Source organism: Dryas octopetala, chromosome 1, assembly GCF_963921425.1.
Source record: "Dryas octopetala chromosome 1, drDryOcto1.1, whole genome shotgun sequence".
Classification (NCBI taxonomy): Eukaryota; Viridiplantae; Streptophyta; class Magnoliopsida; order Rosales; family Rosaceae; genus Dryas; species Dryas octopetala.
In genome coordinates this window covers 15,422,359-15,560,347 of record NC_141366.1, presented here as the reverse complement: position 1 = coordinate 15,560,347, position 137,989 = coordinate 15,422,359, and the positions used below count along the sequence as shown (strand labels likewise).

At 35.4% G+C, this 137,989-nt stretch overlaps 19 protein-coding genes and 1 pseudogene across 23 annotated transcripts; 8 read left to right on the top strand and 12 right to left on the bottom strand.

Annotated features, from left to right (window-relative positions):
* Nucleotides 1-3,238: 3,238 nt before the first annotated feature.
* LOC147298424 (RNA-binding (RRM/RBD/RNP motifs) family protein) lies at nt 3,239-7,016 on the top strand. The gene is made up of 5 exons (XM_086243447.1): nt 3,239-3,547; nt 3,672-3,794; nt 4,059-4,286; nt 4,605-5,802; nt 6,449-7,016. The coding sequence occupies exons 3-5, from the start codon at nt 4,065-4,067 to the stop codon at nt 6,460-6,462; spliced, it is 1,434 nt and encodes a 477-aa protein (XP_086099573.1). The 5' UTR covers nt 3,239-3,547; nt 3,672-3,794; nt 4,059-4,064; the 3' UTR covers nt 6,463-7,016.
* Nucleotides 7,017-8,728: 1,712 nt separating this feature from the next.
* On the top strand, nt 8,729-13,854 carry LOC147298423 (tornado 1). Its single transcript, XM_086243435.1, has 4 exons — nt 8,729-8,792; nt 9,053-10,596; nt 10,704-11,947; nt 12,378-13,854. Exons 2-4 carry the CDS (start codon nt 9,093-9,095, stop codon nt 13,776-13,778), a joined length of 4,149 nt encoding a protein of 1,382 aa, XP_086099561.1. The 5' UTR covers nt 8,729-8,792; nt 9,053-9,092; the 3' UTR covers nt 13,779-13,854.
* Nucleotides 13,855-14,358: 504 nt separating this feature from the next.
* On the bottom strand, nt 14,359-17,194 carry LOC147298422 (Calcium-dependent lipid-binding (CaLB domain) family protein). 2 transcript variants are annotated; one of them, XM_086229924.1, is made up of 3 exons: nt 16,830-17,194; nt 16,589-16,729; nt 14,359-15,936 (listed from the first exon to the last, which is right to left on the bottom strand). In XM_086229924.1, exon 3 carries the CDS (start codon nt 15,913-15,915, stop codon nt 14,644-14,646), a length of 1,272 nt encoding a protein of 423 aa, XP_086086050.1. In that variant the 5' UTR covers nt 15,916-15,936; nt 16,589-16,729; nt 16,830-17,194; the 3' UTR covers nt 14,359-14,643. The 2 variants fall into 2 exon arrangements, with proteins under 2 accessions (XP_086086050.1, XP_086086051.1); XM_086229925.1 differs by having other exon boundaries at nt 16,589-16,679; nt 16,830-17,003.
* Nucleotides 17,195-24,331: 7,137 nt separating this feature from the next.
* On the top strand, nt 24,332-30,607 carry LOC147298421 (kinesin-like protein). The gene is made up of 17 exons (XM_086252429.1): nt 24,332-24,634; nt 24,768-24,830; nt 24,941-25,078; nt 25,392-25,475; nt 25,571-25,696; nt 25,809-25,868; nt 25,949-26,002; nt 26,114-26,206; nt 26,305-26,400; nt 26,588-26,736; nt 27,089-27,238; nt 27,473-27,602; nt 27,690-28,682; nt 28,762-28,881; nt 28,970-29,062; nt 29,150-29,941; nt 30,266-30,607. Exons 1-17 carry the CDS (start codon nt 24,332-24,334, stop codon nt 30,500-30,502), a joined length of 3,681 nt encoding a protein of 1,226 aa, XP_086108555.1. The 3' UTR covers nt 30,503-30,607.
* Nucleotides 30,608-31,468: 861 nt separating this feature from the next.
* Nucleotides 31,469-35,492, bottom strand: LOC147298420 (small ribosomal subunit protein uS8my-like). 2 transcript variants are annotated; one of them, XM_086228860.1, is made up of 5 exons: nt 35,441-35,491; nt 33,739-33,825; nt 33,076-33,225; nt 31,961-32,121; nt 31,469-31,783 (listed from the first exon to the last, which is right to left on the bottom strand). In XM_086228860.1, the coding sequence occupies exons 3-5, from the start codon at nt 33,203-33,205 to the stop codon at nt 31,685-31,687; spliced, it is 390 nt and encodes a 129-aa protein (XP_086084986.1). In that variant the 5' UTR covers nt 33,206-33,225; nt 33,739-33,825; nt 35,441-35,491; the 3' UTR covers nt 31,469-31,684. The 2 variants fall into 2 exon arrangements, with proteins under 2 accessions (XP_086084986.1, XP_086084987.1); XM_086228861.1 differs by lacking the exon at nt 33,739-33,825 and having other exon boundaries at nt 35,441-35,492.
* Nucleotides 35,493-40,565: 5,073 nt separating this feature from the next.
* Nucleotides 40,566-43,238, top strand: LOC147298419 (Mitochondrial import inner membrane translocase subunit Tim17/Tim22/Tim23 family protein). Its single transcript, XM_086252184.1, has 5 exons — nt 40,566-40,849; nt 41,809-41,873; nt 42,012-42,084; nt 42,172-42,225; nt 42,919-43,238. Exons 1-5 carry the CDS (start codon nt 40,645-40,647, stop codon nt 43,158-43,160), a joined length of 639 nt encoding a protein of 212 aa, XP_086108310.1. The 5' UTR covers nt 40,566-40,644; the 3' UTR covers nt 43,161-43,238.
* A 1,391-nt stretch (nt 43,239-44,629) lies between these two features.
* On the top strand, nt 44,630-45,598 carry LOC147298418 (uncharacterized). Its single transcript, XM_086241486.1, has 3 exons — nt 44,630-44,650; nt 44,843-44,918; nt 45,273-45,598. The coding sequence occupies exons 1-3, from the start codon at nt 44,630-44,632 to the stop codon at nt 45,596-45,598; spliced, it is 423 nt and encodes a 140-aa protein (XP_086097612.1).
* A 1,708-nt stretch (nt 45,599-47,306) lies between these two features.
* On the top strand, nt 47,307-54,641 carry LOC147298417 (leucine-rich repeat receptor protein kinase HPCA1-like). Its single transcript, XM_086242624.1, has 19 exons — nt 47,307-47,415; nt 49,422-49,539; nt 49,630-49,701; nt 49,917-49,991; nt 50,091-50,162; nt 50,281-50,442; nt 50,565-50,639; nt 50,953-51,024; nt 51,127-51,198; nt 51,311-51,379; nt 51,583-51,657; nt 51,760-51,831; nt 51,996-52,133; nt 52,281-52,759; nt 52,900-53,033; nt 53,142-53,276; nt 53,530-53,749; nt 53,928-54,163; nt 54,258-54,641. The coding sequence occupies exons 1-19, from the start codon at nt 47,307-47,309 to the stop codon at nt 54,639-54,641; spliced, it is 2,769 nt and encodes a 922-aa protein (XP_086098750.1).
* Nucleotides 54,642-55,100: 459 nt separating this feature from the next.
* On the bottom strand, nt 55,101-57,092 carry LOC147298416 (Putative lysine decarboxylase family protein). The gene is made up of 4 exons (XM_086228973.1): nt 56,616-57,092; nt 56,126-56,254; nt 55,744-55,928; nt 55,101-55,660 (listed from the first exon to the last, which is right to left on the bottom strand). Exons 1-4 carry the CDS (start codon nt 56,817-56,819, stop codon nt 55,279-55,281), a joined length of 900 nt encoding a protein of 299 aa, XP_086085099.1. The 5' UTR covers nt 56,820-57,092; the 3' UTR covers nt 55,101-55,278.
* Nucleotides 57,093-58,790: 1,698 nt separating this feature from the next.
* On the top strand, nt 58,791-60,958 carry LOC147298415 (Ribosomal protein S8e family protein). Its single transcript, XM_086240769.1, has 5 exons — nt 58,791-58,883; nt 59,061-59,133; nt 59,876-60,209; nt 60,359-60,540; nt 60,710-60,958. Exons 1-5 carry the CDS (start codon nt 58,880-58,882, stop codon nt 60,792-60,794), a joined length of 678 nt encoding a protein of 225 aa, XP_086096895.1. The 5' UTR covers nt 58,791-58,879; the 3' UTR covers nt 60,795-60,958.
* A 582-nt stretch (nt 60,959-61,540) lies between these two features.
* Nucleotides 61,541-62,300, bottom strand: LOC147298414 (uncharacterized). The gene is made up of 2 exons (XM_086230094.1): nt 62,064-62,300; nt 61,541-61,832 (listed from the first exon to the last, which is right to left on the bottom strand). Exon 2 carries the CDS (start codon nt 61,815-61,817, stop codon nt 61,632-61,634), a length of 186 nt encoding a protein of 61 aa, XP_086086220.1. The 5' UTR covers nt 61,818-61,832; nt 62,064-62,300; the 3' UTR covers nt 61,541-61,631.
* Nucleotides 62,301-66,861: 4,561 nt separating this feature from the next.
* On the bottom strand, nt 66,862-70,829 carry XYLT (beta-1,2-xylosyltransferase). 2 transcript variants are annotated; one of them, XM_086229909.1, is made up of 3 exons: nt 70,078-70,829; nt 69,180-69,329; nt 66,862-68,178 (listed from the first exon to the last, which is right to left on the bottom strand). In XM_086229909.1, the coding sequence occupies exons 1-3, from the start codon at nt 70,762-70,764 to the stop codon at nt 67,456-67,458; spliced, it is 1,560 nt and encodes a 519-aa protein (XP_086086035.1). In that variant the 5' UTR covers nt 70,765-70,829; the 3' UTR covers nt 66,862-67,455. The 2 variants fall into 2 exon arrangements, with proteins under 2 accessions (XP_086086035.1, XP_086086036.1); XM_086229910.1 differs by lacking the exon at nt 69,180-69,329.
* Nucleotides 70,830-72,105: 1,276 nt separating this feature from the next.
* Nucleotides 72,106-74,564, bottom strand: LOC147298412 (RmlC-like cupins superfamily protein). Its single transcript, XM_086247441.1, has 6 exons — nt 74,365-74,564; nt 74,211-74,260; nt 74,057-74,095; nt 73,923-73,951; nt 73,344-73,510; nt 72,106-72,689 (listed from the first exon to the last, which is right to left on the bottom strand). Exons 1-6 carry the CDS (start codon nt 74,478-74,480, stop codon nt 72,182-72,184), a joined length of 909 nt encoding a protein of 302 aa, XP_086103567.1. The 5' UTR covers nt 74,481-74,564; the 3' UTR covers nt 72,106-72,181.
* A 4,496-nt stretch (nt 74,565-79,060) lies between these two features.
* Nucleotides 79,061-84,077, bottom strand: LOC147298411 (beta-glucosidase 11-like). The gene is made up of 13 exons (XM_086236906.1): nt 83,865-84,077; nt 83,662-83,725; nt 83,119-83,174; nt 82,829-82,904; nt 82,664-82,735; nt 82,441-82,528; nt 82,098-82,353; nt 81,756-81,871; nt 81,419-81,639; nt 80,885-80,913; nt 80,716-80,803; nt 79,921-80,011; nt 79,061-79,544 (listed from the first exon to the last, which is right to left on the bottom strand). The coding sequence occupies exons 1-13, from the start codon at nt 84,000-84,002 to the stop codon at nt 79,316-79,318; spliced, it is 1,524 nt and encodes a 507-aa protein (XP_086093032.1). The 5' UTR covers nt 84,003-84,077; the 3' UTR covers nt 79,061-79,315.
* A 6,679-nt stretch (nt 84,078-90,756) lies between these two features.
* LOC147298410 (palmitoyl-monogalactosyldiacylglycerol delta-7 desaturase, chloroplastic-like) lies at nt 90,757-92,573 on the bottom strand (annotated as a pseudogene).
* Nucleotides 92,574-100,128: 7,555 nt separating this feature from the next.
* Nucleotides 100,129-100,813, bottom strand: LOC147298409 (exopolygalacturonase-like). Its single transcript, XM_086250967.1, has 2 exons — nt 100,676-100,813; nt 100,129-100,446 (listed from the first exon to the last, which is right to left on the bottom strand). The coding sequence occupies exons 1-2, from the start codon at nt 100,811-100,813 to the stop codon at nt 100,129-100,131; spliced, it is 456 nt and encodes a 151-aa protein (XP_086107093.1).
* Nucleotides 100,814-102,759: 1,946 nt separating this feature from the next.
* On the bottom strand, nt 102,760-109,837 carry LOC147298408 (glycerophosphodiester phosphodiesterase GDPDL4-like). Its single transcript, XM_086242566.1, has 9 exons — nt 109,583-109,837; nt 108,622-108,915; nt 107,096-107,211; nt 106,465-106,966; nt 106,082-106,120; nt 105,647-105,931; nt 104,940-105,082; nt 103,979-104,462; nt 102,760-103,334 (listed from the first exon to the last, which is right to left on the bottom strand). The coding sequence occupies exons 1-9, from the start codon at nt 109,692-109,694 to the stop codon at nt 103,027-103,029; spliced, it is 2,283 nt and encodes a 760-aa protein (XP_086098692.1). The 5' UTR covers nt 109,695-109,837; the 3' UTR covers nt 102,760-103,026.
* A 9,625-nt stretch (nt 109,838-119,462) lies between these two features.
* On the top strand, nt 119,463-124,276 carry NHX3 (Na+/H+ (sodium hydrogen) exchanger 3). Its single transcript, XM_086245649.1, has 14 exons — nt 119,463-119,793; nt 120,537-120,655; nt 120,755-120,852; nt 121,001-121,060; nt 121,190-121,236; nt 121,326-121,520; nt 121,624-121,670; nt 121,796-121,862; nt 122,047-122,147; nt 122,254-122,355; nt 122,968-123,112; nt 123,207-123,269; nt 123,369-123,452; nt 123,594-124,276. The coding sequence occupies exons 1-14, from the start codon at nt 119,629-119,631 to the stop codon at nt 123,873-123,875; spliced, it is 1,575 nt and encodes a 524-aa protein (XP_086101775.1). The 5' UTR covers nt 119,463-119,628; the 3' UTR covers nt 123,876-124,276.
* Nucleotides 124,277-124,747: 471 nt separating this feature from the next.
* Nucleotides 124,748-125,676, bottom strand: LOC147298406 (putative lipid-transfer protein DIR1). Its single transcript, XM_086229527.1, has 2 exons — nt 125,098-125,676; nt 124,748-124,977 (listed from the first exon to the last, which is right to left on the bottom strand). The coding sequence occupies exons 1-2, from the start codon at nt 125,402-125,404 to the stop codon at nt 124,973-124,975; spliced, it is 312 nt and encodes a 103-aa protein (XP_086085653.1). The 5' UTR covers nt 125,405-125,676; the 3' UTR covers nt 124,748-124,972.
* A 268-nt stretch (nt 125,677-125,944) lies between these two features.
* Nucleotides 125,945-129,211, bottom strand: LOC147298405 (uncharacterized). Of its 2 annotated transcripts, XM_086247084.1 has the most exons (6): nt 128,740-129,206; nt 128,077-128,188; nt 127,806-127,977; nt 127,492-127,682; nt 126,814-126,942; nt 125,945-126,275 (listed from the first exon to the last, which is right to left on the bottom strand). In XM_086247084.1, the coding sequence occupies exons 1-5, from the start codon at nt 129,132-129,134 to the stop codon at nt 126,817-126,819; spliced, it is 996 nt and encodes a 331-aa protein (XP_086103210.1). In that variant the 5' UTR covers nt 129,135-129,206; the 3' UTR covers nt 125,945-126,275; nt 126,814-126,816. The 2 variants fall into 2 exon arrangements, with proteins under 2 accessions (XP_086103210.1, XP_086103219.1); XM_086247093.1 differs by lacking the exon at nt 126,814-126,942 and having other exon boundaries at nt 128,740-129,211.
* Between the last annotated feature and the right edge of the window lie 8,778 nt (nt 129,212-137,989).

The following is a 137,989-nucleotide window of genomic DNA, read 5'->3' as shown; positions in this document are numbered from 1 at the left end:
CAATCCAATAATGTGAGGTAAATGCAAATCCAACTAAGAAGACATCATGTGTTCTATAAAACCACTGGTTTTCTTTTCTTTTGTAAATATATACTTGTAAGCCAGCTCTATTCATTTGCCAGCATAATTCTGATATTTTTTGTCTAAGTGTGCCTTTTTAATTTCCCCAAACTAATTATTTTTCTCGAACTAAACTAAATAAAATTTATATCAGTTTTTTTTTTAAAGCAAAAATTTATATCAGTTTAACTAGACCAACAGGGTTTTTAAACTATAATTTTTCTTTTGTTTTTTTTCTTAAAATATTATTAGGTGAACTAATATTTGGAGAATATCTTTATAAAAGTAACAAACGAACATATAGAAATTTCCAAAACATATTGCTTTCCATTTACACTATATATTTGTGCATATTATTCTTACACAAATAATATTAAGTGTATCATATTTTAGTAATATTTTATGTATCATCTTTATAATAGAAATGAAACCTACTTATTTTAGTGAATATGATATGTTAAATCGATCTGTTTATTAAATGATATGTCAGTATCTTATTATTTATCATAAATAAATCAAGTTTTGAATGAGCTCAAACTAAAACAAATGAAAAACCGTCTCTAACTTTTTTTTTTATTTATAATTTTGACTAACCGTCTCATCACTTGGTGAAAAGTGTAGCAGTTTTCGATCCAATCCAATATATATTCCAATTTTGGACTTGGTCAACCTGTCTGTCTGTGCAGGCAATGCTACTGGTAGCTACCTTTGTGTTTGCATCTTTCATGGGTACGTTTTCATTAACAAATGGATATATTTTGTAGGAATAAGGGTGTTGTGTGTGGTCATGCTGACTCTCTTATCCTTTCTTCCATACATATAAATTGATTGGGATATGCTTTGCTTTGGTTCTTATCTCTCTTTTCATTAGATATTTCTTCTTCAAGAATTGCAAAACACATGTACTGCATGTGGTCCTATGATCCTATTCCAATCCCTCCTCCTCCACACTAGCACACAATCACACATGGATAATGGGGCTGCTACAAACAACATGTCCCATTCTTCACTAAATCTAGAACTTGAAAATGACATCAATTTTATGAAGAATTTTGCTCTACGTACTGCTCTCCCTCTGAATGTTGGAAAACAATTTTTAGGCAAACCAAAGCTTATAAACTTCAAAAGTAACCAAAAAAAAAAAAAGATAAATAGAAATACGATAGATTAAACCTCATTCATTTGATGCACATATCCTAGTGAAAGCCAAGGTCATACCGATTTCAGGCTACATATAGATGCATACAACATCATGATTTTTTATAAAATTTGTATTAGTGGCAGAGTAAGAAATTTATCATTATGAAGGCGTGATAAAGAATTAAGCAACGACGGAGGCATAAATTTACAGAAAAATGGTTTGTATTGTGTAGACAAAGGCCCCTCCTTGACTCAGCCCATTGTTGCATGTTGATATATATAGATGTATTGAATTTTCCACATTAATAAAATTTCACAAAATAAAAATTGAAGTTTTTGTTTAGATTATGAGTTCAAGAACATATATATTGTTTGATGTGTCATGTGTCCACTGCAAAGAAGTTTTGACGTACTGCTCAAATACTAGTCTGTAATATGATTAATAAACACCACAACATATAAAATGATCAAGCTAGAGAACATCTTTTAATTACACAGTAAATTTTAGGTTTATGATAATACACATACAATAAATTACACTTAAAATAAAAAACAAAAACATAACGAAAATACAATTTCAAAATTCAAAACACAACCCCTATGTGGCTATGTAGCAAGTCAGATGCACGGGTTTGCGGGGTCGTTGATGGGGAGGGTGGTTGTGATGGGAGAGTTTCTGTGGGTGGGTGTCTAGGGTTCTAATATTTTAGCTTCTAATTTTTTGTTGCTTATAATTAAGGTTTGGGCATTAGTGGTCCAATATGTTTTTGTTAAAAGTTGGCATTTGCCTGTCTAATTTGGTCATACTCATACCCAAGTGTACGTTAAGGGTAATTTTGGCAATCTTATGCATTATTTTTTCTCATGATGGTGCTCGATTCACTATGAATTAATAGAGGGAGGGAGTCTATGTATTCATCCATAATCAAATTTCAAGTAGTTGTATTGTAATTTTTGAAAGTATAGGGTTTGTTCTGAATATTCATTAAACTTTAACATGTGAGTGCATTATTCAATTTAAACGTTAAAGATTCTTTAAAACCATTAACTAGTGTCCTCTCATGCATCTATTTTAGTTGTATTTGGTTGTCTTTTCCTTTGAAATACGAGCACTCTTGTCCAACATCTATTACAAACATTTTTATCCTCCAAATTTGTAATCCAAAAACATGTTTCGAAGACTAAAAATGCAAAAGATGTAATGTTAGTTTGGGCCAACATGCAATCCAAGTCCTATAAATTAAACACTTGTATTTGAATAATTGCTTTGTATTAAGGGTGTGGTAACTAGTAATAGAACCTCCAAGAGATTCTTTAAATGAACTCTTTAGCTAAAATAAGGAATGTTTTTTTAGTAAGATCACATGTATATATAACCCACTCTTAGATAACTCAACTCGACCATAAGCATATGTTAAGTGAGAAAAAAGTCACATGTGACCGTCATGTACAAAATTACCTATTTTCTAAAAGTATCTCCAACAAACTAAAATTTTAGGTAAAATAGCTAATCGAATCCTATTTTAGCTAACTAACATTTTTACTCACTACATTTGAGGAGAGAGAGTAGCTATCTTCGAACAAAAACAACTCTTTTATTCACGTTAATGCTCCCTGAAAGTAACTTTGATTTTCAATTTGCCCCTTGAAACTTCATTTCTCTCACTTTACCCTCTAAACTTTACAAAATATCATATTTCGTCAAATCTATTATAAGCTCCATCAAATAAACTGATGTGGTAGTTTATTGTCCCTTCCACATAAGCACCACGTAGGCTTTTTTTATGGATTCACAGACAGACTTAACGGAATATGGTATTTTGTAAAATTTGAGGGGCAAATTAAAAATCAAACTTATTTTCAAGGGGTATTGACGCGAATAAACCTTCATTTTAAATTACTCCTTACATTTGTTTTCTTCGATCACACTTAACAATGCAACATATTTTTTTTTTCTTCCTTTAAAAGGAAATGAAAAAACCCCTATATTCTCTTGAAATTCATTTTTTTTTCCCCTTTAACAAAGAAACATCCGCTGTCATCTCTCTCTTTGGCTCCTCCAAATATTCTTATACCAGTGGATTTGTCAGTCTATTTATAAAAATTGTCCATTACCCATCTCTCTCAGCTTCTTCAAATCCATCCCATTTCTTTTCTTTTTATATATTTAATTATATAAGGGGAGGAAGTGGAATAGCCACGAAAGATATATAGAATAGAAAAGAGAAAGAAATAAAGGCTGTTTGTATAGAGAGGATGACCACCACATCCTCTGTTTTCATTACATATATTCCACTCGTTAGATCTTAGTTTTTATCATTTTTCTCATCTGGGTCCTTCTCGAATGGTAAACTCTCCATTTTTTAAAAGTTTTTCTCTTTTTTGTTGATCTTCTGTTGAATTATTCTTCTTCTATGTGTCTCTGATCCACTAGAATTCTATGCTCAATTTTCATTTGTTGGGTTTGTTAGGAAATCTGTTTTACTGTTCTGATTGGTTCATGAAGGATCCGATGTTCCAAGATTGAATTTGGCATTTCCCAATTGTTGATTTGATTAGAGCGCTATCTGGGTTCTGTCTGAATTTTAGATAAGGTAATGACTTTTCTTCTCTGATTGCTTTTGTCCACATTTTGATCTCTTTGTTTTGCTTTCTGGGTTTGCCAAAGCATATGATTATGGACCATCCATGTAATCTAACATGTACAGATTGGTTCTAATGATAAAATCCTTAGCTTTCCTATTGAATTATCAGATTTCTTTGGTGGGATTTCAATGTTGTATTAAATTGTCCATCTTTTCAAGTGCTTTTTATTTGAATTTGAATTGGGTTGTTGAATTTGTGATGGTTTATCGCAGAAAAGGATGGAACCAGATCTTGGCAAGCTCTTCATTGGTGGGATTTCTTGGGACACAGATGAGGAACGCCTTAAAGAATATTTCAGGAAATATGGAGAGGTGGTGGAGGCTGTGATCATGAGGGATCGTGCAACCGGTCGTGCTCGTGGCTTTGGTTTCGTTGTCTTTGCGGATCCTGCTGTTGCAGAAAGAGTCATTATGGATAAGCACATGATCGATTGCCGTACAGTGAGTATCACATCGATCTTTATGCAGTATGAATTTAGTTGGTATTCTGTTCATTTGTTTATAGGATATTAGTTGTGGAGTACTGAATATATCTCCTATAGACTTCTATTATTAGAAATGATCGTATTCTCTAATATGACTTTTAGTTGACATTTACGATAAAACAGAAAAAAAAAAAAATTTAGTTCACTTTTCTGTACTCTCCATATCTCTCTCTAGATTTGAATCAATCAATTCAAAATGCACTTGGTTATTTGGAATTTACATTGAAGAAAATGACACCAATTGTTTTGCTCCGTTTGCGCTTTTCAATTTCAGGTTGAAGCAAAAAAGGCTGTTCCTAAGGAGGATCAGCACACTTTAAACAGAACCACTGGGGGTGTTCAGGGTTCCCCTGGTCCTGGACGCACGAGAAAGATTTTTGTTGGAGGTTTAGCATCCACAGTCACTGAGAGTGACTTTAAGAAGTACTTTGATCAATTTGGTACTGTCACTGATGTTGTAGTAATGTATGATCACAACACCCAAAGGCCAAGAGGCTTCGGCTTTATCACTTATGACTCAGAGGAGGCAGTGGACAGAGTTCTGCATAAAACATTTCATGAGCTCAATGGTAAGATGGTTGAGGTCAAGAGGGCAGTCCCTAAAGAGCTATCCCCAGGGCCCAGCCGGAGCCCTCTGATAGGATACAACTATAGTCCAGGTAGGGCCAGTAACTTACTTAACAGTTATGCGCAGGGTTATAATATGAGTCCAATAGGAGGTTTTGGGATCAGTATGGATAACAGGTTCAATCCAATTTCTAGTGGCCGTGGTGGTCTTTCTCCATTTGGCTCTACTGGATATGGAATGGGTATGAATTTGGAGCAAGGGTTGAGCCCAAGCTACGGTGGGAATTCCAACTTTGGCAGTAGTCTAGGATATGCACGGATGTTGAGCCCCTATTATAGTGGCAATGCAAATAGGTATAGTACCCCTATTGGATATAATGCGGGTAATGGGAGGAGCAGTTCTCTAGTAAACTCACCTACTCGGAATGTCTGGGGAAACAGTAGCATCAACAATGCCACAAACCCTGCAAGTCCTGGGGCTCATTTGAGCTCTGCAAATGGGGGGTTTGGCGTTGCATTTGGGAATAGTGGATCAAATTGGGGTCCTAATCCTGTTTCAGCTCAAGGTGGAGGGAATGCTTCTGGCTATACTAATGCCAGTAGTTATGGGAGTGGAGGTAGCAGCTTTGGGCTGGGAGGAGGAGGATATAGAAGAAGCAGTGGCACTGGTGTAGCCCCAACATCATCATTTTCTGTATCAAGTGCTGGTTATGAGGGCTCTTATGGGGACCTGTACCATAGTGGTTCAGTTTATGGTGATTCAACTTGGCGCTCTACCACTCCTGAGCTGGATGGTTCTAGCACATTTGGTTATGGGCTGGGGGATTTAGCTTCAGATGTCACAGCCAAAAGTTCCGAGGGTTATATTGGAAGTTACAATGTTACCAGTAGACAACCAAATAGAGGTAACACTTCTGACATCATTATATAATCTTTGGTTATTTTCTTAGATTTGAATGTTTCAGAGCACTTGTTAATTCCAAATGAAGAACTCCTTTTTTTTTTTTTTTTTTCCAGAATTTGAAAGATTTGATAGGACACTGTTGTTCAATTAATTTTAATTCTTGATTTGAAGTCATACCATGAAACGTTATGTTTAAACCCAAGATAGAAAAATTATACCCCTCCCTTTGCTCATCATACTTATATTGATTTCATTGTACACATTATGTGCATATTTATGCATCCAAGAGAGAACAATTCTTCCTTAGTTCATTTGAAAAGAACTGCTGAAGCTTATTTTGAGTCACTCATTTAATGTTACTTACAAAATGCTGGTGTTCAGAGCATCTTTGCTCTTATTGAAATGCAGTAGATGTCTAACCCTTCCAATTTTGAAAGTTGATATTGCTGATGATAATCAACTTTCCCATAACTAGAAGAGTGACGCACATTGAAGTTGGCTAAAATAGTTTTCTGACATATTACGCATATAAACAATTTTGAACATTTGTATCTACTTGTCAAATTAGTTTTACATTGATAGTTAAATGCTATTTCATGGAACTTACTTTCTTTTTCTCTTTTTTATTTGGTAAATGTGTACTTCAGGAATTGCTGCTTAGGAGATTTGTTTGGGTATAAAGAGGTGATGGTAGGTGAAGCGAAACCAATCAAACAGTGAAGGATTGTGAATTTTATACGTCTCCCTTATTAAGATTTTCTGCTTATAAGGAAACTGATCATATAGCTCTAACGGGGTTCCTTGATTTGGAGTAATACATATTCAGAGGGAAAGCAATTACATGGAATTTTGTGTAAGGTTTGGGATTTGTTATTTTTTTTTCTTCTTCTTTGAGATAGGTTCCTTTCTTGGAATTTGATTGAGGTGTAAAATCAAATTGCGGATATATACTCAGGAAGGCGGTTTCAATTAATGTACCTTGCATCTCCAGCGAGACGGGCCAGCATTAGGCTGTTGAAAGAGATAGTATTGATTTTTTTAATTTCGCTTTTCTTTTCATTGCTGTAAGCCTGGCAAAGTTGCTGGTTCTTATATTTCTTCTGGGATTTGTTTTTCTCTCAGATTGTATGTGAGGTTTCTGATTTACTAGTGTGAAACAATAGAGGGATGCCCAACTGGGATCCCCATCAATAAGTTACTAAATATTTTAATTCATCTTCTTTTTTTCTTTAGCTACAAGTTTGCTAAACATGTGTCTGATATCACTCTTGCGCCTGTTTATGGTCATTTGCTGATTAGCCTACCTTTGCTCATCTGAAACTTCAACCACACACAGTATTCATCCTTCATTTTTTTATTAGTCGACCAAGTATGAATGACTCAATTCATATATATATTTTTTAATGATATGATTCAACCTTAAAGTTTTAAACTTGAATGTAGTGTAACAGTTGCTGCCAGGGAACAACATATGTACAATGCATTAGCCTCTTTCACTATAAGTATGAAAATCATGCTACTGAATAGTGCATACCATATCAAAAAAAAAGTCTTATCGGCATTACTTTGCAAACATTTTGTGATGAGCAAATTACAATTTAGTACCTTAACTTTATATGTTGTTTCAACTTAGTACCTCAACTTTGAAAACTTGCAAAAAAGTACCTCAACTTTCATTTTGTATCAACTTAGTACCTCAACTTTGAAAACTTGCAAAAAAGTACCTCAACTTTCATTTTGTGTCAAAATAGTACCTCCGTTAGTTTTTCTGTCAAAGTGACAGGGGTATTTTTGTCTTTTCCTTAAATTTAAAAAATAATAATTTCTTAAAATAAAAAAAATTTAATAAAATTTAAAAAAAAATTTATGAAATTTTAAGAAATTTTTTTATTAAAAAAATTTATTATTTTTTAAATTTAATTTTACGAAAAAATTTCATAAAATTAAAAAAAAAATGTATGAAATTTTTTTTATGAAATTTTTTTTTATTTTAAGAAATTTTTTTATTAAAAAAAATTATTATTTTTAAAATTTAAGGAAAAAACGAAAATACCCCTGCCACTTTGACAGAAAAACTAATGGAGGTACTATTTTGACACAAAATGAAAGTTGAGGTACTTTTTTGCAAGTTTTCAAAGTTGGGGTACTAAGTTGATACAAAATGAAAGTTGAGGTACTTTTTTGCAAGTTTTTAAAGTTGGGGTACTAAGTTGAAACAACATGTAAAGTTGAAGTACTAAATTGTAATTTACTCTTTTGTGATTTACTACTGAAATGATATGGTTTTTTCTTTTTTCTCTCTGCCGTTTTCTCCTTAGGGTTCTTGGGCTGTTAAACTGAAAATGTAAATTTTTTTATAATTACAGTTGCATGTGGCATTGGGACACCCCTTGGTGGCCTTAATTCAAAACAAACAGTAGAATCCCAATGATTAAGTTGCCATAAGGAGAGCTTAATCTGTCTTAACACTCAATTACTTTTTTCTTCTGCTTTATAGGATTCCTTGTTCTTTTCAATGGGAAAAGAAGAGAAAAAGAGTGTTGCTCACGGCCCAAAATGTCAATAAAGTAGACAATCTCATTTGTTACCTCAAAACTTGTTTTTTTCATCTGCCCTAAGTTTGACCGATTGTAGTGATTATTCGAGATTTTACCTTGACATACATTGTTGGTCTATTCACAATTGTAGTGATTATTCAAAATTTTACTTTGACATACATTGTTAGTCTATTCTCTAACAATAAAAAAGCTTTTAGGAACGGTCGAGTGGTTGCCTATGATTTACAATTACACTAATATATTAACTTATTTTATCAACATACTGATTGATCATATACTACAGAACGATTGTGCAGAGTTAATCCAGCCTATGTGTCATGTCATTTGGAAGATTCAGACGGTAGCTTAGAGGTTACTGATGCAACCATCCATGCACAGAGTCAGTGCAAAACAAGGAGAGGTGTTCATACCTTTGGAACAAGGTCGCTTAAAGGTATGTATGCATAACTTAATATGGAAGTTGAGAATATGAATCATAAAAGACTTGTCACCCTAAAAAGCTCAATGAATTATTTCTGTCCTGCACAACTTTGCCAATCAGATATAAAAAGGCACAAGCACGAGTTGGACCATTACACCGAAAAAGAATACGCGGTTTGGCCATTATTTTACTATTATATTATAGAACAGTTATCAAGATCATGCCTAGACAACATCATAAAACAAGATATGGCTAATGTTGTTGTGAAATAGATAGTTTCAGAAGCTCATCAAAAGAGTTCCCGCTCCAACAATGGCAACAAACCAGAACCTCAGAGATCTCCAATGGGCTCTGCAAGCTATCAAATCCCAAAGCCTCAACCTACACAACATCTCCTTCTACCTTTCTCAACCCACTTCTGGCTGCTACCAGGAAACAGAAAACTCCATGAATATCAACATTTCAAAAGACAGCCTCTCTTACTTTTCCCAGTTCCTCATAGAATTAGGAACAGCCAAAACCAACCAATTGTCTCTGAGAAACTTGGAGTTCCACCTGATAGAATGGGAAGTACAACAACTCCACAATCTTTCTGTGTTGCTTGAGAGTAATTCAAATATCAAGCAAGTCATGTTTCGGAGGAACAGATTCGACAAAGGATGTTTATCAGAGCTATCTGAAATTTTGAAGAGAAATAGAGTGATCAAAGAGATAATGTTTGCTGAATCAGCTATTGGCTCTGCTGGAGCTGGATTTCTTGCTTCTGCTCTTAAGGTGAATGATAGCTTAGAAGAGTTGCAGATATGGGAAGACTCAATTGGTTCAAAAGGTGCAGAGGAGCTCTCAAAGATGATTGAAGTAAACTCAACACTGAAGCTGTTGACAATATTCGACTCAAATTCGATCACTGCAACCCCACTTATTTCTGCAGTTTTAGCAAGGAATAGGAATATGGAAGTTCATGTTTGGAGTGGAGAAAATGGAGAAAGAAGTTCTAAAGTGGTTGAGTTTCTACCTGAGAACAGCACACTCAGAATTTACAGACTTGACCTTTCAGGAGCTTGCAGGGTTGCTTGTGCTCTGGGGTGGAACTCAACTGTCAAGTCACTCGACCTGACTGGAGTCCGGTTGAAATCAAGGTGGGCTAAGGAGTTTCGATGGGTTTTGGAACAAAATCAGAGCTTCAAAGAGGTAAACTTGTCAAAAACTTGCCTGAAAGATAAGGGAGTTGTGTATGTAGCAGCTGGACTCTTCAAGAACAAGAGTTTGGAGAGCTTATATTTAGATGGAAACGGCTTCGGAGGTTTAGGAGTTGAACATTTACTCTGTCCTTTGAGCAGGTTCTCTGCCCTGCAGTTTCAAGCAAACATTACTTTAAAATCTGTAACATTTGGAGGTGGAAGAACCAAGATTGGAAGGGAGGGGCTTGCAGCCATTTTACAGATGCTGACAACCAACGAAAGTTTGACTCGGTTAGGGATATATGATGATGAGAGTTTAAGATCAGATGATTTTGTTAAACTCTTTAGGAGCTTGGAGAAGAATGCCACCTTGAGACACTTATCTTTACAGGGCTGCAAGGGTGTTCAAGGAGATTTGGTACTGCAGACAATCATGGAGACATTGCAGGTAAATCCTTGGATCGAAGATATTGATCTTGCAAGAACACCACTGCAAAATTCAGGAAAGACAAATGGGGTCTATCAAAGATTGGGCCAAAATGGGAGGCCAGAACCAGAAATAGATTTGCTTAAGGACATGCCACTTACAGTACCCAAAAGTTGTAGAGTATTTTTATGTGGGCAAGAATATGCAGGTAATTGTGAACTTAAAAGTTTCAAGTATCTAACTTTGTTTATAAAATTTAATTGGCTTAAGTACATGTTATCTCTTCCTAAAAACTTTTTGGATTTTGATTTGCAGGCAAGACTACATTGTGTAATTCCATATTGCAGAATTTATCTTCTTCAAAGCTTCCCTACGTGGACCAAGTAAGATCTCTAGTAAACCCAGTTGAGCAAGCTGTTAGAACAGTTGGAATGAAGATTAAAACTTTCAAAGATGACGACACGAAGATTTCAATATGGAATCTTGCTGGTCAGCATGAATTCTATTCCCTGCACGATCTCATGTTCCCAGGGCATGGGAGTGCATCATGCTTTGTCATTATATCCAGTTTATTTAGGAAAACGAACAATCGAGAACCAAAGAACCCAATGGAGATAGAAGAGGACCTACAGTATTGGCTCAGGTTCATAGTCTCAAACTCTAGAAGAGCAGTGCAGCAATGCATGCTACCAAATGTAACAATTGTACTCACGCACTATGACAAAATCAATCAACCATCACAAAACTTACAGGTTGCAGTGAATTCAATTCAAAGATTACGAGACAAGTTCCAAGGATTTGTTGACTTCTACCCAACAGTGTTCACAGTTGATGCAAGATCATCAGCATCAGTGAGTAAACTTACTTGTCACCTTCAAAAGACAAGCAAGACGGTTCTCCAAAGAGTCCCAAGAGTCTATCAGCTTTGCAATGATCTGATACAGATATTATCAGATTGGAGATCAGAGAACTACAACAAGCCGGCAATGCAGTGGAAGGAGTTTGATGAGCTATGCCAAGTCAAGGTTCCACCCTTACGAATTCGATCAAGACATGATAACAAAGAGAAGGTGGAAATGAGGCGGCGGGTTGTTGCTACTTGTCTTCATCAAATGGGAGAGGTAATTTACTTTGATGAATTGGGGTTTCTAATATTGGATTGTGAGTGGTTCTGTGGTGAGGTACTTGGCCAACTAATAAGACTAGATGTAAGAAAGCAAAGCTCCACAGCGAATAATGGATTCATCAGCAAGAAAGATTTGGAGAAGATTCTGAGAGGAAGCTTACAGAGTCAGATTCCTGGAATGGGTTCAAAGGTATTTGAGAACTTAGAGGCTAGTGACCTTGTGAGGATGATGCTTAAACTGGAACTATGTTATGAACAAGACCCATCAGATCCTCATTCTTTGCTGTTGATCCCCTCAATTCTTGAAGAAGGCAGAGGAAAGCCACAAAGATGGCAATTAAGCAGACCTGAGTGCCTTTACGCAGGGAGGCATCTTGAGTGTGATGATTCAAGCCATATGTTCCTCACACCAGGCTTTTTTCCCCGTTTACAGGCAAGCGTTGCCCCAATCCTTCTTTATCACTTTTTCCTCAAATTTTGTTTAGTTTTGTCTTTATATTTTTGCAGTTTTGTAAGTAAAATTTATCCTAAGGTAACCTAAGCACAAATTGATGAGATAACCGCTATCTGCTTTGATGTTAAAAATTGTTCCATGCCTCATGAGTCATGTGAGAAGCTAAATGCTTCCCACCATATAACATTTCCAAGCACAAAATAGGTAATGCTTTATTGTGGTTGCAATTGAGTAATGCATATATACTTGTGTATGTATATACCTTACACAACCAACAGCAGAAGTAAAGGTTCATGTACCTTGAGACTAGCAATTTATACTTTCATGGCTAAAATGTGAAAAGCATTCTGCACAGGTACTCTTGGTTCTATGTACGCTCTTATCGAAATTCATGTGTTTGAAAACCCAGGTGCATCTGCATAACAGAATCATGGCATTGAAGAACCAACATGGAGCGACTTACAGTCTTGAGAAGTACTTAATCTCAATAAATATCAATGGAATCTACATCAGAGTAGAACTGGGAGGACAGCTCGGTTACTACATTGATGTCCTCGCATGCTCCACGAAGAACCTGACAGAAACCCTTAGACTCATCCAGCAGCTTATAATACCGGCAATTCATAGCCTCTGCCATGGTATCACCTTGACTGAAAATGTGATGCGGCCAGAATGTGTGCGAGATCTCACACCTCCCAGGTACAGGAAAACACAATTTGTTTCATTGCAACAATTGAAACAGGCATTACTTTCTGTTCCTGCAGACAGCATGTATGATTACCAGCACACCTGGCATCCAATCTCAGACTCGGGCAGGCAAATACTAAGAGCTGGTTTTGACCTTGCCCGAGACCTCCTTTCAGATGATGACTTCCGTGAAGTACTGCACCGAAGATATCATGATCTATACAACCTTGCTCAGGAACTGCAAATCCCACCTGAGAGCAACCCAGATGGACCAGAGAACACATTATCCATGGTTGATGAGCCTGACAAAGTTGACCCTACTTTTGGTGGAATTGCCAAGGGGGTTGAAACAGTTTTGCAGAGACTGAAGATCATTGAGCAAGAAATTAGAGACTTGAAACAGGAGATCCAAGGGCTGAGATATTACGAGCATAGACTCCTCAATGAGCTACATCGCAAAGTGAATTACCTTGTGACCTACAATATTCAAATCGAAGAGAGGAAAGTACCTAATATGTTCTACTTTGTTCAAACAGAAAACTACTCAAGGAGATTGATCACCACCATGATTTCTGGCATGACTGCTCTTCGACTGCACATGTTATGTGAATTTCGACGAGAAATGCATGTTGTTGAAGATCAGATGGGGTGTGAATTGATGCAGGTTGATAACAGGGCTGTAAAGTCTTTGGCACCATACACTACAAAGTTCATGAAACTGCTAACATTTGCTCTCAAGATAGGAGCCCATTTAGCTGCTGGGATGGGAGAAATGATACCCGATTTGAGCAGGGAAGTTGCCCACCTGGCTGATTCTTCCCTCCTTCATGGAGCAGCAGGGGCAGTTGCTGCAGGTGCTGTGGGGGCTGCAGCAATCGGGCTTACGCAGGGAAGGAACAGAAGCACAGCTGGAGAAAGCTCAAGAGATATCCAGCAAGATCAAAGAACAGCACAGCAATGGGTTCTGGATTTCCTAAGGGACCGGAGATGCTCAACCGGAAAAGATATTGCAGAGAAATTTGGCTTATGGAGAGTAAGGTACCGAGACGATGGTCAGATTGCATGGATCTGTAGGAGGCATATCAACCTCAGAGCTCATGAAATAATTGAAGTACCACTTTGAAATTATGCAAGCATCTTTAGATGGTTAGGATAAAGAAAAGTTATCTTCCCTTTGGTGTTATAATGTATAATGTATATTTTTCTTAGTAATAGAAGCAGGGGAATCTTCCCCTTCATTTTAGATTGTAGAAATGCACATTGATGTTCATGCTTGTGAGTCTTTCTTTTCAGTATTGTCTTTTGCATGCCATAATGATCTACTACTTGGGTGTAGAATAAGCAAGTATTAATCTGGCAGAAGTGTGTTTTTTTTATTTTTTGGACATAACAGTCCCCTGGAGATACATCATTCTACACTACCTCTGTTAACATAATTAGAACCTTATACTTTCACCTATATTCTAATAGGCACCAAAATTTCAACTTGTAAAGGAGATACATCATTCAGTTAAAGATTAACTAAACTTGTCCATGTCATATGGATGTAGATGGATAAAGAAATGGTGGATTCTGAACCTAATCATGTGAAATGGCCGAAAGCACTACTACGGGTGCTTTGGCCTTACAAACTTTTGTATTGAATCACCATGTGAATGTGGGACCATAATATCCCTCATATGATTATAAACATCATTAGCCTATTGTTAGATGAAATTTGATATCATAATAATTAAAGGTTCAATTTAAAAGTAGCTACAAAGAGGAAAGATGTAAACAGTAGTTCATATACACTAATAGCAGGTTGTGATAGAACAAAGCTTGTAACAGACACAAGTCAGGATTTACTGTCATCTAAAACGCCTCAACATACAAAGGAAACAACCACAATACATAAACATTATTACACTTCATTACTAGTACTAGCCTCCAATCTAAAATCTAGAGTCACCTGTGTCTTCCTCTGAACCAAGTGGAACAACAAAAGCTCAGAAGAAAGCCCTACTCCCATAAAACACACGGGAACCACTGTTCTTTGGTGTCTGTATTTTCTGGTCAGAGCTGGAATTTCCTGAACTGGTTGGTGATTCAATGTCCAAAGGAAGCTTCATTTTTGCCAAAGACTCGGTAAATTGCTGCATGCTTTTCATGTACATGTCTACAATGTCCTGCTGCACCACCTTCTGCTCTGGAACGTTGACAGTGACAACAGGCTTTGCAAACGCATCACTTGACACCCCACCAGATGAATCAGTCTCACCATCTTTAAAATCCACATTCTTCTCTTCTGGGGCCGAAACTTGTTCCTGAATTGGAGATTTTGAAGCTGCTGGAGCATCATATGACTCTGAGCTGGCATGGACTGAAGGAGATGAATCCCCATTAGTTGACACACTGCTTGGGGGAGAATCAAGGTGCTTTGAAACCTGAACAGATTCAATAGTAGCTGTCGAGAAGCTTTCTACAGCATGAACACCCACTTCTGAACTAAGCTGATTCTCAGCTTCAGCAGTGACAAAGCTCTCAGAACTATGAGACTCAATATCAGTACATGGGATCCTAATATACTCTGAAACCATCATCTGGTCTTCATTGTCAATTTTCAGATCTGGAAACTCTATCTTATCTAATTCACTAGGATGACACTCGGCTATCTCCGAGTCCTGAGCTATAGGATTTGAGGCCAGGGACATCACTTCTGGTGAATCTCCAGCATATGAGAGAGACAATTGAACAAACCCTGCTGGGGAATGAAACAGATCAGTTGAAGAAAGAGAGAACTCTTTCTCTAACTTCCCATTTTTCATGAGGACCTCTGACAAAGGCACCAAAGCAAACCCCAACAACTGATCTTCAAGATAATTCTTCACCCTGCTCAGCATCCAAATCTCACATTTGAGGGAGGAATCAACAGTCCGAACATTGATCTGCACGTTGTCATTGAAGACTGGATTTCTACCACCACCATTAATGGTTTTGGTGGAGACTGTGTTTTCTGGATCACTAGTCAGGCATAGCTTAGCATAGACATCTTGCTTGTGGTAAATGCAGATGTTGTGGATGTCCCTAGCCTGATGAACATAAACCTCAAGAACGCCAATGAAGTTCTCTGAGTTACAAACCATGGCTTCCTTTCTGTTGGCCTCAGTACCATTAGATAAGGGCCCAGCGGAGCGGATGAAAAAGTCGGATTTCTGCTTCTCAGGCTCATTACCAACAGAGCTTTTGAATGGAGACACAACAGATTGAGGGGAATCCATGATAACACCCAGGAACGGAACCTGAAAAAGCACAAAAAATTATCTTTTTGAAAAAAAAAAAAAAAAAAAAAACTCAATTCACTCCAAATTAAAATTCAGTATGGACAACCAGACCCACAAACCAAAACCCTAGCATGTCTTGGAACTAACAGAAATTCTCAAAATTCAGAAACAGACTAGCAAAATATTCATAAAAAGAAGGACCTTTCAGAGGAACAACTCCAAAACCCTAACCCAAAATTAAGCAACACCAAAAACTGAGAATACACACACCCAGAACTTAAGCATGATCTAAAAAGAAACACAAATGCCTTTGTAATTCAAAACCATGTCCCACATGAGCAAGTTCAAAACTGACCTTGAATTAAGCAAAGCTAAACCAGAACTGGAACTAACATATAATTCTCAACATTCACAAATCCTTCACATGAAACTACTTGGAAACCAAGGCATAAACCAAAAACAGGCAAAACCCAGAACTGAGAACCAAAGCCACAAGCACAACACCAAGCCTCAGCTGAGATGACTAAAATTCTCAAGACCCAGAAGCCAAAACCCCCAAATAGAGACTTTACTAGTGAGCTACTCCAAAACCCAGACCCCAAACTTAAAAACAAGCAAGCCCTTTAACAATAATGCCAGAATATTAACAGATTCCAATAAAGTTACCTACTTTTCTACGCAGAAACACCACCACCGGAATCCAAGGTAGTAAAACAGGGAAAGCAAGCAAAGCACAGTGACCCAGATCGTGCCACAAAATTCTAAAAACAAACCCAACTTATATTCAACCTTTGAAACCTTCAAAAAGCCACTAAAAAATGAACCAACATAAGTAAATTAACCAATAGCTACCAAAAGGGCAAGTTAAAAAACAATAAACAAAAGCAAAGCTAGTGCTTTTTTCCCCTTGCCTTTGGCTCTTTGGCTCCAAAGTCAAACCGATTTGCTTGAAATCTGTGGCTCTAATCGAAGATCCGCCCAAGACCCAGTTCACAAACCGAGATGACACTGCTGTCGCTGCTGCTGAAAGTGCTGGAACAAAGCAAAGAGACAAAGAAGGAATAATACCAATAACAAGAAAAATGATAATAATCTACCAGGAAAATTGAGGTGCGTCAGTGCGTGTGTAGAAGCTTGTCGGAAAGGCTGTGTAGGTGTGTACTGGACGAGTATATATAAATATCCTTGTCGGTATTTTTTTCTTTTTTCTTTTTGTTTTTTGATGATCCAAAGGGGGACGGGGTTGCAGATACACCGCCCCACGCGTTGGTCCAAGGCAGACCAATCACAGAAGATTTGAGTGCGCTTGTTGGTGGGACATGAAACATATGACTTGTCATTGCAGTTCTTCTGTGCACCCTTCAATTTTTTGGTCTTTTTGTCAGATTGAAAGTGCTTTCCCTTCGGGGAGTGTTCTGCGGCTTCTGCCTTTGCTTTCCATTTTTAAGCTGTTAATTATGGACGTATGAGTTTTAGTGAAACTCTTGTTTTGGCTCCAAAAATAACTTCTTTAATCACACCATGGTTAAAAAGTGTTTTGAGTAAAATTGTTTTCCATTTTTTTTTTATCTTTACCGTTACATTAATCATGGTGTGGTTTTACTCATCACTTTTAATCATAATTAGTGTTATTATTTCATTCGACGTGTGTCATATTAGTCGGTGTAAGTGTCCTTTATAATTAAAAGGGAGACTTAGAGTTCAGTTCATTTTTTGAATCTTTCTTAAACTAACACCGGTAGTAATTTAGGGTTTTTAATTAAGTCTTTTTATTTTTCTTCTTTAATGACTTTATGTTAGGTTTTAACTCCAATATTTTGGGCGTCTACAAAGCCCACTCTACACCCTAGGAGGGGAAATACCCTTCAAATAGGGGGAAATACCATTCAAATTGGGGAATGACTTTATTATAAATTAAAAGAATTTTCTTATAAATTAAAAGGACTTTATTATAAATTAAAAGGATTTTCTTCTAAATTATTATGAATTAAAAGTATTTTCTTATAAATTTTAAAACACCTCTGTTCTCCATCTAAAAACTGTTTTTATAAAGAACCTAAGTTTAATTATCTCTAATCAAAATTATTGAAGTCAATTTATGTAAATTAGAAAGAAAAATCAGCTGCAATTTATACATATTGTTTTGGCTCCACTACTTATATGGCATTCAAACTCATAATAAAATCGTACACTATCCTTAATAAACTTAATCCTAAATTATATGTTCACGGACACCTCCATCAAAATAATGATGTGAATTAAGATTGTATCAAAAATTTGTCAAGTAAAAACTGAAAGTGAGTAAAGTATGAGTCCTGGGGAAGAAATCTGCAATTTGCAAAGTGAAAAAGATAAAAGAAAGATTAATAGTACCCATAAGTGCACCATAAGATGAATATTGTGGTATTTGAGAAGTAACACATAGATAACAAAGACAAATAATGTGAATCAAATCTAAAAGAATAAAACAAATAACTCAGAAGCTACTAATGAAAAATATCAGTTTCACCTTACTGCATCTCCTAGAAATTCATAAGCTTTGTACAGGTAGCTCAAGACTACTCAACTTTGCACAAAGAGCTTAATAATTTTTTATTTAAGAAAAAAAAGATAAGAAAAAGAAGCACGATGAGAAATAAATAATATCCTACCCACCTAACAAAAGGCTCCAAGGCAAATAATCATAAGAAAACAAATACATTGGTGTTGTAAGGCAAGGGGCTTGGTTGGTATTAGCACAAGAACTACAGAAATGTGTAATTATGTACATATGGATTATGGATGTATGCCTACCTTATAATTGGATAATGACTATACAAAAGAAAAAAAAAATAGCCAAAAGGAAAGCAACTTTCTTGTGCTCTAAATCCTCAATCATTTAAGAAAAACAAAAATTGAAAAAGTGGGATGCAGAAGAGCCGTTACTAGATCAATCTAGATTACCTAAACTTCAAGCATGTAGAACTTAGGACAAGTTGGACAACTCCCACTTAGAGAGCAAAACAACACCACTAATTGAGTGAGCACTAGCTTTCTCATTTTCTTTTTTTTTTTCTTTGAGATGGAAAGCTCTCACAATCTACTCTTTTATCATACACAACTTTTTAAGAAAAATTCAAATGTGTGTAATCAACACAAACACGTTCACATTAAGTAAATCTAAATATTTTTATGCCAATGAGAATTTGAACTTAAAATGTTTATACTTATAATGTGTCACACACTTATTATTTTATCATTAGGGTAGCCGTGGAGTGTTTTTTTTCTTGTTCCTTTTTTTAATATGCCCCTTTTAAAGCTATAATGGGCCATATAGGCCATGCCATGCTTCTTCAAACTACAGTATTCACTATTAACATTCCAAAGCCAAAATGGGAAAAATCAGTGGCTAATTAAGGTGGGGTCCTTTGCTCTTTAATTCAAATGACTTTAGAGGGGTCACCAATTCACCACTATTCAATCATCCTTAGGACCTTAACCATCTCTTTGACAAATATACAATATCCCTCCAAAGTAGACTTTTGATGAAATTAAACTGCCCTACTAGACCCTCTTGCCAAGCCTCCCTTTTCCCTTTTTCTATCTCAAGGTGACTTCCATGATATTGATAGAGATGGAATCTCTCTCTCTCTCTCCCCCCTCATTGAGTCATTGTTTTTGTCCTTTTTTTCTTGCTAACTTGATGTGGATGGATGAGAGTGAGACCTGTTTGGATAAAATAATTTTCATGAACTAATTAAAGTTTTATTCGTTTGTCATCATTATGCCTCTGCTCAAATAGTATTTTTATCTTTTGGGAGTATGCGATGCCGTAATTGGCGTATGAGGGCTTTTGAAGGGACTTAGATCCTTTGCCAGGCTGTTTTGTACCAAACTTCTAATTTAAGTCTTTCAATTTGTTTTAATGGTTGAAATCTTCCCACATCTTAACTTTTATATATTAATCCAAATAATATTAAAAAATTAGGAAAAAAAAAAAACTCATTAGCCCGCTGCCCAGTGCATACCCCAACCCCGCCTCAGGCCACCTCCTCCACCTTCTTCCTCCCGATCACCCTTCCCATCTCCTCCCCTTTCTTTCTCTCTACACTCTCTCTTTCCTCCACGGTCTTAGGTGCTGGATAATTTTCGAGAAGATCTCAACCATAAAATATTATGGTTGAAAATATTTTGTTTTCTAATTTTTTAATATTATTTGGATGAAAATAAAAAAGTTAAAATGTGGGAAGATCTCAACCATTAAAACAAATTGAAGGACTTAGATTAGAAGTCTGGTATCCAAGTCCCTTTTAAGAGTGTTCTGTGTTCATACTTAAAGCTTAAGATGCCGAAGTACAATGTACACTAAAAGAAATGTTCAACTAATCCCACCACTAAAATGGCTTTGTGTCGACAAAGCCATAGATTGGTGAGTTCAATTTAATTTGATTTTTGGTGGGTATGGTTTGTTGAAATTTAATAGGATGGTACTCTAATTATGCATCATGCATCCTCATCTTCTCATTTGACCTGCCTATTCTCTTTATACCCCCAAAAACTTTTTTAAAAAAATTTTACTCTATCCATCCGTAATATTTGGGTTGTACACATAAATGGGCTCTTGACAATGCTAGAAGTAACACACAAATTGAGACTAAAATAGAGAGAACGGCAATTAGGTGCTTCTTCCCTTTGGTGTATCTTAAAAGAAATTAATGTCAGCAAATCTTGACCCTTCTTGAAACCAAATCGAATAATACACACTGATAAGTTAATTAAACACAGAGGGTGTTGAAATTGGTGGCCTTTTGTGTACAATTAGCTAGGTAGGTGTTTAAATGAATTGTATTTAATTGGGTACTCTTGACTTTTAAATTCATGTGCTGCTGCAGATTATACTCACACTCACCTAATCCCACACTCCTGACAATAATTAAACATCTTGGAGAACATTCCTGTCTAATTTCTTTCTTGCAGTTACGCATGCAACCAATATTCTTATAATCTATCATTTAGGTTTTAGAAAGTAGTACAGTTTTGTAAGATGAGGATTCAAATAAAGCATTGTTTTAGAGTGCACTAGTGGTGTGCACTTTTTTGACCTTTTTCAGGCTCAGAGACTACTGGCCGGTATACCCTGGACTTAGTATCATAAAGCATTGTTTCTTTATGCAAATTGCAGGTTGCAATGTGCAGAAAGAAATCAAAAATCATTAAAGAAAGCAGATGATGGGATAGATGAGGACGACTATAAGAGCAAGGTGAATCATCGATTGGTTCAGTTAACCTTTCCCAAAACTTTAATACATGTGAAAATTCTACCATGGGTACACATGTCATGTTTATAGATGTTTTTGTATGACGTACAATTGTTACACCCTAAATACTCTAACATGGATCTCACTTTAGAGTTACACCGTAAATACTCATGCAAGTTATAAAAGTGGATGAGGCTTTTTGAGATAAAATCTCACATTTCATAGTCCATTGGGCTTGCCATTACTCTATTAAACATATATCAATGGTTTTTTGCCACCACTTTACCCAAAAAATTTATTGTGGGCCCACAACAATTTGCTGTCTATGTGGTATCTGAGCCAACAGTTTAGTCAAGATTGGACGGTGGAATTGGAAAGACCATAGCCACACCGTTGAATACTTGAATGATCATGAAATGATTGTACACATAATGGTGTTTATTTTGGAGTTGGATAATCTTTTCTTCTCTTCCTTATTTTTGGTCCAATCTCATCCGTTGAAGTTCATTTAAATAGAATCCAATGTTTGAGTTTTTTTTATTAAGTTGTTAATGGTCTTGTGAATCTCTTGTTAGATTTTTAAAATTAAATTTCTCTAAATTAACACTAATAACTAGTTATCTATACAGTCTAAAATTTTAGTTGAGAAGATAGATCTTCTCCCCTTTAATAAATATTTTAAGTAAAAAAACAACCCTTGAATTCTGTTTCAATGAGATCAAAATTTTTACCTTGGCTCCAATTCTTATTGGGCTGCACATGCTCGAGGCTCAAACCCTTTGCATTCATTTGTGTACTAGGCCCTAGGCCCATAAAACAGAGAAAGTGTCTTTGGGGATTTGAACATGCCTTGGTACATAATGCAAGCTCTAGAGAACCTCATGCTCAAGGCTCAATCTTTTGATAACTAATGCTGTGGGCTTTCTGTTTAGGCCCTTAGTTATTCTTGGGCCTTTTTCGTTGTTTCAGCGTAATTTTTGGATTCTTCATGGGCTCTATACGTTATTTTCAACAACTTTGGACTTTTCATGTAAATTCAATTTTAAAGGGGGCAGGAGTGGGAGAGACGTCGCAAAAGAATGCAAGAACTCAGTTGTCATTGACAGCTACCGTGACCTTCACTTTAGGTTTAAGAGAAGAACTTGCCTGCACCCCCCAATTACACCAGCTGGCATCCCATCCAACCCTCTCTCTCTATCTCTCTCCTCTCTCTCTTTCTCTCTCTCTTTCTTTCTCTCTCTCTCTCTCTCTCTTTTTTTTCTCTCTTGTGATACCACCTGTCCCCCTAACACGGGGGCAGGTAAGTTATTTTCTAGGTTTAAATATCAGCTCAGACTTTTGCCCCACCGGCCATAATGGCTAGTTATTTGACATGTGTGGACTGACCAATTTGTCCTTTTTTCATAATGACTAATCTGTCCTTTAATTTGTCTGGTATGTTAGCCCAACTTTAGCCCTATACATAAACTCAATAATATTGACAAAAAAAAAACTTATAATCCTTTTCCTGCTTAAATTCTCTCTGCACAATAATTTGAACAAAATTAGAAAAACATCCTTTCAAAAAAAGTGTTGAGATTGTAATCTCAAAGAAATAATAAATTGAAGGGTAAAGTAGTCATTTCACAACTAAATACAATTGAATTAAGAGTGGTGTTATTCCAACTCACCTGTTTTATTTCTCCACCTCTCTTTTTAAAAAAAATTTAATTATAATTTTCTTTTTTAATAAATTTACTAAAAAGAGCATACTAACAGAAAAAAAAAAAAAAATCTATGGATGCTTGATTGAACACAAGTGCTAAGAGTATAGAAACATGAATCCACCAATTTCAACACTTTCTTTTACAAAATTGTAAGAATCTAATTGAGCATATGGATGAGCTTCTAACCACTACATCCATTGCCTTACAACTTCAACAATAATATTTGTCTTTTCATTGAATTAGGATGATTTAGAAGTTTAACTAAAATTGAGTACTACTTATTTCATCCAATTTGATTGGATAATTATTTTGAAGAGAATATATTTTCTCTTCATAAGAGATGAATCATAGTTTATAAAGGATAGGGAAAATGGAAGGAGAAGGTGAGGAGGGGGAGGAGAAATGGATAGGGGCAGTTTAGGAATAATGGGGGGTGTAATGAATTTTTTATTTTTTTTTATAAAAATTGTAGGGGTGTGAAAATAAGGTAGGTGGACAAATAAGATTGGGGTGGCAATAGTGCCATTCTTGAATTAAATGAAGTTTTTTTTTTTGAGTGATACTATTGCCACTCATCCATCTTATTTCTCCACCCCTTTTAAAACAAAATATTTAATTATGATTGTACTCTTTTGTAAAATGACTAAGAAGGACACATGAAAAAAATAATAATAATAAACAATGAAGCGTGTAAGCCATGGAACCATCTTCCATCATGGTCGCTGCACACCCAACAGGCCAACATCTCAATTAGCCACCTTATATGTCATCATCTACTGATTTTAATATTATCATTTTAGATCATAATAAAAGCTATGATGGTATTTTATGAGATGCTTCTCAAGTCTCAACTGGTGTACTATTAGTTTATAGTGTTGAGGAATTAAAATTGTTGGTGAGAATTGAGATATTCTGGTGAATGAGCAACTTTATTTTAATTATAATGAACATTGCAGATTTCATCAAATGAGGCATTGTCACGAGAATGTTGCAATGGGTAGCATTGCTCTTTCTTAGTTAGATAATTAGATTTAAGATTATAAATGAGATGAAAGGAAGAAAAGGAAGGGGAGGGGGAAGGGGTATTTTAGGAATAAAATGAGGTGAAATCAATAGATTTATAGTTTTTTAAATTTGGTGAGGGGTGGAGAAATAAGGTGAGTGAAAAAATATGGATAATGAGTAGGAATAGTATTACTATTTTTTTTTTGCCACTGAATTAAATGAAGTTTTTTTTTTTGGCCACTTAAATTAAATGAAGTTTTTTTTTTTTTTTTTGCCATGAAATGAAATTTACTTGTTTAAAAACCCTAAACACATTTAAAATTGACGCATCTCTCTATTTCTCAACGGTCATCATCCCGCTACCTCCAAATAAAAAACTAACGCTTCTTCCCTCTCTTCCCACCATTTCAAATTCAAACTCTGTATAGCGCTCTCTCTCTCTCTCTCTCTCTCTCGCTCAGAACAATGAGGCGCAACACAGACAGTACCAGTGAGTCTCGGTTCTTAGGGGCAATTTCCACTTCGTCGATTCGAAACCTCCTTCCCAGATCCATTTCTTCAAAGCACAGCAAGGCCATGAACACTAGAAACCCTAGTTTCAATGCGGAAAATACCCCTCCACTCAATCCTAACATCCAGACCAACCATGTTGACGACTCAGCTTTCGTAACCAAGCCGGTACCGTCCGATTGGTCCAAATCGCTGACCCAGGTTGCCAAATCGGAAACACAGAAACAAGCATCCGCCACTCTGGACTCGCCAGCGAAGGTATTTTTGTGAAATTATGTTAACTCTTCTTGTCTAATATTGGAATTTGAGCCTCAACTTACAATTTTAGTTTGTGTAATTTTGAAAATAAAGAGTGAATTAGAAATTTACTATTGAATTGATTAATTTTCAGAGTCAGATTGATCGATCGGATGGTCTGTGTGAAGTCATGGCACCTTCGGAACCACCAGTGAAGGTATTTGAAAACTTTGAGCTTATTTTCTTTTCAATTTGTTCTCATTTAAATTATGAAAGTTTGTTTTTTTATTTTTTATTTTCTTAAATTTGGTTTTGAAACTTGTATAGGTTGTGGTGAGAATTAGGCCTGCTAATGATAATGTAAACGGAGGAGATCAAATGGTCAAGAAGGTTTCTTCGGATACATTATCCGTTCGGGACCGTACATTTACATTTGATTCGGTTTTTGATTCGAAATCCGATCAGGTATGATACTTCATTAATCTATAATCATATGCAATTAAACTCTTAGAAGGTTAATGCTTTGTTTGGTTGCATAGAAACTGAAAGAAAAGAAAAGAAGTGTGAAATGTTAACTTTCAGATGTTATCTAGTTCTGAATTGAGGAGGCAATGAAAATTCAAACACTTGCACTCAACTAGGCCTCATAGTCTCATACTAACTAAGTAGCTTGAACAATATAAATAGTGAGGAATTGGCTTTTTGTTGATTTTCTTAGTTGATAAAAACATAGGACAAGTGGATTTTAATTCATGGGGTACTTTTTGGTTCCAACCAGGAAGATGTCTTTCAGATGGTTGGTGTGCCGTTGGTTAAAAATGCATTAGCCGGTTACAACACTTCGATCTTGTCATATGGACAGGTACTTCTTTCATTTCCGTTGATTAAATGTACATTCATTTCAAGTAGAACAATTGTGTATTTTTTCATGAATATCTTTTGTTGAAATCTCTTTAGAGCGGAAGTGGAAAGACGTACACGCTATGGGGTCCACCAAGCGCCATGGTTGAGGATTCCTCACCTAGTAGTTGCCAGGGCATTGCTCCTCGCATCTTCCAAATGTTGTTCTCAGAGATTCAGAAAGTATGTTCTTTTTTTTTTTTTTTCTAATTTATTTATGTTTAAGTGGAAATGAAGACAGTAGTCTCATATTGGCATCTGATCTCGAATGTTTTCTTTGGATTGTTATATACAGGAGCAAGAGAACTCTGATGGGAAACAGTTTAATTACCAGTTCCGTTGCTCTTTTCTTGAGGTATATTTGTTTTTAATTTTCATTTCCAAATTCTTGGTTCTGATATAGTAATGTGTTTTATTAATTTGTTCTTATCACAGGTATATAATGAACAAATAGGAGATTTACTTGATCCAACCCAGAGAAACCTTGAGGTGAAGAATTTCTTTATTATTTGGTTATTTCCTTGGTGTTTGTTTTTTACTTTTTTCATTCATTAGTATATATGCTTATGGTGCAAATGGGTTTTGGTTTAACTGTTCTAGATCAAGGATGATCCCAAAAATGGATTGTACGTTGAGAATCTGACTGAGGAGTATGTGACCAGCTATGAGGATGTGACACAAATTCTGATTAAGGTGGGCAATAAATTTGTTTTTTAATTGAGTATCAAGGTCAAAATATCTGTTTCTTCTAGTTTTTTGTTTTGCATACTCATCAACTTCTCCATAAGCAGGGGCTTTCAAGTAGAAAAGTTGGAGCAACTAGTACGAATTCCAAGAGCTCTAGGTCCCATATTGTTTGTACTTTCATCATCGAGTCATGGTGCAAGGTATCGTTGCATATCGAGATTTGATTGCTATTAGTTACAATTAGAAACCCTTTTTTTGGTTCTTGAATGATTATGCTTAATGATAGAGATCTACAGATGGAATATTATTTTTAAGGCCCAAAGGTGGTTTTGTGGTTATTTTTGCTTCTATCACTTACTCATAGTGCTTCATTACTTGATTCTACAGGGGACCTCATCCAAGTGTTTTGGTAGTTCAAAAACAAGCAGAATGACCTTTGTTGATCTTGCCGGTCTGGATAGAAATAAAGTTGATGACGCAGGTAGACAATGTGCTAGGGAAGGAAAATATGTAAAGAAGTCCTTGTCAAGGCTTGGGTATGATTCCACAACCTTTATATTTGATAATGATTTGATCAGATGCTTTGTTGCAGACTACTTAATAGGGTGGTATTGTTACGATATAAGAAATGCATTCCTTGTGATGATATAAGGAATGCAAGTCACTTGTATCACCTTTACATTCTTATACATTAAATTATAGTTTTGTGACCTGTTAGAGTCACACAAAAGTTTATTTTATGGAAGCAGAAAAAAGCTTGGTGTATTTCTAGAATTTGTGGATCAGTTGTCCTTCGGTGTATATCTATCTGGATGAGTTGTCCTTTTATCACTGTTGTTTGACCGATGCTGTGACTTTTTAATGATCAATGTCGTTATTTTGGTGCAGGCTTTTGGTGAATACTCTCGCAAAAGCACCTCAGTCTGGAAAAATTGAAGATGTACCATATAGGGCTTCTTGCTTAACTCATTTACTACGAGAATCAATTGGTGGCAATTCAAAACTAACAGTCATATGTGCTGTCACCCCAGATAACAAGTACTAGACTGTAGTCTCTAATTGGTTTTTATTTTATTTATATATTCAGATGCATGTATGTATGCACATATATATGCATGCATACATAAAATACATGCATTCATTTACAGATGACATTGGTTTATTCTGTGACGTGGTGGTTAAGACATGTGGTCACTGTGTTGTCATTCTTTTGAAACTGCACTTGAGAATTTTACAGTATTCTGAATCATTGGTTGTACTTTGTGGATGCAGCAATTATGGTGAGATAATGCGAACACTAAGGTTTGGAGAACGAGTGAAAACTATTAGGAATCAACCAGTAATAAATGAAATAACAGAGGATGATGTTAATGACCTGAGTGATCAAATTCGTCAGTTGAAGGTACTAAATTCTTTGGAGTTCTATCTGGAATTCTGTCTTGAAGGCTTCAGGTAGAAATTTGAGGTTTATAAAATGTGTGTTTTGCAGGAAGAACTTATAAGAGCAAAGTCTAGCGGCTCAGTTGGGAGTAAGAATGGATGCTTTCAAGGGCGAAATGTACGTGAAAGTTTGAATCAGTTACGAGTGAGCCTGAATCGCTCTTTGATTTTACCCCGGTTTGATAATGATTCCGATGAAGAGGTCAATGTGGATGAGGATGATGTGAGGGAACTACGTCAGCAGCTGGATAAGCTGAACAATTCTTGTGAAGAGAATATAAATGATGATTCTGTTCAGTTGGATGGATGTGAGAGGGACTTGATGAGTGAAGATGACTTTCATTCTTCAGAAGAAAAAGAAATTGAAGAAATTGAAGAAGTTGATCTGAAAAATTCTCAGAATGAGCTTCCTCCTAAGGACAAGTTGGAATTGGCAGATAACATTTCCCCTGCCACCTCGGAGGCTATCAATCCAGAAACTAGAAGTAGCATTTCAATCAGTTTATGCTGTCGAGCTCCAATCCTCCAAGACCCAACATTGTCAGAGTCTCCAAAAATTCAAAATGCACCAAGGAAAAGTGTCACTTTTTCATCAAGTTGTTCAGTTATTCAGAACAATGTATCAGACAATTCCAAGTTCAAGTCAGATGTATTGAGACAGTCTCTTAATCAGAGTGAGCAAATGCAATTCTCTTTGAGGTCAAGCAAGATATTTCCAGGCCCCACTGAGTCATTGGCTGCCAGCCTCCAGAGGGGCTTACAGATCATTGACCATCACCAGCAGAGCTCTGCATCAAACAATTCCTCAGTCGCCTTCTCCTTTGAGCACTTGGCACTGAAACCTAAGCCAGAAGTTGTAAAAGCTAATTCTTCGGTTCAGACATTACCCGAAACAGGACCATACATAGATGGGCCATCTGCTTCTTTCCTTTGTGCATCTTGCAAAAGAAGAGTGTATCAAGATGATACCAATGAGATCCAGGATAGCTTGAAGGCATGGGTTGTAGCAGGTGAAGCAGGGAATTCTAATGAAATGACAGAGGTGCGTAAAGCATACCTAGACTTAGAGCTCAGTTGTTCCAATTCAAATGAATTCTTCTTAATTTTTTTCTTTTAACCAGGATGGAAAAAATTTAATGCATGGAGATGCAAAGAATGTATTGGAAGAAGCTGCAAAGAGAGAGGAGCTTGAGATTCGTTGCATGGAGCAAGCTGCTAAAATTGAGCAGTTAAATCAATTGGTAATTTTTTTCTTTGGTTTTGGATCTCAATGAATTATGTCTCCTCCATAATCTGTATCTTACATTTCTGAGAATCTGAACTTTGCAGGTAGAGCAATACAAAAGTGAGAAATATAATTCAAATGCAGAAAATGGCAAAGAAATGATACCATACGAGGAGTGCAGAGATGATGGAAACAAGGTGAAACTTGTTGTTTTTTTAATAATATTAGTTTCCTCAATTCAGATGTTTGGGAGTTCTCATACATGTTCTTGGTGATTTTTGCAGCTTTGGAGGTGCAGTTCTGTTGATAACCATCAACCAGAGATTATAAAGGAGAAATGTGAAGTAAAGGAAGTTCAGAATGAGTTGGATCTTGGGTATGGGAATGTAGATTTTGATCTGAATGAGAAGGAAGCACTTCTTAAGGAAGTTCAGATGCTAAGGAGAAAGTTGCAGTCACATACTGATGCATCTCCCAACAAGTCTACTGAGAAATTGAGATCCTCTTTATTGTCACGATCCATCCAACTGCGGAAAAGTGGTGCATTTCAAGATAACAGTGAGGAGGAACTAGAGAGGGAAAGACAGAGGTGGATAGAAATGGAGAGCGATTGGATTTCCCTAACTGATGACTTGAGAATAGATCTTGAATCCAACCGCCGGCGAGCAGAGAAGGTGGAGAACGAATTGAGATTAGAGAAAAAGTGCACTGAAGAGTTGGATGATGCACTTCATAGATCCGTCCTTGGGCATGCTAGAATGGTTGAACACTATGCTGAACTACAAGAGAAGTATAATGACTTGGCTGGAAGGCACCGTGCAATCATGGAAGGGATAGCAGAAGTGAAGAGGGCAGCGGCAAAGGCAGGACGAAAAGGTCATGGATCTCGTTTTGCCAAATCCCTGGCTGCAGAGCTCTCTGTACTGAGAGTGGAAAGAGAGAGGGAGAGGGAACTTTTGAAGAAGGAGAACAAGAGTCTCAAGATTCAGCTTAGGGATACTGCAGAAGCTGTTCATGCTGCTGGAGAGCTCCTTGTTAGGCTTAGAGAAGCTGAACATGCAGCATCAGTTTCAGAGGTAACTCATATTTTACCCTTAAAAATCTCTTTCATGGTACTTTGAATATGAAGTCATAGATGGTTAAGTAGATTCTCATTCAGTTTTCCTATTACATTTAGCAGTTCTTATTCAGTAGCCTTAGTGGTTCTTTGTCACATAATTCAAGAACCAAACTTGTTCATGCAGAATGAGAATACATCTAAATATTTGGCAGTATCACTAAGAGTCTAAGACCCAGTTTCTGAACAATAAGGGCATTTTAAGTTATTGGTGCTTGAAATTTATTCTTCTGTTTTTCTGTCTTATTTATTGTATTTGTCTTCTGTTTTCCCATAAACCCAGGAGAACTTTACGAATGTGCATCAAGAGAACGAAAAGTTGAAGAAGCAAATGGAGAAGCTTAAAAGAAAGCACAAGATGGAGATGATCACCATGAAGCAGTACATGGCAGAGAGTAAACTGCCAGAGTCTGCTTTGCAACCTCTATACCGGGAGGATTCGGACATTCCACACAACACAGTAGAGGATGATCAGGCATGGAGAGCAGAATTCGGAGCGATATATCAAGAGCATTACTGACTGATCGAAGTTCAAATCAGCCAAGACGGGTTGAACCAACAATTTATCTGCATAAGACCCTACTTGGGTTCATGCCAATTCTTTTCTTAATTATTATTTCCTTGTATGCTGAAATGTTTGGTGTGAATGGTGAATGCTTATGTAAAGCATTAATACATTGTTATGGCTGAAAAAATAAATACATTAAGTTTTCTATTGTTTATGAATTATGGCTGTAGATGCTTGTTTGAGTACTTGTTTCCTGATTCAGTGTCTCTTTCTATCTTCGTTTTTTTTTGTATACCAGACTTAAACTGGAGTATCAAGCCAAATCCACTTGTGAACCGATGACCAGAGTTCATTCTAAATACCAAAACCAAAATACTTTAAAAAATATATATATCCAGCATCCAAAATAGTATTTGGACTCAAACTAATAGCCTTATGTAGCCTATTTGACTCACTTTTAGCGCAGCATAGAAATTTTTCAGCAGCATTACTCTTGTCTTTAAGAGCAAAAGGTACCATGACTGGGGATTTTTCTTCTTGGATAGTCCTAGTCGAATTTTTTAAGATTTCTGTTAATTACTTACTAGCTGAAAAGTGTAAAAGATGCCAAAATCAAAGCTATATATAGCCGATTAGACAATTGGGAGAAAATAACCCGGTCTAACCTAATGATGCTACCACTTTTGTAATAAAGACAGACTAATGCTTCAAGTAACTTGTTACAGTGCATGCTCTCAAATTTGTGAAATTCTAAGTATAACCATTCTATGTCCGTCAACTGTAATCTTCAAATATCAGATCAGTAGTTATAAACGGTAAACTAAAAAAATATGTGCTCCAGAACAAGTTATGCAAGTGCTCAAGAGTAGCTAATGGATTTCAAAATCTCAAACAGAGTTATTATGGTGTGTGAAAATAGCCAGATTATTCCTTCACAGCATGATTAATCCCAAATACAACAGAGAGAGAGAGAGAGACTTTTATGTGAAATGGACAAGGTGATTATGAAACATAGGAAAAAGTGATCATGTATGTGTTTTCAAAAGGAGCAATCCTGTTCTACCATTTATCTAAATCATCAATCAACACAAGATTCGAATAAATTAATTTTAAGGTAAACAAAACAGTTCTCGTTGGTGAAGTCAGGCTTTCATCGTACAGGAGAACCTTTTCTGTCTTCCCATCCACAAGATGTTAATGAAAATAGCCAAGAACCTGACCACCCACTTTACGTCTAACAGCCTCTTCATGATCCAAGACACCTTCTGGAGTTGTAATCACAACATAACCCCACTGCATGAAGAGAAGAGAAAAGAAGAGAACACAAAACATTATCCTTTCATGAACACATCGACCCATAAAAGAATTTTAACACCCAAATGACAGATCTTCCCAGACATTTGATAATAAAAGGGACAAATGAGAATCAAGAATTTTGACAGATCTTTAGACATCAGGAAGTTAACAAACCTGGTGTGTTGGAAGCTTACGCATTTTGTACTCTTCAATATCCTTTGCCTTGACGTCCTGCCTGTAAGTAAGAGCTCGACAATCATTAACCCTGCCCTGTAGTTGAACTGTTATCTTCCCCACTCTATGCGGATCAAATACTTGAAAATCCTTGATATAACCTGAAAGAAAACATGCCATGCTCAGGAATATTACAACAGGCAACAAATTAACAAATAGCATTTGGAGATAATATGGATTTGTTGTTCCCTCCTACAAAGAAACAGAACAAGAAGTGTAATACATTTGGTACATGGCCAAATAGTCCATTGGCTATTTATCTTTCTTCTGTATGCCCAATACAACTTCCCAATAGAGTTCCCCCTTCATCTAGCAACCACAGTGAAACTAAAATCCCTGTTTGGTTCCCAACACAGAATTATGTTCACGACATCCTAACATTAGAACAAATTCTATAAAGTTGTTTCTCACCCCCCACCAGCATGCACGAATGCAATTCTACATACCAATACAAGATATAGGAGTATGCTTATGAAAAATGTCTTTTTCTGGTGAACTTATCATCTTTAGAAAGGTAAAACTGTTTTGCAACAGCCAATTAATTTCAAACCTCTTAATCTAAGCAGAGAAATAAATATCATATACTCTAATTGAAACAACGCATGTAGACAAAAAAAATCCCATTATAAATTCCAAGTTCCGTACAATGCAAGCCCTATAATACCCACTTACCCAGTTCTAAAATCATCATTAACTTATTTCAAGCCAATATAGCTTCAAATCATATTATTATTAACGTATCTTATTCAAGCCTTCCCGGTTATGCCTTGCATCAAAATGAAGATACTATGTACGTAACTCATAAGTGGATCACAAATTGACCATTGAAATCCCATAACCCACCAATAAACCTAATGAAATCCCATGAGCCCATACCAGCTAAGTTCTTTAGATCCTTAATCACTATGTTTACCACTTTCAAGACACGCTCAACAAAATCAACATTATAGCAGCCAGATTCAGAATAAATATTAATGCAAAAAAAAAAAAAAAAGGCTCAGTTAGTAATAATCAACAAAATCCATGTCAAAAGGGAGGAGAATATAGGGTTTTACCTCGATCTTTCATGATTTTGAGGAAAGATGACATGACTGTGGAGATAGGTTGCAACTCCACCGTAGCTTTCCCCCTTCTCTCCGCATTGACTATTGCTCTCAACGCATTATTCAATATCATCCTCCCCATCTCTCTTGCAAAATGCAAACCTAATGAAAAACCCATCAGACCCAATAAAATATCTTTTATGTGTGATTTGTTAGACAATCACTAAACCCCAAAAACTTAAGCAATTAGGAATGGCCTAACAATGTATACCAAGCCAACACCCTCCCTCAAGTGAAGGCTGATCTTGAACGTGGAGGGGCAGAAAAATGTGGCAAAAGAGCAACATATAGGTATACCGTATACAACTGGCAACACTCATTAAGTTGTCTAACATTCATCTTTCTACTATTTGATAAGCAAATTCAAACAAATGCAATACACATATAGCAACAGAACACCCAACACATTAAAATTACAAATTAACCAAAACTCATACTGATAAGATAAACTTCCTCTAGCAGAAAACTGTAGCCTTAATTAGAAATTCAAAGAAATTAGAAGCGGATGAAGATAACCCATCATTCTATTTAGTTTCAGAATAACCCATCATCAGTTTCTTTATATTGCACATACCTATTGATCAAAATACAGGTCTATAAAGAAAAACCCCTAACCTCGAGCTGAGTAGATGAAGCTGATGAAGGTTCAATGCTCTTCAGCGGAGAAGCTCGAGTCTTTACGTCCTGGCGAACTTGAACGCCCTAAACAGTGAGAGAGAGAGATAGAGACAGAGAGACAGAGATGGGAGGAGGAGAAAAATAAAGAGAGATTGGGGTTTGGGAATAATGTGATAGGGATTGGGTAAAAAAAAAAAAAAAAAAGGTTAAATTACAATTGCTATATGCTTCGATGAATGAATTATATGCTTTTGCGATAAAAAAAATAATAAATTACTCTCAAATTTTGTATACATCTAAATAGAAAATTAAGTCTCAGTCTAATTTATCCGTATACGCACTCGGCAGGATGAAAAAAGCATACTATATTACAGTATATTATAGTATAATATATAATATACTATATAATATATTATATATATATTATATATTATATTAAACTATATAGTATATACAAGAATGCTCTAAAACTAACTAGTTAGTAAGTTAATACAAAGCTAACCACCATATTGGGCCCACTGCATAATGTAATCTCAAAATCTGAACCGTCTATTTTTTAGGCCATATTTCAAAGATCATCCCTGTAAAAAATCTCTAAAATCGGAAATCATTTAGTCATTTGATTATAACAACAACTATTTATATGCTTTTATCGAAAACACTGATCGTCTATTTATTTGATCTCAATTAGATGACTAAATGATTTCTGATTTAGTTGATTTTTTGTAATGATGATCTTTGAAGTATGACATAAATAATTGACGATTCGAATTATGAAATTAGTTATGTGGTGGTCCCAAAAGTATGGTTAATTTCATATTAACTTGCTAACTAGTTAGTTTTAGAGCACTCTTCATAATATATATATTATATACTATATATAATACTATCTGTGGTATCTGTGGACAGTGGTCGATATCAATAACAACATTGATATTTCTTTATTTTGGAGTCTCGATATTTTTCTCACAGCCGATATTTTAAACCTTGCATAAACATCACCTTGCACCTTGTAAATTAACAAATAAGTAGGGAATAGGGATTAGGGATTAGGGGTTTGAACTTAGGACTTCCTACAACCTGAGTTTTGATACCATGTTAGACAACCATTGAACCCCAAACGCTTAGACTGTTCAGAATTAAAGCCAACATGATTATGAGCTCCCATTTGATACCCTCAAGGGGGGAGCCAATATTGTTTGTTAAGGTGGGCTAAACCTTCAAGCAAAACATTTCTTCTCAGTGAAAAAGCTCTGCAGAAATATCAATAGAATCTCGTTTCTTTTTTTTTTTTTTGACATTTCTCAAATGTACAAAACCTGTTCAAAAACTTCTATTACTCATTTTTACATCCTCAATTACAATGGAGGCTCCTGCTTCTCCAAGTACATCAACTGCCACAATTTCCTCACAATTACATCTAAAACTCAAGTATGTGCCTAATTTTCCATCCAGTCTAAACTCTAAAGAAAAATCTGTAATAAAAAGTATATGCCTGAAAGCAAAAAACAAGTTAAACAACCAAATCCTTATAGGCTTATATCTGGGGAAACAAAAAACACGAACCAGCAAGCTCATGGGTGAAGCATAAAGGAGCTAAACTACTAAGCGCAACACAAATCGGAGCCACTACAAGAACTTGGAAACGAGAATATAAATAAGATAAACAGGAAACTCGTATATAAAGGGAAGGAAATACCTGCGGGAGGGAGTGAGAGTTTGAGTCTCTAAGAAACCGAACAAGTTCTTCGGAACAATTGAAGGAGGAGGGGGAGGCGAATGAAGAGTGAAATCTTTTTCAGTGGGCTGGGCTGGGCTGTTAATATTGGGCCATAGAACCTACGGGACTTATTTTTTTTCTTTTTCAATCTACAGAAGGGTATTTGAACTTGGGCTTTTACAATCATAACTTGCTGGGCTAATGAAGACTTATTGCAGGACAAAGTGAAAATCATTCTTAGTCAATTATTCCCAAGGAATTAAATTTGAAATTTTGAGGGAAATTTTGATGAAATTTTGAAGATTTTTAAATTTCGACAAAAATTAGACGGAAACGACAAAAATTGCTATCAAAATACGAAAATTTTTAATAAAACTTTACTGTATGTTTATTTAACATATTATCTACAAAATTGATAAAAAACATTGAAGAAATCAAATTATATAGTAGGTTTCATATGATATAAGGTGAATATAATGCGCGCTGGAGCAAATATTGTTAAATAAAATTAGTATATTCTTTATACTGTATAATTTAATTATACACTAAAATCTAAACTCTAATACTCTTTATATTCTATAATTTATACATTAAACCTTATATACTCTATATTCTTTAGGATATTAGGTTTTAGGCCCTTTATGATAAGTTTAATTATTTTTTTATATATAAATGTATTAGAGTTTAAGGTTTAAAATAAGTAAACGAAATCCAAACCTTTTTTTTTTCTTTTCAATTGCCCAAAGGCCCCAAACCACCCCTCCTTTTTTCTCTTTTTTTTTTCTTTACTTTTTTTCCCCGTGCCTCTCTCTTAAGTTTTTTTTTTAATCTTTCCTTCCTTTTTTCCCGTGCCTCTCATCTAACCAAACTTTGTCTTCACTGAGTATAGCAACTCAAATTTTGGCTTATGGTAATTTTGTTACTTAAATTTTTCAAACTTGTTTAAGGTTTATTTAAAGAAATTAGAAATTTCTTTAAGTTTATTTAACTAAATTAGACCTTTGGTTGTGGTTTTAAAGCTTAGTTGTGTGGAAATGAATTTTAGAAAATGAAAATTCAAGAATTTGGTGATTATTATTATTTTTAGAATTAAATTATGAGAGTAGGATTTTTCATAATTTTTTTTGAAAGCAATTTGATTATTTTGAGGTCATAGGAAATTAGTACTCATCACTACGAGTTCGTAGAATTTTTCGGTGAATTATTTGGAGTCTCGAGCTATTTTTGATGAATTTCTGATGTTGGAGAAAATAGAAAATAGGAAAATTTCAATAAATTTCGGTAAATTTCGCCGAAATTTTGAAAAATTTCAAAAATTTCAGCGAAATCTTCACGAAAAATTATCAAACATGTGTTTCGATTTCGGATCCCTAAAAAAACAAAATTTTCGGCAAAATTTCACCGAAAATTTCAAAATTTAATACCTTGATTATTCCCAAAAAGATGTTACAACTTGCAACTTGCAAGACTTGTGGAATCTTAGATATCGCCTAAATATTATGGAGTTTTTGTCTAATTTGAAAGTAACTTAAAACTAAGGGCTTATTTATACTGATACCACCTGAAAGATGGATTTTTTGTTTTTTTCATTTTGCCCCTGAAATTTAAGATATCAATTTATCACCCGAACTTCAAACATTATTGCAAAATGTCATATTCCATTAATTATGTCAAGTCCTCCATCAATTCTTTGGGCATTTCGTCATTTTCTCCATGTTATCATTGCTTGGTAACCTTAATTCGTCACATAGAGGGTATTATTTAATTGAATTTTTGTTTTTTAAAATTTTTAAAATTTTTGTTTTAAAACAACTTTTTATTAATTTTTCTCCATAAAAATATCAAATACCCAAAGAAAAGTACACATAGGCGCCACATCACCTTTTCTATTATCTAACTGATGAATTTGACGGAACATGGCATTTTGCAATAATGTTTTGAGTTCAGGTGGTAAAGTAATACATTATACATTTAAGGGGGCAAAATAAAAAAAGTATATCTTTCAAGTAACATTGGTGTAAATAAGCCTAAAACTAATATAATTGTTAAAGCCATTTATTTGGTTAATTTATTTAATTGAAATATATAATTATGACATTGGAATAAGCAAAAATCAACTTAATTTGGAAGTAACTTTTTTTATAAGGAGGTTAAAACAGTTAGAGAAAAAAAAACAATTAGTTGTTACTCAAATGGTATTCCTCTCAACTTTATTGTAAGAGATTCCAAGTTTGAACCCCTTTCATATAGAAATATTTTTGCTTAATTCATTTGTTTTCTTTTATTTGTGAGGAGAGATCGAACTTGGATGCATGATGGCAATTATACAACCCTTCCAACTAGACTACCCAAACAACTACTCTTTAATCATTTGTTGATTAATTGTTAATTAATATTTCAATTCTATTTATGGTTTACACTGTTCTCAAATATTTAAGGCCAAGGTGACTAACGATGTTGTGTATGGTTAGCAGCCCAAAGAGATTTGCACTACTTGACATTTAGCTCAAAATATGGCAGCCCAATGCTTAGGAGGAGAGAACTGGGTGATCATGCTTCGAAAGCTACTTGGTTCATTGAGAAGACATTTTACTTCATATTTCCTGTGAGACAAATTTGTAAAAAATAGATGTTTAGACATTACTTATTCACAAAACTTTTGTGTTGTCCATGTCTCACTTTGAAGTTTCATGTTACATTTTAATTTTTTTTTAAGTAGTCGAAAAAATAACCTCAAATCCTATTTTTACCTATTCTCCTACAATGAAATTCAAACATATATACCTTTTTCAACCAAAAAACAAGGTTTAATTCATTCCAATATCTCAATATATATATATATATATACATACATATTTCTTTGTATGATAAAAAATCGAATGAAACCCAAAAGTCATTATTAATGCAATTCGAGTATATATCGTAAACACTCATGCAGAACTGATAACTCGTTGTAATCATACATAATATGTCTTTTTTTTTTTGTTGATTTTTGAATAAGAACCTAAAAAATGAATGGTTCAGATTATGAAATTACATTGTGTAGTAAGCCAACAAGGATTGTTAGTGTTGATGTAATCTTATTAATCGGTTAGCTCTAGAGCGCTTTGTGTGTGTGTATATATATATACATACCTCTTCCATTAAGGGATCCCTCATTTAAAGGTAAATAAGTTGTATGGTCTACTCCATATTGTATTTTAATGATCGGAATCGTCTACATTTTAGGTCATCATTGAAGGATCATCCTTGTACAAAATTAGCTAAATTGGAAATCATGTATTTGTTTGATTAAATGGTCATCATTTCAGATGTTTATTGAAAAAAATTTGTTCGTTTATTTATTTAATCAAAGTTAGATAGTTTTATAATTTCTAATTTGTCTAATTTTTTGCAAGCATAATATTTGAATAGAGACTTAAAAAATAAATTGTTCAGATCGTTGAAATACTATATAAAGTGACCCCATGAGGCATCCCTTAAATATAATTATTTGAGGGATCCCTCAATGGAATATATAGGTCTTTTTAAACTTTACCTATTTGAATTTTGGGCTCGTTTTCACTTCACCTCTTAAATTAAATATTTAGTCACTTTCCACCATAATTTATAATTTTTTCTATTGTCAAACCTCGAGGATTTTTCGCCACACTTTCCACTAAAACGAGCACGTGCGTTACACGTGACCTCCTTTTTAAGGCGTTTTAATTTTGGTTATTTTAGACCTAAAAGAAATACCAAATGATTTTGTGTGTGGTATTTTTAGGTTTTTTTCTTAGGTTTCTTGTCCATTTAAAAAGGGCCTAAATGGCCCCTTAATCCTATTTGATATTTCGTTTAGGCCTAAAACCAAAAACCCCTTAAAAATAGGTCACGTGCGACATATGTGCTCATAAGTGTGACGAAAAATCATCAAGGTCTAACATTACAAAAAATTATAAAATGAGGTGGTGAATTGACTCAATTTATAATTTAAGTGATGAAGTGAAAATGAGGCCAAAATCCAGGTGGGTAAAATGTGAAAAAATTATATATAAATGAGTTTTTTTTTAAAGTCCAATTGAAAAAATAAGCCTGATAACCCAGCCCACGCGCTATAGTGCGCTCCCATCTCGGTCCAATTTGATGAAATGCGCGCTGCGCGATATAGAACTGACCGAGCGCTCTGAACTATTCACCAAGTGCTCATCAATTATTGCCGTTGTGCAACAGTAGCTATTTGAACTACATAAAAATAATACTTATAGATATAACTTATGTCTTTTCTTACATAAACATGTCAAAAATTAAAGAAACTAACATAAAACACAAAATTAAAGCTTATGGAGTCACATCCACCTTGTTAAAATGTAAAAATGATTGTTACTAATTGTCATTGTCGAACAATGGCAATTTGCCTAGTTTCAAAAAAAAAAAAAAAAACATGTCGAGCGCTTAGTAGGGTGTCAACTGCTCGGCACAAAAAATACGGAGAAAATTATAATGTAGGTTTTTTTGTCAAAAAGCAGATTTATTTGTCATTGTAACTTTTTATGTGAGTTTAGTTATCATTAAGGGCTGTAAAATAAACTTTAAAATAATTTACTCTATAGAAATCCACATGTCCCTTCTATTGAGGGATCCTTCATTTAATTTATATAAGAGATCTCTAGTGGGCCTACTTCACATTGTAATTCGACGATTGAAGCTATCTAATTTTAAGTCTATATTAAATAATCAACTTTACAAAAATTTAGATAAATCGGAAATCATTTAACCATTCGATTAATTAATCATCATTTCAAGTGTTTGTCAAAATATTATATTTGTCTATTTATTTAATTAAAATTTGATATTTTAATGATTTTTTCTTTGTCTAATTTTTTGTATAAATAACCTTTAAATAGAGACATAGCTCGGATCACCGAAATATAATATGAGATTGGCCCTGAAAGAGATTCTTTATTTAGCCTTGACATAGATGTCTTAGGACCCATTATCCCAACGCGAAACCAAACACGGCCTTACATAAACGTCGTTATTTACTTATTTAGTAGAATATGAACCACCACGACGTCGTTTTCAGCGTCCGGAAAATATCTCAAAACATAAAAAATGAAATACGGAAGACACTGTCTCAGTTTTGGGTTTGAGTTTTCTTCTTAAAGCTCGATAGAGATAGAATAGAAAGAGTAATATTAGCCATGGCGGCAACTTCGTTGGATTCTCCGAATACTGACACGGGCACGGACACTGACCCCGAGCTCGATACCAGTCCAAACCCTAACCCTAATCCTAATTCGCCAAACGCGTTATTCCCTGCTTCCTCCAATGGTCCTGCTGTCTGCCTTCTCAGGTTCGCGGGAGACTCCGCCGGCGGGGCATTCATGGGCTCCATCTTTGGCTACGGTCCTCTCTCTCTCTTCCTCTCCCTCTCCCTCCCTCAATATATATATATATATGTGTGTGTGTGTGTGTGTGTGATGTTTTAAATTGCTAAATTGTGGTGTTTAATTCGAGTGATGCTGATATGGGATTGGAATGTTTGATAAAACATGATTTTTAATTTTGTGGGATTTGGGACAATTGGGTTACTGTTCTCTCTGTGAATAATGAATGTCTTGGAGTATTTGGTGGGTTTTGTTCAATATTGCTAATTGTTAAGGTATGTTGTTAGTGTTGAGATGTGAAAGTTGTGGTTTTAGGTAAGAATTGGGTTAAGTTAAAGTATTAGGAGTGTAATTTGCACATTTCCTGATGGAATTGATAAGATAGTAAAGCTATAAATTGAGGTTAAGTTGAGATTTCAAGAGTTGGAAATTGCGTGGCATAAGCTTATAGATGGAGTTGGAGCAGGTTACATGACTGGTTTTCACCTATGCTTTATTAATTTTCTACTGCCAAATATTAAGGCTTCAAGGCCTTTTGAATGGGGCATTGTGAACTTTATATTACTTCTATTTGCTTGGTTACATGTTATACTCATTGCACGCACACACCAATCTGCTAGAAGTTTTTTATCAGAGACAATTTTGATTGTCCCTGTAGTTATTAAGGTTTATTCAGCTATCACTCTATCATGTTTAGATAATGCCCTTCATTTATGTGTGACCATGTGCACATGATGAGGGAACCACGCTATTCAAACTTGACTTGATATTGGGTTACTCAGTTTGGCTTGAAATTATATACTTGTTAAAGCAAGAGATTTGAGATTGGGTTGACAAGTTTAGCAGTGACTCAAAAGATGAACAAAGCCTGCTTAAGCAATCTGCTACTCAACTCAACCCAATTTGTATTGTTTATGTGTACGCAATTACGCATATCAATCAGACTTTGAGAATTGTTTACTTTACCTTGTATTTCAGGTGCTGGGTTGGTTAAGAAAAAAGGCTTTAAAGGATCCTTTGCAGAGGCAGGATCTTCTGCCAAGGTATGAGAAATCCTATTTTAAATGATAGTTTGACTATCTGACTGGAATTAGTTCAGTTTTCTTATTTACAGCATACATGGTATGTTTCTTTGTTTTCAGTTATGAAGGTTCCTTTTTTTTTTTTATCTTCCTTTTCAGACATTTGCAGTTTTGTCTGGAGTGCACAGTTTGGTTGTCTGCATGTTGAAGAGGCTGCGAGGAAAGGATGATGGTATAGAAACTTGAAACTTGAATGTTGAACTGGTACTTTCACATTGTTCATTCATTTATATTATGATCATGCTTTCTTCCTGTGCAGTTATTAATGCAGGTGTAGCTGGATGTTGCACTGGTCTTGCTCTTAGTTTTCCAGGTATCCATCATCTTATTCAATGCATTAAATTAACAACTGGACTAATCTCCACTTTTTGATTTTATACTACTGATTACTGCCGTTGCGCTTCCTTGGTGCTGCCCTTTCCCAAAAACTCTTCTTCCACCCTTGAAAGGAAATATACACCACCATAGTCTTTACATATGGTCCTATGTATTCAGCACAGATTGTGTCATCTGTTTTCAACCCATGCATGCATGTACATGCTTGCCTATATTGATGTGTATGATTCCCATTTCATGTTGTATTAAACAATTGATAAAGATATGCTACCTTTGGAACCATTCTTCTGTCTCATATCATGGACACAGTGCATTGGTGTTCAGAGTACGTTTATATTTTGAATGAGTTTTAAATCACATGTATTGACTTTGATTGAGGATATCTGGCCACGTATCATCTTAATTAATCCGATAGTTTACAAATGCGTAAATGACACATATTTGACTTTGTTACTAAAACAAATATCGTTCATATCTACAGAAATCCTACTTGTGTTGTTCTTATTCATTTTTGGGCTTGTCACCAACATGCATGCCTTTTGCTGCACTTATCAATTATGGCAGTTTCCATATGTCTGTGTAACTTTTTGAACACACTTAATTTTCGCTTGGGAAGTTCTTAGGTCTGGACGCACATAAACTTATACATTATTTGATTCTAATTTTGCAGGTGCACCTCAGGCTCTTCTACAGAGCTGCCTCACCTTTGGGGCATTTTCATTCATTCTTGAAGGCCTTAATAAGCAGCAGCCAGCTTTGGCACAACCATTTTTGGTGAGAAAGAAAAGTGAGGAACATCCTTCCTTGGTGCTCCCCCTTCAACTTTCACTTCCAGGTGAACTAAAAGCGGGCTTCTCCTCTTTTTGCAAGTCCTTGAAGAATCACAACAAGGGTACCCCTCGCACAGCCTAATTTTGTTTCATCACTATCTGTCAGGATGACAATGAACAAGCTAATTACTATTTCAATTATTTAGTCATCTGCCTACAAGTACCCTCTCCTGCTTACTTGTTTACAAAATCAATTTTTTTTCTTTCTAAAGTTATTGATTCCGTTCATTGGTACGTGTGGTCCCATCCTTGGTCAATTTCACCTGCCAGGAGGGAAACTCAGAAAGAGTTCTGGCATAAATAGATGGTGAATTGAATAATTATAGGCTACGTCCAATTAAATATTAAATTACTCGTGCATGGTACAAATTTGTGTTCTTTAGGAGTTAATAAGATTATAAGAATGCCTTGGATATTTTTCAGCAATTTGATCAGGCGCTTATGCTGTCCATCGGATTTGTTGTTTATTTTCAATCTACAAGTCTGTAAAGATGACATTTATAATCCACTATTTGCAGGATCATCTATCCAAGCGACACTCTTTCTGTCTCATGAAAAGTGTGAAAAAGAAAGAGAAACAGAATGCCTCACTTAACAATGGGGGTTCCACTTCTTTTAGGTTCAATGTGGGATCAGGTCTAAATTAGAGGGACAAAAGTAGAATTTAGTCTAATAATTATCATAACTGAAGGAAAATCTGAAATCTAAAAAAGGTTGGGTTTGGAAGCTGAGCCCTTGACAAGCATTTTGGACCCCTCAAAGGCTCAAAATGTGTTTAATATGGTTGGGCTTTCAACTTCGAAAATGGGGATCTCCCATTCCACTTTGATTTGTATACTATCGTAAAAGTGTCACCAATAAATATCGGTGGTAAACCCGTAAAAGAAATAAGAGAATCAAAGAGTTACCATATCAAAACAAATTACGTAGGAATGATTTTCTTATAATAAATTAAAGGAAAATGCTGAATTTAATGTTTATGTAGGAAGGACTAAAGAAGATGATAGATTCTTACCAAAAAATAAAGATCATAGATTATGATTTTCTCGAGGCTAATAGGTTAAGGATTTAATATAGTTAGCCCAAAATACTACCCGGTAATTTTTAGGTAACCATGTAATAATAAAATTGGATTCACGGATCATATGGTTAATCATGTGTTCCAAAAATCATGTATTTCAATGGCAAGTTTAAAAGCAGGGATATTGATTTTTTTTTTTTTGGGTAAAGAGAAAGGGATATTGATTTTGATAATTAATAAAGTTATATTGTTGGATCAAAAACCATAAAGAATAGAGGAGATAAAAAACTATAGGATATGTTGCAGAAATGGAAGGAGATCTTCTAAAGCTCTTATGTATATGACTCCGAAACCCATCACTAACTCTATAAATACCATGTACACCTCCCTCAAATCCATTGGAAACCCTAAAGCCCATCTTCTTTTCTCTTTCAGAAAACCCTAATTAATTTCCTACTTCATAGAAACCTAGCACGTAGCCACGTACTGTCTTTGGTCGCGAGGTGTTGGAAAGTTATTTACAAATTACAATGCTGTCACGTTCTTACATGGTCAGACTAATTACTACAATCTCCAATCCTTCATTTTTTATTTATTAATTAGTTATACATATGTGCATAGTTTTCAATTCTTTATTATACATCCTCGATGCATTCTCTTTCAATTCTTTATTTCTTCAATAATATTTTCTCCTTCTTGGTCATGTTAATTTATTATTGTGGATATTATATATGTGTTTACAGACTTGTGGATTGAAAATAGACACCAAATCTGAAGGATGGCATAAGTGCCTGACCAAAATGCTGAAAAATATCCAAGGTAATATTCTCAAGTTTCTAAAGATCGAACACAATGTTTACCACGCATGCATGCATGTTCTTTCTTTGTCTCTTTTTTCTTTTCGGGCTCATTCGTTATGCTAGACCGGATAAATTGGATCGTATTTTAATGTACGAAATATTTTAAAGCTCTTTACTAATGAGACTTAATAGTTATTTAAGTTTTTAAATTTATGTCTCAATAAATACAATTTTAGTCCGATATAACAACATACAAAACAAATTTGAACGAGTTTTAAAAAAATATCAAATCTAGCAAAAGCTTATCCCTTTCTAGGAAAATAGTAGTTATTGTCAAACTTTTAATTGAAGTCTTTGTGTTTGAATTATTCAGGATCATCTTATAGTGTAGATGCAGAAGGAGGCATGGCATATGTTTCTGGAAAAGTAAACCCAAACAAGTTACTGAAAAGGCTAATGAAGGCTGGGAAAGAAGCCGAAATCTGTTGGGTCATGACTGGAGATCAATATACATATGGCAATGAGAATGGGTATTATGAAGACCAAAGTTATGATGGTGGTCCTTACCATAGGGGATCAGACCCTAATTATAATATGGATGGTTATTATGGGCATTATAGATACTATTCATATGGCTACCATGAACCTCCTATGACCCATTACTATCCCCTGCAGGCACCCTATACATATTATCATTGAATTAGATCGATGATGAATTAATAAATATTCATCCACTGTGGAACAATTTTGAATTTTGAGTCAGGGCTGACAAGAAGACCTTAATTATATACTAATATGTTTTACTCATGGCTTTTTTTTTTTTTTTTTTGGTTTGGGCTATGTATGTGTGAGACAGACAGAAAGATAGGGGATGATGGATTATAAACATCTTGATCAAGTAGAATTTCTTCTTGTTAAATTGTCTTTTCCTTATTGTTATTTGATTCATTATTGGCGGTGTCACTCAAGCCTAATACGTGAAAAATTCATGTTTTGTGACATGGGAGCACATGTGCATGTGGGCCTACTATGTGAATAGCCTGTTCTATACTATGTAATCTAGACATCTATTCCAAAATTAATTGGCAATGGAAGGAGTAGCTCAAACCCTTATAAGTCACTATGCAAAGCCTCACATTTACGATGTAGGATCTTTTTCTCAACAGAAATTCAATATTAATGTCAATTGAGCATTAAGTTGTATCCTAGCTATCTTGCCATTTGATCCTTCAATGAGCTTTATATGCATGTGTTTTACAGGTGAAATACTCCTGCATGTTCTTTTGTAAAGATGGTAGTGTTATCTCATATATTATTCGCATAATCATAAAAATTATGCCAATTAAGTTTTTGTTTATTCTCAGCACTAACCACTCACTATCAGCCTGGGCTAACCATGGATTCAAAAAAATCTTAAACCACCATGTTTGAGCTATGCAAATCGATCCACAATGTTTGAGAATGCAAAGAGCAGCTGATCAAATTGAGTGCATATACCAATGATGACTCTATCAGCAAATCGGCGGTCTGCCATAAAATTCAAACTATATATATATACGTATTTCTAACTAAAAATTAAGATTTACTTCTTTCCAATAACTCAAATTATATATAGTTATCTTTCTTGCTGTCCCCAAAAAACAGATTATCTTTCTTGTTACACTCATAATATATCTAATGGGTTTTTAAATTGCTAAAAGTTACTAAGGAAGCTCAGAAATCAATCAGGCCCAAATATGTCACTAATGAAGTTCTAGTATATAAAATAAAAACTCATGCAGAACCGATAACTTGCTGTAATCATACAAAACATGCCTTAGATTTTCCATGTAATGATTATTGTTGATTATGTAACACATATATTTTGAAAAGGATATATTATCATACACACACATATATACAATTTTGATTTTTGAGTTTCTTCGTTTGAATGTTTCTAATTTAATTTATCACAATTTTGAGACTCAAAACCATGTTACGTCAAGATTTTGACTTGCAACCAATCCAATGCCATGGATTTACTGATAATTAATTTAGTTAACACCTTCTGCCTTCATATCTTTCTGGGGAATAATTTATTCAAGGTCTCCGTTTTACAGGTTCCATCATATATATCTCATACTGTTTAGTTTTAACTTTTCTTTATACAATAATCCCTTTCGATGTCTTCTTATATAATATGTTTAAATATGACTATTGACTATCTTTCCCACTAACCCCAGACTATTTTTATTGTCAATCCTATGAATTATGGGACCAATCAGTTAAATTGTTTACTTCTGTTACAAGTTTTGTAAAAAAAAAAAAAAGTGGCCTGTTTAATTGCTCAATGATTATAAATGGGTTCCAACTGAGTTAGTTCTTCATAAATTTGTATGCAAGATAATGACTAATTAATAAGGTTTTGATGCCCATTGCCTGTAAACTAATGTGTCGAACTCGAGCCACTCATATGTTTCTGCTTCTTGGGTTAATCCAATTCTTTGTTATTGCAGTAGAGGCTAATAGCCAGGACTGTAAGTTTTGTTCAACTGCTATATGCTCTTTTGGGCCTTTTGGCATAGAATGAGCCTAATCTATTGCCCTATAGTATTCAGTATTTAGGTCCAGACCAGGTCCTGACAATTCGGGTGCTCATGAGAGAAGGCTCGATTAAATTACAACTACATGAAGTTCAACATTACAGGTTTTGGACTCAAGAAAGGGGGAAAGTGAAGTGGGAAAATTCCCATTTCTGTTTGGATATTGGAAGAGACATTTGGTTTGTTTAGATCGCATGAGACAACTTGACCGGAGCTTAATTTGGCTTTATCTTAACTGGCTGGCGCCCACAGTTGTGGCAACATCAACCAGACCTTAGTCAGCTTCTTCCATGGCTTCATTTGTTTGAGTCAAGTTGTATTAACCACGTACTGCATGTTGTTGTCCTTGTTGATTTTATTATATAATATATTTTGGAAAAAGATATGCATATATTTGTTTGTTTTGGATTCTTCATTTGATTGTTTCTTCACGACTATTTTGAGAATCAAAATGATGTTACTGGGTAAAGAGTTGACTTCCAACCACTCCAGTGTCATGGATTTGCTGATAATGTAGTTAAATCCATCTTTCTGGGCAAGACTTATTCAATATATCTCATACTGTTTATTCTTTTATTTTCTTTGTACTCTAATCAATTTCTTTAACTTGTTTGACAGTGTTTTTAGAAGGCTTAAAAGCGCTTTCAAATAGTAAAAATCACTTTTTCTTATGTTTGGCAAAAAAATAAGAAGCGCTTATGAATTCTAAAAGTACTTGGAAGTGCTTCCGGATGAAGCACTTGATTTCGGGTGAAGCACCTGATAGATGGTTCCTTAAGAAGCACTTCTAAGTATATTAACAGGAAGGACTTGAATTTTTTTCAAAAAATCTATGAATTTCTAACAAAAACGCTTCTAATGAAAGTGCTATTGAGCAAAATCACTTTCTACAAAAGCACTCCCAAACAAGCCCGAGTCTTTTATGACTAGTTTTTTTTTTTTTAATTTCACTAGTGTGTTCTTTACCAGTAAAACCTTAGACAATTTTTTTTTTAATTCAATAAATTATCCAACCAATTGGTTAAAACCGTTAAATGACCATGGACTTTGGAAATCTGACCATGGTTAAATTTTTATTTTAACAAGATCAGTTGCTTTTTTTACAAGTTACAAGTTTTAGGAAATCTGACCATGGACTTTGAAAAAGTATGTCGCTCAGTGGTTTTAAATGATTCCCATCTGAATGAGTCCTTCATAAATTGCTGTGCACAACAATGGCAAGTAAAATGAGGAATAAGGTTCTGATGCCCATTGCCTGTGAAGTAATGGCCATTCATGTGTTTCTGCTGCTTGTTGTGTCAATCCAATTCTTTGTTATTGCAGAAGGGGCAAATAGTCAGGACAGTAAGTTTTGTTCAACTGCTATGCCCTTTTTCATAGTGTAGCTAATCAGTTTTTTCTACTTTAGCTATCTTAATTAGCATCTTTGTGTATTGTATAATGGTTATACATAATGCAGTTCAAGTCATTTAACCATGGAGGGTGGTCCAGTATTGTATAATGGTTTCGAGTTTATAATTAAGATAGTTTTGAGTAATTTTCTATGAGAAATCAGCTAGATTAGAGACGTGTATGTAATCTCACAACTACTAAGGAGTCAGTAATCGAAATTAGTGTGAGGCCTTTTAGTAAAACCCCATATCCGATTGTTAGATCAAGTGGCTAAATTAGAGGGAATATCGGCATGAGTTGTGTGTGGTGGGACTCATTAACCGACTGCACCAAAAAAACTTGGCAGGAGATGAACCAGACATCAACTCCTGGAAAGTGCTTCTTTTATGCAATTCGGGTTGCTGAAGCAGTGGTTAGGTGTAACCATACAGTCTTGACTTCTTTAGTTTTGATGATAGTCAATGAATTTTGGTAGGATGGTATCTCAACTTCATAAATCAATAAATGGAGATTGAAGCATTAAACTAGTTTCTAAATTTCTGATGCAGATGTTGCCATGCTGCTTCTCAAGGATGAATGGAACATAAGACCTCCCATTTGGGTGGGTTCAGATCCTTGTGATGGCTGGGAAGGTATCAGGTGCACCAATTCACGTGTTACCTCCATGTAAGATCTTGGCCTGTTTCCATTTTTTAAACTCTCCTGGAAGTTGCTTGCTTTAATTTTTTGATAATAATCTGTCTGCTTTAATTTCAGATCATTGGCAGACATGAGTTTGACAGGTCAGCTACCCAGCAATATCGAGCAGTTATCTGAGCTAGAGACTCTGTAAGTCTTCTATTTCATCTTTGGATCATACACTAGCTATTGTACTTCAGTGCTCAATGTATCATAGGCACTGACTGTTTTGGAGGAATTTGTCAACATTGCCCTATTTATTTTAACTTCATTAATCAATCCCTCCATTGTTTACTGATGCATTTAGTGGTAATAGATTTCTCAATTAGTCTTATATAACTCATTTCTGATCATTTTTCATATAGGAATCTGTCTTTCAACAAGGGCCTGAAAGGACTAGTTCCAGCATCAATTGGAAACTTGACGAAGCTAATAACCTTGTAAAGAAAAAGAATTCTTGGTTTCTCCACTAGTTGTTGATTTGGTATCTGATTATTTATCCTCCTAATTACCTTGTTGCTTTCTTCTTTGCATGCCAGAAACCTGGTTGGTTGCAGTTTCATTGGTTCTATTCCAAACACGATAGGATCTCTAAAGCAGCTGTCGTACCTGTAAGGTTTCCAATCTTTCTATCCCCCCTCCCCACCCTTTTTTCTTTCTTTTCTAGATGCCATGGTTGTCTAGGTGGATGCAATAACTTCGGAACTCTTCGTTTACGTCCTACTGCAGATCTCTGAAGAGCAATAGTTTCAGTGGGAAGATTCCGCCTTCCATTGGTAAGCTGTACAATCTTTCCTTTCTGGACATATCTGACAACAAACTTGGGGGCTCCATTCCAGTCTCTAACAGGACTCAATCTGGTCTTGATGAGTTAACTAAGGCGAAGCACTTGTATGTCAACTCTAGTTAGTAATTTTCAGCTGATTAGTTTTTTTTTTTTTTTTTTTTTTTACCTTGGCTTTGTTTTCTCCAATTTATGCCCATCTGATTTTTTTCATTTACTTCAAACGCAGTCATTTTCAAAATAATCAGCTCTCAGGCAGAATTCCACGACAACTTTTCAGCTCTAAGATGACTCTCCTACATTTGTAAGTTTTGTTAAACCGTCTATTTTCTAGTAGGTATAGCTTGAGGATTTGGAGATAATCTATACAATTTGGCTTACCTACATGGAAGAGTAGAATAGGATATGTATGAGTTCATGTGTATAAGAAATGCATATCTAATAGTCTTTCCTTGGTGCACATTTCTTTTTGAAGAGGTATTGCCTCTGCTGCATCTTTTGGTGATGAAATGTCTTCGATATCAAAACTGAGAAGTTGAAGTTTCTTTGATTTGGAAATCCCAATTGTTAAGGGAAACACATAACTTTTATCTGATTGAGTACTTCTGTCTGTGCAGGATTTTCGACAGAAATAATCTAACTGGCAGCATCCCTTCCACTCTCGGACTTGTGCAGACTCTGCTGGCAGTGTGAGTATCTATTTCACATCCCGTAGTAGATTTATACCAGGATTTTTGCTGGGATGTGGCCTTTGTAAACTTATTTGCACTTAATATCTTATTCTCGTACAGACGCCTTGATAGGAATTCATTAACTGGATCCGTGCCTTCAAGCCTCAAAAATCTTTCACGTATGGTTGAACTGTAAGCATACGTTGAATACCAAATAAAGAATTTGCACCTGTTCCAGGAACGCTTTGAACATCTTGCTTGGAATTCACCTTACTAAAAGAGGCTATTGGTAATATATTTTCAGGCACTTGTCCAACAATATGCTGACTGGCCCGTTGCCCAACCTTACTGGGATAATTAACCTCAGCTATGTGTAAGTATCAATGATAATACTATTTTATTAATTCAATCAGTTGTTTAGCATTGTACTTCACAATAAAAGAATGTAAGTTATCCACCACTTTTTTCCCTTCAAGAAAATATTATTTCTTACATTCATGCTTCTATGAAAGTTAATAACAAAATTCAATGTTATTTATATCACCTCGTATGCCTTTGACTGAGTTTAATCTGCAGGGATATGAGCAATAATACTTTTAATGCGTCAGATGTTCCTAATTGGTTCTCAACCTTGCAGAATTTGACAACATTGTATGTTTCATTCCTCCTCCATATAACTCTTTGTGTGTGTGTTTTTGAGTTACAGTTTGTGTAAGTGCATTTGAAATTAATATCATCAATCCTGTATGGCAGAATGATGGAAAACACACGACTTAAGGGAGAAGTTCCTCAAGCCCTATTCAGCTTGGACAAGTTGGAGACGGTGTGAGTATCATTCTGATCTCTAGTAGCACCACACACTCAATGCAATGGATGTTGCAAGAATCTATATAGCTTTAGTCTTAAACAACCATCTCTAGCACTCTAGTTATATATCGTGGTATAGTTAGAAGGATGGTTATAAAGTGATTTATTCTTACCTGCGACAGGGTGCTGAGGGACAACCATCTCAGTGGCTTATTGGATATTGGAACCACTTATAGCAAGCACTTGAAAGTAATTGATCTGGAGAAGAACTCCATTACTGAACTTACACCAAGTGCTGGAGGATCCGACTTTACAGTGATGTAAGCAATAGTTTTCATACACTTTTTTACGTTTGTTTTCTTAGGGTGTTGAATAACTGGGTATTTGATTACTTATCGGAAAATTAATTTCCAAAAGATCTACTTAGTTATATGTTTGTCAAAATAATCATCCATTATCTTTTGCAGACTTGTTGATAATCCAATTTGTGAGCCAACAAACATGGCAGCAAATTACTGCAATGTTTCTGCATCAAATTCCTCAAATCCGATACTACCAAGTAACTGTGTGCCTGTTAACTGTAGTTCAGGCCAGGTTTATTCTCCCAACTGTAGTTGTGCATATCCCTACACAGGAACTCTAGTCTTCATATTCGTTGCTTTCTCAAACTTGGGAAACTTTAGTTATTACACACTGCTTCAGGACTCTCTCAAGGAATCTTTTCTGTCCTTTAAACTTCCTGTGGATTCAGTTTCTCTGAGAAATCCTACCTGGAGCTCAGCTTATCAGCTTGAACTGATCATGGAAATTTTCCCATCTGGTGAAGATAGCTTCAACCAAACAGTAGCATCAGCAATTGCATCTCTTATTAGCAACCAGACCCTTGATGGACGTCCAAGTATTTTTGGACCCTACTCTGTTGTTTTTCCTGATGGCAACTCTAAAGGTAACTCTGAAAATCACATTGAACTTAGAGATATTGGTTACAATTCTGCTTTAAAAAGTGGCAATGTTAACTCAATCTCAATAATGGCACATCTCTCTTTCCATCTCTTTCCATCTCTCATCATTTTGAGGTGCCTACAGGATCAAACAAGGCCTTGATAATTGGTGCAGCAATTGGTGGTTCTGTGCTTCTGTTATTATTAGCCCTTGTAGGGGTTTATGCTCTCCACCAAAAGAGGAGAGCAAAGGACCCATTGAGGAGATCAATCCTTATGGTAAGACCATCCATAACTGAAAAAATGGTAAAGAAGGACAGGCACATTATATTTCATCTTGTAGAACAGAATGCTTTAATTTGTTGTTTTCATGTCATACAAATGCAGCAGTATGGGATTTCAAATAGTAGTGCTAGGTTTCCTCAGTTGAAAGGAGCAAGATTGTTCTCTTTTGAAGAGCTTAAGAAATACACCAATGGTTTTTCTGAAGCAAATGATATTGGATCCGGGGGTTATGGGCAGGTTAACTTTGATTCTCTTTCATTATCATAGAGATTATTTCCTGAATGTGTGAGTCCATCATTTTACTTTGCCTAACCACACATCACTGCTATATTAGGCTGACTCCTCAATACAAACGATCTTATTGCGAAAAAATTCAAATAATTGAAAGTACTACTGTCTCTAGATAGTTACAAAATGTATAATTTGGTAACATTTTACAGGTATACTGCTAACTTGTTCTAATGTATAACTTTTTTGTAACATTTTACAGGTGTATCGGGGAATTCTTCCGACAGGCCAAATGGTTGCCATTAAAAGAGCTAAAAGGGAATCTATGCAGGGGTTACCTGAGTTCAAAGCTGAGGTTGAGCTTCTATCAAGAGTACATCATAAGAATCTTGTCAGCCTTGTTGGTTTTTGTCTGGAGCAAGGTGAACAAATATTGGTGTATGAGCACGTTCCAAATGGTGATTTAATGGATGCTCTTTCAGGTATTCCATGCAGTTCTTCGCCTTCAAATATGAATGTCAAGGACCTTGGCACTTCATCATTTGCTTACTGTTTTGATGAACACATATAATATGTGTCTGTGCTTACTTGCTTCTGTTGACTCAACTTCTAGATTCATTTTTCTCTTATGTGTGATAAATTAGAAAATTGTCTATGCAGGGAAGTCAGGAATCAGGTTGGACTGGATGAGGAGACTTAAAGTAGTTTTTGGTGCAGCAAGAGGTCTGGCCTATCTTCATGAGCATGCAAACCCTTCCATTATACACCGGGACATTAAATCAAACAACATACTACTTGATAAAGATTTAAATGCAAAAGTTGCTGACTTTGGTCTCTCCAAGTCTTTGGCTGATAGCACAAGCGATCATGTGACTACTCAAGTTAAAGGGACAATGGTCAGTATAGAAAACTCTGACCCTTCCTCTCTCAAAAGTCAAAAGTAGTGCAATTTTTCATAATACTGAGTATGGATTTTCTTTATTGCTGTAGGGTTACTTGGATCCTGAATATTACATGACTCAGCAGTTGACTGAGAAGAGTGATGTTTATAGCTTTGGCGTGGTAATGTTGGAGGTGATAACTGCTAGAAGGCCAATACAGCGAGGGAAGTATATAGTGAGAGAGGTACATATGGCAATGGATAAGACTAAAGATTTGTACAACCTTCATGAAATTCTTGACCCAGTTATTGGTTTGGAAACAGAGCTGAAAGGTTTAGAAATGTTTGTTGATTTGGCAATGTTGTGTTTAGAAGATTCACAGGCTAAGAGGCCTATAATGGGGGAAGTGGTGAAAGAGATCGAGAAAATAATACAGCTTGCTGCTCCAAACACCAGTGATAGATCACCATCTACTTCGGCAAGATTCGAGTAGAGGATGGTAGGTAGTAGGTACCATCCTTATAGTGGTCATGTCTTTGGTTATAGTAGGGGTTTTGACCTACAAAGATAGGAGTTTAGTGAGAGTATGATATACATTTAGAACGTTGAACTTGGTAGAGTTTGGATGGCTCTTTGAATATCAATTACTTTGGTTTGAAGGTGGAATTTGTTTTGAACCTTCTGATCTTGTATCAGTATCATATGATCAAGAAATAGAATGTTGCTGAAATTGATTTCCTTTGTAGTCTTGGAAACATTGCTTGATAGTGAATACAGAAGAAAAAAATCTTGTATAAGTTAATTTTGTCAAATTATCATTGGAGTAATGTTAAATCATTTTTTTTTGCCAACAAAAGGAAGCTTCATTATCATTCTGCATTAAAAAAAATATATGGAACAGTGTTGGAATCTTTAGAGAATTACTGTAGTTACTAGACCTGCAATATTCGTATTGAAATATGATTGGAAATTATGTTAAGTGCATGTAATGAACAATAGTTCTATGTCCAGGGGTCATTAGGTTTACAACAGTTTTGGACACCATTATTATCTGTTGCACATACACTTAAATGGGAAAAGCAGTCTACAGACAACCTCTTCATCAACTCCAAATCTTATTAAGAAATTGTTCAGCGTGCACTTTGCAATTCATTTTCATGCCTGCCTTTGTCACTAAGAGGTAGGTTATAAAACTCTGCCAAGTAAGCCAAAGCCTGTGAGTTACTATCACAAACCTTCCACAAAGACGCAACCTCTCCCTTTGAGAGGGTACCCCAATCCTCACAATCATCAAGAAAGTGTAGTAGCTTTGAATAGAACGAGTCATAGTTCATCAACAGGAATGGAACTGGAAGCTCTGACCCGATCCGTTGTAGTTGAATTAGAGCTAATATCTCAAAAACTTCATCTAGAGTACCAATCCCACCAGGGAGAGCAACAACAGCAGTCCTATCAGAACTACTGCTTCTAACTGCAGCATCTACCAACCCATGCTTCCTAGCAGAGAAAAACCTGCAAGTTTAAAGCAGTTATGTAATTTGGAAGCACTTTAAAAGCCGCATTGATCAGATTTCTAGCAGATAAATATATCTTACCTGCATGTGAGATACACTTCTGAAGGTAGGTAGGGATGAAAATTTGATGCTGTCCATTCGCCAGCTTCTTTACCAATCTTAAAACCACCAACTGGTTTTCCAGCTTGCAAAGCACCTTTAGTAGCAGCATCCATTAGCCCCGGACCAGCCCCCGTCCATGAAGTACATTCCAAAAGGTTTGCAATCTGCTCAGTAGGATGTGTGGAAATGAAAATCTCAGTAATTAGGCTATTTGTAATTCCAGAATGTATTTCATGTTTTGAAGTAATGTGTCTAGACATCCTTCAATCTTGTTGCATTTAAATGCATGCTAATATGCTATACATAAATATCTTTTTACATGAATGTGCTAGGGAAAGCAAGGCAGAAGAAAGTGACTCACCTCTCTACCCAACTCAAGTGCTTGCAAATAATGTGAATGGTCAGGTCCCATCCTTGAAGAACCCAAATATACGACTCCTCTCCCAAGTCTGTGTATCAGTTCATAACATCGTTCTATCTCTTTCCTGACCTTTCAACAAAAAAACCAAATATTAGCAAATAAGACCTTCAAATTTGTATTCCCAGACAGCCAATCAAGCTTATTACCAGTAATTATTCTGTTCAAAACAAAGCAATCATAGTAGTAGGCAATACTCCTGCTAAAACAAATTATATCAAATATCAAATTAATCCCACACATTTAGTAGTGATTTTTCTTACATTTTAAAGAGATTTTGCTTGAACCATCACCCATAACAGAAAGTGGGTTAATTTCTTTTGTTCTCTTATTCACACCCGCAGAAAAACAAATATTAACAAAGATGAATGTAAAAATAAAAAATCTTCAGCCACCTAGAAATAACCTGTACAAAATGATCAAAACTACAGACCTCATTTGGGCTTGTTCTCTCATCAAAATCGACTAATCCGGACTTTCTTGACATAAGTCTTCCAGGGCAAGGTCTCGACCTTGAGAGCTTGAAACTAATGGTGTCTCTCTCTCTTTTACCGAAAGATTGAATCTTTAAAGTCCTTTGATGAGAATTTCTGACTAAAATATGAGAACCCAGTGAACCCAACACTGAAAACCCCATTCTCAAATCTTCCAAATGTGTTGAAGATTGATTTACCGGGTGATATTTGGCTCAATTCGAAGTGGGTATCAGTTGTTAACTCGAATTATCAGCATTTGCACGCAAAAAAAATTGTTACAAAAAAGAAAAACGAAAACATAAATTTATGCTCTCGGAATTTGCTAGCTCTGATGCAGTAATTTGGAACCTTTGGAGGGATAAGGGGAATAAGGTTCAACTTCCAACAGTCCTACAAGCAAAAGGGAAAAGGAAAAGGGTGGGGTCAAATTTTGTAAGAACACAACAGAAATAGTTGGTTTCCTAGCTTTTTATTTCCCAAGTGGTTTAAAAAAATTAATTATATTACTGTTTTATCGTTAATTTCTTTTCTTATAAATCTGATTGTTTCATGTCATGAGTAGGCTTCGTCACACATGATAAGCAAGAATAGAAAATTAGTGACAAATTAGGATTCGAGGTATATATATATATATATATATAGTTATGTTGAGGTATGATCTTGTTGGGGCCCACACGAGTCGTTTTGTGTCGATTTGAACCGTTCATTTTTTACATCTTCATTGATAGATCATTCTTACAAAAAATTAGTCAAATCGGAAATCATTTGCCTATCTAACTTTGATAAAACAAATGGACGGTTTCATCAAAAATATTTGGTTCGTCCATTTATTTGATCAAAGTTAGATAGGCAAATGATTTCCGATTTAACTAATTTTTTGTAAGGATGATCTATCAATGAAGATGTAAAAAATGAACGGTTCAGATCGACACAAAATGACTCGTGTGAGCCCCAATATGGTATACCTCAACATAAATAAGTTGAGGTATACCTCAATAGAATAAGCCTATATATATATATATAGGGCAATTCAAGTGTGAAATTTCACATTTTAAATGTTGGATGAGGTGGATGGGCATACTCCATCTAGTTTTCAACAATCCGAACTGTTTATTTTTTAAGTCTCTATTCATAGATCATCTTTGCAAAAAATTAGCCAAATCGAAAATTATTTGTCTCCATCCTCCACCCCGAGCCTCCATCCCCATCCCAACCCCACCTCACTGCCCCATCTCTTTCTCTTTCTCTCTCTATTTTTTGTCTTTTTCTTAGAAGCCATTGAAGCCACTGTGAGCTTTTATGAAGGAAATCTAAAGCCAAGTAGAGAGAGAGAGAAAAAAAAAGAAAAAAAGATAGGGTGGCCGGCACCGGGAGGGAATGAGTTTGGATAGCGGAGAAGGTGGAGGAGCATATAGTGGAGACGCAGATGAGGGTTTGGATGGGGTTATGGTTTTGGGGAATTTGCAGAAGAGAGAGAGAGAGAGAGAGAAGAGAGAGAGAGAGAGAGAGAGAGAGAGAGAGAGAGAGGAAGGGTCGTCGGAGGTATCAGGATTAGGGTTGGCCGGTGGGGAGGGTATGAGGTAGGAGGGGAGGGTGGTGGCTACACTGGTTGCGGACTTGCGGGTGGGGGAGGGATTTTGGGTCTTTTTTTTTTAATGTGTTTTTTAGTTTTTTGTTTAATTGAATTTTTTTGTGATTTTTTTTTGTTTAGTTTACAAATAATTTTTTATTACTTTTTTTGTCCACATGAGATCTTACATAACTAAAAAAGTGTCCCACATATACCACGTTAGCTCTTTTAATGGCAAAATAGATGAAGTTGGACGAAAAAAGTCTAATGAGAGTCATTTATAAAGTTCAGGAGGCAAAGTGATAAAATTTAATTTTAAGAAAGCAAAGTGAGAAAAAAAAATTAATTTTAAGAGAAAAATTCGCAAATAAGCCTTAAAAATATAAAGCATGGGTGTCCACAGACAATTTTTTTTATATTTGGGCTGCAGGCTAAAATTACTTATAAAAATAAGGCTGAAATTTTACCATATAATGATAGGAAAACATTTGGGCTTCCAAAGATAGCCTAGAGCCCACAAACTAAGTTAGGGTTTAAGCCCACAAACAATTTACTTATAGAGATTTTGTCGCTGTGGAGAACGGTCTCAAACCCTAGCAGCTTTGCCGCAACTCCTGCAACAGAGAAACCCAGAGCTCTCTGTCTGCCAAAATGGGTACCTCTCACATCACTCTTATTTTCATATTCTCGTATCAATTTTCGGTTTTTCAAGTTCATTTCAGTAATGGGTACCAATGATTTGGCTCAAATTGTATCAGTCTCTTTTAAAGTTTTGATTTGGACTCTTTTCATATTTGTGATGCTAATCTTGAAATTTTGTATGGTTGGGTAGGTATTTCCCGAGATTCCATGCACAAGAGACGTGCCACTGGAGGCAAGAAGAAGGCCTGGAGGAAGAAGAGAAAGTAATATTTGATTTTTGTTTAGTTTATAGATTATTTTGTTTGTGCAAGTTATTATACTGTGTTTTCATTGCTTTTATTTTCATATGTTTTAGGGGCAGCTAAACAAAGGTTTAGTGTTATTGACCAAAAAAAAAAAACCAATGGCTTAGTGTTCTGTATGACCAATGGATGATACGTGTCTTATTTTTCAATAATGTGCTGCTTTTGTTTATCTAGTAATGGGTTTTTCCTTTTTCAGAGGAAGTAATTGAAAATTTTTTGAACTTTGTAATTTTTGTTAGGTATGATGGATTGCTTTCGTTATTTGAATGAAACTAACCCCTTGTAATCTCACCTTTTTTTGTACCTTTTGGTTGTTTGTTTTGATTTGTCTCTGGTTATTGGGTCATTTGTGAAGTTAGCTGCATAAATTGTAATAACTTTAAATGCTTAACAATATGCATTGATTCACCATTTTGTGCCTTTGATCATATGGCTTGCCTTAGTTTATGGGGTATATGACACCAAAGCCTCAGCTTTTGAGATTATAAGTAGTGTTTATCTTTGTTCTGAACTTCTGGTTGCTAAGTTTTGCATAATTTTAAGCAAGTAACAGAAGTTTAGGGGAGTGTTCATTGGTTTATGTGTATATCATACTTAATATTAAGTAATTATAGTAATTCTAAATTTTGAACAAAATGATATTATGTTTCTAGCCTTGAATCATTTCAGAATTGATTTAGTTTCATCTTGTTGTTTGAAGGTATGAGCTTGGAAGGCAACCTGCAAACACAAAGCTCTCAAGCAACAAGACAGTGAGGAGAATTAGGGTTAGAGGTGGTAATGTGAAGTGGCGTGCTCTGAGGCTTGACACAGGAAATTTCTCTTGGGGTAGTGAGACTGTGACCCGCAAAACCCGTCTTCTTGATGTTGTGTACAATGCATCCAACAACGAGCTGGTTCGTACTCAAACTTTGGTGAAGAGTGCCATTGTTCAGGTTGATGCAGCACCATTCAAGCAGTGGTATCTCCAGCACTATGGAGTTGAAATTGGGCGCAAGAAGAAAGCTGCAGCTTCTGCCAAGAAAGAAGGAGAGGTAGGGTTCTGTTATTTATTTTGGCTTGGTAGATTGTTTAGTTGCCATTTTTACTTGGTAACACCTTCTGATAGATGAATTTGGATGTGGTCAACACATAAGATTTTAGAGTTGTTGGTTACATGTTTTCATCTCTTTGTTTTTTATAGGAGGGTGAGGCTGCTGCTCCTGCTGCTACGGAGGAGGCGAAGAAGAGCAACCATGTAGTAAGAAAGCTGGAGAAGCGTCAACAGACTCGCACCCTTGACCAGCATATTGAAGAACAATTTGGTGGCGGTCGTTTGTTGGCTTGTATCTCATCAAGACCTGGACAGTGTGGCCGTGCTGATGGGTATGTGACCTTCTCTACCCTTGTTCCTTTCTAGTTTTCAGATCTATCATAGGCACACTATAGTGTAGTTGAACACTTAAAAGAGTTGAAAGATGGATGGTAACAGATTTTTTAGTTTAATTGGAAGTATGGTATATTCATATCTGATGGTCATGTGATATTTTTACAGATATATCTTGGAGGGCAAAGAGCTAGAGTTTTACATGAAGAAGCTCCAAAGGAAGAAGGGGAAGGGAGCTGGAGCTGCTGCCTAAATTTTTGTTACCTGAACTTAGTCATTTTAGACTCAGAATATGTTATTTTCCTTTACTGCTTTTTAAGGGATTGCACTTTGTTTCAGTTTAAGTTAACCTTGTTTACTCCAAACAATCTTGTTATGGTTGAATGTGTGATCATCAGTTATATTTCTTTTGGATCATGGTTTTTTTCTTAGCAGTGTCAACATTTATTGGTTTGATGCCTTAGTTCTATAGATTAGTGTATCTATTCAAGTGTGTGTTGAGCTCCAACAACTTAATTGCAAAGATTAAAAACATAATTGGCCACATTATCTGATGTGGTATATACACATAACTTCTATATAATGTGGTCAGTTAGTTTGGTATGAATAACATTATTCTCACGGCAGTTATTAGTATGACTACTTGTATTGGTATTGGAGTGGATTAGAGAAGTAGGTTTTAGATTCAAATCGTATTGTATATTTGTATGAAAAATAGTGTGGCCAATTTAGCAAAATAATCAACATGCCTGAACTCAAAATGATTGATGTAAGAATCTGAAAATGAATCTCCAACTACAATTTTAGTTAAGAAAGTTTTACTATTTCAATGGTTTTCTTTAGCTGCAATCATTCTTTGTATATTATTCAACTTAATAGGGCCTAATGCTTGAAGACGTCATAGCAATCACATCATGGCCAACACAATTGTGTTGAAATTAGTATAACCTGTACCAAAAATGAAAAGAAAAAAAAAACATGTTCTTCCTTCAATGGGTGATTACAACTCACAAGGGGTAGAATTCAATTCATAACTGAACAAAAGCCAATGTTCAAACTGTGGCATGGCATGGCATTGCTGGGTGTTGTATCATTTGCCATACTTTTGTCTCAGTCGTTCTCTCACGAAATCATTTCGAGCTTTGGTTCGAGCTTGCTGAGGGGCAACATTGACGTAAGAGAGATGCACACTGAAAGCAAAAAGAGCAGCAGCAGAAACGAAACACCCAACAGTCATAGCCAACTTCTTGGGTGTGGAGGGAAAACAAGTCACCATTTCCTTTGCAGATTGCTATATGGCAACAACAAGGAAGAGATATAACATAATCACGTAATGTTTATCTCAAACAAAATACATAACACAAAAGCGGAATCAGATGAAATTGTGTGCAGGATCAAATGTGAGTTCTTAGTACCAACATCTCTATATGTCATTTCAGCATACACATAAAAGGCATTAGCTAATACCCCATGCTTTGGTTTGAACAGTGAATATAGCTCAGGCTAAGTTGAAAGCGCTTACAAAGTTTGAGACGATCAATTAGCTAAATATCAGTTTGAAACGGTATCGGAGATGGGTGTGCTTTTAGGGATGATCAATTAGCTAAATATCAGTTTGAAACGGTACTACTGGCAGACAGAGAGAGCTAGAGAGAGAGAGTGACTGGAGTGATTAAGGCTGGAGAATGAATCGATCTTGAGGTGCGGCGGAGAGACTGAGAGTGTGAGTGAGAAAGAGAGAGGGAGAGTGTGAGTGAGTCTGAAGGGCTGATGTGCGGGTGCAAGTGCGGCTTTGTGGTGTGTAGTGAAAGTGAATTAGGTTAGGCTGGTTACCCACTTAGTCGGTTAGTTTTTTTTATTTAACTAAAATTACTTAAATGGCCTTACACTTAGCGGGTCTAACGAGTGACACTCATATCAACCCGGCCCGATAACTTTGAACCCGTAAATTTTCATGTCGTTTCGTGTCGTGTTAATGGGTCATAAGTGTTTTTGCCAGGTCTAGTCGTCAGCATATGTGATATTATTTTACTTCCAAGACTTTAATTATTTATTTTATGGTTTATTTCATATTTAGTACCTAAACTTTGACCTTTGTCTTAATGTGGTACCTAAACTTTTATTTGTCCCAATTGAATACCTAAACTTTTATTTTGTGTCTAATAGGTACCAAAATGAATTTTTGTTAAAATTGTCAATAAAAATTAGGGGCAATATAGTCAAAGTATATTTTAATTATTTTCTTTATATGTTTAAAATTATTAAAAAAAAACACACAACAAACAAAAAAAATTAAAAATTAAAAATTAAAATTAAAAAATAAATTTTTTGAAATGACTATATTGCCCCTAACTTTTGTTGATAATTTTAACAGAAATTCATTTTGGTACCTATTAGACACAAAATAAAAGTTTAGGTACTCAATTGGAACAAATAAAAATTTAGATACCACATTAAGACAATGGTCAAAGTTCAGGTACTAAATATGAAAAAAACCCTTTATTTTATTTCATCACTAAAACTAATCCCAAGGCTTTGAAGACATTGTTTTTTTACACATTAGGGATTTGTTACATTTTAACATTACCATTTCACCATAATATGTAAAATAAATTAATTTTAAGATTTCCATAGTTCTTGTGAATGATTATAGGTATGCATCATGACAAGTTTAACACCATACAATTTGGGTGTTTCTCTCAATTCTCCCATTATATAGTAAAATCCATTAAATTCTAAAATTCGAACATGTAGGACATGAAAATACATTGTTAACCCTTGAATTCTAATGGATTCACTTTTTCATTCTAGGATATAGATTAAGGGCCCGTTTGGATTCTTGAATTTGGATTTCAAGAATCCATGTATTTAAAATCTTTATATTTGAAATTCTGTTGTTTGGATAAAAATCGTAAATGTGAGGACTTCATTTGCTTTTAGAGTTTAAGAATTTAAACATATAATTAAAAACAAAATTATGAAATCTGATTTTTATTTCAAATATTTAGCAATATAGGGTAAATATTTAAAAATAGACAATTAAACACAAATAGTTGAGGATTTTACTTGTATGTATGAGGTTAGGGGTTCAAACTCCAGCAACCATACTTTGTTTTTAATTTTTAGAAAATAAAACATGGAGGATGGAGGAGATCAGGAGGTGGTGGTGGTTGGCGGCGAGAGGGGCCGGCGGCTGAGGTGGCGACATGGAGAGGGTGGTGATGAGATTTCAAATACCTAGCTGTAGGAATGATTTCAAATCCATGGATTTAGGCTTTTAAAATCCACTATGGATTTGCCCCAAATCCAAATCCTTTTTTTAAATAGAAGCCAAACAAGATGATTTCCCCAAATCCAAATCCCTTCAATGGATTTGTGTAGGATTTGACAAAGTGGATTTTGTTGTCCCATACCAAATTAAGAATAACAAAGATCTCATTCCCATTTCCTCCTAATATGTTGAGTGTGTTTGAAAGCATAAGTTAGTACCAAGCTTCATCCATTCTTATCAATACAAACCTCTCAACCAAGTCATACTCTAGAGTTTTTCAAGTCGTGTCATAGGGCATCTCAAGTCATTCATTAGGGCATCTTAAGTCGTTCTTTGAGAATTTCAGTTCGTAACTCGAGACATTTTAATTGTTTATACACTTGATGCATATTAAATTTTACGTACCTAGTGACATCTGAAGTCATGTCTTGACGCTTCCAAAGCAATATCCTAGATTTTTCAAGTCGTGCCTTAGGACATCTTAAGTCGTTCCTCAGGGCATCCAAAGTCATTCCTTGAGAATTTCAATTCGTAGCTTAAGGCATTTTAAATGTTTATACCGTTGATGCATTTCAATTTGTACTAAGTGACATCCTAAGTCACGTTTTGTCACTTCCAAAGTCATACCCTAGAGTTTCTCAAGTCGTGCATTAGGGCATCTCAAGTTGTTCCTTAGGGCATTCCAATTTGTTCCTTGAGAATTTCAATTCGTAAATCGAGACATTTTAATTGTTTATACCCTTGATGCATTTCAAATTGTACTAAATGACATCCCAAATCATGTTTTGATGCTTCCTAAGTCATACACTAAAGTTTTTCAAGTCGTGTCTTAAGGTATCTCAAGTCGTTCCTTAGAGCATCCGAAGACATTCCTTAAGAATTTCAGTTCCAAGCTCGAGACATTTTAAATGTTTATACCCTTGATGCATTTCAAATTGTACCTAATGACATCTCAAGTCATGTTTTGACGGTTCTAAAGTCATCCCTAGAGATTCTCAAGTCGTTCCTTAGAGCATCTGAAGTCGTTCGTTGAGAATTTAAGTTCGTTGTTTAAGGCATATTAATTGTTTATACCCTTGATGCATTTCAAATTGTACCTAGTGACATTCAAAGTCCTGTTTTGACGCTTCCCAATTCATATCCTAAAGTTTCTCAAGTCGTGCCTTAAGACATCTCAAGTCGTTCCTTAGGGCATTCCAAGTCGTTCCTTGAGAATTTTAGTTTGTAGCTCGAGGCATTTTAATGGTTTATACCCGTAATGTATTTCAAATTGTACATAGTGACATCCCAAGTCATGTCTTCACACTTTCAAAGTCATACCATAGAGATTCCTATGTCGTGCCTTAAGGAATATCAAGTCGTTCCTTGAAAATTTCAGTTCATACCTCGAGACATTTTTATCGTTTATACTCTTGATGCATTTCAAATTGTATCTAGTGACATCCCAATTCATGGTATGACGCTTCCAAAGTCATACTATAGAGTTTCTCAAGTTGTTCCTTAGGGAATCTGAAGTCGTTCCTTTAGGCATTTAAAGTTGTTTCTTGAGAATTTAAGTTCGTAGCTTGAGGCATTTTAAATTTTTATACTCTTGATGCATTTTATATTGTACCCAATGACATCTCATGTCATGTTTTGACATTTCCAAAGTCATACCTTAGAGTTTCTCAAGTCGTTCCTTAGGGCATCCCAAGTCGTTTCTTGAGAAACTTAGTTCGTTGCTCGAGACAGTTTAAATGTTTATACCCTTGATGCATTCTAAATTGTACCTAGTGACATCCCAAATCATATTTTGACGCTTCCAAAGTCATACACTTGAGTTTCTCAAGTCGTGCCTTAAGGCATCTTAAGTCGTTCCTTATGTCATCTCAAGTCGTTGTTTGAGAATTTTAGTTCGTAACTCGAGACATTTTAATTGTTTACTCTTGATACATTTCAATTTGTACCACGTGGCATCCTAAGTCATGTCATGACGTTTCCAAAGTTATATCCTAGAGTTTCTCAAGTCGTACATTAGGGCATCTGAAGCCGTTCTTTAGGACATCTAAAGTCGTTTCTTGAGAATTTCAGTTCGTTGCTCCAGACATTTTAAATGTTTATACCCTTGATACATCTCAAATTGTACCTAGTAACATCCCAAGTCATGTCTTGACGTTTCTAAGTCTTACCCTAGAGTTTCTCAAGTCGTGCTTTAGGGCATATTAAGTCGTTCTTTGAGAATTTATTTTCGTAGCTTTAGACATTTTAATTATTTATACCTTTGATGCATTCGAAATTGTACCAAGTAACATCACAAATTTTGTTTTGACACTTCTAAAGTCATACCCCAGGAATTGCCAAGTCGTAACCATCTTTGGTGAAGGCCACCACCGCTGGCCAGACAACCTGACATATATGTCCTAGAGTTGGCAGGAGATGGCTGGCGATGACCATCGTAGATGAGGGAGAATGAGAATTGGGTGGTGGGATTTCAAATGCCTAGTTGCACATCTTTAAATTAAATCCAGACAAGTGTATTCCAAATCCACCCCATGAAATACCTCCATCCAAAAAAGTCTCAAATATTTTGTATGTGATACGGTACCGGTATAATTATTATAATTAGAGATTTGAAAGGTGACTCATCTCCTTTTAAAGTCAATGCATGTGAAATAATCATGCTCCTGTCAATCACTCACCGCGCATAATACTCAATTCATTCAATTCATTATGTATTAGGTATGGGCACCTCCATATATCAAATGCAAGGCCGGTCGGGAGGCGCAGTAGGCGGTCGCCTCAAGCTCTCAAATGCCGAGGGCCCCAAATTTTGTAGACCCCTTACACTATATACATGTTAGATCCAAGTAAATATAATATAGTAGTTGTTTTGTTATGTTACAATTTTGATTTTGAGTTATTATAATGAATTTAGTGTGTAATTATAGAGACAAAAATAACGTTAATGTTCATGAAGGTCGAGGACCCCCATTTTATGGTTCGCCCAATGCATTATCCTACTGAACCCATATGAGATTAAATTACTGAAGACATGCAATATTCACCTCAATTTGAAAACAAACAAGAAACCCTTTTATTAGTATATACCAAAAATTTCTGATTCACACTGGATACAATACATGCATTGATCTATTGTACAAAAAGATGATGCTGTAAGTTAAAAAAAATCAGTATACAAGAAAAACAAAGCCTAAACCTGTCGTCAGGCTATTTTTACCTGAAGAAATGAACAGCTGACAAATACAATGAATTTTTGTGCCAAGGTAACATATACGCCGCAGACACCGTCTACTCTACAAATTATTTCTTTCCCTCTGATGACTGCCTGATTGCTGATAGATGCCCACAAATCTGCCACAATGCCCGCAGCCTTTACAGAGCTTGCCAACACCTTCAAGTTTCCCATACCGTTGCTTAAGAAGAGCCTGATCTTAAGTTTCAGGAAGGTGAATCGCAGTCTAAGAAGTTTGGCTATCCTCTCTATCTTCACAAAATTTTCTATCAGGTTGAATTTTGTAAAGTAGCATTAGCATTCTTGAGGAAACAGATATGGTGGTACATGAACTGAAGGCAGAAAGGATTTTCTATCACTTCCACTTCCCAGCATTGAGATGGACTGGTTTCAGCCAAAACCAAATAATTTTCAGCACCCAAGGCTTCTCAATATACTGTCAAGCTTGTCAATAACAACTGATGGGTAGGCAAATGACCCATCAAGATAAATGGGATGATATTCCAACCCTTTCCACTGGGCAATTAATGCAAAATGTGGCCGTCTATATTGACTACTAATTATCTCCAGAATCACAGTTTTTGGCATTGCAGATACTATGTGGGTGAGACCAGCACCATGAGCGCCAATAATAACGGAAGCATCTTGAATGGCCCAGACTTGCTCTTTCATAGACATGTGTGCAAACAATCCATTCACAAGGTTTATTTTGCATTCCTTGTGATTGGCTACCCAGCTCTTTAAGGCATCAAACACTTCTTGTTCATTGCTTAGCCTCGATTCAACTTTACCATGGTGACGTGGATGGGCTAGATAATCTTCACGTCGAACAAAAAGGACATTATGACCTGAGGCTGGCTTCTCAATACGATGTCTATGCACTGGAAATCCAAAAGAGGCTCTAATCATTTCTCCAAACTCAGACAATCGTGCAGTTTTTTGGTCATCAGGGTGTTGCCACAGATCAGGAGCCAATGCTCCTTGACATTTTATCTCTTCAGAGAGTCCCTTAAATAGTGCAGTCTCATATCCCAAAGGTGAGAGAATAGCGTGACGAAAACAAACTGGCCAACTAAAGTTTTTAGCATATCTGACACTCGAAAACAATTGTTTCCATGTTTCTTCCAAAGATGCCTGCAAACGACCACCAAAGAGAGATCGGAAATAGGAAACTATTGACCACCATCCAAGCAGAACAAACTCATGATCATTTTAACCATAAAGGATGAAACGAGATAAAACTATAGCTGTTATCCCCTAATTAATAGTAATCATTGAAATCTTAATAGGAAGGCGAAGAAAAAGAACAAATAACAGCGGAAAAACCAACAAAAGATGCTCCTCTATCCTCAAGGGGACATGCTAATTGCTTCCATCTTGGGAAAAACCACACCATGAAGAAATGTTTAGTAAGAACATTGTTGATACATTTTTTAATCACTGTAAAGGAAAAACCCTGTTACCTTGACCTGATTTCCATCAAAGCTCGGCAGTCAGCTAACCTACAAAGTCCCTCCTCTTATGGCCAATAATTTTTTATTGGTCCCATCTAATTTCATATATTAAGTGATCTCATTGCTCATCATATTTTGGATCATCATATTTTGATTTTCTCTCAATCAGTCATGATCTTTATAAGGTTTGTTTTTGGTTTAAAAGCAAGTGTGACTGATTATTACACTAAAATTTAGAGAAGCAACAAATGAAACCAGGGGTACAAAGCATCATGTTAAACAGTAAAAAAGGAAGAAAAATTCATTTTAATTCTCATAACAGTTGTACAAAAGGACATCAGCTGCATTTCAAATATGTCCTACTACAAACAGATACCCAAGAAAACAGATGGACTTTTTTGAATTGTAAAGAGCAAAATGTATGCCCTCCACTGATGAAAATCACTGTAAATAGCTAGTCCACACCCCTAGCATATTTATAACCTATATTTCTTCAAACTCGCATGAAACGAAAGCAGTATGCTTAATAATGCAAATATATGAAGGAAAGCTAAAGTTAGATCATATATTTATGTACATAATACGCATGCACATACTATGCAGCCAGCAAAAGGAGAAGTTTGATTGCGAAAAGGTTACAAAAAGAACAAAATATGCAAACAAGAAAAATCACACACATACCGTACAGTGGCCATCTACAAAGACCAAATGAGGCCGATTAGGTAAGCCAGTGACTCTCGAAGCTACATAAGCGCTATACCAATCAGTGACTGTGTGAAAAAGATTTGCATACTCAAAGCGTGTCACCAGAAGTGTTGGCTCCTCAATCCACTGCAAGTGGACTTTCATACCAGAATTAGAAAAGAAGAAAGCAATATTATAATCATAACAGAACTAACATTAACTACAACTATAAAGAAGAAGAACTGAGTTATAATCATTGTCTCAAAATTTCAATTCAATTCTTATCTTCTATATAAAATGATTTCAACCCTAGACTTTAACAGAATTAGCTAATTTTGAAAAGACATGCATTAAATTACTTCCTAAACAGGTCAGTAATGCCTAACTTTCCTTCCCGCACCACAGGCATTCAATCCAGAGCTTTTTAACATCAGATCATTAATACTGCTCAATCCACTACCAGAATTAGAAAAGAAGAAAGCAATATTATAGTTTTAACAGAATTGAGTTACAATCATTCTTTCAAAATTTCAATTTCTTCTTTTCTTAATAAATTAGTTCAACAACAGTTTTAACAGGTACTTAATCTACTTCCACTTTTTATAAGGAATCTCACCAGTATTTGGTAATAACTGAATTTGCATTCTTTATTGCATAAAACTACTTCCTAATCAGGTCATTAATGGTTAAATTTCCTTCCAGCACCATAGGCATTCAATTCCACAACTTTTAAACACCAGATCACCAAAACCCATCAAACGAATTCTTAAATAAAGGTCAAAACTTTTGAAACCCCACAAACCAAGTTCAAACTAACCCACATCAAAAATCAAATAAATCCTATAATAATTAACTGCCCAATCCAAAAATAGAAACTAACAAAAACCCAGCTAACCTCATTGCACTTGAACTCTCCGGGGGGAACGATCCGAACCGACCCGATCAAATCTCTCATGGTGTGCTTGGAGACCTCACCTCGAGGAACATAAACATCAAGAAACTCTTGGGTCACAAGCCTTTTACCCTCTCCACCACCAATCCCATCTCCCCCATCAACCTCAAACGCACCGTTTTGGAACTCAGGCAGCTCCTCCTCCTCCCCCCTCCCAATGACCTCCTCCAACTTCTCACCACCCCTTGACATTTTTATCTTCTCCGGGTCCATCCTGACCCGCGCTCCTTCACACACTGAGCTTTGCAAGGTCTCACTGAACCAGCACCTGAACCAACCGATCATGTGGTTCAAGCTCAAATCTTTTTTGCTGGGTTTTAAGAGATCGACCCGGGTAGTGAACCCATTTCCAAAATAGGCCTCGCAGGACCGAAAGGGCACCTGGGGTGTCTGAGACCAAGGTAGATAGGAGGGTAAAATGGGCCAAGGCTTGGAAAACCGATATGGGTGGTGGTGATTTTGATCTGTTAAAGGGAGGCGGTTGAGATTCAGAGAATGGTGGTTTTGGGTTTGGATTTGGGTGGGAGTTATAGTTCTGGAGTTGGAAGTGAAGTAGAGGCAGAGGGAGAGAGAGTTTAAGGCAAAGAGAAACAGAACAATCTTCAGGAGCAACAAGTTCCTTTTGTTCATGGCTCTGTTCTCTCTGTTTCTCTCTATTTCCAAAAACTCAGTCTTTGGGTCTGAGCTTTTGGGTCATTTGCATTCTGAAGGCGAAGAAGTGCAGCAGTTGACTACTTTATGTTGTGGAGCTGTGAGGGGCCAATGCAGGCTTGACAAGTGGCGTACGCGCGAGTTTTATATTCTTTTACTACAGTTTGGGAGATGAAATCAGGTATAGTTTTGTTTAGCTGTTTGTTATTTACTACCTGAAAACTTATCAGTTGTTAACAACGGCTACAAAGTGGATCAGTACAAAACTTTTTTGTTTTGAGAAAGAACAATTTATTGACACAAACAACAAGCTTTAATACGAATTTATTTATTTATTTATTTAGAATGGAAATTGATTTAACAGTAAATGATCCAAAAAAAATCCACTGCAGACCCCCAATAAAAAAATTTATATTTTAAAATTACAAAAACGTTTTATAGCTAACTAGTTAGTAAAAATACTATTTTGGACCTATTACACGACATAATTTCATAATTCGAACTGTTTATTTTTTAGGTCTCAACTCAAAGATCATCTTTTCAAAAAATCATTCAAATCAAAAATTATTTAGCTATTCGATTATTATCACAATAATTTTAATGTTTTTATCAAAAAATTGTGTACTTCTACTTATTTGAGCACAATTAACTTATTAATAGTTGATTAAACAATTTCTAATTTAATTGATATTTTAAAATAATGATCTTTGAATGGAAATTTAAAAAATGAACAGTTCAAATTATGAGAACACATTGTGTAGTAAGTCAAAAAGGGTGATTAGCGCCTTATTATCTTACTATCTAGTTAACTTTAAGTGCTATCATTAAATTTATATCAATTTGATCCAAATTTTAAATGAGTGTTCAAACGTTGTTTTTTGAGCGTCTGTTCAGACTCTAATTCTATTGTCAAGCAATCGAATGCTTGCGTTCAACGCAAATATTTACAAGTGAATCGACTTCAATTGTTTTTAGCGAATATTCTCATTAATCATCAGCCCTTAATATAACTACTAAAGAAAGAATAAACAAATTTAGAGGCTTTTAATACAAAATTAAAACAAGTTTAAATTAGCAAAGTGTTTATAAGAGAAGTTGGAAAAAGAAAAAACAAATTTGTAGCAAGTTTTAATTAGCCAAGGGAAATATACCCATCAAACTGATGGCTGTTCCTTATCCAAGTCATAAAATTTGATGTCTCAACCTTTATCATGCGTTTCTTATTTCTTGATGCGAATGGTACCCATGTAACCATGTTGCTCATTCTTTGGCACGTTTTGCATTGTCATGTTCTGATTTTAAGCAATGATGTAAAAGAAAAAATTGAGTACTGTAATTGACAACATTTATTTTCATCTTCCAAAACTAACCAATAAATTCTAAAACAATACAGGACCTAAAAATCAAGGCTAAGTGCATCTCCAGATCTCCAATGTCTTGCCTTCTCAAATCCATTGACGCAATTTTCAAAGTCGTCAATGGTTTGGTCAATCTCTTCTTGAGTGTTCATCACAAAGGGCCCAAATTGTATTAGGGGCTCCCCCAAAGGTTCACCTCCAACTAAGATAAATCTAAGGGGTACTTTGGAGGACTTATTCCATACCTCCAAGCCATCCCCAGATCCAAGAAGAAGAATATGGTGGGCTGTCACTGGCAAAGATTTTGAAATTCCAAATATACCCTCCCCCTCTAAAACATACACAAATGCATTCCATGATGTTGGTATTGGTTGCTGAAGGTGAGCTCCTGGTTTCAGAGTGAAGTCCAAGTACATGGTTGGGGTCCTTGTGTAGATTGGTGACTTTGTTCCCAAGGCCTCTCCAGCTATTACTCTAACCTTGACCCCATCTTTTGCAGCCTCTGCTATGTTCTTGCTCAGCATTTCTTGATACTTTGGTTCAATCCTGTGTTTACACAAATTACAGAATGATTAGATAAAGAACTTGTGTCATATTTTTCAGTAAAAGTCATGGTGACCCTGGTTCTGAAAGGAATATTATTAAGGCTAAATCAACTACTATATCAAAGGCTTCATTATTCTTCTAAATTTCCAAAAGTCTAAAGGTGGCAGCACTAGCAATATTTGACTGATCATCACAGAAGATTCCTTCATCACCATGGAATATGAGTAAAAAGGCCCATAGTTTCATAGTATGGGCTAGATATTTAAGGCTGGAATGCACACACATACACACAATGTGCACTAGGTAGCTGCATTCAAAAGCACTTTTTAAAAAGGATATTTCCCATGATGACCAAACATACTCGTCATATGTGAATATTGCATATGCTCATTCAAAAAGTTTGAACCCCATGACAATTTCATTAAGAATATACCGTGAATGTTCTATGTTCTGTTGTTTAAATAATTTTAAAAAAGTTATATTATCAAACTGTCAGTTTTATTATGAATCTGATACGAGAACATTACCAAAAATATATTATGTATATAGGCTTATAATGATCCCCACATGACATCAAGTATATGTCATACAGTCAACTATTACTGTTTTCGAATTCATGGCCAAGGCATATAATTAAATAAAGGGTATACATACATTTTATGTTTGGAGGAGAGGTTTATCCACAACTGTAAACCCTTTTGGGTTCCCTGTGCTGCAGGCATTTCTGAGTGAACCATGCCTCTTCCCGCGGTCATCCACTGTAAGTCACCGGCTCCGATTGTCCCTTTGTGCCCTTCAAAGTCTTCATGTGTGACAGCTCCCTAATGACCCAAACAATTGCATTCAACTAAGGTAAGTGTATCTATCATAAACATAACCTTTAATAACCGGCCCTTATGGCTGGTTTGGTACATTTCTAATAAAAATGGAACTCACTTGTATAGGTCGACACATATATGATACTGAAAATGCAATACAATATCTTTTGAATTTAGCATTAACTTTCACTAAAACTAAAAAGAGCCAGTGCTATTTGACTGATTAATTCTTTACCAGGTCAGATTGAATAATTACACGAGCATGTGAATTACAAAAGAAAAAAGGGGTATTATTATGTTTAGTCCGACTGCCAGAAAGTTCTCAGATAATTATAAGAAATCGACTAGCTGGAAAAGTAAATGATACTGATACACCTTTCCAGCAAATACGTAATTATTAATATTAAAAATATACCTGCAACATGTAGGTCACTGTTTCAAACCCTGCCAAATTCAAATGAAAAGAGAGAGAGAGAAAAAAATTAGAACTCAACCCATTATTAATCTCAATGAGCATAACTAATTACAATGACAGTGATCAATTAATACCTCTGTGTGGATGATCAGGAAAACCAGCAGGAGCAGTAACTGCAATGGCAATGGCAATATTAGAATTTAGAATCTAGCTTTGAAAATATAACAAATACATCCAATGCATTTACATACTCAATAAAGAAACAGAGGAAAAAATAGAGACACCCACCTGAGAACTCATCCAAAACAATAAAAGGATCAAAGTATTTCAGCTCAAACCTGCAGAAATGCAATAACCCATTTACTCAAACATCTCAAATGCCTCAATCTTTCATTCATTAAAAGAAAACAAGACCAAATAATCTAGTAATTACAGTCAATACCTCCCTATGCTCCTTCTAACAATGGCCCCAACTCCTTCATGTTGAGGCCTGGCCAAGAACTTCCTCACCACAAGACGAGGGTCTCTGAGAACACTTGAAACTTCTCTCTCAGGCATATTGTATATTCTCTGTATGATCACAGTCTTAAACTTTGATTGAAATTGCTGCAAATGTGAGGAGAAAAGAAGGATATTTATAGCTGTATATATAGTGATCAGAGACAGAGGACTTGGAGAGAGAAAGTTGGTATAACACATTTTTGTTGGAAGGTCAAAGTGAAATTTTGTTGGCGGCCAGTAAGACCCACACGGGAAAGAGCAAAGAGCTAATTGCTTGAGCTCCAGGGACTTTATTGTACCTCAGTGTATGACGTCAGCATGGCGTTGTGATGATGTTGTGTGCCATCGATGAGAGAGAGAGCTGTTTGCATGAATGCCACGCCAGCTTTTTTATGAATGTCTTGGTCAACGCCATTATTTTGAGGGATAGACAAAGTCATGGCCTTACTGGCCTATATGGGCTTCATGCATGGGTCATGCTTATGCAAACTTGATGTCGGTTCACGAAAAAGCGATTTGGCTTCCCATCAAAGAACTTCATGCAGGTGGTTCTATCTTTTCGTTGAAGTTGAAGTTGCAGTAGGTTATTATTATTATTAATTATCATATAATTGGAAGAAATTTTCAGGATTTTTTTCCGGAAAACATTCAAATTTGAAACATCTTCAATATTATTGAGAGACATACCACTAAATTAATATTTATTATATTTTTCATTGTGTTAAATGATATGTCTGAAATCTGGATTTAGGCTAATATAAAGAGTCATTTTTTCTTATTATCAAATCTTAACGTGTGCAAAAACAACTCATTAGAATTAAAAAAATGATTCACTTAAATTCTCACATACCCAATATATCGAGTGGTATAAAGCATGCATGTGTGGTCACTCCACCTAAGACCTAATTTGGGAGTGACTTTTGCATCGAAAATAAAATGCCATAAGAATCCAAGTATTTCATGACCATCTCTATAGATATATACACTTTTTAATTAAAAAAAATGTCATTTCTTGTATAAACAAACATAGAGAGCCGATCGGAAAAACCATTCTTATACTTGAACATGACGGTGTGAATCGTGATGTGTTAGTCTCATTAATAACAGATCACTCTTTAAAAGATGGTTGCGTTGCATATGTGCATATGCATGTTTATTTCCAACCCATTTCCTAGAAAGGTGATATTCTTAAATAATGGAAAAGTGATCCCTTTGGCCAAAAACACTCCCCTCTCTCTTCCCTCTTCTCAAATTCAAGACTTGTGCACAAAAGATATAGATTCATAAAAATGTAGAGCGTTATTTGCTCATACTACTTAAGAAGTTGTTTAATTGTTTAATTTTGTGAACTGTTTTGGTATCTATTGAACTAAATTGTAGTTTTACTTGCAGTGGTACAGTTCAATAACTTTAGATCAATAATTATAATTTTTAAATGCATTCCATGTGTTGACATGAAAGATGCTGTACAGATATACTTGTTCACATAGTATGCTAGATTATTGAAATGAATTTCACTTTGGAGTTTAATTTAATAATCTTTAAAATGAATTAATGATTCCCAATTTAAACTGAATTTCATCACTACAAATCATTATTTTACCTTTAGATCAATTTATTGCAATAAAATTAAAATGAACATTACCACTGTAAATGCTCTAATAGTCATTTGTACTTATGCGAGAAAAAATACACTTATGTAAAAATATGAGAATTACACAAGAAAGCGTGAGCGACCTTTCTTTAAAAGTGTAGTATAAATTACAAAAATAAAAAATGATTTTGTTGTAGTATTCTCCTAATAATTCTGGGTTGTGGTCCTTGTGGAAGAGGGAAGAGGCCCTCAATGAACACCATAAAAAATATCTAATCCCAACATCTAAACGATTGTACTAATTACTGTTCAATTGCGTGTCAGAAAGTGGACTCATTAATCATTAATGTGAATAATATTGGTGTGACGAGTCTTGATTAAGAGTTAAGACCACAATTTCAAGTCATTTGATGAGAAAAGTAAATTATAACAACCTTGGGTTACTGACATCATTGATACAAAAGCATGACGCCGGACAACCGCTGCGTGATATATAAGAGGACTAGAGGAGTGAAAAACAGAAAAGGTGAGTCAAAATCAAAGGTGACGAGTCTCAGTTTAAATTATACTAATCAATGCAAAAACGTGTAGACTTTGAGTTTTGAAACCATTGAAACACAACAGATCATGAGATAAAATCAGATGTGATGTATTGTGTGTGAATGTATTTTCTTTTTTCCTGATGATTCAAACATTACAAATCATGATGCTTGCACTTTCTAATTAAAAAAGAGTGAATTACACATAGATACTTCAAGTTTACATAATTTTTTACTTGAGTACCCTAATAAAAAAAATTTGCATAGACGTACCTCAACTACCATTTTTAAACATTTAAGTACTTTCGTTAACTTTTTCGTCTAGAAAGTCGTTAAGTGTTGACGTGGCATTCTGATATGGCTTTAAAAAAATGTCCCGTGGACAAAAAAGGAAATAAAATAAAATAAAAACTAAAAAAATTAAAATCCTAAATAATTAAAGGGTTAATTTCATTTATATACATCAACTATATATCACTTATCAACTGGTTACCTCTGGTTCAAAAACTTTCATTCGGGTAGCTCAACTTCAATATTTCGTCAACTTAGTACCTCTGTTAGTCTGACCGTTAGGAAAACCGTTATTTGCATACGTGACATATGTGGACCCCACTATTAAATATTGACTTGGCATTTAAAAATAGCCACGTAAACCAATATTAATAAAAAATTAATAAAACTTTGAAAATGATATAAAATATTAAAAAATAATTGAATTTAAAAAAACAGAACAAAAAAAAAAAAACCCAGAAAATCAGAAACCCAGCGTCCCCACTGCCTCCCCCGCATAGCCGCCCAACCTACCCACCTCCCTCCCCCACTCTGGCCACCGGCCGAGAATCTCCTCCCTCCGCCTCCCCTGCACAACCACCCAACTAGTACCTCTCTCACCGACCGCCGCCTTCCCCCCTGCGTTTGGATGCCCAGAAAATGCAAAAACAAAGATGTGGTTGCGTTTCGGTGGGGCCTAGGGAGGGGGAGGTGAGTGCAATTGGGTTTGGGGGAAGGTGGGTGCGACGGGTTGGGGGGCAGGAGGGTGCGACGGGGGTTGGGGCGGTGCTGGGTGGGGGAGACTCGGATTGGGGAGGGGGGAGGAGGATGCAATGTGGGGTTGGGGCGATGCTGGGTGAGGGCGAATGGGGTTGGGGAGGGGGGAGGTGGGTGCGACTGGTTGAGGGGGAGGGTTGGGTGACGGGGAAAGGCTAGGTAAGGGGGTGGGGCTGGGGAGGGAGGTGGGTGGGGGCGAATGAGGCTGGGAAGGAGGGAAAAGGTGCGACTGGGTTTGGGGGGAACGGAGGTTGGAGGGAGGAGGGTGCGACAGGGGCTGGGGTCGAGGCTAGGGGTTAAGAAAGACGTAGGGGGGAGGGTGGCAGTTGGTGAGAGAGGCAACAGTTGGGTGGCTGTGAGGCAGGGGGAGAGGGGGTTGGTCGGGGCTGGGTCTGAGGGGAAGGGTGGCTGCAGGAGGGAGGGGCTGACTGGGTTATTTTTATTTTTTTCTTTGTTTTTTTGTTTTTTTATTTAATTCTTTTAGTTTTTTTTAATAATTATTTTATTTTTTATTATTTTTGTCCACATGACATTATTTTTAAGTCATGTAAGAGTGCCACGTCGACACTTAACAACTTCTCGAACGAAAAAGTTGACGAAAGTACCTAAGTGTCACAAAATGGTAGTTGAGGTACCTCTGAGCAACCTTTTTTTGTTGGAGTACTTAGTTGAAATAAAGTGTATACTTGTGGTATCTGCGTATAATTTGCCCATTAAAAAATATTTGGAAAGAGCACAACCTCCTTCACAAATATATTGTTCTTTTTTGTCTTTTCATTTCATGTATTAATTAATTTTTATATTTATTTAAAATAAAAAGATAATAAATATTCGTTTGTCAAACGGGGAATGAGGAGATGCTCCTTTCCAGAAAGCATTGTCCCTTTTAATCTTTATCAATTATCATAATGAAATTTGTTGTTGCTTCACGCTTTTTAATGGCTTTTCTATTTTATTTTAGAAATTTTACATGCCGGAAGGAAAAATAAGGACTGAAAAGAAAAAAAAAAAAAAAAAAGATCGAGATGCTAGAAATAAGAAGAATATGAGAATATGAAACATAAAATGAAATTGAAAAGACAATTTCAAATAGTTTTTCTTTTTCAAGTTTCTGTTTCATGTATTCTCTTTCATTTCTTCATCACCTCTTTCATTCCTCATTTCTCCCATATATTTTCCCGGTAATATAAATTAAAACCAAAAACCAAAGTATTATTAAACAGGCTGTAAGCATTTCCTTGTTGTTTTTTGTTATTGTTTTCCCTTTCTTTATGAGTCATTGACAAACTTATCTAAATATGTACTAGGGAGGGTTACAGAGACCCATTTATAAATGTAAGGCCCCCAATCTAGCAGGTCTCTTTCTAAGGTTAATGAGGTTTGTACCGACTCCTTGCTTTGTTCTGCTTGCCAAATACAGTTTCAACAATTAAGGTGATGAGAAGAAGTCAGCAGCATTTAGTCCTAAACCACCCATGAACACAGCCCTCTTCAAATCAAGTAACAGAATCAGAAGTTCAAAGACAACTCAACAAGAGAGTGTCACAAATAATGGTACTGCTTCCCCCAAGAAACAAAGTGAAAGATGAGAAGCAAGAGCACCAAAAGCAAATACAACCATAGTAAATAACTGAATTAAAATTACACATTTTGGATGGTAAGATAAGAATCAATAACACACTACACCAGTATGCAACTATGAAAAATAAAATCTATTGAGAGAAGTTTTCATGGGAAAGGGATTTAATAAATCCATCTGAAGTGATGTTTTTCCTCTTTAAAAACTGGGAGTACCAATGAGCAGAGGTTTTGGGTTGTCTTTTTAAATCAGGGTCATCTAAATCAACAAAGTACAGACCGAAGCTTGATTCATAGCCGTCCAACAGCTCAAGACAATCCAAGAAGGACCATGTAAAATAACCTCTGGTGTTTGATCCATTCCTTCCAAATAAAATATTTCATAGGGTCAATTAGAAATTGACAACAAGTACTAGTTGTCAAATTATGTCTTTAAGGAAAAAAACAAATCTCTCAAGGAAGAGAAAATAAAGATCATATCAGATGGTTAAAGACTGACAAGGAAAACTTATTTCATACCTGCACTTCAAATTTTATGTTGTCACTAGGCTTGCTACTTTTTTTCCCAAGTAAGATTTTTAAGTTTAATTTTTGCAATCAAAATATTAACTTTAACTTATCAAGAAATACTGCCTCATAAGATTTTCCTTTTGTGAAATATGGCTGAAATATCCACCGCATAATCATATATCTATTGGCTTAGGTTAAATTGTAGTTTACAGAAAGAAAATAGATATACCTTACAGCATCAAGCACACTCCCGATGTGTCCGTGCAAATATTTTACCCTAGGCCAGTCCTCCAATGTTGAATTGCGTCGAGTCCCTAGACCTAAGATACATATGATGCCAGATTTTTCCATTTAGATGATGCAAGAGATAAAAAATAAAAGAATGAAAGACACTTAAGCAGCTAAAGCCACTACTACATTGTAAGAGCCAAAATTTAAGCCCAAGGAACAAGAAGTATTTGAAAGGGAAATTGAAGCAAAATATGCAGTGCATGATTCATAGACTTAGTTGATTGATCTCCTCATTCTTAATTGAAGCAAAATCGGCAACTACTCTACGAAAATTGGAATTGAAAAGAATGCAATGTACAACTATTCCATATGCAATGTGAATTTAATTTGATTCCAAATGAATGCTTCTTCCACCAATGGCTCTATACTTTGGTACTGCTAAGTAATTGTTCTCTATTGAACTGCAGAATGCTAGAATAAATGATGAATGCACAATCATGCAACTTATTTTAAGGACAAAACAATCATGAAAGTCAAAATTTAATCTTATAGAATTGAGTTCTATTTCATTCCTGAAAAAAAGAAGGTATTATATTTCACAACAAATCTACTCTACCACTACTTTAAATAAAATTTCACTATTAAAGGAGCAGAGAGAAATATAGATATAGAGAAAGAGAGAGAGAGAGAGAGAGAGAGAGAGAGAGAGAGAGAGAGAGAGAGAGAGAGAGAGAGAGAGAGAGAGAGAGAGAGAGAGAGAGAGAGAGAGAGAGAGAGAGAGAGAGAGAGAGACCATTTTCATGGATGTATGTAGGGGGATTGCCATAATTTTGCTTGAGATATTCCATCAGTCCTTGCAGGCCCCAGGGGGTTACTGGATACTGAATCAAACAAACTGATCACTAATGCACTGAAATTACCTATAAGTAAACCAGCACTATATTTTATGTTTGAACTTCTACCTCAGACACTGATGAATTACTTTGAAAAGCTGCACATTTAAAGAAACTTCATCAGCTAATGCAATTATATCCTGTCTAAGCAAGACAATTTCCCCTCAAGTGACTAACACACTAATGCTGCAAGAAAATGATGAAAATTTAATAAAACATGTCTCGGTCAAACCATGACAATTAATACTCTAGAGAAAAGTTAACCTTGCAAGGGAATAGAGCCAGAACTATTTGATAAACCTTATATTGTTATGAGAATCAACAACTTTGAGTGTTTTCTTAATCAAGTTATCAAACATAATTAGTTATAACTACAAAAGTACTTTGCGCTTAAAATATGTCTAAATCTTAAGTATGAAACGCTTTTCACTAAACAAGCATAGTAAAGGCAAGTTTCAGACTGCCATTGATTCATAATATTATCTCCAATTCTAAAAGTTTGGCACTAAAGATACCTAGTTTTGTAGAACATCCTTAACTTGAATGAATTTAGTGTATGTGTATGTTAGTTGAATCTAGTCTATACATGTGCAGAAATCATACGTATTAGCATTGCTGCCACGTCCATTTTGAAGTCCCTGTTTTCCATCTTTAGGCTGCTGGAGTAGTCCTTGACGTTCATTGTGTAATAATAATTAAATCCTAGGAAGTCAAATGAACCCTTAACACTTCTGGATTCAAGACTGGTGAAGGCAGGAATTCTTGAGCCAGCATTCTTTTTCATGACATCAGGATAATCTCCAAACACCAAGGGATTCAAAAACCTACAACAAAAATTAGACACATAGGGATTAGAGGGGTGCTGACATTACATTTCAGACTAGTAGAGAGAGAGGAGGGGGGGGGGGGGGGGATGGGAGGATGTCACCCACTTTCTTACCAACCAATATAGAAGTCATGGGCTCTTTGAGTGGCAAGTTCATCTTCAGTGGTTTTTGTTAGAGGAACAAACCAGAAGGCAAAGAGATTGATCCCTATAAATCCATGTTGATTGTCCTGTGTACCCAAATTTCTCTACAGTGAGCAACCTATATATTTTCTTAGCTTTAATGGTTTTCTATTCTCAAATTAAAATATGAAGTCCTAAGTGAAATGCAAAACAAGTAGTGGTGAAGCTCTTGACTATTCGATGCTTTAATGGCATAAGATAATTGATTGAGTTGTTAATTATCAGAACGAGCACAGTGATTGAAACGCTTGACAGGGGAAGGCTTCATATTACCTGGTACCTTTCCTTGTACAATCTAGCAGCTGAGGCATGAGCTAACAAGAAATGATGAGCTGCTATGTATGGCTCAACTGAGGAATTACCCCTAGAGCAGTTGACACCGAATGGAGGTGAACATCGCTGTGGTGGAAGAAATCCACTATCATAACCCCCAAGTACAAAAATATTAGCCTCATTCATAGTAGTCCAATGTGAAACTCTATCACCAAACTTTTTGAAGCACTCGTCTGCGTATGCAACAAAGTCTTTTCTGCATCCACATAATAGCTCCATCATGTTCATTGCCCTATTTACTTCTTGTGGCATTAAATGTAATGACAAAAGTTAAGAAGAATACACAATCTTTCGACTAACCCATCCTCCATACTGATCTTCAAGTGCCTGTGGGAGATCACTGTGGTGTAAAGTAATATGTGGTTGGATTCCTGCTTGAAATAAAGAATTTATCAACAGAGGGAATTATTAGATCAGAGCACATTGGGAATGATATTTCTTGCTTTAAGAGTATAGCCACTCCCAAAATGCCAAGGAAACAGCAGTATCTTAATAATGATAGTAACCATGGCTTATCAGTTCATCAATAAGATTGTTGTAATACTGTAGACCCTTTGGATTGACAGGTCCTCTTCCATCTGAAAATGGAAATTGAATCATGTAAGTGCGAGAAGAGGAACCAGAAATCACTTCCTTTTTGTTATATATGAGTAACATTTGGGTGACCATACTTGGGATAAGTCTTGACCATGAGATGGAAAATCTTAATGCCTCTAAACCAGTATCCACCATGAGCTGGACATCTTCCTGCAGGAGTTTGAATAAATCTGATCATGCATAAACCATGTGCCCACTACAGTAATAGTTGCTAAGATCATGAGTATCATGATTACATAACAGTAAATAGTGCAGTATGAGATGGTTTCCTGCAGAACAAAAGAACTACTTGACTTAAAAGCTGTGAATTAGTGAAAGAAAGGATTATAGCCAAAAAACTGAATTAAATTCAACAAGTATAGACCTTGTATTTATGATACTGATCACACGCTACATCTCCATCGGCTCCATGATAATTCCCTGAAAGTTTGAGTTCACCAATTGAAGTAAGTGATCGTAATACATATGAATATGCAAGCAAGTTGGCAATTGTCAAATTTGTCAAATTTCTCTTCTATATTTCTGTTCCGCATTGGCTGGTTAATGTTTTGACAGGACAGAGCCAAGCATGGGTAGAAACAGCTCACACATGCAAATGAGATTGGACCAATGATCATATTAGACAATTATGACCTGTAATATTGTGTTCTCGCACTCACACGGTGGATTATCTGATACACCAGAAATTATTTTTCTTTTCATATAAAAATAATATACTTATTTTACATTCTGTATGCCTATTTCTTTCTAGGCTCTATAGAACTAAATCAAAACGCTGGTGGTATAACTTTTTTCAACTAATCTAAACTAATCCACTCCATTTTTATTCATAAAATACTTAACCACACCTTCACCTTCATAATCAAGAAAACCAAAACACCATTAAAATTAGGAATAAAAGGCTGACCAGCATGCGCAAAGGTGTCCAATATGCTTGGGGTCCTCCCATCTTGGTCTGCAGCACCTTCCACCTTTTCAAGTGAATTTTTGAAGCCAACCCAATAACCCCATTCAGCATCTTTCAATTCTTGTTCCAAATTTTGTTTCTTCCAAGAAGAATATACCATAAAAAAAAAAAAAAAAAATTAAAAAAGGAAAATTAGAAAGGACCTGATAAGCAGAGGAGGAGGCACCAAACACAAAGCCGGGTGGGAAGTCATCTCTGCTAAAGTTATCATCATCAGCGCCTGAACTTGAAAAAAGATTTATAATAAGAACAAAGCAGAGCAAAACTGAAACTCTCAACATTAATTCCAACTTTTCACTCCCACTGCTTAATGCTTATGCATGCCAAGTTCTCCTCGTAACTTTAATTTATTGGTGCCAGTGCCACAACTCTTAAAAGCCAGACAAAGATATTTATTTTTTGGTCATCCCCAGCCAAAGATATTTGGGTGGTTGCGCTTTAGTTATCCACAGTAACCTACTATTTTGAAAGAGTATTTTCTGTTAAACCCCTCATTAGCGTTGGCTTTTGGTATTTTGAAAGAGTTGCATTGGTATCAGTATTTACTATTTAGAATTTTTTTTTCTTTCTAATTTTGGACCCTCACATTTTTCATTTTTAGATTAAAATTTGCCCAAATAACACTTTCCATAGTCACATGATATTTTGATAATTTCATTTTCATAATTTTAATACACTAACAATTTAGTTTAAATTATTTGCTCCGTTGGAATTGAAGATAAAATTCTAAAGTGACAACATGTAAAACGGATCTCTATCTTCAACTAATTGGCAAGTTGACAAAAAGGTTGAATCATCTTAATCGATCATTTTAAGGACAATTTCTCTAAATAAAAGTGGGGCTTATTAGCTTATATAAGTAAGTTTGACTTCAATGAAAGAGCTCGTTTATAAAATATTCAAAGATCGGCATAAATATCTTTATTTTTTTTGGATGTTTTAAGCATAAATATCTTTTTTATTTAGATATTATTTAAATAGTTAAAGATCGGCATAAGTAGGGGTGGGCATTTAAACCTTGCATCGGAAAAACCGACCGGACCGCACAGGTAAAAAATTGATAAAAACAATGTTGACAGAAAAAAGTCAACATTGGGACCAAACTGGACAGGACCGGTTCAATTCAATTCCAATTCCGGTTTCACACTTCACAAAATCGGATTGGACCGGACCGGACCGGATAATTAATATATATTAGTTTTTTTATACATATTTAATATTTATATAATTTTTATACACATTTTTACATACATTTTAGATAATAAAATTAATATTAACCTAGCTATATTTTAGACCCTAAAATATATTTTATATACCCTAAACCCTATAACCCTAATTGAAAGTTGAAAACTTGAAACCCCAATTAAGTCACATAGTCAACTATAACCTCATACCCTAATACAATTATAACCATATGCCCTAAACTATATTAATTACTCTATACATATATAAGTAATAAGTATATAATGTATATAACGTATACAAGTATATAACCCCAATTGAAAGTTGAAAACTTGAAACCCTAATTAGACTCAGAGTCAACTGTAACCCTATACCCTAATACAATTATAACCATATACCCTAAACTATATTAATTACTCTATACATATATAAGTATATACAGGCTCCTTCTGTTGAGGTATACCTCAACTTATTTATGTTGAGGTATGACCTTGTTGGGGCCCACACGAGTCGTTTTGTATCGATCCGAACCGTTCGCAAGGATGATCTTCATTGATAGATCATCCTTGCAAAAAATTAGCCAAATCAGAAATCATTTGCCTATCTAACTTTGATAAAACAAATGGACGGTTTCATCGAAAATATTTGGTTCGTCCATTTATTTGATCAAAGTTAGATAGGCAAATGATTTCCGATTTGGCTAATTTTTTGCAATGATGATCTATCTATGGAAATGTAAAAAATGAACGGTTCGGATCGACACAAAACGACTTGTGTGGGCCCCAACATGGCATACCTCAACATAAATAAGTTGAGGTATACCTCAACAGAAGGAGCTTGTAAGTATATAACCCCAATTGAAAGTTGAAAACTTGAAACCCCAATTAGACTCATAGTCAACTATACCATAATACAATTATAACCATATACCATAAATTATATTAATTACTCTTTACATATATAAGTAATAAGTATATAACCCCAATTGAAAGTTGAAAACTTGAAACCCCAATTAAACAAATTACAATTTACAATTAGTCAATTACACATAAACTGTTAAATTAAACACACAATGACACAAACAAATTACAATTACACACAAACAGTCAAATACGGTCAAACTCAAACAGACAAACACCCAACCCACCTAGCCACTCTCTCAGACTTCTCAGTTCTCACTTTCTCAGTCAAGTCGCGACACGATCTCATTTCAGACTTCTTCTCAGGTCTCACCCAGTCACTCAGTTAGCTCTCGATATGCTCATTCACCGACCCAGACTTCATTTCTCACTCTCTCAGACAGTCAGACTTCTCACTTTCTCACCGACCCAGCCAGCTCTCGATCTCTCACTTTCTCAGCACCTCTCGATCTCTCACTCTCTCAGCGCCTCTTAATCTAGCTCTCGATTTCTCACTCTCTTAACGCCTCTCGATCTCCCCTCTCAATCTCGATTTTGGAGAAAGATGAAGAGAGATTTGATCCATGAGCTATGGGTCTGTGAGAACCGTCATTTTCACATAGTCACAGACTCTCATCTCTCGTCTCTCATATCTCACTCTATTACAGTATTATTGATTTTGGGTTAGAGGTTTGATTTAGGGTTTGGTTTGGGGATTTAGGGTTTGATTTGGGGTTAAGGATTTACTAATTTTGAGTTAGGGGTTAGGGATTTACTGATTTTACAGTAAAGTCAACTGATTGTTGTTGTCAAATCCGATTTGGGTTTTGTTTTTCATTAGAAACTTTTCTCTGGGATGTATGTATTCAATCAAATGGTGTTTCAATGTCGAATTTTACAATGGTTTGTTTCTTCATTTCTTGGTTGATTTGGGGTTGTGAATTGTGATGTGATTGTGAATCTGTTTGGTGGCTTGGTGCAGTGCAATTTTTGGTTCAGCCCCAAACAATGCACCAGACCAAACTAGAACTGTTACAGTTCAGTTTGGTCCAGTTCTGGTGCAAAACATACAGTTCTTAGCACCGGACTGGATAACCTCCACCAGTCTAGTGCACGATTTAAGGGGAGAATTGGACTAGACTAGACCGTGCCCACCCCTAGGCATAAGGAGCGGACTTATGTGTTTCCAAATTCCAAGGACCAAGACAACAAAATCAGAAACGTCCAAATTTGATTTGATGGTTAGAAGAACTTAGAAGAAACTAATTTCCTTATGATATGTTAGAAAGGAAAAGTCAAAAGAGAAGTCTTCTTTTTATTATTTCAATCTTCATTGATTTATAATTTCCAAAAGTATCCTCCATAACTTAAACACCTTCTTGAACTAATACGCTATCTTTGTGCTCTTATTTTAGTTTACCTTTTTTCTTTTTACTATCTTCTTTTGATTGACTGAATTAGTTATTTGGAAATGTCATACTCATGTTAATTCCAAATGGATGAAAATGAGTATTTCATTTCAGTGTTTGAAAATGTTGGAATTAAATAGTTAATTACGAAGAAATTATTACCATTAATGTTTGTTTTGTCTAAAAAAAAAAAAAAAAAACTTATTTTTCAATTCTACCCTTGTTTATTATAGTTAATATAAAAAATTTTAATTCATAGATGTAATTTGATAAGAAAAATTAGTGCCTAATTTTAAACACCCTACTCACCAAAAAAATTTGTCTAAACCCCCACCCATCTAGAAACTCTTTCAAAACCCCCTAAAACTTATAATCCTAAATTACCCTTCTGACGCATGCTGACGCGCGCTGACGCATGCTGACACATGCTGACGTCACTGTAACTGTATTTTGGTGAAACTGTTTTTTTTTTTTTTTTTTTTTTGGAATTGAAGTTTTTGCTAAAACTCAATATTTCACTAAAACTAAAATCAAACACTGAAATTGAATTTCATTACACTAAAACTGAATTTCAAAAATTCAGTTACACTGAAACTGAATTTCAAAAATTCAGTTACATTGAAACTGAATTTCAAAAATTCAGTTACACTGAAACTGAATTTCAAGAATTCAATTACACTGAAACTGAATTTCATAAATTCAGTTACACTAAATTGAAGAATTCAGTTATGAATTCACTTACTGAAACTAAATTAAGTGATGAAACAATTACACCTCGACTAAAATGCAATTACACCTTAATTAAAAAACAATTACACCTTTACTAAAACAATTACACTTCACTAAAACAGTTACACCTTTACTGAATTCCGTTTCACTAAAAAGAACACAGCAACCTTATAAAAAAAAAACCAACAATACAACAAGTCATTGAGATGAGAGGAGTAGCCAACAATACAACATCATCCGATCACCTCACGCGCGACGAGTAAACGACAGCCGCCACTGCCTCGATCTGTTTCTACCTGCAAATTTGATTCATCATATTTCAAAACCATAATTTCATTCAAAATTCATTTAAAACTCATGTTTCACGAGCTGAAACTGTTTCACGAGCTGAAACTGTTTCACGAGCTGAAACTGTTTCACGAACTGAAACTGTTTAATCAATAAATGTAAACTAAAACACAGAACACAAAACGCAGAACACAGAACTCAAACATTTTTGGAGCAACACACATTTACAACAATACACAGTTACAACAACACACAATGAGGTTCGATTTGGGGTTTTTTGATTCATCAACAATTGGTCCAATCCAAACACATAGAATTGAAGAGTACAATGAGGAGCAGAATATTAGTACCTGACTCGACGGAAATGGATGCCGGAAAACAGAGATCGCCGGCTTCTCTCCTTCGAAACGGCGGACTTAGGGGTCGTCCAAATCTTCCGAGGGCACCAGTGGACTTAGGACGACGAGAGGAAGCCATCCATGACGGTCCGACACCTCTTCGTCGCCGAAACTGGCGGATCTCCGGCGAGGGAGCTCGGGTCTGCCTAGACCCGATCCGGCGTGGACGCTAGCTTTCATGGCGAGTGGAATACAGGGGGAGGAAGAGGGAGGAGAGACGAGAAGATCGGGACTGGTATCGCCGGCAACCGTCGCCGGACGACGGAGCAAGCACCGGGGACAGCCATGCGGAGAGAGAGAGAGAGAGAGAGAGAGAGAGAGAGAGAGAGAGAGAGAGAGAGAGAGAGAGAGAGAACGTACAGAACTCAAAGAGACAGAGAGAGAGTCTGAGTTGAGTGATTCTAACCCCTATTGTGTTATAATCAATGGGATAAATTAAAAAAGGGTAAAACTGGAACATTAAAAAAATATGGGTCAAACTATTAGTTGACTAGGGGGTTTTGGGAGAGATTAAATGTCCAATAAGGGGTTGGAAAATAGTTTTATTAAGGATGAAGGTTTATAAATAACCAAGTTCAAACTTGGGGGTTTTAAATAGTTTTCACCATAAATTTTTTATCAAATAATGAGAATTGCAAATCCCAAAAGGCCCAAGTTTCTCTTCATGGTATCTCATATATCCGAAAAAGCAAAACAAGTACAATAATCATATATATATATATAGGCTTATTCACACTATTGCCCCCTGTAAGATACACTTTTTTTCACTTTGCCCCCTGAAACTTAAATCCTCTCAGTTTGCCACCTGAACTTCACAAAGTTGTTTCAAAAGACCCTATGCCGTTAACTCTGTCAATTTTTCCGTTAAAATAGCTGACATGACACCTATATGGCATGAGTGAGACCCTTTTTTAGTTATGTAAGATCCATGTAGACAAGCAAAATTATAAAAAATTGACATGGATCTTATTATTTTTAGTTTAAAAATTATTTTTTTTGTCCACATGGATTTTACATAACTAAAAAAGGGTCTCACTCATGCCATATAGGTGTTACGTCAGCTATTTTAACGGAAAAATTGACAGAGTTAACGGCATAGGGTCTTTTGCAATAACTTTGTGAAGTTCATGTGGCAAACTGAGAGGATTTAAGTTTCAGGGGGCAAAGTGAAAAAAAGTGTATCTTACAGGGGGCAATGGTGTAAATAAGCCATATATATATTAATATGTGTGTGTGTACTTACTGAGCATGATAATGAAACCTTATACTCATTCTAAACCCCCAAATTCACCATACAGGGCCTTTAGCTTCTCATCGGGACATTTTTCATTTTCTGTAAGTCTCACCCAATAGCCCTCGATCCTTTCGCTATTCAACAATCCTATGCATGGAATCAAACTCATTGTGACGGGACGGTGTTTCTCTTCCTCCTCCTCTTATTCGGTGTATGGTGGGCAGTGATTGTTTAGCATGTGGCTCTTGGAATGTTCGCATGTGTTAAGCGAAGTTGAATAGGTGTCGTTCTAATTTAGATTTGTAAGCTTGTCGTTTTGTGATTGAATGGGATTATGATTGTGTACACTTTCAGATAAAAAAAAAAAAAACAGAAAGGACAATGCATTAATGGTCATAATATAACTAGTTTATGTGTTATAATATGAGTGAATATTATTAATACTATACTCTATTAATATAAACACATCGTCCAATAATACCCTTACACGTAGGATTGATTATATCACGTAACGGTATATTAGTTATATCCTATAATTTTTCCCAAGTTGGTGGAGAGGACAATTGGAATTATGGAAATGGAGTGAATTGAGTTTTTAACAAATTAAGTTAGTTAGTTGTTTGTTATACACTACAACACAATACTTTTGACATTAAAATTTATTGATTACTCAATTGTTTTAGTTCACATGCAGCTGATTATTCTATAATTATTTTAGGTCCTAATAATATCAAGTTGGTCCTAATTCTATAATTATTTTAGGTCCTAATAATATCAAGTTGGTCCTAAAATACACACTGCATGTATATATTAACCACATCAAGAAAGCATACCGAATTTAAAGCTAGTAATTAATTTATAGTTTTCCATCATATAACAAACCAAATGTTCAAAGCCTAATTCAGAGGAGCCATGAATATTCCACTATTTAAAGCTTTCTGTTGTTTCTGAGTTTCCATTGGGGTTTTCACATTTGTTGCCAATCCAATCGTCTGAAGAAATCTTATTACGTACCAAGTAAAATCGATCTGCCATAATTCCAAGCCATGTTGAGCTGAGTACTCAAAAGCATGCATGGTGATTATTATGCCAACCATCTCCAAATCCAAGTATTCCCAACCACCTACGTACATAGTTGAATATACATATAGATCGATTATATCCATAGAACATTTAATACATACCGATTTTCATTTATCAGTGAAGAAATATATATAGTAGAATGTTGAATAGCTACAATACCAATTGTTTCTAGACATATCACCCGTGTTCTATGCTTGTATTTACTAGCATTGTGATGTGGAAAACAAATGCCGCCCTCACCCCCTGCAACGATAAGGATTTAAACTTAAAGATCTTTAATAATTCTTTAATATATAAGGAGTCTTTATTTTGAAAAGTAAGGATATATCATATCAGAGAATAATTATTTTATATATATAATCGTAATGGTATAAATTCTGATGAAGAGGAAATACCGCCCTCACTCCTGCACCAACAACTTTTACCAACTTTAATTATCCATTTACTAATTAACCGAATTCATGCATGCATATTTGGTTTACCACTTACGTACATCAATCAGAAGGTATAGGTCGATCTATACCACTTTTGGTTAGAATATCATGCATGCGCCATAATTAATAATTCTTTAAAAGCAAGAAGAAGAAAAACAGTAGTATATATGCTATCTCACCAATCCCCAAGCCAAGAAAGGAAGTCCACCCACATCATATAGTAAACTTCCAGGGAGTACTACAACTGAATGTAGAAGGTGAGTACGATGAAGAAACTTATAGAACCATGCTTTTCCAAATCTTCAACGTTCTTTAGCCCACGGCCGTACTGCAAATTTCTCATTTAAAATTCAACGAAATAAGTGTGGTAAAAAAAAAAAAAACACACACACAACGAAACATAGCTAGGGATATAAGAGATCGGTTGAGTGTTTTTAAGTTTTTTTACTTGCTCAAATCGAGAACGGTTATCAAGGAGCCAACCCATGTAACTGAACCAGAAACCTTTAATGGGGCTGTGAACTGATGATGTTATCGGTGTGCTCACCCAATTAATCAATTGGACTACCCTACAACCCAAAACAATCTATAATTAGGCATGCACAAACATGCATTATTCTCACAAAAAACTGATTATTAATATATACAAAACCACAAATGTAACCTAATTAACAAGCTGAAGTAAAACTTATATTTAAATGGAAGTGAAATACTCGACTCATATTTTTTGTGCTGATATATATTTACGCTCAAAATGATCTCGTTTTGGAGTTTAAAAACTAAGCGTCTTCAATTTAGAGTTTATAATTTTGTACTTAAATTGAAATGGTAATTTAAAACAACAAAATTTTAGACATAAATAAATCTCCAGAAGATCTGGATCAACCCGGCCATTAAAATGTGATTCTCGATCGCAATCAATTAAATTTCACACACACATATATATATATATATATTGAAAATTATTGTATATATACCTGAAGTGAGAGAACCTCGCAATAGGCAAACAAGTACTGAAGCCATTTTGGAAGCTTCAAAGAGTCACTCCTAAAATCGTCACAATATGCAGTGCGGTACGTGGCCACCCAAAACGCACCCCAGTTGCAATGAAACGGCGCCAATACGCAAAGGCAATGTGCACTCAGTATCTCACCCGCTATGAATAGGTCCAGTAAAACCCACTCGTCCGACTTCATCAGAAACTCTCTCTCTCTCTGCTTGGTTCTAAAATACGTATGAAATTAAATCAAATAATATTTTCGTTTTTGTTTTTTTAAGTTTGGAATATGAAAATGAAGGAAGTTGGCCATTATTTATAGATAAACATGTATAACATGAACTGCATGATTAGTTAGATGTCGTTGGCACCGCCTTGAGTGGTGGGATATCGATCTACTAGAAAACCCCCATGCATATCGATATGCATGTGTAATGTGTTCAATTTGTCCAATTTTGTAGTAGACAATGATCCAAGCCCTTATTTCCAAACCACAATTGGAGAAATGCTATTATTTTTATTAGTAAAATGTATATATTTGCAGCTTGATCATTAAAGTCCTCGTATGTTAACTATGTACGTGATCGAGTACTATGTTTACCAGAAAAGTATGGTCTTTTGGTTTGGTACCACATGCTGAGATGGACATGCCACGTCATTCAATACATGTATCCAAAACTGTATATATATATCTGAGTACTCAAAACCTTCCAGGCCGACTTACTCCCTACTAGCTAGTTTCTTCACTCTGTTGGCCTTCTCTATCTCTCCTTCTATTCAGTATTCATACACCGAGCATTGAATAATGTCTAATAGTTTATATACAGCTTCTAATTAATTAACTTCTACAACTACATATATGTGCGTGCACGCGCGCGATTATTCGTTTGGTCTGATGGAACTTTATGAATGAACTCTTTCGAATTAACAATTTCGGGTTTTTCACTATGGAGAATGAATGCTTTAATATTGTCAATATAATGGCCAATTGTCGGATTCCTTTTCTCCTCAAGATGGTTAGTCAAGGGGTTGCTGTTTCTTCATCCCATGGCAACGCTTGTTCTTGAGCGTCGCGCTTTTTGGGCTCGCAGTTGGGAGGTTAATTCGTTTGTCTCATATTTATAACCCAAAAAAAAAAAATGAATGCTTTAATATTCTCTGACTTTTTGGAGTAATAAATGCATCATGCATATTAATTATAAATTTCCACTTTATTTCCGTTATTTAACTCAAGAGCAAAATACATATAAAAAATAAGAAATGGGCCTAAATCAAAATTTTTTTTTAAAAAAAAGTCATGAATTTGAATCTATGATCAACTACACTTTTGGGTTGGAATCTAAAATTATTCGGACTCTTATAACTTACATGCCAAGTATTATCTTTGGGCCCAGCATTCCAAGGACCTGATCGTTTGCCATAGTATTTAGTGCGAACCTTCATTTTTTCGAGTTCGGCCACATACTTGGGCTTTCTGTTTATGGCTAAACTCTCAGTATTTTTTTGTTTTCTTGAACTGAATTTATACACCATATATCTCACAGTACCAGTAGAAATACGATCATAGTACAATTGTAATAAGACCATAGTTGGAAATGACCCAAGCTAGGCATATAGTAGTATTTTGTAAGGAATGTCCGATCGATGCAAGAATATCTGCCACTGCATTTGCTTCTCTATAGACATGTTTGTAGAAGTGTACAGATATCTGATAGTATAAACAAGTTTCCATGCAAGAATATCTGCCACCGCATTTGCCTTCAATAATTATGTCAATAATGCTATTTCTCCTACATTTTTTTTTTTTTTTTTCATATTTGTATCTTACCTGATGTGTCATTACTTTATTGGAAGGGTATTTCCTTTTTCTTTTTTAGATTTTATTTTTTAATTTTTAGTGTCCAATGTATGAATGTCATTTTTTCTCACATTTATATCTTACCTTATGTGTCATTACTAGATAGAGTATTTATTTTTTTTTAGGTTTTATTTTATTTTTTATTGTCTAATATATAAATACCATGTAAAGTGGTATAAAATTATAGTATAAAAATGTTGTAAGTATAGCATTACTGTAATTTTATATGTCCATATAGATTTCAAAAGTACTAATTAAGTATTTAAGTTACTGGAAACTTAGTTCCAAGTGTGACTCAAACTCTTTCATAATTTCTGGTTTCTTTTCTATTCATTTTTCACCCTTGCAGACAATTACAGTTTTCATTTTAATTATTTTTAGTTCCTTTTAATTTTTATAAGGTTTATCAGAGGTTATTCGGTTTTATTAGTGTAGGATTTGAGAAGTTTAGAGCTTACAATTTAGGGTTGATTATTTTAGGGAGTAAAATTGTCATTTTAAAACTTACAATTTAAAATTTAGCTCACAAGTTTTAGGCTCATAAATTGCATATAATTAAGACTGTACTTATTGGTGCGGCGGTAGAAGTTCAATTTCTGAATCAATTTCAAAACTATAAAATCATCAAGTGCACCAAATCTAGTAATTAATAGCTCAAATTTGTTTCCTTTATTGTCCACCTCAAGGGGAGAATGAGAATGCAAATATAGTTATCTCCCTACAAACAGGCTGAGTCATGAGGCAATACAAGAAAGTAGTCCTAGCTACTTGTCGAAATAGTAAACAGACTTGGATCAATAAAAACTTAGACCCAGACCAACCCCAAAAATAGACTTAACATATATTTTAGATCTATATTAAATTTATCTATTTGTATTATGCCGAGTTTGAGTTTGGGTGGATATATAAATATATATATATGTAAATATATTGTAGCAGCTGCTAGCTAGCAGTGCTTTCGATCAGATGCAAGAGGAGGGTTTTTGTACGCCATAAGCTTTGCCTTTTACGTTCGAACAGGAGGAAGTTGCTGATCCTTTTCCGTATGTAAGGTTGATGTCCCTCAGCTCAATCTCCTCGCAAGGTGTTGTTTTGCTACATTTCAGAAGAACTGCTGCTTCTGAGCTTGAACTGCCCCAAATGTCATTGAACTTCACATCTGTAATATGAACATTGGAGGAATCCTGCAGAAAAATGAAAGAGATCGATTAACCGGCCCCATTTGTAATAGGTTTTATGGCATTCGATCGGAGTAACGCTACACAAGATACATTGTAAAACGCGTCTTTAATAGAGATGCGATCTACATTATTAAACACATTTTTATTAGATCGAGATGTAGTCCACACATATATATGGTCCAAAAAGTTGTATTGCAATTGATACCACTAATGATTTGATGATTTAGGTCAAGTTTCATATATAGTATAATTATTTTTTCCTTCTAATAAGTTATTTATGTACACGTGTCAGATTGTAATTTGAATGATAAAGAGAAATAACTCTATATATGTAACACAAAGTTGGATTCAGATTCTCTGTTGAATTCTTAAACACTTTTTAGCACATTCATGAACTTAATTATAACCCAAGAATGAAAGAAGCAAATACAAATTAAGCACATATAGAAATCATAGGTATATGCTTACCTTTTCACTACAGCCACCAGAAGGGCAATATTGTTGATCAATGATGATGGGGTTGTTGACATTATCCATCTGAATGTGCTGAAACTTAAGATGAGAAACAGTGCCTGGATTAGAGGGAGCCCATGTCTTGATTCTGACCCCATTCTGAGTCCCTTTAAAGGTGCAGTTTCTAATGTCTATAACTGAGACATCATCATTAGCAGTTTTGCCAAGGCTTCCAATGCTGATTCCATGGCCAGGGCCACAGTGGACGCCACGAATGCTGATGTTGTGGGACCCTGAGCTGAAGGAGATGCAGTCGTCCCCTGTGGAGATCACCGAGTCCACGATCCTGATGTCACGCGATCCGCCGATGTGGATTCCGTCGGTGTTGGGGCTGTCGCCGGGAGCCGATATGTTGATGTTGCTGAGGGTTATGGCATGGCATGCGAAGAGGTTGATGTGCAAGCTCTTGCTGTCGATCGATGTTATGTGGTTTATGTTTGAATTGTTCACGAAATCCAATCTCAATGACTGGAAAAAAATAATGAAATATACCAAGCATTAACAATCATATTTCCATATTATATATGTCTGAACAAATAAATAATAATCTTCACATGAAAATTTTCGTAGGTTCTAAAACGACGATCATTTCTGACCATATCATTTTAATATAATGCATGTAAAAGTTATTAGATGAGTTCATCGTTCATTATGATTTATAGAACCAATACAGTGCAATGAAAAACTTACAGCTGGAAGTATCTTGCAATGTGGATCCACTTTGCAATTATTATGGGGCCAAGCAGAGGGTCCTTGGCCATCCAACGACCCACCCCCATCAATCACCAACTGATCCACGTATTGGAAGGTGATCCAATGGTCAATATCAGCCGATGCAGGAGCCTTTAGGGTACCCTGTATCTTCAACCCAGTGGATCCCTTGCATAGGCCTTTTAGAACCACTGGGCCCACCAAGTAGGTCCCTGTTGGGAATAGCACAACACCACCTCCATTGGCTTGACAAGCTTGCTTCCATGCGTCACTCAAGGCCTACAAAACAAAATAAATCTAATAAATAAATAACCATTAAATCTGTGTATAATCATACAAATACAATATTTGTACTAAGATGAACTGTTAAAATAACATTACCTTGCTGCAATCAGTTTTTCCATCTGCAACGGCACCGTATTTGGTCACATCAAAAGTCGTTTTCTGAGCTCGAACTTTCGTAATGAATACTAGCAAGAACACTAAGCAAACACATTGGATAGCCAAGCTCGAGCCCATTGTTTTTTGTTACTAGCTCTTGCTCTTCTTCAATTCAAATGTGTACAATATTTGTTAATGTTTCTGTGTTCTTATATAGGGTGTTTGTGTAGCTAGAAATTAATGATATGATAAAACCATGGGATTGTGTTTTCGATATGATTTAATTAAATTTCTTTAAGGGATTATTAAGAGAATCTGTTTCACCCAATTTAATAAGAATGCACAAGATAGAAGGAAAGTACCACGTCAAAAGAACAAATATAAGATATAAAAAAAAAAAGGAACAAAATAAGACCATATTTGTATTCTTTCTTCATTTTGTACGGTCAAAACCATATTTTAAAATTTAGGGAGATTTAAAATTAAGGTTTTTACTTTTGAGTTTATATTATAGAGATCTCAAATTAAATGGTGTAGTTTTGATTATAAACACATATTAAGGGTTTGGGGGTTAGGATTTGGATTATGGACCTTCGACAGAGAAGAGAGACTAAGAGGGCTTGATCGAGAATCACCGCGCGCATTAGGTGTTTGAGGATTGGGATATGTGTACAGAAATTGCCTTTAATGTATATGAACTAACAAATCGTGAATTCGTGACAAATCTTTACCAACCATCAATTAATGTTCCACATGAATCCACAGTTACAAGCCATGTAAATGAGGCATATGCATGTTCCAGCAATTTAACCAAATGTGTTAAACATAATGTAATTGGATCAATACATGCCTCTTCTATTAAGGGATCCTTTAAATAAATTTATTTAAGAGATTTCTTGTGGAGCTTACTTCACATTGTATTTTGATGATCAGAGCCATCTATTTATTTGTCTCCATTGAAAGCTAGATCGTTATTGCAAAAAATTAGGTAATTAAATTAGAAACCATTTTACCGTTAATTAAATGGTCATAATTTCAATTGTTTATCAAAAACATTTTATTCGTCTATTTATTTGATCAAAATTAAATATCTTAATAGTTTTCAATTTGTCTAAATTTTTGTATAGATGATTTTGAAATAGAAAACTACAAAATAAACGGTTTGGATCAAAAACATTTTATTCGTCTATTTATTTGATCAAAATTAAATATCTTAATAGTTTTCAATTTGTCTAAATTTTTGTATAGATAATTTTGAAATAGAAAACTACAAAATAAACGGTTTGGATCGTTGAAATACAATATAGAGTGACCCCATAATGAATCCTTTCAATAGAATTATTTAAGGGATCCTCAATAAAAGAGCCTGATTGGATACATATTACAAGCTTCGATCAAATCCAATATAAGAGAGTTGAAATTACAATGTATGGTAATAATTCATGTAGAATAAAAAATAGTGAAATAACCACGTTTGAGAGAGAGAGAGAGAATGAGAACGCAAAAATAATTATTTACCATACAAATAGGCAGTGTGATCATGAGACAATACAAAAAAAAGTAATCCTACTTATCGAAAGAGTCAACAGACATGGATCGATCAAGTTTGAATTTGAGATTGGGTGGATATATAAATGAATTGTAGAAGCTGATAGCAGTGCGTTCGATCATATGCAAGAGGGGGGTTTTTGTAGGCCATAAGCTTTGCCTTTTACGTTGGAACATGAGGTAGTTGCTGATCCCTTTCCGTATGCTAGGTTGATGTCCTTCAGCTCAATCTCCTCGCAAGGTTTTGTTTGGCTACATTTTAGAGTAACTGCAACCTCTGAGCTTGAACTGCCCCAAATGTCCTTGAACTTCACATCTTTGATCTTAACTTGGGAGGATTCCTGCAGAAAATCAAAGAGATTAACCCCACTTGTACGTAATAGGTTTTATCGATCAGAATTAGTGCTACACGAGCCACGCTGTAAAGCACATCTTTAATAGAAATATATGCAACCCACTTGGGATTATACTTACCATTGCATTACAACCACCAGAAGGGCAATATTGCTGGTCAATGATGATGGGATTGTTGACATTATCCATACGAATGTGCTCAAACTTAAGATGTGAAACAGTGCCTGATTGAGAAGGAGCCCATGTCTTGATTCTGACTCCATTTTGGGTACCCTTAAAGGTGCAGTTGCTGATGTCCAAACCCGAAATATCTTCACCAGCAGATTTGCCAAGGCTTCCAATGCTGATCCCATGGCCGGGCCCACAGTGAACCCCACGAATGCTGATGTTGTTGGATCCTGAGCTAAAGGAAATGCAGTCGTCCCCTGTGGAGATCACCGAGTCCATGATCTGGATATCGTGCGATCCGCCGATGTGGATGCCATCGGTGTTGGGGCTGTCGCCGGGAGCTGATATTTTGATGTTGCTCAGAGTCATGCCATGGCATGCAAAGAGGTTTATGTGGACGTTCTTGCTGTTCATCGATGTGATGTGCTTTATGTTTGCGTTCGTCACGTAATCAAATCTCAATGACTCAACAAAAATAGTAAAACATGCACAATAAAAGTTAGCAAATTTAATTATTTGCATATGTATAGTAAAAAAAAAAAAGTACAGTAAACTTATATTAATTGCCAAACAATACTCTTCACATAGGAACTTGCGTAGGTTAAAAATGACTAACATTTTCTGGCCACGTTATTTTAATAACAATATATATTATTGAATGTATGAAGTTTGTGTGTAAGACTTCATTATTATATGATGAGGATTTCAGACTTGTTGTGAGAGAAAAATATTATACATGATGGGTTCAATGAGATCCAAATGTATATGAAGAGAGATCGTATATGACGGGATTATACAAAAATTCATCCATCATGTCCATAGAATTTGATTCATCTCCTTATATTGACTGTTAATTCTTGACTTTTATTCTAAATGGTCCATTAGAATTCTATTTAGGGTTGAAAATAATCCTCAAAAACACATTCCAATAGAGTATTTACTATTTAGATTAAAAGTCAATGACAGTCAAGACAAGGAGAAGAGCTTGAGATCCCAATTAATTAATTAATAAAATGAGAACCACTAATAGGGTTAAGAAGTTAAGAACTTACAGTAGGAAGTCGCTTGCAATGTGGATCTTTTCTGCAGTTGTTGTAGGACCAAGCAGAGGGTCCTTGGCCATTTAACGACCCACCTCCACCAATCACCAAGCGATCGACATATTGGAAGGTGATCCAATGGTCGATATCAACCGAAGATTTAGCAGGAGCCAGTAGGGTCCCCTGTATCATCACCTCCATTGGTCCCTTACATAGGCCTTTTAGAACCACTGGGCCCACCAAGTAGGTCCCTGTTGGGAATAACACGACACCACCTCCATTGGCTTGACAAGCTTGATTCCATGCATCACTCAAGGCCTACAAAACAAAATAAACAAATAAATAAATGGCCAAAAATTTTAACATCTTCGATCATCACCATATGTTGAAAATTTTATGGTACCATATAAACACATTTTTAACTTTTTAATTTTAACCGGTTTATTTTTTTATATAAAAGTATAAATTTTTGAATCATTAAATTTATTTGTATATCATATAATATTTGTAATATAGACAAACACGATCTTAAGGTAACATTACGTACCTTGCTGCAATCAGTTTTTCCATTCGCAGCGGCACCATATTTGGTTACATCGAAAACCGTATTCTGAGATCGAACTTTGGTAATGGATGCTAGTAAGAACACTAAGGAAACACATTGGATAGCCAAGCTCGAGCCCATTGTTTTTTGTTGTTTCTAGCTCTTTTTCTATTCAAATGCATACAATATTTGGTATGGTTTCTGTGTTCTTATATAGGGTGTTTGTGTAGATCGAATTTAATGGTAGATAAAATCATGGGATTTTGTTTTTGGTATTCTTAATTTACTCTCTCCCAAATAGAAGGAAAGTTGAAGTAGATACCATGTCAGAAGGACTAGAATTTTTCACTATAATCACGTACAAGAATCCAGAGTTTCCATGGTTATTGCACCTATCAAATGCTAATTGTACGTAAGGTAGGTTTTTATGCAAAATTTATTTATTTATTGGCCATTTTAATGCAAAATTTATTGAATATGATGGAATTACCACATATAGTAGGATTTCCTTGTTCTCCAATTTAGATGGTTTCGTAATATTTTTTTTCTTTCTTAAGGGTAGATTTTTACACCTCAAATGCCATAGTTCTTTGTTTTGTATAAAGAAACGATACCTCAAATACTATAATGGATTATTTCTCTTCTTTTGCTCCTCTTTTTCTCCTCTCCAGTTGAAACAAAAATATTTGTGAGAATTGTTCCTTCCGGGCAATGCTCAAACAACCCATTTAAAAGATGGTATAGATCAAATTTGATGATAGGTTTTTATTTATAATTAATAATTTAAGTATTTTGGACAAATGTCATATTTTAAATGGGTCCAACTCTGCCACATGGTAGAAACAATCTCACACAAATTTGAAAAATTATTGTATTTGAACGTAACACCACGTGGCGGTGTGACCAATCAATTAGAATTATAACATGTGTATAATTATTAATATTTAAAATCCAATCCTAAATTTATAAATTTATTGTCCACCAATATTATAACACGTGGATTAATAACACCATGTAACAATATTACAGTCACATATAATCATTTTTCACAAATTTTACTTTTTTAGATCGGTTATATTTAGTCAATTTAAAATATATATAGTTTGAGATAGAGAAATATAAATAAAGTAAATGAGAAAGTAAAAACAACTCTTTGAATATCATAAGTGGAGAAACAATAATGATAATTGTCCCAACTTTTTTTTCCAACATTTGTATCTCATCTTATGTGTCATTATTTTACTGGACAAGATATATATATTTTTTAGGTTTTATTTTTTATTTTTTATTTTTTAGTGTCCAATGTATAAATGTTATGTAATTAAGTTGAGAAAGAAAAGTTGGAAAAAAAAAATGAGGGATGTTTAGCACTACCAATGATGAGATTTGAGAGGCAACTCGGCTTGTCCAACCATTAGGGCCAAAAGAGCCCAAGGTTGGGGGTTAGGCCCTCTTTCTTAGAGCCGGACTGACCTGGCCCGACCCAACTCATTTTACAAGCCTATTGCAATGGACGTTAAACCCCTGAACTTGGGTTAATTACGGATCATTAATAAGCATCCTTACCTTAAACCACGTTGCGTGATAATATGGCCTATAGAATTAGGTACACTGCTAGAGAACAGGAAAAGAAACCATGATAAAAGACGAAAAATTATTAGGTAAAAGACGACCATAATTGGATTTGGATTCTCTATTATTTTAATTTTAACCATGTAATATAAATTCAAGAATTATATAATTTCATTTACATACACAAAGTATTACGAAATTATTTCATCTTTTACTCTATAGTCTTGGATAATAAATACATAGCTAAGAAGCCTAAGATTAAAACACTAGTATAAACTAGCTGACGATCTGGATCAGTTGGTTGCTTCACTTTTGGGATGAAGGTATGAATGTATGATTAAATTCTTCGATATATTCTTAATATCTTTAAGAAAATATCAAGTACCAAAAAGTCTGAGATATCAAGTAACTATATAAAAAAAAATTAAAAGAAAAATTCAAAAGTACCCCGATTTCTATATTCTATAATACACACCAAAGAATATATATTATGTCTTTCAGAAACAAAACAGAAAAACCAGAAAATTGCTGCATACAATAAATAAAATCATCATGACATCTACCTCTACGTAGTTTCATAGTTTGTATATCCTTAATTTACGAGGGGGAAGAATGAACATTACCTACAACAACAAAAGCAATTGAATTCACAGCTGTTCAGTAATAATGTCAAAATAAAAAATTGATTAGCCGTGCATTCATTCAGCAAAAAAGCTCCAAGCAAGAGCCATGAGATGAGAAAATTACAAGACCACACACTATTGAGTGAATGCCTCAGAGTTTCAGAGCAGGAAAAGAGTAGCAATAAGCATGGCCAGAGTTGAGAGGAACAAGCATGCGGCAGTCTTGGGCTGCCCGTTCGGTTTTGGTGGAGTAGCTGCTGCAGATCCACCGGTTGGGCTAGACGCTGGGGACGAATCAACAGAAGGCAAAGGTGGCTCAGTCACATCACTCACTGTCAGGGCTGGGTTTGGAGCCTCAGTTGGTGGCAAGTAACCAGTAGAAACAACTTGTAACAGACTGCCTGGCTGAACAGGGTTCATGTAGGGAGGTATGCTTTTGGGATCAGCTAAAGTTAAACACCGGTTCCCTACATTAAAATCAAGCGCCAAAATATCAGTTTCAAATGGCACATTTGAATATGACCCCTAACACAGCCGATTTCACCTCGAATGATGCCTCAAACCACAAAAAGAAAATTAAAAGAAATGCAAGATTATAAAAAAAAATAAATAAAAAAAACTGCTGTTCGTTATACTTTCATATCCTTCTTTTATTCATTTTCTATGTTCTCATGTCCAGAAAACCGAGTTGGTAGAATATCTGGGGGTATAAGAGTACATTTATAATACTAGCATATACTTTTTCCAAAATTTGACCCAAGACGTGATCATCTAGTGGAGGATAAAGAACTGCAACAAATTATGTCCAGAAATCTATGGACCAAAAGAACAATGGATTTTTACCATGCTAAGGCTAAATTATGCATATCCCTCCCCCCCCCCCTAAATTGCCCAATTTCATCAAGTCTGTCATCTTTTCCATTAGCCAAGCTGATGTGGCGCCCATCAAAATTTTGCCAAGTAAGCAATGTCAAACTTGACAGAACAGGGCAATTTGAAACACAGAACGTAAGGGGAGAAATGAATCAAAAATATTGTGAGGGGCATAGTTCAGGGGACGCAGGCACAAATGATAATATATACTGTACATATAGAGAGAGTATACACTTACTTTTGTATCTAGCAGCTGTTTTAGGGAAGTCTGTAATGACACCATCAATAGTGAATCCCTGGACGAAAGAATTGATCTCTGCAGTTGGATCTGAGAAGAAGTCCCATGCTTGAGATACGAACTCATTGCTGAAGGTTTCAACAAACACAGGAAGCTTAGCTGATTGTAGCTTTGATACAACATCTGTTACTCCTGTGATGTAAGCCAGACTTTCAGGAAGGACAGAGGCCTTGTTGATGACCACAGAATTGGCAAACTTCTTTATGTCCACAATAGTTGAAGTAAGGGCATCGCCGATATCCTCTTCAATCTTATAAACAAGTTCATATTTGCTTTTCTCCTTAAATTTCCTTAAAACAGAACTATTAGTGGACTGAATCATGACATTTAGGGATGTCAGATTATCAAAACCAGCTTTGCTCAATTCATTAATGACTGCATCTGTTACACTTAATCGCTGCTTCTCTGCTAGATAAGCCGCATACTGAAAGAAAGCAGTACAAAATGCCATCATGATTAGAAAGTTTTGAATCAGGGGTGGTACCGTGGTAATGCACAAAAAGTCACTTTTGAGTTTTTTTTTTTTTTGGCCAAGAGTCACTTTTGAGTTTTGACCATTGTGAGATATAGAATATTCAGCACTGGCCCCGGCGCATTATTCAAAACAAATGATGTACTGTAGATGAGACATTTACTATGTAACCCACTTGGATATAACATCCAGACATATTTGCAACCATTAGTTGGTTCTCTCAGATCCACCGAATTCAACAAGATCCCCGAGCCCATGGTGAAGAAGAGAACGACAATGACAATGACATGGTGATGGTGATGGTGATGGTAGACATGTACGTGGTGAAAGTTTATTTGAATCCCAATTAGGAAAAAGAACTATTGCAACTTCCAAAATCAAAGCATGCAATCACAGAGTAGGCAGTAAAATTTTGGAGCAAATGCTCACCTCTATGCCGATCAAGACACCAGAAAGAGAGTTTGCGTTCTTTGCCAAGGCCAAAAAATCAGATAATGTCAAGTACTTGCCAGCAGTTTTGAACCTTGGATTCCGGGACAAAGAGTATGCTGATTGGGGGATTGATATAGTCGCTACAGTTAAAACAAGAAAAAATTAATACAGGGATATCAAATAATTGTTCAAGAAAAGAGTTCTTGTCTATAAATTCAATCTGAGGTAAGATATTAGAACACGCTAGTTGAATAGGCTAGGTAACATGTAAGAGAAAAAGTAAAAGAGCAGTGAGAACAAATATACTTTAAAGGGTCTCTCTACATATATAAGGACTTATGATGTTCAAGGCAAGTTCTTATATATGTTCTTTCTCTTGAGTCCATAGTATTTATGTGAAAGTTTTGTGTAAAATAAAAAAAGGAGCAGCATTCCAGATATAGAAGTGTATTAGAAAGTGGTTAGGCTTTTCTCAGTTAACCGTTTAGAAGAAAAAAGGAGAATATGTAACACCAGTCTCAATTATAGAAAAGAAGACACAACATTTATCTCCAGTCTCAAAATAATCTTTGAATGAATGTTCTAAGCATGACACCTCTTTAAGCCTCAAAGGTCCTATGGTTTGTGAAGAGATCAGAGAAAAGTGAAAAATTTGAGGGGTGCCACACTGACAAGCAAGCAAATGAGATATGATTTCAACTTACGGGTTAGTTTTTTAATGTCTTCCCATGTTAGGCTAAAGGTATATATTCCTGTTCCAGCCTTAATTTCCGGAATGTCTGATGTGAGGTTGCTAAAACTTGATTGAGCAACTGTCGTACTTTCTATAAGATTTATAGAGCTTAAGCAAAATGGTATCCCATCCTGGGACATTTGGACAGGACAGTCAAGTACATCTACACCATCTTCAATTGCTTTCGTGTATGCCAAGTCAGTACAACCAGGGTAGTCTCCACTTGCTCCATTTTTCGAGATAACCAAAGTCTTGGCTGGAGCATGAGAAGATGAAAGAAATAGATTAAAAATAATGCTCAAAGAATTGTGCATGTCAATAAATATACAATCAGACAGCCTATAAAAATTAGCTGAGCAGAAAAGGATCGACTTTCAAATTGAAACACCACAAAACAATGACGTACTCTGTACTGAAGCATTTTTTCCTAGGTGAGCAAAGCAATCTGCAGTAGTTAACAGAAATCATCGTCATTAAACATAAATTGGAATAAGCAATAAAATTAACACTTAAATTAAGATGTTTTGTGAAACATCTATAACTACCTTATAGATCAGTTAAAAGGGATCGTCGTAGAAAATATTTTTTTTCAAAGAATCAGATTAGAAGCTTCATTGATTTCAGTCAAATATATATGAATCCTTTCTTGCATTAAAATTTGAATTTTCTTTCAAAAGGAATAATATCAGGTAAGAGGGAACTACATAATAAACCAATACTTTAAAATTTGTACACATATTAAAATATTTAGCTAAACAAAATTCTTATGAGCAGGAAGAAGATAATTACCAATGGCTTCTGATGGAGTTATTGGGAAGTCAGAAAGCACACCGTCAACACTAAAATCGCCATTGTCAATGAATTGCAGGTACTCAGACGCTGGATCATAACTGTAATTGTAGGGTATTGGTATGTCATTCACAAATTTTGATGCAAATACCTGTAGTCCTTCTTTATGAGCATCCAAAACAACTGAAGTGTGAGGTTCTAAATAAAGATCTTTGGTGACAGGCCATATGTAATCCTTAGGAATTATAATTCCCGAGGCAAAAGTCTTGATAAATGTGAGATTCTTTAATAGAGCACCATAAGTTTGGTTGGTTGAAGGCTCAATCCCATCTTGTTCCCGAAACCGGAAAACCAGCTTTGTTGTGTTTGGACTAACACGTGCTTTAATACTGTTCAGGAAAGCCACCTCTGGTGATGAGATATAACTGACAACTACTTTTCTAGATACAGAGAGCACATAGTTTCTCATACTCAAGTTGTGTTGTGAGAAGAATTTATCATGCTGCAAAAGCATTAGAGAAAATAGGTTGCTTCAAATTGACAACTGAGAAAGCAATTTTACAAATCTAAACAAATAGGTTAAAACAAAAGTGCACAAGTTGAAGGACAAGAAAAACAGTCTACCATTTACCTCAATATTCAACCATAAGGCTTGTGGCTTTACTTGCGTAGCCACTTCTTCGACAGTGAGAATGGGGTACAAATTGTTATCAAACTTATTACTTCGAGAATATATTCCCTGTGTAACTGTATGGTTAACAAGATATCAGTGATAAATTATAAAAATTGCCAAACCTAAAATAGCAGCAATCAGAGTAATTAATTTAGCAGTGCTCAGTAACACACATGAAGCATGGCCAAAGTAATGCAGCTAAAGACACCGCATCGTGAGATGGGCCCCAACAATTTTGTCTCTTTCTTTTCTTAAAAATAAAATAGGGATCCTCTTAAAAATGGAAGTTGGAACTTTGTAAATGTATGTCTGACATATCTATATTAGAACTATGACATATACTTTTTTTTTTTTTCTATAATACGCACTGTGATACACATTGTATATGCATATATATGACATTTTTTCTAAGACTATAACCCTAACATATCTTTCTTTTTTGAATAATGCTATACTTACCACATTTTTTATACCACATTCTTATACCATCTCACGTGTCATTATTTTATTGGACAGAGTTTTTCTTTTTCTTTTTGGGTTTTTCTTTTTATTTTTTAGTATCCAATGTATGAATGCCATGTAAGTTGCCACATAAGGTGGTATGAAATTATGGTATAAAAATGTGGTATATCTAGCACTACTGTTCTTTTTTTTCTTTTTCTTTTTCTTTTTTCTGAAGAGACGTATATGTATATTTGAAAAATCATGTTTGGATTTCAAATTCAAAATATAACGTTTGTATTTTGTTTATATGATTGTGGATTCTCACCCTGATTTATAGGTGTCTAACATGAGAAATTATTGTGTAAGACTGTAACAGGGCTTAGGTTTAGTTGTAATTTCTTATTATTTGGGGTTTGAAAAGTCAACTGGGACTTAAATTGGAACTATAAAAGACATAGAACCGGTCTTAATAGAAAAACACCATAAACATCAATCGCAATATGAAATAAAGGAAAATTGAGATGGTTCAATCAAATGTACTAAAATCTTTGAAAACACCAACAATACATAATTATGAAATGACAAAGCAAAAAACATGATATAAATGAACATAGCCAGCTAATTTGGAGTGGCCTGTTTGTTTTAAGATTTGGATTCTCTGCCTTTCCTTGTTGTTAACCATCACCAGCTATAGGTGTTGCATTAATATCTGCCTGTGAACTCAATCAGATTCATAAAGTGTAATAAGAAAAGAAAAAGTAGATTGTTTTTGTTACCAGAAAAAGGTTGATATGTGATAACCTAAGCAGCCCATCACAATAATAGGAAAAGAATAAATTTACTCGTGGGAGACTTGGCAGAGGCCTCTCAATTACTAGTAAGATGATGGAGTATAAGTGATAAAGAAGAAAGTATATCCTTCAAATCGAATGAAAATTTCTTTTGTATGACTTCTATATTCAAATAAAATGCACATGCACAGGAGTGTGAAGATGACATGTAACATATAATGGAAACAGTTTCAGCCAGTTTGTACTCACCAAAGACATTTGTTAGATCCTTGAGAGTATAATCCACCGTAAACCATCCTTGGGTAGGAGCTCCATCAACTAGGTAATTCTTTTCCTTTTCTGGGAAGACAAATTTAATATTAGAATTATTATTCAGCAAGGGATCTGGAAAGCAAATTCCCGCTCCATCCTTTGTTAATTGAACATCACACCATATGACCAAATCGGGTACACTAGTGGCCAATGCCAAACTGAACGCATCTGAACTAAAACCAGGAAAGAGCCCGGAAAAGCCACCACGTGCTATGACCAAAGGCGCATCTCCTGCAAACCAAATCAATCCAGTTAGCTCACTCAGCATATAGTTGGATAGAAAAATAAAATTGTACGAAAATCTGAAGGGAGCAGTAATATTGTCCTTTGTTTTCATTTCCAACCACTAAAATGATGAAAAATGTCGAGAAATCGTTGCTTCAGGAAGTTTACAATTTAAAGGGTCTTCATTTTGAAACCAGGTGAACATCCCCTGAAAATATATATTTAGGAAAATCCAATTCTAGAAGATCCTAGCTAGCCCAATCCAAGCTCAGTGTCATTTTTTGGTCTCTCTGTTTACAAACCAAGGGCGTTTGTTTCCGCTGCCAAACAGAAAACAAAGGATAAAAGTTGTACAACATGCAAGCTCACAGAGTTGTTGCAAACTTTATTCCCTTTGCAAAGAAGCAGTAGATTTTACTGCAAACACTGGTAGTGAATTGCTGAACATGCACACTAATTTGAGAAGCAGTGAAACAAAAATGTCAACAAAATCCCAAACACTAAACAAAACTCAAATTCCACTTCGCGTTTCCTCCATTTTCTCGGCAACCAAACAGCAAAATTAACTGAGCAGAAAGATAAAAAATTCAAGCAAATTACATGAAGCAAAACAGACACACTCTCTCTCTCACACACACACACACAAAGAGAGCAGATTATTATATGTATTTACCGCTAAGCGTTTGCCATCGACTAGTAGTAGTGTTAGATCCCTGAGCAGAGACCAGAGCTACTACTGAGTGCAGAAGAAGAGCGAGTACAACCAGAGCGCGTGAGTTACACATTGCCGGAGAAACCTCGCCGGCCAACACACAGCTCAGCTACTTCCGGTGATCTCGAAACGGTGGAGTTTCAGGTCTTCTTGGAAAATGTGTGAGAGTGTGAGATTTGCTCAGCAGAGAGAGAGAGAGAGACAGGAGCTTTGAGAGCTCTGGACCTTTTTCAGGCTGGCTTTCCAGGATTTTTATTTATATAATTGTTAAAAATATAATAACTAATTATTAATGTTTGGTCTGGGATTTAATTAAACGAGATGTTTACATCAATGAAGAACCTGGTCTAAGTGACTAGTAATTAATACGCGCTTCCACGTTGTTTGATTGAGCGAGCCGGCTCAGGTTTCGGCTTTGGTGAGCCGTGAGCGCCGGTCTTTGTCGGAACCGGCCATTGTCTTTTGTGGAATTGTGTAGACGGGAAAAAAAAGATTCCAAGGGAGAGGTCGTGAGCTCATTTCATTGCACCACTAAAATTGTTTGAGGTGTGACTCATCCAGCTCATGCTACACTCACCGAGTACATTGTTATCCAATATGCATTAAACAAAAGATAATAATTATTTGAGGGAATTCAATTTTGGACTTAAATATAATAAAATTGTATAATTCAATACAAATTATGAAAGAAGATAAAGAATTTTGCATTGTAAAGATGACTCATAAATCAACAAGTTGGAGATTTATTTTTATTAACATCGAAATATTTTGAAATAAAATTTCATACCTAGATGGATTCTTATGGTTTGTATTTATTTTGTGTTGAATCTAAGTGATTAAGTTAGTAACAATATCAATGATGAATCAAATTTAGTAGTGAACACACTCTAATTCGTTGTTCAACAAATACTCCATATTCTCTTGCCACTTGGACTAATTATAATTCATTAATTTCATTTTCACACTCATTAATTAAGTATTTTTCACTAATAATAGGCCAATAGCTTCCAAACAATTTTTTTTATATATAGTTGTAACTACCCAAGAGTTTATAAAACTTATGATCTAAATCATAAAGACTAAAGAGTAAGCATAAATAGAATCCAAATATCAATCAACAAAAAATAAGGTAAGATGTGATTATCTTTTTTCAATACAATTAGAGGCCACAGCCCAAAAATCAAATAACTAATTAATCATCATTTTAGGTTTGGCCAAACCAATTTTATCATTCTGCAAGTAAAGTGTGATTATCACGTAGTCACAGTCGTACGATTGTCCATGCAATCATAGTTAAAGGAGGTTGTAGACTAAAATAAATTTTTTCTCTTCACTTAATGCCTTAACAGAAGTACAAAACCATACGCACGCCGTAGCTTGCACGATGAGGCCGGTCAACGAACAGGTCAACAAGTTTTCATCATGGCTCGAGGCTTGAGCCAGCCAGAAACCCAACCCAAGAAGCCTGAACTGTAACCGCTGATTGAGGACAGCTAGGAGTGGGGCCCACAACATGGGTATCACCAATCTGGCCAAGTCTACGTGGCGTCCAATCATTGGTTAACCTGCAATGAGGTTAGCTGAACGCGCAAAATAGTCATGTTTGGGGTGGGACGCACCAAGCCGTTGCAAGCCAGGAGGTCCAGGACAAACCAAACTTGGGCGCATAGATACATTTTACAATTTTTTGTTTTTTAGAAATTTTTTTAGAATATATAGAGTCGATGAGAACTTTTGCCATTTGCTGGTTTTATATATTTTCAAATTTCTTATGCAGATTTTATTAAAATAAAAAAATTATGGGGGCGAAATAAATACTTCTTTTTTAATTGTATTTAATGGAGATGAATTTCGCGAAGATGATTGAGCATGTCAAGTCACATACAAATTTCATCAAGATTGGATAGGAATTGTAAAGAGTTTTCGATGCTCATAGATTTTTGAATTTGCATATTTTGAATGTAATCAGAAAATTTTAATTGTAATTTTCGATCACGAAAATTAAAGTGAAAAATGGTACAAAATATAGGGGCCACAATTGTATTATGGTAATTACATCAATTTGCTTTCAATTTACTGTATTTATACGGTAACATTCATTTGCTCTTATTTAGAGAGCTGCTATTTGCACACTGTTAGTTTCTAGGATTTGTTAATGTTGGCTATTTTCCTTGTCAAAACAACTGTATTAATTTGTATTTATTCACTCACAAGCTCTAGGCTAGATTTAGGACAAGGTCTGCTGCTTTGAAGAAGTCAAGAATGAACAAGTCACAAGGTATACTGCACTTCATTCATTTCATGAAATTAACAGATTTTTGTCTATTTGACTAGTCATTCACTGATCATAATGAACACTGTTTTTCACGTACAGTGACTGTTACTGACTGTTACTTAAATTACAGTTGCTACAGTGGGTCATTTCGGGTTTTGCTTTTTAAGCCCAATTCTTTGAAAGCCCATATTCTATTTAGTATTAGACATGCATGTGCATTGCACAAGACTTGTTTTCTCCACTGTAGCATTCAGATCTGATTTCCTCTTTCCCATTCACGCACACACACTATTCATCATCTTCTACATTCTGATTTTTAAATGCAAAATTCCTTTTGACAGCTGCTTATTTCTATCCTTAGTAAATACTAGGATACCCCTCTAGGACAAAGGGAATATGCCCATAATCCGTCTTTTGTGGACAGCCATTGATGGGCTTCCACGTGGCATGGGCGAACATGCCTCTTGCGTGAGTGTGTACGGGTATATGGGCTGTTTTGGTTCAGATCTCTGTGTACGTTGATGAGCCAATTTTAGAGCGTGGATTCTTGGGTTTTCACTGCTGGGTATTTTCCATGTGAGGTGCTCATCTTCATAATTTTCAGAAAATGGTTTTTAATTCTTGAAAAATCACATAGAGATTTTCTGAAATTGTTTTTGTTAAATCTGAAATTCTATATGGGTTTGAGTGCTTAAATGTCTTCATACATACTTCAAACACATTCATTTTAGATTTAACTTGAAGGATTCAATATTGATCTTTTCATGCCGATAGCTTGAGAAGATTGATCTTTGTTTGTGAATCCTACATTTGCATATCATGTTCATGCATTGATGAAACCACTTAGCTTGGTGCGGATTGGTGCCATGGGTTGATGAGCTTGGAGTGGAGCTGCCTTCTTCATGAATGACCATCTGCCTTGCGTATGGAAGTTGCACAAAATGGGTAAGCTAGCTGCCACTTAGTCTAGGACTTAGTGATTGAGCTTGTGTGCTGAGTGCCCTCCTTTGTATTGAACTTCTGATTTAGTGGATTGCCTGGTCAGCTGGATAGACCCCCAGTTTTTACCCTTTGTGGTTTTTCTGGGTGAACATCTTGTGTGTTTCTGTCTTCCATATTTGTGTTGTTATGATTACTGACTCACTCATCTTTTAAACACAAATCTGTACTGGAGCTATTTGATTAAAATTGATATATGCCTTATATAATTGTTTAGAAAATCACACACCACTGTAGTTGTGGATAACACTGGGATGCCTATTGTGATGGATCCTCTGAGTGTATAGGATGTCACTTGATCCTTGGTGTGTTTGATGTGTGTTGTTTTACTGAAATGATTTTTGGTTTTTAGAAGTCAATGTGGAGTTTCACATTTTGTTACTGGACTGTCTGAGTTGTGTTTGGTTGACTAGTTCGTGAGTAATCACATAAACCAAAAATTGGGGTCCGATCACTGAAAGTAAAATTAATCAAGTTAATTAAGTGAATAGATCACCTAAACTAAACTTTCACACACATTTTTTTTTCTTTTTGCACACCCTTTTTGAAAAAAAAAAAAGAGAAACTCAAGAGAAAAAACCTTATACCCCATCTATTTTTCTTTTTGCACACTTTTCCTAAACAGAAAAAAAACAACACACACACAGCCACACATCCATCCCCGATCACCTCCCTCCCCACCTCTCCTCTCTCCGGCACACACCCATCCCCGACCACGCCGAGCAGCCTACCACCACCGGCGACCACCCCACCCCCTCCCTGCTCCTTTCTCCTCTCTCCCTTTCTCTCTCTTGCTCTCTTTTTCCCCACCCCCACTCTCTCTTCTTTTTCTTTCCCCTACCCCGACCACCCCCTCCCTCCCCCACCCCCACCCTAACCCGACCCACCCCCTCTCTCCTGCCCACTCCAGCTAGCTCACCATCGCGCGCTGGAAAGAAGAAAACTTAAACAAAAAAATTGCAGTGGGTTCGGTGGACCAGTGCCGAACCCGGTGATTTCGTTTGGTAGGTACCTACCAAACAATCCTATTCTATTCGACAGGTACCTGTCGAACGAAACCACCGGGTTCGGCACTGGTCCGCCGAACCCGCTGCAATTTTTTATTTTTTTTATATTTTTGGCTGTCTGCTTGGGTGAGAGGAGAGAGGAAAGGGGAGAGAGAGAGAGAGAGAGAGAGAGAGAATGTGGTGGTGGCTGTTTTGGCTGTCTGCAAGTAGTGGCTGTTTGCAGGTGGTGCATGCGGGGAGGAGGGGGAGGAGGGATTGAAAGGTGGCAAGGAGAGAGGAGTCGGAGAGGAGGGGAGGGCTCGGGGGGAGGTGGTTGGGGTGGGGGGAAGAAGAAGAAAAAAAAGGGTAGGGGTGGGCTTCGACGGTGAAGAAGAAAAAAAAAAAGAAAGGGTGGGGGGTGGGCTTCGATGGAGATGAAGTGGAGATGGAGATGGGGTGTGTACGGAGGGGGATGGGGTGTGTGGGTGAGGGGAGGGCCAAATGGTCTTTTTTCTTGAGTTTTTTTTTTTTAGAAAGAGTGTGCAAAAAGAAAAAAAAAAAATGTGCAAATAACAGCCCTCTAAATATATTGTGTATTTGACTATTCGTGTGTTCGACTATTTATGTATATATGATATATCTAATTGAATTTTAAAATCTTAAAAAAAAAAAAAAAAAAAAACGCATTGATTCTAGGCAGTAGTTGAGGGAAGTAGGTGATTTGATGTATCTTCCTAGCGTGGTTGACAAAAGTCGTAAATTGACTATCCTATTAGTTGGCTATAGCCTGGCAATTGGCCATGGTCATTGGTCCCCAGCACAAAAAACAAATTATTAGTCTGAAAAACAGGGTCAATTACATATTTACATATTGTAATAATGAAATTTTAGTGCTGAGTCTGCTGACAGAATATAACCCCAACAAAAGACACATTCAGTAAAAAACAAAAAACAAAAAGGAATATCAACAAACTTATCAAATGACTTCAAATTTAATTACAGTTGCAGGACTTGAGCAGAACCTTCCTAAAACAAAGTCTTCACTCTTCAGCGACAGCCCATCTTTTGCAATGAGAACTCTTTGTATTTTTATTTTTTTTCTATGGTCTAATATCTCTCATCCTCTTTTTCTTTCTTTTCTTTTTTTAAGTGAATAATGAGTGTCATACTTAGCTGGCTGTATTATGGACGAGGACCATCTACAAAGTCATATATACGTAGAAAATAGTTTTGAAAAGACAGTAATGAGTATAAGAATATTGGCATAGGAGTATGCAAACTCTTATGCGAATGACACACACAATTGCATATGTGAGAAAAATTTGTGTAAGATTATTTATGCCTATAATCTATATAGATAGAAATATTCATATGATCATTATAGAGCAGAAAATTTTATAATTATTTACCGTTATATCTTATCTAATGGTTAAAATTAACCTGTTAGATGTTTTTGATACAATATAATAAAAATTGTATTTGAATTCAAAATTGACCTTCCAACGGTAGGTAATCATAAAATTTCTTGATCTATATATGGTGATCGGGTACACATTGTTATGTATATAGAGATAGGAGAATAACTTGTATCACAGCAACACTTTAGGGACATGACAATAGCATTAATATAAATACAAGTGGTAGTGAAAGGGACCAAATAAAGACCCTGAAAAGATCATGCGTTTCTGTAAATTAAAAAAAAGTGAAAGGCATTGTTAGTTAGATGGATACCTTCTTTCCAAATTGTCACCTCAAATTAAAGTCTTTCCTTCATATACTATAACAAACTTTATTAAGGAAAAAGGGTTTAGAACACATTTTTTAAAAGGAGCCAAAAGTTTTAGGAGGAGTGTGAAAGATATTTTGAGTCATTGATTTTCCTTTCCCATATGTAAAATAGTTCTTTAATTAGTGATATCTGACCTTTTGTTATGGTGGCAACGAATTGGTTCTTATTGAATTAATTATTGCTTACACCAAGATCAGAAACTTTCTTAACTTCATGAAATTAAACTCATAGTCCCAGCTGTGTTAGCAAGCACATCGATCTGACTGTGACATGTATTAATTAACTTGCTTAATGTCTAAACCATTCATTTCTGCTTCTTTTGTTTTGGCCTTTTATTAATTCCTAGCATTGCCAAAACTTCAAGTTGTCTTCCAAGATTTAGTCTATTACTGATAGAATAAAAATGAATTTTTAATGTCATTATATATAGAATCATGATTTCCTTTTTGTGATTACTATTTAGTTTATCCGGCGCAATGTGTCCGACATTCCCAATATCTTGTTGGTTATGTTAATTTTTATCGTATGATCAATTTTGTATGTAATTAAAATTCTTAGTTATCTAAATTTTTCAGATAGATAATCTACACGTACCCAAACTTCTAAATAAGTAAACATCATTATTTGTCAAGATGACTGCTAACAAGATTTAAACTCAAATTAAAACTTGAATCTTCTTAGGTCCAAACACTAATGAAAGGATCTAGCAATCTTTTCACTGGGGTTTTCAAAATAATAAAACAACTCTTCATGATCCTATTGCAGCTAGCCAGCTAGTGTATATTAAATTAATATTTTATGTGATATATATCCTTACCTAATTGATTTTAAAAATCCAAAGTCAAATAATGAGACAAAACAAGTGATTTAGCTCATTTTTCTCTATGGTTTTGTAGTTAAAATATAAAATTTAACCTCTAGTTACTATGATACTATCTACAAACATGCATATCTTATATATATATATGTATATGATGGTTATTATTTGAGCTGTCTAGCACCAAGGGCAGCACATGGGATGAAAAATAAAAATGAATCTGACGGCTCTGATTCAACAAAAGGAAATGATTGATAGGATCTTATTTTGCGAATATGAAAATGATGGTTCCAAATTGTTGGCCATTTTCTTTTTTTGGTGGTTTGAAGAAAATTGGATATTAGAGGAAGCCCACTAAAAGCCGCGTATAATAGGGGGGCATAGACGTAGGAGTAGAAACGATCAAAGGAAAGGGACATTCATTCACGAAGATGTGAATGTCTGCGTTTAATGGCAAACCTTCCTTGGTCCAGACGTGGGTATAAATATTTTGATGTTTTATAATGATTAGACCACTATCATATCATCTCAACTCTCAAGATTTGGGCACGTTGACTTATTGGAAAAATGTTAGTGCACTCCCATGATAGGCACATTTAGCATGACAACATATAATGGTAATGTTGTTCATGTATAAGGTATAATTTTTACAAGTTCAAATTAAAACTACGTTAGAGTATAAAATTTAAAGATTTAAGTGTACCTTCATATAGAACCCCCTCCCCAACTCTTTTCCTAACTCCTAATATATGACACATATCATGTAATATGACCCACAAATTTTGTGATTAAGCTAATAATGACCCCCATCACTTTGAGTTTTTTAAATTTTGACCACTTCAAATTATAAATTTTAACTCTGTCTCTGAATTTCGTATTCAAATATAAATTTATAAAATGACATATACGATATAATTTTGACCAAAAATATAATATTTATATCCATTTCACCTAATTTTCTAGGTGGAAAAACATTTATCAACAATCAATTTAATATGAGAATACATTGGCTCAACTAGGGAGATGAAGAGTTCCAATAAACTTGTTTTTGTCCAATTATTCCTCTCAAAGTTTTGTGGGTTTTGGGGGCTCTTTTTGTTATTGCCCCACGCATTGATATTATTGGCAAGATAGTGGTCCAACAGGCAACACCGCAACAGCACTGGTTTTTCAGCTTAATCACTTTGTTGTGTTTGGAGCAAAGAAAAGGCAAATCTATGTTTTGGGTTTAGATATTGAAACAAAAAGGCAGTTGTGTTTGGACCAGCACTAATAATTTGTACCAGCACTAATAATTTGTACCAGCTGTGTGTAGAGAGTGGCACATGGGAAAACAATGTGAACCTAAAATATATATGTTGCAGTATTTTGCGATTGAATAATAGCCTCTCTGTACTAGCTAAGTCAGTAGACTAGCTCAGCACCATTAATATTTAATAATGAGGTTGAAGCATGTTGTACGTAATTTCCATTTTCCATAATATTAACAATTTATTCATCCTCTTTTTCTTTCTTTCACTTTGTCACTATGCCATCAATAAGATGCATATATATGGCTAATTAATACTTAAGAGGGTAATTTTCTGAAACTAAACCATGCATGAAAACGGTACGTAAGCATAAAATGGAAGCAAGCTGGTAAGCTCAAAATTCTTGGTTTAACATATGTGCATGTGATTTTCTTTAAGAAGCAAAAATGATTGAACCACACACACACACATATATATATATATGGGTACATTGGGTTTTTTTGTCAGTTTTTGGCACCAAAATATTTTTGAAATGAATGCTAAACCATGCCAGAGCAAGTTGAGAAACAGTTATCTATTCAAGGCAAAAAATCAAAGCCAACTTGAAGTGAGAATCCTCTGTACAAAACAGGCCAAGACAAGCCCAAACAAGCCAGTAACTGTCGACACTTTGCCCAGAATACATAATGCCACTAACAATGAGACATTGAGACTTCTTATAAAATGGAATTTTCATTCGGGTCAAAGATATTACAATTCCGATCCTTATACTTTGGACCATTTTTTTCCCTTTGATCTCTAGAATTTAATTTTTGAAATTGTATTCTTATAGTTAATTAATTATTACAATTTGGACTGAATTAAAATTTGTGTCAAATTAATTGATAGAATATCCATGTACGCATGCAGTGCTATTTTGGTTTAATGTTTACGGTAGCAAAAAAAGAAAATGAAATGTATGTGTGCTAAATTGTGATTAATTCATTTGTTGAAAGACAATAAAAATTTGTATAAGTATCCTTTTTTGTATGTGTATGTATTAAAACAATAACAAATATTTGAATAAGTATTATTTTTACGTGATTTTTCAGACACAATAACAGAAGTGTTATTGACTAAGAATAACATCGAACGGTCGATTTGCGGCCATACATATTGATTTGTATCAGTTGTCGACCGATTAACAACTTAAAAATAGACCGAAATGATTTTTTTTTGGAGAAAAATTTGTATGTAACGAGTATATACACCCACTATCTCATAATTAATGGTCACATGACTAGTATGTGAGGACATGTTGTAAGAGAGTGGGTGTGTATACACTTTTTACATATAAGTTTTTCCCATTTATTTTTTAGGGTGTTGGCCATTTTTTTGCTTTGGTCTATGTGGAGTAATATGCCATTTTTTGTGCTTTGGTCTATGTGGAGTAGTATGCTATTTTTTGTGCTCTATGTAGAGTAATCTGTCATTGGCTCATTGCTTTGGTTCTTTATGGGCCCAAGCCCAAAACACACATCCTTGGGCCTAGAAACTGGACATGATGTGATTCTTAAGTTCTTAACTCACAAAACGACAGTAATTCCATTCCATGCTAGCACGACGTATGCAAAGCCTAGGCTGATGATATGGGTTTCCGCCACGTGTCACTTTCCATGGATGTCCTCCCACGTGTCAACCCCAGCTACAAACACTCAACAACACTCCGTACGTTTACTGGGCAAACCCTCCTCTCTTCGGTCTTTCTTCTGTGTCTCTCTCACACACACAGAGCTGTCACAGTCACAACATATACACTCTGTTTGTTCTGCAATTTGTACGTATCATACGACGTCGTTGTTTCGTGGAATGCAAAGGCGGTTGCTTTCTTTCTGGTTAAAGAAAAACAAAAATGGTGGCGGCGGCGGCGTATGAGTTTGCAAAGAATTTAGCTCACGACCACGCGCAGGTGGTGCCAGTCTCACTCTTTGTGGCGGTCCTCTGTCTTTGCTTAGTCATCGGCCACTTGTTGGAAGAAAATCGATGGGTTAACGAATCCATTACTGCCATTTTCATCGTAACCCCCTTTCCCTATATATCTCTCTCTTTCTTTATTTGTTTTTGTCTAATTCCTTTTTAAGTTTGTGGGTTTTAATTTTTTTTAAATGGTTATAGCAAATGCTAAAGCTAAATTAAGAACACTAATTAATCATACTTAATCTATGCTCTTAATCTCCTTTTTCACTATTTTCCCTATTGCAATTGGCCAAGAACCGATTGGTGGTAGACATGGATGTCCATTAAGTTTACACCACATAGTACATTGTTTATGTACCCATCCTATAAATAATTAATCAGCTCAATATTGAAAAAGGGTGTTAACTAACTATGAGCTCCATGCCTCCATGCATAACAAGTTTAATTAGTAACCTTTTTTCTTCACCTAGCTAGTCTCCCAAAAAGTTTAGTATATGTGGATATTGTGAAACATTTAGCATATAATTACAGGACAACTCTCTGCTTCAGCCTGTTTCCAGGAGCTCATGAAATGCTTAATTAATAAGTTGAATAAGCCCTCTGCTATTGTTGGTCTTGTTAGATTTTCTATCATTATCTGGCTTTGTAGAACACATAGTTGCCAGACAGAGTGGATAATTCCTAACATAAAACTAAATAAAATAAATGAGCTTCATTTTTTTTTTTTTCTGATATTTTGATGCTGAAAATATATACTGGGGAGCATTGAATTTTGCATTTGGATATTAAAATATGTTCTTTAGCTAATCATTTTCAGGGTCTAATTTTTTATTTTTTAAACAGGGATGCATAACTGGAACAATAATCTTGCTAGTGAGCAAGGGGAAAAGTTCTCACATTCTGAGATTTAATGAAGAGTTGTTCTTTATATATCTCCTGCCACCTATAATATTCAATGCTGGGTAATTTAGCTTCCTTATGGCTGATAATCCTACATTTGCTTGTCGGCTTCGTAGAAACGTACATACAAATTCACTTACATTGTTTATTGACCATGTCAGATTTCAGGTCAAGAAGAAACAGTTTTTCCAGAATTTCTTAACCATCTTGATGTTTGGGGTGATTGGTGTTTTCATTTCAACATTCATCATAACAGTTGGTAATATTTGAATCTGCCTCATTACATATTTTATTGTAGTTTATATAGTCAATGCCTCAAATTTTTTCCAACTTCTAATTCTATGCCGGGCTAATATAGATTTGTGTTTAATTCTCTTCTAAACTTCTGAATGTTACTTTTGTCATAGGCGCCTGGTGGCTGTTTCCTAAGTTGGGCTTTGTTGGCCTGAATGCACGAGACTATATCGGTGAGAACTGAGAACCTTGTTGATGAAACCATTAGCTATATGTATTATATGCACTGCCACTTATATGCTACAATAATATAATCTTGCTGATAACTTTTGGCTCTACATGAACCTTTTGTTTTGAAACAGCTGTAGGAACAATTTTTTCATCAACTGATACAGTGTGTACACTGCAGGTTTGTCATGTTTTAGATGTTCTCTTTCAATTAATTTGGGCCAGCCACTCCCATATTTGGATGTGCTGAGATATTATATCCAAATGTAGGTTCTTCATCAAGATGAAACTCCTTTACTATACAGCCTAGTGTTTGGGGAAGGAGTGGTGAATGATGCAACGTCAGTTGTCCTATTCAATACAATTCAAAAGATTGATGTTACTAGGCTTACAGGCAAGAATGGACTTCATGTCGTTGGAGATTTTCTATACCTATTCTCAACAAGCACTGCTCTTGGAGTTGCAGTGAGTTTAATATGAAAATTGTGCAACATGAGCTCACTTATCTGGTTCCAAGATTCTAGCATTTCCCATTTGGTGATTAAATTTGTCTCTTGTTTTGATTCAGTTTGGACTTTTGACAGCATATGCCCTTAAAACCTTGTGCTTCGGAAGGTTAGTAATCTATTCATGCATCCCCCAGAGCAAAGATATTTGTGATAGATGTACTGGGGAGTCTCGGATCTTAATCTTAAGTCAGGTGCTACCTATAAAAATCTTACTTTTCTACTCTCTTACAGGCATTCAAGCATTCGTGAGATATCCTTAGTGGTTCTAATGGCATATTTGTCGTACATGGTGGCTGAGGTAACGAAGTGTACTTCAGTTTACTTTCCATTTTTTTGAAAGCTCAATAATTCACTTGCGCTTGAGTACTACTCTCACAGATTCTCTTATTCAATCATATTAAGCTGTGAAGAAATGTACTTCGAAGCTGGTTAGCTATTTCACCATGTAGCTGAAAACCTCCTTAAATTTGATTGATATGCAGCTGTTAGATTTGAGTGGAATTCTCACTGTTTTCTTTTGTGGGATTGTAATGTCACACTATGCATGGCATAATGTCACTGAAAGTTCAAGAATCACAACCAGGCATGTATGGACTGATTATGTTGGATTTTAGAAAAAATCTTGGTTCATATATTAGTTCCTATATCCCAGCAATTTCATCTGACTTCTCTTACCTTCTCATTTTTAGGCATGTATTTGCAATGATGTCATTTATTGCAGAAACGTTTATATTTCTTTATGTGGGAATGGATGCTCTTGACATTGAGAAGTGGAAGATAACTAAATTAAGGTACTCTTCCTCTGGAAATTTAATACAGTTATATTTCAAAGAGTTATTGACTAAATTCCACATGCCTTGTATCATCCAACTTGGGTACCATTTATTGTTTATTGGGGGCATGGCTGCTTGTTTGATGCACGCTTTTCTGTGCGACAAAATAAATCTTCATCGTAGCTAATACGCATATGATGTATGTGCAATATTATGAATAGAAGGAATCTGAACTGAAAAACTTCCCACCATATCTGACTTGTTTCTAGTGCATGCAAATAAAAATAGGGTGTCTTTACAATAATAACAAAGTTTATGCTGCTAGGGATCACCAATATTCTTATGCATAAATCCCTTCTCTCAACCTGCTCTTGCCCCCTTCCCCTTTTTTTAAGTTTATGCTGTTGGGTGCAAATTTCTTTTATAATGGCACTTTGTTCTGCAAAAAGACTAGGAGTACCCTTGTCTAAAACATGTTGATTCACAATTCAAGAATAGGAAGAAAAAAAATTCAGTTTGATTGAACTGATGTTGCACTTAATAGTATCTTTTCAGGAACATTTATCAAGTTTAAATAACTTATAGGTGTCTTCTACAATAGATTTCTCTTAAATTTTGTATTTCTTGCAGTTTTGGGGATTCAATGGGCATCTATAGTACGATAATCTTATTAATATTGCTTGGACGTGCTGCATTTGTATTCCCTCTCTCAATGTTCTCCAATTACATGAATAGACGGGCTGAGAGAGCATCTTCAATTTCATTCAAACACCAGGTTAGATTTTTCGACCTTAGCTGATAATCTTTCTATGCATTTTTTTAGAAAAGGATTGATGGTTGTTTTGATTTTGAACTTGATTTTAATGTAGGTAATCATATGGTGGGCGGGGCTAATCAGAGGGGCTGTCTCTATTGCTTTGGCTTTTAAACAGGTGTGTGCACTTTTTTCTATTATGAGTTGTTGATAATTACTTGAATGTAACTAACAGCACTCATTGTGTGATCTCTCGGAATGCACTTGACTCGTGAAGTTCACATATTCTGGTGTCACATGGGATCCAATCAATGCTACGATGGTTACTAACACAATAATCGTCGTTCTCTTCAGTACAGTGGTATGCAAATCAGTTTTCTTGTGATTTTTTTTATCAGAATGTCAAGTAACATGTCGGTAAGTATGAGTTCTCGACCAAAAGAAAAAAGTAAGTATGAGTTCTATACCTCCAAATGTTTATAATGGCATCACTTTGATTTAGGTGTTCGGCTTTCTGACAAAGCCACTTATAAGTTATCTGCGTCCCCACACAACGACTAGCAACATCAAGCGTAAAGAGTCAAAGGACATTTCAGAGGATATGAACCTGCCTTTGCTCTCTTTTGAAGAATCTGTTGCGACCAATTTGTCTCGTGCACAAGATAATTTGTCCATGTTGATGGAGAGTCCTGTACATACCATACACTCTTACTGGAGGAGGTTTGATGATGCCTACATGAGACCCCTATTTGGTGGGCCACTTGGCAATCAGCCTGCGTGTTAACTGTTAAGTGCCTTTAACTGAAGTGCATCACAGCAATGAATTCAAAGTACCCTAAGGAAACACAATCATGTCCTAATGGTAGAAGTGGGCAGATCAGCTTGTTGTGCAGTAATCTATCTGCTCTGGGTTTTCTATGCACCTATGAAATGAAGATGCTTAATTTTGTAGGACGGCATATGTGTAACTTCCCCATTTTTGACATTCTATGAGTCCGAGGTGGTAGCTGATACTTTTGTGTATGGGGGGGCACAATGAATCATTGAGGCTGCAGATAAGTGTTTTAACTAGCAAAACTTTGTGTATATTGTGGTGGGAGATGTGATGCCAACTGCATATCTTTTGCCATATGCTAAACCAAAAGCAACATGGGTTATATAAACTTATATTTATCACAGCGATGAATCTTGCAACCAGATGGGATGTTGTTCATGGAATTTGCAACTTTCTACTTGATATTTATTGTTGTTCATTCTCTAATCGCATCGTGATTCGACTTGGATTCTTCATTCCTTACTTTTTTTGTTGATTTGTAAGGTCCAATGAGGGGTTGTACCTATATGTGAACTTAGAGCATAGAATTGCTTAGGGAAGTCGATGAGGGTCTGTTTGCAGACAACTGGAGAAAAGACTCGTTGATGCTCATAAGTTCATGACCCATCATTATGACTTCCATAATAATACTTTTTGGTATGACTTGGTTCATTCTTGAAAATATAATGGAAGGGACCAAATTTTGCAGTGACCAATACTCGAATTCAATTGTACTATTGGCGTTCCAACAAAGAGAAGTTACTGGTACAAATGCTTTCAGCAGTAACAGAAATTCAAAGTGAAAGAAGGATAAAACTAAAGGTTGCATATAAATGTTTCAAAACATACAAGGAAAACAATATAAACATTTCAAATCATGACTTGGGAAAGAAATAGGAAATGGTAAGATAACAATTTTTGTTGAAAGAGTAATGCTACAAGGAGTATCACTTCATTAATACAGGAGGTTAGTCTTCCACTTTATTAGTGATGTGGTACACAATATGGTACCAAAACGTGGTCCAAATAGTTTTATTGTTGTTGCAATGGCTGCAACCGTTGGTGATTCAAACTGCAATGAACCAAAAAGTAATGGTTAGAAACTCACACTTGCAACCAAAAAAAGCATATTGCAATTGCAAATCATGACAAAATGACAATATTTAGAGCCATGCATGCTTTGGTATCTTACCACGGCACTCGGGAGGTGTTTTAATGCCACATTTCTTAGGCAATGCCATAGCTTGTGCAGGATTGATCCCAAACGCAGGGAGGACAGACTTGTAGCTGCAGAGGCAGGGCAAGTTGGCTTGGTGCACAACACCGCAACATTTCTTGGACGGTGGTGTAGCTGATTTGCCGCTCACTGCCCCGCGGCAAACGTTTAGCTTGTCAGAGTCGATGTTGCATATGGAGACAGCCCTGGCTCCACCCACAAGTGCAATCAACAGAACCACCATCGCCCATTGCAACAAAACTCTGTCACTAGTCCTTGCCATTTTCTTTCTCACTATTTAGCTCTCCTATCTGGGAGTGGATTTATAGAAGAGAGATGGGGAGTGTCATGTGAACCAAGTGGTAAGAGAGTCAGTCACGGAGCGCATAAGCATAATAAAGAACATACCCAATATAATATTTTTTAAAACAATTGCGAATTTTTGTCCCACATTGAAGTCAGTCACGGGTGGTCCAGAGAATTTCCAGACCGTGAATCTGAACTAACAATCAATTAAGAGTTAATCAATAAGCTTTGACCAAAAAAAATAAATCAATAAGCCAGATCTCTGACAACATAACATTCTTATGTTGCCACTGTCTAGAGAGAGAGAGAGAGAGAGAGAGAGAGAGAAAAAAAAAAAAAAGCGTATTAAAGTTGGAACAATTTAAGATAAATTCTGAATACATGTATAAAACAAGAGAGAAGCTTTAATATTAGTATTGCCCCACAAAATTTATGCACGAAGGAGGGCTTCACAGAGATATAATTTAAAGCCAAAAGCTGAATATGGCACTGCATAAGCAACTTGTAAGCTGCAACATCCAATGACTAAATAAATACATTCATAAAATCATAACTGAAAACGAGTTAATAACATCTTCTTACATTTGCCTTTGTTTTCTACTGTCTGCTATTTTACAGGTGTTAGAAACTCCAAAGCTCACCCTAACCTAACAGAACAAGTCAGACAAACCATGGCGCCATTTGCAAAATAAGACCTGCCATGAACCCCCCATAGTACATTTTCATACTGTCACTACTTACAAACAAGAGCTAAAAAGATAACATATAAATGCTCAAAGTAAAAGACATCGACCCATATCAATTTCTCCCAAGGCTGGCGCATAAGTTATCACGCCAAAGATCTGCAACTGCAAGAAATAATCAACATTCTGTCAAATCTTGTGGGCTAATACAAAATATAACTAATTAAAAAAATCAAAGGGGAGCAATGATGTAGACAAAAGGTCAAAAATTCAACATATGGGTAAATGAATCTAATGAAAACAAATCATTATCTGAGATGCAGGAAGGAACAATTACAAGAATAAGCAGCAGAGCCATTAAACTTGAGTTTATTCAGGCCCCTAAATGAAGATTACCACATGCCATTCTCTGATCCACAGGAAGTCTTAAAATCAAGAATATAAAATTCTCTCTTCGTATATGAAAAGGAAAAGGAAGCAATACTATTTTTGGAATATCAAAAACTGTTCTCTTGCCAAAAAGTCTGGCATGTTATAATGTTTGACTGTCAATCTAAAACATTAATGGGATACATTATCGTCTGTATGTGTGATTATGTAGCGAGACTCTTTGGCAAGAGAACATTACCACAAAAACTATAATAACTTTAACATCCAAGAACCTACTTTTCAAAAATAAAAGATAAAAATAATGTCTACAAACCTATTACGATCTTCTGAATATGTGATTACGTGCCAAAACTCCTGGTATTCCCGATGCAGAGATGCTTTCACAACCAAAGAGCTCTTGAAGCTTTGCATCACATATTATAACCATCGGATTTAGAGGATCCTAGAGATGCATTTAAACAGGGTGGAAAAAAAAAGGGTTAATATAGTCAATTGCCGCCATTGTTCATCTGTGAACTTATCAGGTTTCAAGAAATTTCAGGATTAAAGACTGAAAAAGAATTTTACAGTTAGACGGAAAAAAAAAAAAAAAAAATCAGATTCATGCACAGCCTTCATGTCATTGGATGTAGGGTGCAAATCATTCTCTCTTTAAATGCTCAAACAAAGTTCTAAAACATCTTGAATTATCTGCAGATTGACTATTAAGAAAACTCTTGAGAAATCCAGCCTTCACCCCGACTACTATCCACCATGCTTCATAAAGAGGAGTGATCCGGCATAAGAGACAAATTAAAACTATGTGCACCACTGACGCTAACAGATAAACAAGTACTAAGGTAGTGCCAAACTTTGTTAAAGACACTATACTCAACATTCAACAATGCAACAGAAAACTTCAAATAAACAGCATGGCATAAAAAAGGCTTGCACCAGTTATCTACCTCTACTATTTTTTTTTTTTGGGGGGTGGGGGTGTGTGGTTACCTACCTCCAGATGGTTGGCCTTTATGTATTCCCAGATACGCGTTAAAACCTCCGATTGGAGCATCTCCCTTACACCAACACCAAAAAAATTTGCAAGTGCTTCAGATATTATCAAAGAAGGACCCGAATCTGTATTTTTTGTTCCAGACTCCACAGCAACCTTGGGGACCTTGGGCTTCTTGGGAGCCGACTGTTCTGAGAGCACCAAAACATCAAGTCCTTAGACATGCATCAAATTATACACGCATAACACAAAACACAGACACAAGTGTGTGGGCTCATGCACACACAAAGGAAACCGTTACACGAAATACATACTTGATGGTTCAAGTGGAATTATATGTTTAGCAAGCAACTTGTTCATCTTAAACATGTCAGTACAGTCTGTCTCAAAAACCAACCGCAGCTCCTCATTGCAAATAATTTTCCTCTTGTTACCAGGATCTTGGAGATTGTTTTTCCTTATGTAAGCCCACAGTTGCTTCACAATCTGAAATCAACAGTTACCAAGAGAAAATAAAAAATAAAAAACCTCAAGACGAGATAATAAACAAACTCTAGCAAATAGCACTAATGCATGAGATTGAACCTCAGTCCTAGGGAGAGTTGGATGGCCAACAATGGCCTGAAGTTCAGGCGAAACACCACAAAGTTTGTTTAGACCCCCTGGGCCACCTTTTCTCTTAGGTTTAGGTTTAGAGCTGCAAAAAAATGATAAAAGCACTGCAATATTAGCTCAAATATCAAATTACTGCTATTACAACTACATCATGTAAGCACTTTTTGCTAGCTATCATTTGCTTTGAGCCCAATACTTGAATGAAATAAGTATAAAGTACGAGACCAACTATATGCTTAGAGTAAAATCATATACAACCTTGCCGCGCCAAAATCAATAGAACTGAAAATGGCATTCTACAGTAAGACATGCATACCAATGCCCACGGCCCAAATAACATAAAGCTTACACCTTTACAAAGGATAACAATCAAACTATCGATTTTCTTACTGTTGCTTAAATTTTCTCAAAAGCCAAACAGACGGCAGGAAAACATGAATGAAATTAACTTAAGAGGACCTTTCTTAATACAACAAACGAAATCTGAATGGAGACAATTTTCTAATTTCCTTAAACCCCAGTTGCCCCCAAAGCACTAATTGACAATGTGCAAATAGTATTCCACTTTCCCTTCCCTCAATTTTCTCGGGAACCAAACAGAAATTACCCATAAACAAAAAACAAAAAAGAAACCTGTCCTTGGGCGTGTCAGAGCCGGAAACGGAAGCGGGAGCTCTGGAGGCGGATTCGGGGTGCGTCTGAGGAGGTGGAGGCTGGGACGAGAAGGTTTGGAAGGCGGAGGAGGTGGGGGTGGGGGTGGCGTGGTAATTAGGGCTTTGGTGGAGAGCAAAATGGTCTTTGGGCTGTTGAGGCTGGGGTTGGGGTTGGGGTTGGGGTGGGTGGGATCGGAAGAGGTAATGGATCTGGGTCGTAATGAAGTCGGTCTTGTGGGAGAGGTCGAGGCCGAGCTTCGACTGCAGCTGCTGAACGACTTCGTTTATGGTGGTGAAGGTCGGGGTGTTAGGGTTTGTAGTGGACTCGTGGATTAGGGCTTGTAAAGCTTGCGATATCTCTTGCTCTGTCACCATTGTCTCTCTCTCTCTCTCTCTCTCTCTCTCTCTCTGTGCTGAGTGCTTGCTGTTTAGCTTATCCCTTTCTCTCTCTATCTCTCTCTATCTCTCTCTTTGTTTTTGGATCTGAAATGACCAAACAGCCCTTTGAGTTCTGTCTTTTGAATAAGTCGTGGGTACTTTCTCGTTCTCTCTCTTTCGGTTTTGCGTCGTCTTCTTCAATCATCATATGTTTCGGACAAATATTTTGTTGCCACCAACCTGAATCTTGCTAAATGCAAACTCAACACCTTTATCAGTCTACTTGGTCTTCAGAAGTCAGGTCCCTTGTTCACATATGATTCTTTGAAATAAAGCCTAAGCCTTCTACCAAAAAAAAAAAAAAAATCTTACACCTATTCTAAAATCTAACTCCCTTTTACAATTTTTCTGTCAAGAAATGCTAGTTACCTAACCCTAATCTATCTTTTCCTTTGATTTTCATTTTTTATTATTCTCATTATGATCATATTGTTCATCTTTTTAGATCATTATTTAGTGATTAATTTTACAAAAAATTAAACCAAATTGAAAATTGTTTAGTTATGTAACTATTATCCAATAAACAGTCGGTTTTTGTAGCAATTAGACTCAAGATTTTCTTATTTGATAACAACTACATGATCAAACGATTTTCAATATGATTTTTTTTTTTTTTAGAGATAACCTTTAAATGGTGATATAAAAAATAAACAGTCTCGATTATGAGGCCACATTGTACAATGAGAATCATAAGAGAAAAGTTAAAAGAAGGTAACTTGGAAAAGGTAGATAGCAATCCTCAAGCTATAACTACTCTTGCTTGCTGAAAGTTTTGAAATTTTTTAAATATATATATATGTATATATATAACTGCCATTTTGCTCCCTAACTATATATTGCACTTGTATCAATTTGTTTTCAAATTTTCAATTTGAAAAATTAAGATACTTTACTTTTCAATTTTGCTAATTGAGGTAATTTTGTTAATTTGCTTGTTTTCTATCACGAAGGATCCTTATTGAGGGAAAAATAGTTGTCATGTGCCCATCACTAGTATCAATATACTGAGCAAATTAACAAAATTAAAAAGTCAAGTACCTTAATTTTCCAAATTGGAAGTCTTTGGAGCATATTGATAGAAGTGTAATAATCTGGGGAGCAAAATGACAATTTTCTCTATAATTTGGCTAACTGACTTTCGATTTAAGAGATTGTTTACAAAAATAATCTTTAAAGTATGACCTAAAATATGAATGGTTCAGATTATAAGATTATATTATGCGGTGAGTCCAAGAGGATATATGTTATCGACAATAGTGTTGAATGGTATATGGGGATCAGTAATATGAGTGAATGGGTTGATCCAGTTGAAGAGGCTTTTGGATTTAAATATCTTGATGATGATGATGATGATGTTGATGAAGAAGAATACAAGTTTGATGATTACACAGTGCAGATGATGAATCTGATGATGAGAAATGGAAGCATATTAAGTGGCCAGAATTTAATCCAGAAACTGACATGGAGAATGTCCAATTTCAGTTGGGATTGGTTTTCACAGACTGTAAGATATTTAGAGAGGCAGTGAGGGAGCATTCATTGCAAACTGGGAGAGAACTAGTGTTCATGAGAAATGAGAAGCATAAAATCAAGGTTGAATGCTCTACCCTAGGTTGCCCATGGTGTTATGAAATTAACCTTTCATTGTGAAAGGCACTTTGCACGCGTACTTGGGTTAAATCTGCAGAGGGATGTCTCTGTCAAAAGGTGTCTATTGGGTTTAAAGTATATGGCTTTTGATCAAAAGATGTCTGTTGAGTTTTGTACGTGACTTTTGATCAAAAGGTGTCTAATGGCCATTAATTAATATTGACTGCAATTGACAACTCTTAACAAACAATGGTAACCCAAAAATCTGAAAAGGTATTACACCACTTGGAAAAGGTATATCATCTTTATATAAAGAGATGATTTCCTGCAAATTTATTACATCCGAAAATTCTATTTCCTCTCTTGTATCTTGTGCTTTCATCTCCTTTGAGATTTCTAACAAACCTTTACTATAGTTTAATTCTAGAAAAAATATCTAGTAACCTTGAGTCTCTTGAAAACTTTCATTTGAGTGTTGGGTTGGTCTTCTGTTGTGCAAAACGCAGACCAACATTAGCATATTGCTAGGCTTCATTGCATCCTATAGACTTATTTGTATATCCCCTTTGTACACTTGTTGTGGGTGCAAATAAAGTCTTAAGGAAAGCATAAACATTTATGTGTCTTTGAAGCATTTTTCCCTCTCTAGCCATTACCCACATACACATTGTTCCAACACATGGCATATGTATGCATCAAGGCTAAGGGAAGATGGTAGCTTGCAGGTATGCTAGTGTCTCAGCTCTTTTTTTGTTGTGATGTGCTTTTTGTTTTTAAACTGCTGTTGTATACTAATCCATTTGTCTTTGTTGTTTTGCTAGGTTAGAACATATCAACCTGAACATGAATCCTGTAATCGGGTGTTTGACAACAAGAATGTGAATACAAAGTGGTTGTGCAAAACGTTCATGGATAGGCTTAAGGCAAATCCTGATATGCGTATTCAAGCTATGAAAGAGGCATTGGCTGCGGAATACAATTGGGGGCATCATTTATGCATCTATACAGAGCTAAGAAGATGGCTTTCAAGGTGATAGAGGGAACCTTAAAGGAACAATATTCAAGGCTTTGGGAAACAAGACTAGGCTTCCTAGGAACCAAGGACAGCTTAAGTGTAGCCACTGCGGCAAGCAAGGCCACAATTTTAGGACCTGCCACAGACATTTGGACCCTAAACCTAAGTGGGTCAGGAAGAGAGTTCAGAAATCAGCCACATCAAGCTCAACATAGGTAATTAATTTCACCCTCGTGTACTAATTTGAATTTTTGCTGTAATTAATTATATATCTTCCATTTTACAATGCATGTTGACCAATAGCCCAAGAGAGTGAGGAAGACTAAACAGAATCCACACCCAGCTGCTCCAATGAACACTACACAAGAACCAATGCAGAGTGCAAATTAGCATTCAACTCTCAAGTACAGCACCCTCAACCTCAAGTGGACCAACAAAGGAGACAGCAAGGAGGCAGACCAACCCAACTGCAAAGTAGACCTAGCTACAATACTAGACCTGCTAGGATTTAGACTATGGAGTTAGTGTAGTTATGCTCGGAAAGAGGTTCCTAAGTGCAATTACTCTATCATTAAGCTCTCTCTCTCTCTCTCTCTCTCTCTCTCACACACACACACACACACACACGAACTTGTACAAGAAAATGTATAGCAATCGAAAAATTTATAGAGCATGTACCAAAGGTGTAGCACTTCACAGACTAAAATGTATACAACCACTAGAAAATTTTAAAGAAAAATTATTGTAATCTGTGCTTAGTAGGGAATGGGAAGCCATGCAGTCTACCTATAATGCATCTATACTATATTATCTGACTTGATGTACACCTGCAGGTCAGGGGAAATCCACTCTGCAGCCTTCAAGACTTCCTGTGCCGATCTCATTATACAATGAAATAATTTAGAAGCACGGGACACTTCTAATTTAATTTTTATGCACATTCTAGTATAAGAAATGATCTAAAATCATAAAGTGGATTTATGCGCAAAAATACCTGAAATGCCCTTACACGTATTTTATGTTTATCTACACATATAACTCTTCTGGGAGCCAATAATTGATGCCAAGACATGATTCTCATTTTGTGTTTATTTATATATTTTATTTTACTTATTTATATCATTTATGAAATTTTGAGTGGAATTACCAAAATACCATTGCTCGTATATTCATTATTTTTAATTTATACACATAATTGGTGTTTGAGCCTATTAGTATTATTTTTAAGATTAAGTATATTATATAGGGGTGGGCACGGTGCGGTTCGGCTCAGTTCACCCCGAGAACCATGCACCGCGCCAGAAATATTATATCGGTTTAGTTCGGTGTTGTGAACCGGACAAAGTGGAAAAAAACCAAACCAAACCAAACCAAACCATTGCAAGAACGGTTTGGTTCGGTGTGTGCACGGTTTTGGGCCAAAAAATGTGGGCCTAAGTCCAATTATTTTGTTGGTACTTACATTTGGTTTTTGAACATTTTGGCCACACAATTGGGTTTTTGAACTACCATTCTACCAATTAAACAAATGCAAATACAACTTTGAACTTTGTTTAACTTGCTTAGTACTTAAAATTTTAAAATAAATACAACCTGCTTAAGTTATAAGTTATAACTATATATAAGATTATATATAACTACTATAGAGTAATAAGTATAGTATATATATAACTATATACTACTATAGTATATACTAGTATACTATTATAATTATATATTACTTATATAGTTATATATAACTATTGTAGTATGTATATAACTACTATACACTAAGTTACTAACTATATAGTTATATATAACTAACTATACTAAGTTACTAACTATATGTTATATACTAAATTTATATATAACTCTATATGCATAAAACATTATTATATAGACTATAGACTACAGACTATAGAGTATACTAATTTTATTATATAAGATATAACTAAAATTATATACTAAAACATTATTATATATATAATATTAAACTCATAGGGTTATATAAAATGTATTTTAGGGTCTAAAATAAAAATGTATAAAATGTGTATAAAAATGTATAAACTATGCATAAAAATATATAATTATATTTTTAAAAAATTACACGGTTTGGTTCGGTTTGGTTCGGGTAAAATAGCATGAAACCGGAACCGAAACCGTCCATATACGGTGTGGTTCGGTTTTCTCTTACGGTGTTGACTTTTTGGTCAACTCGGTGTTTTTTCGATTTTTTTACGGTTGGTTTGGTTCGGTGTTTCGGTGCGTCGGTTATTATGCCCACCCCTAAGTATATATGTGATTGTAAACTAATTTTATTTATCTACATTTTATTTCCAAAATCCAATATTTATATGTGCGATTACCATTTTGCCCTTGATTTTACAACAAAGTGTAAATTTAAACAAAGCACCATACGTAACATACACACAAGAAAATTGAAGGAGAAATATCTTGGAGATTTGCAAATTCAGCAGCTGAGATCACAAACTCAGCATATGCATGATCTTTCAAAAAAAATATGAATTTTTCATTCAATGGTAAATTTTCCACTTGCCTCCCAATTATGATTACTTCTCAACTTTGGATCAAAACTACAGTCCATTAGTAACCAGCTCATTGCCTATAAATTCATGTCCCTTCCTCTATTGATTTCACACTTCAAACTCAGCCAAAGAGCTTACCCAAAACTCATTTAATGAAATAGAAAAAAGAGCTAGCCAAACTCCCTCTCCCAATAAGCTTCCATACTTGCACCTTTGAAGTTCAAGTTCAATTTCAATTCCAACCGTCAAAGCTTCTCAAATTCACTTCAGAAAGCTTTAGAGTAAGTACTTGAACACTTTTATATCGTTTTTCTGCCTTTAGAATGGATCAAACATGAAGAACATGTATTTTTCTTAAAAACTCGTCACTTTTGAGTTTTGCAATAATTCGTGTTTAAATATTTAGTTTTAGTTAAAACAAAATATACAATTATAATGTACACGAAAAATACTTCAAGTTGGCCTTTTGAATCACTAAAGAAGGTTAAGAAATGAATAAGTTATGGCCAAAACAAGTTTTGTAGAATCCAGCAACAATTTCCAGATTCTAGCGATTCTATGAGATTTTCGGTGGTCGGAAAATCAGGTTTTCAATGTTTAAACTGTTTTAATGCTTATATCTTGCTCTAGTATGATTATATAGTTCATATATACCTTTCTAATGAGTTCTTAAACATCAAAAACACTTTAGAATTCGATTTACTTAAATCTTTTATGGTGAACCCCGCGGGAAAATTTGATGAAAGTTCATAACTTTGAATGTTCATAGCTCACTCATTTCTTATCTGTTTTTTACGTTCTTTATATCGAATTAAAACTTCTAATATGAGCTTGTGATCTGGAAAGTTTGTGATTCATCTATGTAGAACCGTCAATGTGGAAGTGGGAGAAAATAAAAGAATATATCAAAAGGTGTTAAGGGAAATTGCTGAGTCTAAATTGAAGTGATTACTTAGTCGTTTAGTTAGCGATTTGGGAATTTGTGTAATAATTAAAAATAGGATTCAAAGAGTCTAATTTAAGTGTAAATAGTTAGTGAATTTGAAAGGCAGTACTTACAGAGCAAAGAACTACATTCAAAAACCACATTCAAGTAGGTGTGTATAGTTTGAGTTTTTGATTATTAAAAACTAAAAAAAAATCTTTTTTTTTTTAAATAAAAAATAAAAAATCTGACGTTTAAATAGTTAGTCTAATTCAGTTAGTAGATAGATATTCAAAGAACTACATTCAAAGAACAATATACAGAGTTTTTGACTCATTGATTCTGTAATGAAATAATGAATTATGGAATTCTAAAGGAACAGGAAGTACTGGCAATGTGACAGAGCAAACATGTATTTCTTTGAGAGGGTAGAAGTTGGAGAGAAATTCTATTGCTATCTTGGCAATGGTGGACATATGTACTTAGTAATCTACAGTTGAAGCACGTGTAAATCAATTGGTAGGTGTCTTTGTACATTTTTCCCACATAATCAAACTTTTGACATTTGGCAAATTGAATTTGAAATCGGTATAGTCTACGTGGAAAAATATAACTACACCGATTTCATTGACGAACAACAACGATGAAAATTTCTTCGTTAGTGAATGAGTTAGCACCAGCTGTAATAATAGCTGTTAGAGTTAGTTTATGTTATGTATAAAACTAGTTGTAAATTTGTAATCATTATTCACAATTAATGAAGTCAGTTTTACACATATTTTCTTGAGCTTTCTTTCTTTTTCTCTCTGATTTTCTCTTAGTCTCAGTTTGTCTTCTTGGTATCTTAGCAATTGCTTCAATACTCTTCTCGATTCTTCACTTTTTCTTCCGCTACTGATTCTTTGAATCACTGGTTCCTCAATTTGCTTCATCTTCTTTCTTTGATTTCTTAGGGTTTGTTCTTCAATTTTCCTGAGAAAATTTGTTCATTTTCCTCGAAAATTTCTTCGTCATGGCTACGCCGACGAAATTTGTTCAATGCATTGGTTCTTGTGTAGTGTTCATTGGAGCAGCTTGAGTAGGATCTTCGTTAGCCATGACAAAGAAATTTTCGTAGGAAAATGAACAAATTTTCTCAAGAAAACTGACGAACAAACCCTAAGAAAATGAAGAAAGAAGATAAAAGCGAATTGAGGAACCAGTGATCGAATAATCAGTAGCGGAAGAAAAAGTGAAGGATCGAGAAGAGCATTGAAGCTGAAGAAATCTAGGCATCCATCCCAAAACCAATTGGCAATGAGAGGAGTAGTCCAAACCCTTATAAGCCACTAGCCCTCACATCTTCAATGTGGGATTTCTCTCAACACGCCCCCGCACGTGTGGCGTCATTTAAGCCTAACACGTAGACAATTTATATTGGGTGACGTGAGAGCATGTGTGGCCGTTATGTGCATCACGTGGATAACCTGCTCTGATACCATGAAGAAATCTAGGCATCCATCCCAAAACCAATTGGCAATGAGAGAAGTAGTCCAAACCTTTATAAGCCACTAGCAAAGCCCTCACATCTTCAATGTGAGATTTCTCTCAACAGAAGCAATTGCTCTAATACCAAGAAGACAAACTGAGATTGTGAGAAAATCAAAGAGAAAAATGAAGAGAGCTCAAGAAAATTTGTGTAAAACTAACTTCATTGATTGTGAATAATGATTACAAATAGTTTTATACATAACATAAACTAACTCTTAACAACTGTTATTACAGCTGGTGCTAACTCACTCACTAATGAATACAACTAATCATAAACTGGCACATGACTGAGTTTATGTTATTATCTTCATTCTTGAAAGTGAACTTGGAGAGAAATAGGTTTCTTGATTCTTGGAAGAGGGAAAGACTGAGTTTTGCGAGAGAGAGAGAAGAGAGAGAGAGAGAGAGAGAGAGAGAGAGAGAGAGAGAGAGAGAGAGAGAGAGAGAGAGAGAGACGAAGAAAGGGAGGGAAATATGGTTTTTAATGGGCCACATAACATTAAATAAAATTGGGCCAGGCCCAATTTAACATTCTATTTGAGTGTTTGTTGTGAGTTCGGGTGGCTGATTTTTTTTTTCTTTTATCAAATGAAAACTAATTTTTCAAAATTTGGATTAATTTCTCAACCTTGAGAGTCTCAGACCTTGACCCTAATTAAATTTTAAATCTCTATCTTTATTTATTTTGGATTTGTGGTTTTTTTTTTTTTTTTTTGTCAATTTTAACCATGTGTCAAGTATGTGAGTCCCTTTTGAAAGGTAAACTTGGTAACCCAACTCCTCTATTTTTTCCCAACGTGATATATGTGACTAAAACTAAAGAAAAAAAATATTATAAATTGATGGAATAGACTAAAGTGATACACAAGTTAAAATTTGTGAACTAGAAAATTAAAAAAATAAGTTCGTAGACCACAATGATACTCGAGGTAAAGTTCGAAGAAAACCGTATATGACCCTAAGTGATGTGCATTCTCTAGTTGGTTGGTTGATTAGAACTTAATATATATTTTAATTAAAACTACAATTTTGGTCTTCATAATATAGTGTAGACCATTTTGCACTTGAGTTCATGTAATGTTTGATTATAACATCAAAAAATATTATATTAGAGTTTGGACCTGTTATTTTTTCAATAATGCTACAAATATCAAATAATACATTATTTGAGAATCTCACAATTTTTTTTTTAATTCCTTCTTAATCT

What these genes read in the sequence shown, in the direction of transcription:
- LOC147298420 (XM_086228861.1), bottom strand. Translation starts at nt 33,205, where the DNA reads ATGGGGAGGATGATATTGAATAATGCGTTGAGAGCAATAGTCAATGCG. An exon ending in CAAAATCATGAAAGATCGAG is followed by an intron (nt 32,122 to 33,075) that starts GTAAAACCCTAT and finishes GTTTTCTTTCAG; the next exon opens with GTTATATCAAGGATTTTCAA. An exon ending in GTAAGCTTCCAACACACCAG is followed by an intron (nt 31,784 to 31,960) that starts GTTTGTTAACTT and finishes CTCTTCATGCAG; the next exon opens with TGGGGTTATGTTGTGATTAC.
- LOC147298416 (XM_086228973.1), bottom strand. Translation starts at nt 56,819, where the DNA reads ATGGGGTTTTCAGTGTTGGGTTCACTGGGTTCTCATATTTTAGTCAGA. An exon ending in AGAGAACAAGCCCAAATGAG is followed by an intron (nt 56,255 to 56,615) that starts GTCTGTAGTTTT and finishes TTTTGTTGAAAG; the next exon opens with GTCAGGAAAGAGATAGAACG. An exon ending in GAAGTGTATCTCACATGCAG is followed by an intron (nt 55,661 to 55,743) that starts GTAAGATATATT and finishes TTAAACTTGCAG; the next exon opens with GTTTTTCTCTGCTAGGAAGC.
- LOC147298423 (XM_086243435.1), top strand. Translation starts at nt 9,093, where the DNA reads ATGGCAACAAACCAGAACCTCAGAGATCTCCAATGGGCTCTGCAAGCT. An exon ending in ATGTGGGCAAGAATATGCAG is followed by an intron (nt 10,597 to 10,703) that starts GTAATTGTGAAC and finishes TTTGATTTGCAG; the next exon opens with GCAAGACTACATTGTGTAAT. An exon ending in GCTTTTTTCCCCGTTTACAG is followed by an intron (nt 11,948 to 12,377) that starts GCAAGCGTTGCC and finishes TTGAAAACCCAG; the next exon opens with GTGCATCTGCATAACAGAAT.
- LOC147298406 (XM_086229527.1), bottom strand. Translation starts at nt 125,404, where the DNA reads ATGGCAAGGACTAGTGACAGAGTTTTGTTGCAATGGGCGATGGTGGTT.
- LOC147298421 (XM_086252429.1), top strand. Translation starts at nt 24,332, where the DNA reads ATGAGGCGCAACACAGACAGTACCAGTGAGTCTCGGTTCTTAGGGGCA. An exon ending in TGTTCTCAGAGATTCAGAAA is followed by an intron (nt 25,697 to 25,808) that starts GTATGTTCTTTT and finishes TGTTATATACAG; the next exon opens with GAGCAAGAGAACTCTGATGG. An exon ending in TCCGTTGCTCTTTTCTTGAG is followed by an intron (nt 25,869 to 25,948) that starts GTATATTTGTTT and finishes TTCTTATCACAG; the next exon opens with GTATATAATGAACAAATAGG.
- NHX3 (XM_086245649.1), top strand. Translation starts at nt 119,629, where the DNA reads ATGGTGGCGGCGGCGGCGTATGAGTTTGCAAAGAATTTAGCTCACGAC. An exon ending in GCACTGCTCTTGGAGTTGCA is followed by an intron (nt 121,521 to 121,623) that starts GTGAGTTTAATA and finishes GTTTTGATTCAG; the next exon opens with TTTGGACTTTTGACAGCATA. An exon ending in CAATTTCATTCAAACACCAG is followed by an intron (nt 123,113 to 123,206) that starts GTTAGATTTTTC and finishes ATTTTAATGTAG; the next exon opens with GTAATCATATGGTGGGCGGG.
- LOC147298409 (XM_086250967.1), bottom strand. Translation starts at nt 100,813, where the DNA reads ATGGGCTCGAGCTTGGCTATCCAATGTGTTTCCTTAGTGTTCTTACTA. An exon ending in GAAAAACTGATTGCAGCAAG is followed by an intron (nt 100,447 to 100,675) that starts GTACGTAATGTT and finishes TTTGTTTTGTAG; the next exon opens with GCCTTGAGTGATGCATGGAA.
- LOC147298411 (XM_086236906.1), bottom strand. Translation starts at nt 84,002, where the DNA reads ATGTTGAGAGTTTCAGTTTTGCTCTGCTTTGTTCTTATTATAAATCTT. An exon ending in CGTGGCAGCAATGCTAATAC is followed by an intron (nt 80,914 to 81,418) that starts GTATGATTTCTG and finishes TTAAATGTGCAG; the next exon opens with CTTTTCAAAGTAATTCATCA. An exon ending in AGTGTGCTTGATGCTGTAAG is followed by an intron (nt 79,545 to 79,920) that starts GTATATCTATTT and finishes TTTATTTGGAAG; the next exon opens with GAATGGATCAAACACCAGAG.
- LOC147298419 (XM_086252184.1), top strand. Translation starts at nt 40,645, where the DNA reads ATGGCGGCAACTTCGTTGGATTCTCCGAATACTGACACGGGCACGGAC. An exon ending in GGGCTCCATCTTTGGCTACG is followed by an intron (nt 40,850 to 41,808) that starts GTCCTCTCTCTC and finishes CTTGTATTTCAG; the next exon opens with GTGCTGGGTTGGTTAAGAAA. An exon ending in TCTTGCTCTTAGTTTTCCAG is followed by an intron (nt 42,226 to 42,918) that starts GTATCCATCATC and finishes CTAATTTTGCAG; the next exon opens with GTGCACCTCAGGCTCTTCTA.
- LOC147298412 (XM_086247441.1), bottom strand. Translation starts at nt 74,480, where the DNA reads ATGCCTGAGAGAGAAGTTTCAAGTGTTCTCAGAGACCCTCGTCTTGTG. An exon ending in TCCTGATCATCCACACAGAG is followed by an intron (nt 73,952 to 74,056) that starts GTATTAATTGAT and finishes TGAATTTGGCAG; the next exon opens with GGTTTGAAACAGTGACCTAC. An exon ending in CTCTCCTCCAAACATAAAAT is followed by an intron (nt 72,690 to 73,343) that starts GTATGTATACCC and finishes GTGTAAACACAG; the next exon opens with GATTGAACCAAAGTATCAAG.
- LOC147298417 (XM_086242624.1), top strand. Translation starts at nt 47,307, where the DNA reads ATGCCCATTGCCTGTAAACTAATGTGTCGAACTCGAGCCACTCATATG. An exon ending in CTTTCACGTATGGTTGAACT is followed by an intron (nt 51,199 to 51,310) that starts GTAAGCATACGT and finishes ATATATTTTCAG; the next exon opens with GCACTTGTCCAACAATATGC. An exon ending in TGAGGAGATCAATCCTTATG is followed by an intron (nt 53,034 to 53,141) that starts GTAAGACCATCC and finishes ATACAAATGCAG; the next exon opens with CAGTATGGGATTTCAAATAG.
- LOC147298415 (XM_086240769.1), top strand. An exon ending in GCCTGGAGGAAGAAGAGAAA is followed by an intron (nt 59,134 to 59,875) that starts GTAATATTTGAT and finishes TGTTGTTTGAAG; the next exon opens with GTATGAGCTTGGAAGGCAAC. An exon ending in CTGCCAAGAAAGAAGGAGAG is followed by an intron (nt 60,210 to 60,358) that starts GTAGGGTTCTGT and finishes TGTTTTTTATAG; the next exon opens with GAGGGTGAGGCTGCTGCTCC.
- LOC147298418 (XM_086241486.1), top strand. Translation starts at nt 44,630, where the DNA reads ATGCTGTCACGTTCTTACATG. An exon ending in TGCTGTCACGTTCTTACATG is followed by an intron (nt 44,651 to 44,842) that starts GTCAGACTAATT and finishes ATGTGTTTACAG; the next exon opens with ACTTGTGGATTGAAAATAGA. An exon ending in AATGCTGAAAAATATCCAAG is followed by an intron (nt 44,919 to 45,272) that starts GTAATATTCTCA and finishes TGAATTATTCAG; the next exon opens with GATCATCTTATAGTGTAGAT.
- LOC147298422 (XM_086229924.1), bottom strand. Translation starts at nt 15,915, where the DNA reads ATGGATTCCCCTCAATCTGTTGTGTCTCCATTCAAAAGCTCTGTTGGT.
- LOC147298408 (XM_086242566.1), bottom strand. Translation starts at nt 109,694, where the DNA reads ATGTGTAACTCACGCGCTCTGGTTGTACTCGCTCTTCTTCTGCACTCA. An exon ending in GGATCTAACAAATGTCTTTG is followed by an intron (nt 107,212 to 108,621) that starts GTGAGTACAAAC and finishes TTAACCATACAG; the next exon opens with TTACACAGGGAATATATTCT. An exon ending in AGACATTAAAAAACTAACCC is followed by an intron (nt 105,083 to 105,646) that starts GTAAGTTGAAAT and finishes TTTTAACTGTAG; the next exon opens with CGACTATATCAATCCCCCAA.
- LOC147298414 (XM_086230094.1), bottom strand. Translation starts at nt 61,817, where the DNA reads ATGGTGACTTGTTTTCCCTCCACACCCAAGAAGTTGGCTATGACTGTT.
- LOC147298405 (XM_086247084.1), bottom strand. Translation starts at nt 129,134, where the DNA reads ATGGTGACAGAGCAAGAGATATCGCAAGCTTTACAAGCCCTAATCCAC. An exon ending in CAACTCTCCCTAGGACTGAG is followed by an intron (nt 127,978 to 128,076) that starts GTTCAATCTCAT and finishes TGTTGATTTCAG; the next exon opens with ATTGTGAAGCAACTGTGGGC. An exon ending in AATTCCACTTGAACCATCAA is followed by an intron (nt 127,683 to 127,805) that starts GTATGTATTTCG and finishes TGGTGCTCTCAG; the next exon opens with AACAGTCGGCTCCCAAGAAG.
- XYLT (XM_086229909.1), bottom strand. Translation starts at nt 70,764, where the DNA reads ATGAACAAAAGGAACTTGTTGCTCCTGAAGATTGTTCTGTTTCTCTTT. An exon ending in GAGAGTTCAAGTGCAATGAG is followed by an intron (nt 69,330 to 70,077) that starts GTTAGCTGGGTT and finishes GTCCACTTGCAG; the next exon opens with TGGATTGAGGAGCCAACACT. An exon ending in TTGTAGATGGCCACTGTACG is followed by an intron (nt 68,179 to 69,179) that starts GTATGTGTGTGA and finishes GGTCGTTTGCAG; the next exon opens with GCATCTTTGGAAGAAACATG.
- LOC147298424 (XM_086243447.1), top strand. Translation starts at nt 4,065, where the DNA reads ATGGAACCAGATCTTGGCAAGCTCTTCATTGGTGGGATTTCTTGGGAC. An exon ending in ACATGATCGATTGCCGTACA is followed by an intron (nt 4,287 to 4,604) that starts GTGAGTATCACA and finishes TTTCAATTTCAG; the next exon opens with GTTGAAGCAAAAAAGGCTGT.